Source organism: Oncorhynchus mykiss, chromosome 20, assembly GCF_013265735.2.
Source record: "Oncorhynchus mykiss isolate Arlee chromosome 20, USDA_OmykA_1.1, whole genome shotgun sequence".
NCBI lineage: Eukaryota > Metazoa > Chordata > Actinopteri > Salmoniformes > Salmonidae > Oncorhynchus > Oncorhynchus mykiss.
Window position 1 is genome coordinate 8,469,210 of NC_048584.1, and position 143,615 is coordinate 8,612,824.

The following is a 143,615-nucleotide window of genomic DNA, read 5'->3' on the forward strand; positions in this document are numbered from 1 at the left end:
TAGCGGCACCATCAACTGGGTGTCGGAAGAAGCAACAGAAAATAATCATCCCCTTTCAATCATTTGCTTGCCCAGTCAGCCCTCCGGGAGAGAACCATAGGAACCACCTTTACCAGCGCTTCAATCGATATTCCTCACTTTGACATGAGGGGGTCACAGTCACCCAACGGGTGACTTTAGTGCGACCGCGACAGGTGGGCACGCTCCTTTGAATTTCATCAAGTTGACATTCAGTGATCCGTGTCCAGTGGGAACCTAGGCTTCTTCCGTCTGTTTTATGGATCCGCAGCAAATCGATGAGTGTGGATGGTACTACCCACATCAGATGTAGGCTTCCCTCCCCAGACAAGCTGGAGATACCGCTCCCCACTTCGTAGGGCATGAGCCAGATCCATGCAATGCCCTATCACTGCAGGGCCAATGGGTTTAGTCTCCATCTCAAGTCAATTGAGCGTAGAGGAGACTGCCCCACCTACAATGTGGGGGGCCGGCGGGCGCCGTAGTCTGGGGAGATCCGCAAGAAGGGCCTGGCGCGCGTCCAGAGTTTCCGCCGCCAACCATCGGACCCAACACCCCACCGGCCCGCCGACGGACACCGCCCCAACGAACCCCTGCACGCAGCCGCTTGCGAAACCACACACGAGAGACCGCGAGATAGGCCGCACAATGAACTTCCAATGGTGCCGAGGAGGGCGACAGAGCGACTGCACCCCTAGACGCGGCTTAAGCCCAGCCCCGCTTCGCACCCCAGCCCGACTGACCCAGCCCTTAGAGCCAATCCTTCTCCCGAAGTTACGGATCTTTTTTTGTCAACTTCCCTTACCTACATTGTTATTTTTTTTAATTTCTCCTTTATTCAACCAGGTAAGCTAGTTGAGAACAAGTTCTCATTTACAACTGCGACCTGGCCAAGATAAAGCAAAGCAGTGCGACAGAAACAAGAATACAGAGTTACACATGGAATAAACAAGCGTACAGTCAACACAATAGAAAAAAAAGAGTCTATATACAGTGTGTGGAAATGGCATGAAGTATGGCAATAAATAGGCCATAGTAGCAAAATAATTTCAATTTAGCAGATTAACACTGGAGTGATAGATGAGCAGATGATGGTGTGTAAGTAGTGGTAGTAGTGTAAGTACTGGTGTGCAAAAGAGCAGCAGAGTAAATAAAAACAATATGGGGATGAGGTAGGGAGATTGGGTGGGCTATTTACAGATGGACTATGTACAGCTGCAGCGATTGGTTAGCTGCTCAGATAGCTGATGTTTAAAGTTAGTGAGGGAAATGTAAGTCTCCAGCGATTTAAAAAATAAAAATAAAAATAAAAAATTTTTTTTTTTGCAATTCGTTCCAGTCACTGGCAGCAGAGAACTAGAAGGAAAGGCGGCCAAACGAGGGGATGGCTTTGGGGATGACCAGTGAGAGATACCTGCTGAAGCGCGGGTGTTATCGTGACAAGTGAGTTGAGATAAGGCGGAGCTTTACCTAGCATAGACTTGCAGATGACCTGGAGCCAGTGGGTCTGGCGACGAATATGTAGCGAGGGCCAGCCGACTAGAGCATACAGGTTGCAGTGGTGGGTGGTATATGGGGCTTTGGTAACAAAACGGATGGCACTGTGATTACTCAGCAAATTGGATGCAGTCTGAGTATTGGAAGCTATTTTGTAGATGACATCACCGAAGTCGAGGATCGGTAGGATAGTCCGTTTTACTTGGTTAAGTTTGGCGGCGTGAGTGAAGGAGGCTTTGTTGCGAAATAGAAAGCCGACTCTAGATTTGATTTTGGATTGGAGATGTTTGATATGAGTCTGGAAGGAGAGTTCACAGTCTAACCGGACACCTAGGTATTTGTAATTGTCCATGTATTCTAGGTCAGAACCGTCCAGAGTAGTGATGCTAGTCGGGCGGGCGAGTGCGGGCAGCGAATGGTTGAAAAGCATGCATTTGGTTTTGCTAGCGTTTAAGAGCAGTTGGAGGCCACGGAAGGAGTGTTGTATGGCATTGAAGCTCATTTGGAGGTTAGTTAACACAGTGTCCAAAGAAGGGTCAGATGTACAGAATGGTGTCGTCTATGTAGAGGTGGATCAGGGAATCACCCGCAGCAAGAGCGACATCGTTGATATATACAGAGAAAAGAGTCGAACCCTGTGGTACCCCCATAGAGACTGCCAGAGGTTCAGACTACAGGCCCTCCCATTTTACACACTGAACTTAATCTGCAAAGTAGTTGGTGAACCAGGCGAGGCAGTCATTTGAGAAACCAAGGCTATTGAGTCTTCCAATAAGAATGTGGTGATTGACAGAGTTGAAAGCCTTGGCCAGGTCGATGAAGATGGCTGCACAGTACTGTCTTTTATCGATGGCGGTTATGATATCGTTTAGTACCTTGAGCGTGGCTGAGGTGCACCCGTGACCAGCTCGGAAATCGGATTGCACAGTGGAGAAGGTACATTGGGATTCGAAATGGTCAGTGATCTGTTTATTAACTTGGCTTTCGAATACTTTAGAAAGGCTGGGCAGGGTGGATATAGGTCTGTAACAGTTTGGGTCTAGAGTGTCACCCTTTGAAGAGAGGGATGACCGCGGCAGCTTTCCAATCTTTAGGGATCTCGGACAAAATGAGAGGTTGAACAGTGGTAATAGGGGTTGCAACAATGGCGGCGGATAATTTTAGAAAGAGAGGGTCCAGATTGTCTAGCCCAGCTGATTTGTACGGGTCCACTTTTTGCAGCTCTTTCAGAACATCTGCGATCTGGATTTGGGTGAAGGAGAAGCTGGGGAGGCTCAGGCAAGTAGCTTCGAGGGGTGCGGAGCTGTTGGCCGGGGTTAGGGTAGCCAGGAGGAAAGCATGGCCAGCCGTAGAGAAATACTTACTGACATTTTCGATTATCATGGATTTATCTCGTGGTGACCGTGTCGCCTAGCCTCAGTGCAGTAGGCAGCTGGGAGGAGGTGCTCTTGTTCTCCATGGACTTTACAGTGTCCCAAAACTTTTTGGAGTTAGAGCTACATGCCAGAGGCTGTTCACCTTGGAGACCTGCTGCGGATATGGGAACTGCCCGGCATGAGATTTAAACCCTATCCCCCGGATTTTCAAGGGCCAAGGAGAGCTCACCAGATGCCGCCGAAACCACAAAGCATTCTAGGGCTTGGGCCCCTCTCTCGGGGCGAACCCATTCACATGACTAAGGAGCTATTGAAATTCAAATGTAAAAATAAGTTTGTACTTTGTTTACACTCTCTAACTAATTCAATTAGGAATACAAAATGCTGTTCACATTTCCACATTTTTATTAGCTTTGGAAAGTGAATTGATGTCCAAATCGTGTGCTATTTTGTGCGCAATGTTTCTAACATCATGACACTTATTTGGAGTCTGTGGCTCAAGTGGTTTGAAAGCGCGAATATTCAACTTGAAACTGTCTTTACATTGGTTCTCGTTTGACATAGAGGATGTGTGGTTTAAGAATAACGTTCGAGGAGTGGTAGACGCACGTCGCTTTAATCGAACGATAGGCTTTTTTCTGTCTTATCAGTTTTGCTGTCATTTGACGAAGTGGTTCTCCCGACTTAAGTTTTACATTATGTATGAGAAATATGCGGTGACACCCTATGCACAGAAGCCGCTGCAGTGTTACAATTGTAAAAAGTTTGGACACTTGGCAAGTGTTTTGTCTAAGGAATAAATATGCCGTAGTTGAAGGGTCAGATGAAACATGCTGCTGTAATTGTGATTGGAATCACGTTCCCGGAGTGCCATGTAAGGATGGAGGTTGCAGTAGCTAGGATCAGGGCGATCCAGCAGGTTTCCTATGTGAAGGCAGTGAAAATAGCTGAAGGAGTGAGTAGAGATTAGATGCTATTGGATGTCCCCACAATTTGCAGTGAATGCCATGCAGGAGAAGGATCCCGACATACTAACAGTGAAGACGGACTTTTGCGTTTATAGCGCAAGTGATACATTGTTTTTATTAGTTTGACTAGTGCAATCTAATTAGCTAGACATTGTGAATGTGACAAATAGATTTCTGGATCTCCAGGACTTTACAGCTGAAATGTTATAGGGAGTACTGAATGAAGAGGTTCCCCTCTCCCAGTTTCCTGAGCCTGTGTTGGGATCTGAATAGACATTTAAATCCGACTGGAGTTTTTTTTGTGTTTTTGTTTGAAATTCAGGGTAGTAGCGTGCATTTGCTTAGTGATTTAGATTTTTGATAATTAGTATGAATTTGTTAATCCAAAACATTTAGTTTTTGGGGAATTTTTTACTACCCTGTACAGTAGGTGTCAGCAATTCACCTTATGAGTGGTCTTTGTTGTTTTTCCAGTCAACGTTCACCTGGATCGGGTGCAAGCAGGCTGGGAGGAAACAAGTGGCCCGTACCACGTCGAGGCTTGCGGATCACTATGGGATCTTCAAGGATCTGTTCCCCATGGCCTACTTCGTCCCCCGGGTCACACTGCGCATCAGCTACGTCCAAGACAGCTCAGCACAAGTACATTATGGGAATCACTTGATGCCCAAAGAGGTAAGATAAATGGATCATAGGGCATACAGTAGTTTTTATGAAAGATACAATAACTGTTGCCGTGTCTTTGTTCAGATCAGTTTTTAGCTCTCTGAATCCTGCATGGCTCTTCTATTTCACCTGCCCTCCTCTGTGTGTGACAGGCTTCTGTAGCACCTCAGGTCAGTTTTGTGGCAGAGTAGGGCTCCCTATGGACACTGCTGCGCACCAGCCCAGGCAAGACACTCGTACACCATTTGAGAATACGAGTTTTGTAATCCAGTTCTTAACATGTCCACATGGTGACACTGTGTCCCCATACGAATGTATGACTAAATAAATATTTACTGAATGATTCCTTCATTTCAGATGAGCATCTGCTGGATAGTGAAGGGGAGTGTGTGCACTGGCTGGTGTGAGTATTGCAATAATGATTATTGTATTGTGCTTTTGTCAAACTTGTAAGGGATTTACATTTTCTGGGGGTAAGGGCAATTCCACAGAAACAGAATAATGCGGAGACTGATTTTACACTTTCCAAAAAAATGTATGCCAAACAAACCATACAATTCTATGCACAAGTATGACTTAATTTCCACCAAAAATTTTACAAAAACACATTTACTTGAACAGTGCAGATGCAAAGTTTGGTAACAGTATGGCGGTACCAACAGCACAAACTGTCATTCTGTTATCAAACTTTGCATCTGCACTGTCCTTCATGTGTTTATGTAAAAATATTGGTGAAAATTGTTAAAAGTAATCCTTGTGCATAGTTGTATGGTTTAACTTTGCAGTGTCTCAACATCACTCTGTTACTGTGGAATTGCCCGTAACGAAATCCTTCCTCCACAAATATGATGAAGATAATCTGTTTTTAATTTATATAGATTAGTTTAATTACCATCAGAAAATGACCACAAAAAAAAATAGCGAGCAATTGACATCCTCTCCTTGTTTCCAGTGGGAACATCCCAGGTGGGGGCTGTGACGGCAGGAGAGGACCTGTCAATATCTGGCCCCGATCCCTGCCAAGGCTACTGGCTTTAACCGCTTTGTCTACATCATGTTCAGACAGGAAGGAACCATCAACTTCCATGAAGACATCTGACCATCACCATGGTGACTAACAGGACATACAAGTATCATTTGTGCTCCATGACCACCATCCATCTGTTCATTTCACACTAACACGCTTCCCCCCTCTCTGCTCCTCGAGTGCATCTCTGTCACAGCGGATATTTAAGACTGTAGATTTCTACAGGAAGCACCAGGACCGCATGACTCCAGGAGGCGCCTCTCTCTTCCAGGGTTGGAGAGTCATGCTTTACAGGATGGTAGGAAGTCACAGGATTGCTGTAGGGGTGGAGATCTTTGGATTAGGCATCAACGGGGGTTGAGGTCAAGGGAGAAACAATGGTTTTACACTATCACTTCGTCTTCCTGTTGAACCATAAAATATGTAAGGATTGGAAGGACTGGAGAAGTTCCCACATTGGAGTATATATACACTGGTGGTGGAAACATTTTGTCTGAATGCAGCTATATCGACCCTCTGGGCAGAATAAACTTGGTTAAGCGTTCATAGTGTCCGTTGAGTTTTTTTACTCTGAGAATTACAACATAACACTCTTAAGCCATCCCTTTAAATATGGTGTACCTTTATTAGAATTGTTGACCGACTCACTAGAATACATCGAGAGAACTGGTTCAGAATATAGGGATCAATTAAAGAAAGCCTTTATACACCTTGGCTTATTCCACATTGTTACAGCCTGAATTTAATATGGATTAAATTGATCTACACACATGAAAACATTTTAGCAAATTTATTCTATGAAATACAGATCTCATTTATGTAAGTATTCACACCCCAGAGTCAATGCTTTGTAGAAGCACCATTGGCCGCGATTACAGCAGGGAGTCTTTACACACCTGGATTGTGTAATATTTGCCCATTTATTAAAACAATTCTTCAAGCTCTGTCAAATTTGTTGTTGATCATTGCTAGACAACCATTTTCAGGTTGCCATATTTTAAGTAGATTTAAGTCAAAACTAACTCGGCCACATTCAACGTCAGGGTAAACAACTCCAGTGTAGATTTGGCTTCGTTTTAGATTATTGTGCTGTTGAGAAATGTATCTCCCAGTGTATAGTGGAAAGCAGTGGAAAACGGGTGTGCCTGCATTTCTTTTGTATCCTGAAAAACTTTCCAATCCTTGATGATTACAAGCATACCTATAATATGATTTCAGTGGCATTGTTAACCAACACACCCCACAAAGAAAATAAGAAATAAAAACAGGTTCAGCACCTCGAGTTATATTTGGTGAAAGGCTCAGCACATGCATACTCAGCTTGACTGGCTCTTGTTCAGGAAATTGAGAAATAAGTGCACTCAGCTATCCAGAAGTCTAAAGTTAGTTATTTTAAGGCGCAGTTCCCCCAGCCCTTCTAATGCGTCTAGCCCCGATGCTCCTCTCTCTTTTTCCCCTGCCCCGCTATAAAGTTAGGTGCTTAAGGAGCTCCTTAAACTTGACCCCCAAAAACCATCTGGGTCAAATTGTTTAGATCCTTTCTTCTTTAAGATTGCAGCTCCTATCATTGCCGAGCCTGTCTCTCCTCTCTGGGAAGGTTCCCATTGCTTAGATGGCAGCCACGGTGTGTCCTTTATTTAAAGGGGGAGATCAAACTGATCCTAACTGTTATAGGCCAATATACACCGCTGCTACTCTCTTATCTATGCATAGTCACTTTAATAACTACCTACATATTACCTTGACTAACCGGTGCCCCTGCATATCGACTCTGTACCGGTACCCCCTGTATAAAGCCTCCACATTGTTATTTTACTGCTGCACTTTAATTACTTGTTAATTTCCTTTAATACTTTTATTTCTATACATTTTAAAACTGCATTGTTGGTTAGGGGCTCGTAACTAAGCATTTCACTGTAAGTTGTTGTATTCGGTGCATGTGAATCTCTGAATCTCTGAATGATCCAATGTTGACCTAAATGACTAATGATGATAAATACAATCCACCTGTGTGTAATCAAGTCTCCGTATAAATGCACCTGCACTGTGATAGTCTCAGAGGTCCGTTAAAAGCGCAGAGAGCATCATGAAGAACAAGGAACACACCAGGCATGTCCGAGATACTGTTGTGAAGAAGTTTAAAGCCGGATTTGGATACAAAAATATTTCCCAAGCTTTAAACATCCCAAGGAGCACTTTGCAAGCGATAATATTGAAATGGCCTGGCCGTCCCTCAACTTTCAGCTCATACAAGGAGAAGACTGATCAGAGATGCAGCCAAGAGGCCTGTGATCACTCTGGATGAACTGCAGAGATCTACAGCTGAGGTGGGAGACTCTGTCCATAGGACAACAATCAGTCGTATATTGCACAAATCTGGCCTTTATGGAAGAGTGGCAAGAAGAAAGCCATTTCTTAAAGATATCCATAAAAAGTGTTGTTTAAAGTTTGCCACAAGCCACCTGGGAGACACACCAAACATGTGGAAGAAGGTGCTCTGGTCAGATGAGACCAAAATTGAACTTTTTGGCAACAATGCAAAACGTTATGTTTGGCGTAAAAGCAACACAGCTGAACACACCATCCCCACTGTCAAACATGGTGGTGGCAGCATCATGGTTTGGGCCTGCTTTTCTTCAGCAGGGACAGGGAAGATGGTTAAAATTGATGGAGCCAAATACAGGACCATTCTGGAAGAAAACCTGATGGAGTCTGCAAAAGACCTGAGACTGGGACGGAGATTTGTCTTCCAACAAGACAATGATCCAAAACATAAAGCAAAATCTACAATGGAATGGTTCAAAAATAAACATATCCAGGTGTTAGAATGGCCAAGTCAAAGTCCAGACCTGAATCCAATCGAGAATCTGTGGAAAGAACTGAAAACTGCTGTTCACAAATGCTCTCCATCCAATCTCACTGAGCTCGAGCTGTTTTGCAAGGAGGGATGGGAAAAAATGTCAGTCTCTCGATGTGCAAAACTGATAGAGACATACCCCAAGCGACTTACAGCTGTAATCGCAGCAAAAGGTGGCGCTACAAAGTATTAACTTAAGGGGGCTGAATAATTTTGCACGCCCAATTTTTCAGTTTTTGATTTGTTAAATAAGTTTGAAATATCCAATAAATGTCGTTCCACTTCATGATTGTGTCCCACTTGTTGTTGATTCTTCACAAAAAAATACAGTTTTATTTCTTCATGTTTGAAGCCTGAAATGTGGCAAAAGGTCGCGAAGTTCAAGGGGGCCGAATACTTTCGCAAGGCACTGTACATGCATACTCAGCTTGACTGGCTCTCGTTCAGGAAATTGAGGAATAAGTGCACTCCGCTATCCAGAAGGCTAAAGTTAGTTGTGACTAATACATTGATTTGAATATACATCTTGCTCTGTTTATCAAAAGTGTTGGAAAAACTTGTCAACAATCAACTGACTGGCTTTTTTAAACCTTTATCTAGGCAAGTCAGTTAAGAACATGACGGCCTACCGGGGAACAGTGGGTTAATTGCCTTGTTCAGGGGCAGAACGACAGATTTTTACCTTGTCAGCTCAGAGGGATTCGATCCAGCAACCTTTCGGATACTGGCACAATGCTCTAACCTCTAGGCTACCTGCTGCTATTTTATTGACTTGGTCAAAGCTTTTGATATGGTAGACCATTCCATTATTGTGGGTTAGCTAAGGAGAATTGGTGTCTCTGAGGGATCTTTGGCCTGGTTTGCTAACTACCTCAGAGTTGATTTATTTTATCTTTATTTAAATAGGCAAGTCGGTTAAGAACAAATTCTTAATTTCAATGACGGCCTAGGAACAGCAGGTTAACTACCTTGTTCAGGGGCAGAACAACATTTTTACCTTGTCAGCTTGGGGAGTCGATCTTGCAACCTTTCGGTTACTTTTCCAATGCTCTAACCACTAGGCTACCTGCCACCCCAAGAGTGCAATGCATAAAGTCAGAACATCTGCTGTCTCAGCCACTGTCTGTCACCAAGGGGGTATCCCAAGGCTCGATCCTAGGCCCACACTCTTCTAAATTTACAGCAACAACAGGTCAGGCAGTAGGACACTCTCATCCATTTATATGAAGATGATAGACTTGTACTCAGCTGGCCACTCCCCGGATTTTGTGTTAAACGCATGCATTTCCCCCCTGTGTAAACACATTCCAAATAGGATCAGGATAACTCCTGATAAAGTTGGGTAGCTGATATTCAGAGCCAAATAGATTAGTTACAGGAATCAGGACTAATAAAGCCAATGCAACAGTCTGTTTTACAAATGTGGGCCTAACACATGGATGGGCATTCATAAAATTTAATTGTAACACCCTAGTAAGCACAGACCGACGCCAATGTATTTTTTTGGTCCTGTCTGGACTAGCCAGACCGGCCTTGATTTGAACGTCCACAATCACCCAACCCCAACCTAAATGAGATGGTTTGGGATGAGTTGGACCGCAGAGTGAAGGAAAAGCAGCCAACAAGTGCTCAGTATATGTTGGAAAAGCCTACCAGGTGAAGCTGGTTGAGAGAATGCCGAGTGTGTGCAAAGCTGTCATCAATGCAAAGAGTAGCTACTTTGAAGAATCTACAATATAAAATAAACAAATCAAAATAACTTTTTTGGGTTACTACATGATTCCATGTGTTATTTCATAGTTTAGATGTCTCCACTATTCTACAATGTAGAAAATAGTACAAATAAAGAAATGTAGGTGTGTCCAAACTTGACTGGTACTGTATTTTTACAAATGTTAACATTTTTCTTCCACTTTGACATTCAAGCATTTTGTGTAAATCTTTGACAAAAATATTTTAATCCCACCTTGTAATACAACAAGATGTGGAAAAATTCAAGGGGTTTAAATACTTTCTTTAGGCACTGTACATGAAGTGCATTCATTTCAAAACGGTAAACATATGTATTAAAAAAAAACTCAAATATAAGGTGACTGCAACACTTCTGGGTTTTTCACACAAAAGTTTCCCTTGTGTATCAAGAATGGTCCACCACCGAAAGGACATCGAGCCAACATGACAACTGTGGGAAGCATTGGAGTCAACATGGGCCTGCATCCCCGTAGTAGTCCATGGCCCGACGACTTGAGGCTGATCCAAGGGCAAAAAGTGGGTGCAACTCAATATTAGGAAAGTGTTCCTAATGTTTTGTACACTCAGTGTATATGGCCAACTGAACTTTAACACCTTTAACTGGCTTTGATGATGCAGAGGTTGTTGATTCAGGTCTAACCAAGTTTTTAGTGTCACACTCTTAATGAAAACACAATTACACTACAGTTACATTAACATAAAACAGTAGTGACACACTGATGTGGGGTCTTCATGGAACACTGATGTAAGTCTTCATGGAAATGCAACAGAGACTAGGTCCCAGTTTTCATAAGGCATCTTAAAGCTAAATTCATTGTTAGAACCTTCACGGGGCATCGTTAAATCTCAAGAGTTCTTTCCCAAATCCATCGTTACTAAAGTTGCACTTGAAAACGCTTGTTATTTACCATCCCCCTCAGACCACTCGTAAGAACAGCTAAGTGCGTAATTAGATGCGTTTTTTCCTACCGCGTCACTTCATACACAGAAGATCACCGCTAAACATAGAATCAAGATATTTGTCTCTCTGTGACGGTCGATAACTTCACAACGAAGTTGACTACGAATAAAGTTGCCAATGTCTTTAAAATTCTTACAAATAAGCAAAGGATAAAAATATGCTTCAAATGAAAACCCAGACGAGTGCATTAAAAGATAAATAGTCGACCTACAGCTACATAGGCCTATATACGGAACTTCAAAGTTCATTTAGTTTTAGTTTGCTATTAGGCTACTGTCTATTTTTTTGACTCAATATATTTCATGATGTGTAGCCTAATGTGCACAATGACGTGCCAAATCCAGTGTTTTAAGATTTGCAGCCATAGGCGATATTCTCTCCATGAGCTGATCCATCGACAGTATTGTGGAATAATTATAATGTTGAAGGTGTTATTTGAACGGAGAGCGCTGATCCAAGAGCAGCACTGGCTTTTTTTGTCTCGATCCTATCTGTATCGACACATGCCTCAACAACGCACTTAGCGAACGTTCTCTCTGTGGTGTATTGAGAAACACATACTACATCTTCAGAAATATGGATGCATCATTAAAAACACTTGTATGCCTAAATTCCATCGCTATCGGGAAACCAGGCCCTGACTGTTTTTATTAGCGCCAAGCCACAACAATTAAAATCACCAGTACTGCAGTGAAACACCACCATTGTTTCAATGAGAGCTCTGGTGAGTAAGATGTAAAGTGTATTTATTACATATGGCAAGTCAACTTGGAACTTGGGTATTGTATGACTGGCATTGCATGATGGTCAGGGACTAAATTGATTGTGTGCGTGTACCATAGACAGACAAGTTCGTGGCCTGTAGGTGGCATATAAAGTGGGGTTGGACCAGAGTTGTGTGTGTGGTCAGTGGTTCTTATTCACTTCTTGGTTGTCGAGTCCTCTGATCCGTATGACCTGTGTGTGTGGTCCCTTGTCCTTATGCCCGGGCTACCTGCAGCATCTCTCCCACGTCCAGCATCTTTTCCCTGGGCTTTCCCTTGATCTCTCCCCTCCTCGTCTCCTCACTGTCGATCTTCTCCCAGTCAGAGAACGAAACTGGCTTCACACCTACAGTCATGCACAGGGAGGTAGGTCGTTTTTGTAAAATATCAAGGTGGACGCTAACACTTGTGGAAGCTGATACTTAGTCCTCAACATACAGTGCCTTGCGAAAGTATTCGGCCCCCTTGAACTTTGCGACCTTTTGCCACATTTCAGGGTTCAAACATAAAGATGTAAAACTGTATTTTTTTGTGAAGAATCAACAACAAGTGGGACACAATCATGAAGTGGAACGACATTTATTGGATATTTCAAACTTTTTTAACAAATCAAAAACTGAAAAATTGGGCGTGCAAAATTATTCAGCCCCTTTACTTTCAGTGCAGCAAACTCTCTCCAGAAGTTCAGTGAGGATCTCTGAATGATCCAATGTTGACCTAAATGACTAATGATGATAAATACAATCCACCTGTGTGTAATCAAGTCTTCGTGTAAATGCACCTGCACTGTGATAGTCTCAGAGGTCCGTTAAAAGCGCAGAGAGCATCATGAAGAACAAGGAACACACCAGGCAGGTCCGAGATACTGTTGTGAAGAAGTTTAAAGCCGGATTTGGATACAAAAAGATTTCCCAAGCTTTAAACATCCCAAGGAGCACTGTGCAAGCAATTATATTGAAATGGAAGGAGTATCAGACCACTGCAAATCTACCAAGACCTGGCCGTCCCTCTAAACTTTCAGCTCATACAAGGAGAAGACTGATCAGAGATGCAGCCAAGAGGCCCATGATCACTCTGGATGAACTGCAGAGATCTACAGCTGAGGTGGGAGACTCTGTCCATAGGACAACAATCAGTCGTATGTTGCACAAATCTGGCCTTTATGGAGAGTGGCAAGAAAGCCATTTCTTAAAGATATCCATAAAAAGTGTCGTTTAAAGTTTGCCACAAGCCACCTGGGAGACACACCAAACATGTGGAAGAAGGTGCTCTGGTCAGATGAAACCAAAATTGAACTTTTTGGCAACAATGCAAAACGTTATGTTTGGCGTAAAAGCAACACAGCTCATCACCCTGAACACACCATCACCACTGTCAAACATGGTGGTGGCAGCATCATGGTTTGGGCCTACTTTTCTTCAGCAGGGACAGGGAAGATGGTTAAAATTGATGGGAAGATGGATGGAGCCAAATACAGGACCATTCTGGAAGAAAACCTGATGGAGTCTGCAAAAGACCTGAGACTGGGACGGAGATTTGTCTTCCAACAAGACAATGATCCAAAACATAAAGCAAAATCTACAATGGAATGGTTCAAAAATAAACATATCCAGGTGTTAGAATGGCCAAGTCAAAGTCCAGACCTGAATCCAATCGAGAATCTGTGGAAAGAACTGAAAACTGCTGTTCACAAATGCTCTCCATCCAACCTCACTGAGCTCGAGCTGTTTTGCAAGGAGGAATGGGAAAAAATTTCAGTCTCTCGATGTGCAAAACTGATAGAGACATACCCCAAGCGACTTACAGCTGTAATCGCAGCAAAAGGTGGCGCTACAAAGTATTAACTTAAGGGGGCTGAATAATTTTGCAAGCCCAATTTTTCCGTTTTTGATTTGTTAAAAAAGTTTGAAATATCCAATAAATGTCGTTCCACTTCATGATTGTGTCCCACTTGTTATTGATTCTTCACAAAAAAATACAGTTTTATATCTTTATGTTTGAAGCCTGAAATGTGGCAAAAGGTCGCAAAGTTCAAGGGGGCCGAATACTTTCGCAAGGCACTGTACCTAAACATACCTAAACTCAGCAAAAAAAGAAACGACTGTTCCACAGGTACATGTCCATTGTTTATGGTTCATTGAACAAGCATGGGAAACAGTGTTTAAACCCTTTACAATGAAGATCTGTGAAGTTATTTGGAATTTTACAAATTATCTTTGAAAGACAGGGTCCTGAAAAAGGAATGTTTCTTTTTTGTTGTTGCTGAGTTTACATTACAGTGGAGATACATTGTTATTATTATCCCTTTCTCTTTAGTCAGGCTCCGTTTATGGCATCTTAGTGACAGAGAAAGGTCTGTATGGAGTCAGCAAGATTACCATTTGCCTTAGGGGACTTCCAGCCTGTAAATCAGGGATGGGCAACTGGCGACCCGCGGGCACTTTTGAAAGCCCTCAGATCAAACTTTAAAAAAAAAATAAAATATTTAACATAAATATATTCTTGTAAGATAGAATAGTTGCAATTTCGAAAATTGCCTGTGCGCCAGCAGTTTCTCTTTTGTCAGTCTTTAATTACTTGTTACTTTTATCTCTTATTCTTATCCGTATGTTTTTAAACTGCATTGTCGGTTAGGGTCTCGTAAGTAAGCATTTCACTAGAAGGTCGACACCTGTTGTATTCAACGCATGTGACTAATACAATTTGATAGTCACTCAATTAACCAATGTCAGCTAAGATTTTTAGATTGCTAAGTTAGTTTAGCGGCCAGCTATTTAAACTTGTTATCATGGTCGAATTACGGTCTGGGGGAGGCTCCATTGATTTTGTTATTCAGTCTCGTCCAGATATCATTAAAAACCGTAAACATTTCTCTCCACCCTATGGTAAAATCAAATAAAATCGTATTTGTCACATACGCCAAATACAACAGGTGTAGGTAGACCTTACCTTAAATGCTTACTTACAAGCCCTTAACCAACAATGCAGTTTAGAAAATAGAGTTAAGAAACTATTAACTAAATAAAAGAGTTAACACAATAAAATAACAATAATAAGGCCATAAACAGGGGGTACCGGTATCGAGTATATGTGTGGAGGTACAGGTTAGTCATGGTCATTTGTACATGTAGGTAGGGCTAAAGTGACTGTGTGTGTTGTGGTGGGGGACAATGCAAATAGTCTGAGTGCCCATTTGATTAATTATTCAGGAGTCCTATGGCTTGGGGGTAGAAGCTGTTAAGAAGCATTTTGGACCTGGACTTGGCGCTCCGGTACCGATTGCCGTGCGGTAAAAGAGAGAACAGTCTGTTTAGGGTGGCTGGAGTCTTTGACAATTTTTAGGGCCTTCCTCTGACACTGCCTAGTTTATACAGTTGAAGTCGGAAGTTAACATACACTTAGGGTAGAGTCATTAAAACTTGTTTTTCAACCACAAATGTCTTGTAAACAAACTATAGTTTTGGCAAGTCGGTTAGGACATCTACTTTGTGCATGACATAAATAATTTTCCCAACAATTGTTTGCAGACATATTATTTAATTTATAATTCATTGTATCACAATTCCAGTGGGTCAGAAGTTTACATACACTAAGTTGACTGTGCCTTTAAACAGCTTGGAAAATTCCAGAAAATGATGTCATGGCTTTAGAAGCTTCTGATAGGCTAGTTGACATCATTTGAGTCAATTGGAGGTGTACCTGTGGATATATTTCAAGGGCTACCTTCAAACTCAGTGCCTCTTTGCTTGACATCATGGGAAAATCAAAAGAAATCAGCCAAGACATCAGAAAAAAAACGCAGCCGTCATACCGCTCAGGAAGGAGACACGTTCTGTCTCCTAGAGATGAACGTACTTTGGTGTGAAAAGTGCAAATCAATCCTAGAACAACAGCAAAGGACCTTGTGAAGATGCTGAAGGAAACAGGTACAAAAGTATCTATATCCACATAACCTGAGAGGCTGCTCGGACAAGGAAGCCACTGCTCCAAAACCGCCATAAAAAAGCCAGATTACGGTTTGCAACTGCACATGGGGACAAAGAGTGTACTTCTTGGAGAATTGTCCTCGGCTCTGATGAAACAAAAATAGAACTGTTTGGCCATAATGACCATCGTTATGTTTGAAGGAAAAAGGGGGAGGGCTTGCAAGCCGAAGAACACCATCCCAACCGTGAAGCACGGGGGTGGCAGCATCATGTTGTGGGGGTGCTTTGCTGCAGGAGGGACTGGTGCACTTCACAAAATAGATGACATCTAGAGGGAGGAAAATTATGTGGATATATTGAAGCAACATCTCAAGACATCAGTCAGGAAGTTAAAGCTTGGTCGCAAATGGGTCCTTCCAAATGGACAATGATCCCAAGCATACTTCCAAAGTTGTGGCAAGATGGCTTAAGGACAACAAAGTCAAGGTATTGGAGTGGCTATCACAAAGCCCTGACCTCAATCATATAGCAAATTTGAGGGCAGAACTGAAAAAGCATGTTCGAGCAAGGAGGCCTACAAACCTGACTCAGTTACACCAGCTCTGTCAGGAGGAATGGGTCAAAAATTCACCCAACTTATTGTGGGAAGCTTGTGGAAGGCTACCCAAAACATTTGACCAAAGTTAAACAATTTAAAGGCAATGCTACCAAATACTAATTGAGTGTATGTAAACTTCTGACCCACTGGGAATGTGATGAAAGAAATAAAAGCTGAAAGAAATCATTATCTCTATTATTATTCTGACATTTCACATTCTGAAAATAAAGTGGTCATCCTAACTAACCTAAGACAGGGAATTTTTACTAGGATTAAATGTCAGGAATTGTGAAAAACTGAGTTTAAATGTATTTGGCTAAAGGGTATGTAAACTTCCTACTTCAACTTTAGGTCCTGGATGGCAGGAAGTTTGGCCCCAGTGATGTACTGGGCCGTACGCACTACCCTCTGTAGCACTTTATGGTTGGATGTAGAGCAGTTGCCATACCAGGTGGTGATGCAAACGGTCAGGATGCTCTCAATGGTGCAGCTGTGGAACTTTGAGGATCTGGGGACCCATGCCAAATCTTTTCAGTCTCCTGAGGGGGAAAAGGCATTGTCGTGCCCTGTTCATGAATTTCTTGACGTGTATGACCCATGATAGTTCGTTGGTGATGTGGACACCAAGGAACTTGAAACTCTCGACCCGCTCCACTACACCTGCGTCGATGTGAATGGGGGCGTGCGTGTTCAGTCCTCCTTTTCCTGTAGTCCATGATCATCTCCTTTGTCTTACTCACGTTGAGGGAGAGGGTGTTTTCCTGGCACCACACTGCCAGGTCTCTGACCTCCTCCATATAGGCTGTCTCATCATTGTCGGTGATCAGGCCTAGCACCGTTGTTGTCAGCAAACTTAATGATGGTGTTGGAGTCGTGCTTGGCCGCGCAGTCATGGGTGAACAGGGAGTACAGAAAGGGACTGAGCACGCACCCCTGAGGGCCCCAGTGTTGAGGATCACAGTGGCAGATGTGTGGTTGCCTACCCTTACCACCTGGGGACAACCTGTCAGGAAGTTTAGGATCCAGTTGCATAGGGAGGTGTTTAGTCCCAGTGTCCTTAGCTTTGTGGGCACTATTGTGCTGAATGCTGAGGTATAGTTAATGAACAGCATTGTCACTTAGGTGTTCCTTTTGTCCAGGTGGGAAAGGGCAGAGTGGCGTGTGATTGAGCTTCATCTGTGGATCTGTTGGGGCATTATGCTAATTGGAGTGTGTCTAGGGTATCTAGGATGTTGTTGTTGATGTGAGCCATGGCCAGCCTTTCAAAGCACTTCAACGGTACCAACGGTAGCCATTTAGGAAGGTTACCTTCGCATTCTTGGGCACAGGGACTATGGTGGTCTGCTTGAAACATGTATGTAGGGAGAGTTTGAACATGTCAGTGAAGACACTTGCCAGTTGGTCCACGTATGCTTGGAGAACACATCTTGGTAATCCGTCTGGCCCCGCGGCCTTGTGAACATTGACCTGTTTAGAGGTCTTGCTCACATCATCTACGTGTATAATTGCAGGTAATTAGCTGTAAAACAGAAATGCACATGTGGGTACGCCGACCCAAGAGGATCTGTGGTCCCTCATGATGAATTCAGATTTTTTTGTGGCCCCCACTCCCATCAAAGTTGCCTATCCCTGATGTAAATAGTACATGCAAGAAGTTAAAACACAAATAACAGCACTGCAGGCGTAACACCGGTACACTGCTGTACTGCATTTACTGTACGTACTATTGCACACAAGAAGTTTCCTCACAGGAAAAATGTTATTTGAAGTGAATTGAATCATTTTAATAATCAACACAGTGCTAAGGAGTTGCAGTACCTCTTTTCTCCAGGAGAGCGGAGACCCCCTGTGAGCCAGGCTTGACGGTGGATACATCCAGTGTTCCTTTGCCAATGTCCTGTAGCAGAGTCCTGGCTGTGTCAAAGCTGTCGTTCATGGTGGTGGCTATCACCCCCGTGGGACCCCTCTTCACCCAGCCACTGCAATACAGACCTGCCGACACACACACACACACACACACAGAGAGGTTAAAGGGGACAGTTCAATCCAAAAGGGACCCATTTTTCCAATTAGCTTGTGTTTAAGGCAGGCAGACGAACGCACCCATACACACCTGCAGTCTGCTGCACGCGGCCCATAGTGTTGGGGATGATGGCTTTTCGGGCGTCGAAGGGGACGGCGGGGTCGATGAGAAGGCTCTTGTAGCCGATGCTGCTGATGACTAGGCCGCACTCCACATCTTCCACCTCACCGGTGGCCACTGCCCTCACCCCCTCACCGTCCCCCTGGGGAGAGACAGAGAGAGGCCGGGGCCAGCTTAACCTAGGCGCTTCTCTGTTCCAGCTTCAGACAATATGGCCTTGTCTTGTGTTTAATGAAAAAGGTTTTATTGGGTTTATCTGGGAAGGTAGGGACAATCAATTACGACAGAGGGTAAGAGGGTAAGCTCAAGAGATGATCCCACAGTATATCTATTCCTAAAGCACCCGGCTCACCTCCAGCCGATTGACAGCCAATCGTATCCCTGCGGCCCTGATGAGGTCAGTGGAGGGGAGGACCTCCAGGGGCTTCCGGAGGAAGCGGAATCCCCAGGCCCGCTCTGCCCTGTTTCGTCTCTCCAACTCCTCCTCCCCTGGAGTCTCTATTGCAGCCTTCAGCAGCAGCTCGGTCAGACGCTTCCTGGGCCTGGCCAGCGCTGAGAGGACACACACACAATTACAGTCAAATTATACTGACAAAAATAAACAAGTTGAACAAAAGCTAGGGGGGAAGTATCAACACATACCTACAGTTCAGGCATAAACCCAAATAAGACAGCCCACACACATAGGAATCTACACTAACCCTTGGTTGAAACTTTCAGGTACTTTTCCGAGACACCACATGTTGCCAAACTAGCTCCTACACGTCAAACTTGTTTCAATTTCTTTTTCCGTGCAAAAAGAATCCCTCAGGCTGTCTGAAGAAGCACCGTTCCAATAGATAATCTCCATTATGTCATCCACTTAGCCGAAAGGTTGCTGGGTCGGTGAAAAATCTGCGATGTGCAAGGCACTTAACCCTAATTCCTCCTTTAAGTTGCTCTGTATGTTGCTCTCCTGTAAGTCGGCTAAATGACTCAAAATGACTCAATGTAAATGTAAGATGAAAATCCATAGTCCTATACTCAATATGGTTAAGAAAATACTGTGAATATGTGACTGACAATTGAGTAAATAATTCAGACTTCTGAAACGCCCTCACAAGACTGTGATAGCAGAGCGGACAGTCTAGATTAGAGACAGTTTATCATGGGGAACAGGTTGATGGGAAGGCAGAGAGAGAGAGAGATGCTGGTTTGAAGACAAGGGAGAATTTACAAATGGATGTTAATCTGATTCTGTAACCATTGACGATCTGGGTTATGGTAGAGCAAACATATACTGCTGCTGGTCTGCAGAGTTCCGACATGATTGAGAGGGGGGAGTTTGGAGCATGTTCCTTGTCAGATAGATGGTCCCAATAGAGGCCTTAGGGAGGGGGAAGGTGCTGTTGAGGCCTGTGAAGGGTTAGTGTGTGACATCACATTACTAAGGACAAGGATAAAAGTCAATAGCAGAAGATTTTAATGAGAGAAACCTTAAGAGGAACTAAACAGCCGTGTCTCACATTTAAGAGTTTCTGCTATGCCCTCAAACTCAGACGCCTCCATCTCTGGTCTGGTTCCAGGCAGGTTCACCATCTCTCTCAGCTCCTAGACACAACAACAAATAAACACCCACGAGTGTTTGCAAAAATAAATGTTGATTTAACTACATACAAGCACAGGTGATGGTTATGAACGCAACTCTTAACTCTTTGTAATCTAGTTGTCTTAAGTGTTCGTCAAAGAAGTAGGACAAATTATAAGTAGAAAAGGTTCCAGGTGTTTCATGTTTTTACATTTTTAGCTCACATATAATTTTAATCGAATAAATGTGGAAAAAAAAACAAAATGAAGACATTAATAAATGCATTTCTATAACTTCCAAAATATTTGTTACAATGATAGGGGATTGCCAAGTTGGAGGCACGGTGGATTCAACACATTACCCCTGACCTGATCTGAGGGAAAGTTCATTTATAAAGATGTGGGGATGTTTAGGCAGATAAAAGGCTAAACCTTTGGCACGTATACTCACATGGCAAACCGTCACAGTCAATTGTATGTTGTGAATGGAAACTGTTCCACAATCTAGAATCACACTATGCAAAACCAACACAAATACTATGCAGTAATAAATAGTCCCTGATTTACAGAACAAAACAATTGCACTTGGAACTTTAAACCCTCATAAATATGACTTCATAATTTAGTGTTTGGACAATAAAAATACATACAATGTTAATCATCAAATGTGAATCATGAAATGTGAGACATCAACCTGTGTGCTCCCTGTGTTCTGCAACCCACCTGTAGTGGTCAGGGGTTAAGTGTTAGGGGTCAGAGCCTCACCTTAATAGTGCAGGCCACCTGTAGGGGTCCCCTGCGCCCCACAATGAGCACCCTGCGGACACTGCTCTCTGCCAGGGCATCTAGTGCATGCTGGGTGATATCAGTCTTCTACACGGGAATGAGACAGAGAAGGGGTTACATGGAGACACCTGACACTTAGCAATAATTATATATCCAGAGTAGAGGTTGACCGATTAATCAGAATGGCCGATTAATTAGGGCCGATTTCAAGTTTTCATAACAATCGGTAATCTGCATTTTTGGACACCGATTATGGCCGATTACAATACACTCCACGAGGAGACTGCGGGGCAGGCTGACTACCTGTTATGCGAGTGCAGCAAGGAGCCAAGGTAAGTTGCTAGTTAGCATTAAACTTACCTTATAAAAAACAATCAATCTTGACATAATCACTAGTTAACTACATATGGTTGATGATGTTACTAGTTTATCTAGCTTGTCCTGTGTTGCATATAATCGATGCGGTGCCTGTTAATTTCTCATCGAATCACAGCCTACTTCGCCAAACGGGTGATGATTTAACAAGCGCAAAAAAAAGCACTGTCTTTGCACCAATGTGTACTTAACCATAAACATCAATGCCTTTCTTAAAATCAATACACAAGTATATATTTTTAAACCTGCATATTTAGTTAATATTTCCTGCTAACATGAATTTAGTTTAACCAGGGAAATTGTGTCACTTCTCTTGCGTTCTGTGCAAGCAGAGTCAGGCTATATGCAGCAGTTTGGGCCGCCTGGCTCGTTGTGAACTGCTTGAAGACCATTTCTTCCTAACAAAGACCATAAGTCATTTGCCAGAATTGTACATAATTATGACATACATTGAATGTTGTGCAATGTAACAGCAATATTTAGACTTAGGGATGCCACTGGTTAGATAAAATACAGAACGGTTCCGTATTTCACTAAAAGAATAAAAGTCTTGTTTTCGAGATGATAGTTTCCGGATATGACCATATTAATGACCTAAGGCTCGTATTTCTGTGTGTTATTATAATTAAATCTATGATTTGATAGAGCAGTCTGACTGAGCGGTGGTAGGCAGCAGCGGGCTCATAAGCATTCATTCAATTTGCCAGCAGCTCTTCGCGGTGCTTCAAGCATTGCGCTGTTTATGACTTCAAGCCTATCAACTCCCGAGATTAGGCTGGCAATACTATAGTGCCCATAAGAACATCCAATAGTCAAAGGTATATGAAATACAAATGGTATAGAGAGAAATAGTCCTATAATTTCTATAATAACTACAACCTAAAACTTCTTACCTATGAATATTGAAGACTCATGTTAAAAGGAACCAGCTTTCATATATTCTCATGTTCTGAGCAAGGAACTTAAACGTTAGCTTTTTTACATGGCACATATTGCACTTTTACTTTCTTCTCCAACACTGTGTTTTTGCATTATTTAAACCAAATTGAACATGTTTGATTGTTTATTTGAGACTAAATAGATTTTGATATATTATATTAAGTTAAAATAAAAGTGTTCATTCAGTATTGTTGTAATTGTCATTATTACAAATATATATATTGTAATAATGAACAATTCGCCGATTAACCGGTATCGGCTTTTTTTGGTCCTCCAAAAATCGGCATCGGCGTTGAAAAATCACAATCGGTCGACCTCTAATCCAGAGATATGCAGATTTTGATTGTTTTCTTTCTGTGTGCTTTAACATTTTATACACAATGACAGGATTCAGGCTTTGACAGAGAGAGATCAGATATAGAATGTATTTGGGTAGATACGTGGCAGCATATCTCTAGCCTGACTACCCATCCACATTGCTCTGTCCAAACTAGCGTTTCTTCTCCACAATGAGTCCGGGTTTGCTTTCCTCCATTACGTTCTCTAGAATGCAAACACATTCTGAGAGTTCCGATTGGTCCCAGAAACCAATGGGTTGGCCCAGAGCTGGCCTACATGATGATGATATCAACTTTGATATTGTGATTCGTTAGATTTGCTAGAGATTACCCATTTGCTGTTTAATTAGTTGTGTACAAGGGCCCTCATTTTGAGGTCAACACAAAAAACTTATAGGATGGCAGTTTCAGACAATGTTTGGAGCGATAGAGCAGCGGAATTAAATTTGGGATGAGTCGTCAGGCAAGCATATCTTACCTTCAGAATATCTACAGGAGATAGCAGTATCCTCGCAACATCCAGTGCCACGTTACCCTGCCCCAGAATGACAGCCGTCTCACAGCTCAGATCCGGCCTAAGCTAGTAGGATGGAGAAAGAGAAATGGAGAGGGACCGAGATAGACAGATTTATGTACAGCGCATTCAGAAAGTATTCAGACCCCTTGACCTTTTCCACATTTTGTTACGTTTCAGCCTTACTCTTAAATTGACTAAATAAAATTCTCAGCAATCCACACACAGTACCCCATAATGACAAAGCAAAAACAGGTTTTTAGAAACATAAATACCTTATTTACATAACTATTCAAACCCTTTGCTATGAGACTCGAAATTGAGCTCAGGTGCATCCTGTTTCCATTGATCATCCTTGAGATGTTTCTACAACTTGATTGGAGTACACCTGTGGTAAATTCAATTAATTGGACATGATTTGGAAAGGCACATACCTGTCTATATAAGGTTCCACAGTTCACAGTGCATGTCAGAGCAAAAACTAAGCCATGAGGTCAAAGGAATTGTCCGTAGACCTCCGAGACAGGATTGTGGCGAGGCACAGATCTGGGGAAGGGTACCCAAAACAATTCTGCAGCATTGAAGGTCCCCAAGAACAGAGGCCTCCATCATTCTTAAATGGAAAACGTTTGAAAACAGAGACTCTTCCTAGAGCTGCCCCTCCGGCCAAACTGAGCAATCGGGGAGAAGGACATTGGTCAGGGAGGTGACCAAGAACCCGATGGTCACTGACAGAGTTCTAGAGTTCCTCTGTGGAGATGGGAGAACCTTCCAGAAGGTTCCACAACCATCTCTACAGCACGCCACCAATCAGGCCTTTATGGTAGAGTGGCCAGACGGAAGCCACTCCTCCGTAAAATGCACATGACAGCCCACTTGGAGTTTGCACCTAAAGACTCTCAGAGCATGAGAAACAAGATTTTCTGGTCTGATGAAACCAAGATTGAACTCTTTGGCCTGAATGCCAAGCATTACGTCTGGAGGAAACCTGGCACCATCCCTACGGTGAAGCATGGTGGTGGCAGCATCATGCTGTAAGGACATTTGTCAGCGGCAGGGAGACTAGTCAGGATCGAGGGAAAGATGAATGGAGGAAAGTACAGAGAGCTACTTGATGAAAACCTGCTCCACAGCACTCAGGACCTCAGCACTCGGGTTCACCTTCCAACAGGACAACGACCTTAAGCACACAGCCAAGACAATGCAGGAGTGGCTTCGGGACAAGTCTCAATGTCCTTGAGTGGCACAGCCAGAGCCCGAACCCGATCTAACATCTCTGGAGAGACCTGAAAATAGCTGTGCAGCAAAGCTCCCCATCCAACCTGACAAAGCTTGAGAGTATCTGCAGAGAAGATTGGGAGAAACTCCACAAATGCAGGTGGCCAAGCTTGTAGCTTCTACCCAAGAAGACTCTATGCTGTAATCACTGCCAAAGGTGCTTCAATAAGTTACTGAGTAAAGGGTCTGAATACTTATGTAAATGTGATATTTACATTTTTTATAAATTAGCAAAAATGTCTAAACCTGTTTTTGATTTGTCATTATGGGTTGTTGTGTGTAGATTGACATGGGGGGAAAAAATATTTAACACATTTTAGAATAAGGATGTGGAAAAATGTGGAAAAGGTCAAGGGGTCTAAATACTTTCCGAAGGCACTGTATATCACTGAAATGTGTGTCGAAGCCTGTGATTTAAAAGCTCAGTACTTTCTCCTAACACCTCTGTAAATAGTTAGGACAACATTACCTCACTGTTTCTAGGCAGCCCATTGTACCAGCCGACAAAGTCTTTGGCAGAGTACACCCCAGCCAAGTCTTCCCCTGGTACACCCATTGTCCTGTTCCCCTCCGCTCCATAGCTCTACGGATACACACACACACACACACACATAAATACTCACACTTAAAAGACACACACAGTGATTTAGGGGTGTAGATCTCTTTGGGGTGTAGTCTCACCAGCACCACAGCGTGGTAGGCTTCTTGAAGCTCCTCCACAGTGACGTCCTTCCCCACTCTCACATTGCCATGGAAACTACACCTGGCATGCTGGGCCGTTTGGGTGAAGGTGTTGATGACGTTCTGACGAGACCACAAGAAAAAAAGAGAGAGAGAGGAGAAGAGGGAAGAGAGAGAAGGAGAGATGCCATGATTCAATACATTATATACATTTTGTCTGCTTCTGTCTGGCTATCATTTAATCAATCAATACTGACCTTGACCTCTGGATGGTCGGGGGCCACCCCAAATCTGACCAGGCCGAAGGGGACGGGTAGACGCTCGTAGATGTCCACCTGAACATCTGTCCGAGTCTTTTACAGACACACACACAAAAAAGCCTTGCTTACACTTAAAAACATGCCAGTATGAACCAAACATATGTTGACACTGACTCAGGCCTGGGCAACTCCAGTCCTTGGGGGCCTGATAGGTGTCACACTTTTCCCATCCCTGGCAAACACACCTGATTTAAACTAATTGCATTTTTAACTGAAGATCATGATTAGTTGATTATTGGAGTCAGGTGTGTTGGCTGGGGCAAAAGTGTGACACCAATCAGGCCCCTGAGGATTGGTGTTGCCCAGGCCTGCGTACTACTTTAGTTTGACTCTATTGACATATGCAGGGCTATATTTGACCCGACAGTATTGCTAGAGCAACACTGTCGGGTACTGTCAAACTTGGTAGGCTTTTATTTTAAAATAAGGGCTTTGTGTGCAAGTGCAGGAAATGTATTCATGCCATTTAACAACCGTGGACCACAAATAATGCTATCTTTACACATGGGAAATATACAAGTAGCAGCCAGTCGCTATATACTGTGTGTACCACAATACAAATGAGAGCTATTGATAGAGTAATCAGCAATTGATGACGTAATTTCCTGGTTTACGAGCAGGCTCGGTAGCTGCCTGTAAAAATATGTTCCAAGCAAATTAGGCAATTGTGCACATACAATTTCTCAGATGATCTCTTAATATCACCAAGTATGGGTAAATCCATTTGAATTCAATCACTTTTTGACAGCATCACTTTGATATGAACAAAACCTTCCATATATATATATATATATATATATATATATTCCCATTGTAAGTAACTTTTTTGTCAGAAAGCTACTTTTAAAACTTGAATGCCAGGACATTCAAGAGATAGAAGGTGCTCAAAGTTGACCTATATTGCTTACCCTACCATACCATGAGACATCCATGTCTTCATCACTGTTGAGATTGTAAGCTTTTAAATGATAGCAAACAAGGCTGTCAAACTATTGTATACTTTTGTGAAAAAAAACATTTAGTCAAATTGTATTTTTTTTGTGTTTTACCTTAAACGTCAATTATCTAAAAACGCCTCAACTCAAGATTTTTTTTCGTCTGTTTCGTCTGTTGTTTTAACCCAATGAGTCCCACCATAACGCCAGCACGTTTTGGACTTCTAACCTCTTGAAAAACACATTGTGTGTCTACAGACTTCTGCGTTATACCATTGGATATGTCTATTTCTTCTGCAGCCATAGATACCAACTGTGTGATTAGAGCGGTGCTCACAAGCTTATACAAAAGTTATTGAAAGGTAAGGTAGACAATCTCAGGACAGTGCCTAGAATAAAGTAATGAGCTCACAGCTGCTGTCACAAACTCTACACGGTTGTCACGGACTGGTTGGATATTCGTTTCCCAGTGAGCAAACCATTTCTGTCGTTTTTTGTACTTACAGCATTCAGAAATTCAATTTTAATCAGGTTTTTGCTTTGGCTGACTTCCTTTTTTTATTATTGATTTTTTGCCACAAAAACTCATGAATGCAACTGTTTATGTCAAATTGGTTTGTGTTCTACTTGTATCCCCTGGTTGTCCTGAAAAGAAAATGGTAAATCACTGCATTGTGATGCTAAATATAAGGGCTGGACAGGCAGATAAATGAAAAGACAATTTTTGATGGGGTATCGTGACTGAGGGTTAAATTATACCATAGCAAACCTAATGAAATCATAGGAATATGGATAATAGAATAGACGCGACCATTTAAGTTGACATTCGACAATAGGTGGGCCGGCAGCCATCTTTGGGGTAGTAATTAGAACTTAACATTTCAATTAAATGTTTATGTCAATGGTGTACCAGGTAAATTGCAGTGGTCTGAAGGGATTGGTCCATTCTATTTCTATGATTGAAATGACACCCACCCGGTATTCAAGAGCATGTAGTGTCTCAACTGATAGTGGGCACAACACAAAAACCTAAAATGATGTAAAGTAGGGTCTAAGTAAGCTACAGCGTATGCAATATTTTTTAGTTGATGCCTTTTTAGATAACTGATGTTAAAAAAGTTTTAAAAAGTTGACAAAAAAAATAAGTGATTGAATTCAAATTCAAACCCATATTTTACATTTACTCTAGTAAAAAGAGTTGTCACTAGTTACCACAGCCACAACGTTTAAATGGGCAATATCATAACATAAAAACATTTGCTTTTTGATCTTAATTTAAAGTTAGGGCATAAGGTTAGCAGTGTGGTTAAGGTTAGCCCAATACATTACACATAAAAGTAATTGGACGAAGGCGTCTTCTGTATGGGGGAGTTTTAATCGGAATGGCCAATTATCGGTCAACCTCTAGTCGAGACCCAGGGTCTCGAGCTTAATGATGAATTTGGAGGGTACTATGGCGTTAAATGCTGAGCTGTAGGCGATGAACAGCATTCTTACATAGGTATTCCTCTTGTCCAGATGGGTTAGGGCAGTGTGATTGCGATTGCGTCGTCTGTGGACCTATTGGGGCAGTAAGCAAATTGGAGTGGGTCTAGGGTGTCAGGTAGGGTGGAGGTGATATGGTCCTTGACTAGTCTCTCAAAGCACTTCATGATGACAGAAGTGAGTGCTATGGGGCGATAGTCATTTAGCTCATTTACTTTAGCTTTCTTGGAAACAGGAACAATGGTGGCCCTCTTGAAGCATGTGGGGACAGCAGACTGTGATAGGGATTGATTGAATATGTCCGTAAACACACCAGCCAGCTGGTCTGCGCATGCTCTCGGCTATGTATGCCGTCTGGGCCGGCAGCCTTGCGAGGGTTAACACGTTTAAATGTTTTACTCACATTGGCTGTGATGAAGGAGGTAGCGGGTTTTGGTAGCGGGCCGTGTCGGTGGCACTGTAATGTCCTCAAAGCGAGCAAAAAAGCGGTTTTGTTTGTCTGGGAGCAAGACATCGGGGTCCGCAACTGGGCTGATTTTCTTTATGTAGTCCGTGATTGACTGTAGACCCTGCCACATACCTCTCGTGTCTGAGCATTTGAATTGCGACTCTACTTTGTCTCTATACTGACACTTAGCTTGTTAGATTGCCTTGCGGAGGGAATAGCTACACTGTTTGTATTCGGTCATGTTTCCGGTCGCCTTGCCCTGATTAAAAGTGGTGGTTCGCGCTTTCAGTTTCACGCAAATGCTGCCATCAATCCACGGTTTCTGGTTGCGGAAGGTTTTAAAAGTCGCCGTGGGTACAACATCACCGATGAACTTGCTAATAAACTCCCTCACCGAATCAGCGAATTCGATGCTATCCGGAACATAACCCAGTCCATGTGATCGAAGCAATCTTGAAGCGTGGAATCAGATTGGTCGGACCAGCGGTGAACAGACCAGAGCACGGGTGTTTCCTGTTTTAGTTTCAGAATCCCTAACCCATCTGGACAAGAGGAATACCTATGTGAGAATGCTGTTCATCGACTACAGCTCAGCATTTAACACCATAGTACCCTCCAAACTCGTCATCAAGCTCGAGACCCTGGGTCTCGACCCCGCCTTGTGCAACTGGGTACTGGACTTCCTGACGGGCCGCCCCCAGGTGGTGAGGGTAGGTAACATCTCCACCCCGCTGATTCTCAACACTGGGGCCCCACAAGGGTGCGTTCTGAGCCCTCTCCTGTACTCCCTGTTCACCCACGACTGTGTGGCCATGCACACCTCCAACTCAATCATCAAGTTTTGCGGACGACACAACAGTGGTAGGCTTGATTACCAACAACGACGAGACGGCCTACAGGGAGGAGGTGAGGGCCCTCGGAGTGTGGTGTCAGGAAAATAACCGCATACTCAACAAAACAAAGGAGATGATTGTGGACTTCAGGAAACAACAGAGGGAGCACCCCCCTATCGACGGGACAGTAATGGAGAGGGTAGTAAGTTTCAAGTTCCTCGGCGTACACATCACGGACAAACTGAATTGGTCCACCCACACAGACAGCGTTGTGAAGAAGGCGCAGCAGCGCCTCTTCAACCTCAGGAGATAAAGAAATTTGGCTTGTCACCAAAAGCACTCACAAACTTCTACAGATGCACAATCGAGAGCATCCTGTCGGGCTGTATCACCGCCTGGTACGGCAACTGCTCCGCCCACAACCGTAAGGCTCTCCAGAGGGTAGTGAGGTCTGCACAACGCATCACCGGGGGCAAACTACCTGCCCTCCAGGACACCTACACCACCCGATGTCACAGGAAGGCCATAAAGATCATCAAGGACAACAACCACCCGAGCCACTGCCTGTTCACCCCGCTATCATCCAGAAGGCGAGGTCAGTTCAGGTGCATCAAAGCAGGGACCGAGAGACTGAAAAACAGCTTCTATCTCAAGGCCAGACTTTTAAACAGCCACCACTGACATTGAGTGGCTGCTGCCAACACACTGCCTCAACTCCAGCCACTTTAATAATGGAAATTGATGTAAAAATATAATCACTAGCCACTTTAAACAATGCTACTTAATATAATGTTCACATACCCTACATTATTAATCTCATATGTATATACTGTACTCTATATCATCTACTGCATCTTTATGTAATAGATGTATCACTAGCCACTTTCAACTATTACACTTTGTTTACCCTACATTACTCATCTCATCTCATATGTATATACTGTACTCAATACCATCTACTGCATCTTGCCTATGCCGTTCTGTACCATCACTCATTCATATATCTTTATGTACATATTCTTTATCCCTTTATACACACAAGTGTAAGGTAGTAGTTTTTTAATTGTTAGGTTAGATTACTTGTTGGTTATTACTGCATTGTCAGAACTAGAAGCACAAGCATTTCGCTACACTCGCATTAACATCTGCTAACCATGTGTATGTGACAAATAAATTTGATTTGATAAGGGCCTCCCGGGTGGCGCAGTGGTTAAGGGCGCTGTACTGCAGGGCCGGGCGCAGTGCGCGCTAACCAAGGTTGCCAGGTGCACAGTGTTTCCTCCGACACATTGGTGCGGCTGGCTTCCGGGTTGGATGCGCGCTGTGTTAAGAAGCAGTTGGGTTGTGTATCGGAGGACGCATGACTTTCAACCTTCGTCTCTCCCGAGCCCGTACGGGAGTTGTAGCGATGAGACAAGATAGTAGCTACTAACAATTGGATACCATGAAATTGGGGAGAAAATAAATAAATAAATAAATTGATTTGATTACTATGGCCTATTTATTGCCTTTACCTCCTTACTCCATTTGCACACACGGTATAGATTTCTATTGACTGTACTTTTGTTTATAAATGTGTTTTTTTGGCCAAAGGATCAAATTCTCAGCTATGTAAACAATACAGAGCTGTAGCACAACAAAGACCTGGGTCTGGTGGATTACTGTAGGTGGGGAATTATGTCAACTCTGGGTGTAAAGTACACATTGGCTGCTGTCCCTTTTATCTAATCTCTATCCTTCCTGAAGTCTGCACTTGTTAACTTCCCCTCATGGAATGGACTCCATAGTTTACACTTTGGGGAAAAGGGCAATAAATTAGAACAGGATTTTGGGAAAGAAAGCTCTGATCCAAGATTTGTGCCTAAGGGAAGCATCTACCCGATGGTTCAAATCTTGGGGACGGTAGCACTGAGACATCACTCACCTTGACTAGGTGTTGTGCAGTGTAGAAGCCAGCTGGGCCACCTCCAACTATGCACACCTTGGCACTGGAGGCAGGTGTGGAGGTGGAAAGTCCACACACACCTGTATAGACACAAGCCAGAATGAGCAATGACAACCCATGTATGTAGCTAACTCATTCTATGTCACTAAATGGTAATTTTATCTGTCAATATAGGCTAGTGTCAGACATATAAATTATCTGTTACTAAATCACTATTCTGTCCAGACCTGTAGACGTGTCGTTTTACTCTAAGCAGGGTGAATTACTGTATGCACTTGGAGAGCAGTGTCCATTGTTTGCCCCCCCTTCTTACCATGGAATCGTGTGATCCTTCCGCACCTTGCCGAAGTCAGAAATAACTTTAAAATCTGGACCTTGCACAACGCAGCTTTATGAGTGCTCATCTTCACAACTCATCAATCGTCCAGGAAATGTCTCTTTGGTAGGCGGCTAGCGAGACTAGCTTGTAGTTTGGTCCAGACTGATCTGTGGTCATAACGTTAAATGCAGCAGAGACAAGGCACTAGGACAGGAATGGATTACGGTCGAGATTATCAATCACTTCATCTCTTCCGGCGGCGTGTGCGCTCCAGTTGTCACACAATAATGAAAACACAATTAATCAGATAGCTGGTACATTGCAAATAGGTAGCTAGCTAGCGTTAGTAACTAAATAAAGGCACAGCCATTCATTAAAAGTAAAATTGTTCCCCTACTAGATAGTTAACCATCCACAGTGTAGTAGCTACGTGAGTGTGCTAGCCACAGTGCTGCAGATGACCGTGGGTGCGTTTGTTGACAAATTAATTCAACAGGATTAGCTAGCTACCTCGCTCAACTGGTTAGGTTTATGCGATTTAGAGTTAATTATTAGACAAACTAAGTTAGCTAGCTATTCTGAAAAATGTGGCACTTGCCATGCATGAAGGCAAATTACATTTTAAAACAATAGTGGAAGACTTGAAATTTAAATCATATGTCAAAAACGAACCGTTTATCATGTGTTCCGTCCAAAGTGTCTCGTCCTGAAAATACAGCTGCATACATAGTTCCGGGTTAAAGCTAACTGCACCTTGACAAATGGCATTATAGAGATAATAATCTCTAAACCCAAGGTAATAGTGGGTCAATGTCTTGGATTTATCAGGACCCCAGGGTACACACACGCACAGTTACATAACAAGACCTTGCTTTTGAATTTCTCGCCCTTGAATGAACATCACTGTGTTTTTTGTTGGGTTTCTACATCAAATAAATTCAATAGCTTCTGCACCATGTTTTATTTTGAAGTTTAAATGAATTACTATGTCCTCTCTTTCAGACACCATAATGTATTCTTAGATTAGACATTGACGAGCCCTAGATAATTGCCTCATGAAATTCCCCTGTAGAGTGCCAAATTCTCATAAATTCTACAATATCTGTTAGCAGTGACAATGTTAGCATATAAATCTTGGTGGGGCAAACAAAACATATATTTTTTAGATGCATGCCAGCAAAGCCACTACACAACCCAACACTAAACAATACATCAACTGCACTATAAGGGTGACAAACAGCGCCTACAAACTGTTAGGGCCTACATAAAGATGACTCAATGTCAGAGCTTTCTTTTCAGCACCATGGAGTGAATCCTTACCACCGTTCCACCTGGCTATCAGCGGAGCCCTGTCTGGCAGCGAAACAGTTCATTCAGCATAATTTACTGCCTTTCTAAAAAAAAAAACAAAGCTGATATGGCTGACTTGCTTAAACAAATGTGGTTTCTACTGACAATTGAAATGTACAAACTATGGCATAAAGGAACGATGAGTAGATAAAAGGCAATCCGTAATTCCGATTAAGATATTAGTGAGCGAGCTAAGATGGACAAAGTCAATATGAATTTGTTCAGCATTTTTCAAATGTTCAGCAACAGAATTCAGAACATGGTCCATTCTTACAGTATTGTCCCTGTACACCAAGTCAGAACCGTAGGATAAATTAGGGGGCATATAAGCAGACAAGGAAAGCTCTTACAATATTCAATGATGACATTTCTCTAAAACAGGCTATAGGCTACATGTGCACCACCAAGTCAGAGGCTAAAGTAGGCTAAATTATGAGGGGGAAAGGGACCAGATTATTAGGGTGAGGCACATGGGCTACTAAGAGCTTACTACCAACATACACTTAGTATTACTTTCTTAGCTACAGTATACATATCTCCCTGACATATTACATCATTTATGCAGCAGCATACAACACATTTTTGGACTCACCTTGTTGTGCTGTGCTCATTTGAACAGGAAGGTGGCATGGCGGTTCTTCTTGTGGGAATATTTTGTCATCAAAGTCTGGAATTCTCAGGATTTATGATGCTTTCAAGACAACTGGGAACTCCAAGAAAACAACGTTCATTCACGATGTTAGTGATCTTCAGGTCAGAGGTCTAGAAAGAGGCCTGAGTTTCCGACTTGGAATTCTGAGTTGGATGACCGTTCAAAAAGTATTTTCCCAGTCTGAGATTCCCAGTTGTTTTGAACGCGTCAGAAGTCATGCTGGATTGACAGCAGGGTCAATGTATTCAACCTTTTCTGGCCCATGGTGTGTTACGAGTGAATGTTTATCCTTTTAAGCTTGGAAAAGAGACCCTTAAACCCAGACCTGGACCACACACCCTCTCCACTAAATAGCAGGCTAGTGATTGCTTTGCGAAGCTTTCACTTAGCCACTGATTCTTTCTCAACCACTCATTGTTGAATTTGCGATTTCCAACTTGTTGTGTAATGTTTATGGCCGATGAGCACCGATACGTTTTATCTTTCATTTCTCTTCATATGACAAGGATTGAAAAGGATTTGCCAGTAGATTGACGACAATCAAAGCTATGGTAGATATAATGTGATTTGACATCATTTGATCTGTGCCAATGACCTTGAGCCTGCTTGGTTGCGCACTTCTAATGTAAATCTATGGCAGCACCCAAGGGCTTGAATTTTCGAGCTCTCCCTGTAGATTTTGCAGTGATGTAGTGTCCCCATGAGTGACAGAACACTGAGCCAATCATGGTGCAACTAAAGAACATTACCAACCTCGACGCTCCGTATTTTCCACTGGCTGCTCCACCACCACAGAAATCACTGAGCTAGGCTGAAACACCCGCATTTTGAAGCTGCCTCAAGAAAGCAAAAAGAGACCATGTCTGTATGCAGCTTTATTTTTTTTTCACATTGTTTGCAAACTGATTTGTGACACGTATTAATGCCAAAATAACACGCAACCCCCCAAAAAGATATATATAAATCAACTAAACAGCTGGGGCTCGCCGCTCTCTGTCAGTGAGACCAGGGAATCCATAAATACAAAGTAATGCAGCAATATCTCTTTAAATGGCTATGTGTTGACTTGACTGACACATGCCTATTTTATATCTCTCACTTGCGTGGAATGTATATTCAGCTTGGACACATTAGGACATGTCAGATGAAGAGCAGGATAATCTAACAGATTAGCACAACATTGTCGAAACACTTAAATCTACAGGATGTGCAAAAAACTAAACAATTGACCCGTTCACACATTAGGCAGCCGATATATGATCTGAGAGCATGTCAGACATCAAACTGCAGGATGTGGTATGGTACGTTGCTGTTAGCATCACTGAGTCACATAGAAAGAGTCTTTCTGTTAACATAGACAATTCCCATAACAATCGGAAGTGGAGACACAAAAGAAGAGAAAAACAGACATTTGGTGAGAAAGAGCTCATGAGAACAGTAGCCTAACAAAATGCACATAATTGCACACTATTTAATTGCACGGATGTTTCTGTCAGATGCAATGAACAGAAATGCACAACTACCAACTTGGCAAATAAACGCAAATAATGGATTGCTCAGACAGACGTCTGAAAATATATCTGAAATCTAGCCAAAAACAGTAAGTAAAGAACATTCCATTAGTGAGAACAGACAGTAGGCGTAACTGCGTAGACACTCTAAAGGTAAATCATTACCGCAATTGCAGAATAACTTATTCCATTCCCTTCAATGTTACAGTTTCCCTTTAAAGTTGACATGGTCTGGAGAGCTGCTGGAGTAGATGAACTGTGGGTCAGCAGTGGGCCTGTGCTGTGGACACACATGCTGGTGGTGGTGATGGTGGTGTCTTCTATTGTCCCTGGCTGGTGTGTAGTGCTTTCTGGTCTGTAGGAAAACATAGAGATGTTTAAATTCATATTCACACTCATCTTAGACTTCATCCAAAATGGTGGGGTTAGTGGGCATGGGCATGGGCAAAGGCACGGTTTAATAGGCCCTCCTCTTGGCCGCAGAGACAAAATGTTGCTGTTTTAAAGCTAATTTCCTGCAATTCTACACATTTTGTCATGGGACTGAGAGAATTTTCAGTTTTAAAGATAATTTCCTGCAATTATATACATTTAGCCTTGACCTATGCCTTGTTCTTATGCTATCTGGAATGACTCAAACATGACAAAGAAATCATTCGGGGGACCCAGCCCATGACATTTTTGGAATTTCAGATTCTCCCTGAGAATGGTGATTGTTAGTTCTCAAAGATAATCTTATTTATTGAAAATATATTGCTCCAATATGTTTAATGTTACACTGAAAACGTTTTTTACCATCCCGAAAATTATTGTAATTACTACTTGAATGTTTTTGCAGTGGCAAATATAAGGGAAACATTGGCTTACCCGTGTGCATCGCCACATCAGAGCTCCAATGAAGAGGAAGAAGATGACGATGAAGGCCGTCCAACTCAACACAATCAAGATGAGTTCCATGATGGTCTGACCGCCGCCACAGCTCTTCTCTGGATCTCTCTCTGTATGGAGGGGAGAGGGAAGTAGAAGAAGTGGTTCAGCTTCATGTCTTCTTGAAAAACTCTGGGCCCTCATTATAGCCCTTTGACTCTGACCCAGAGTTTTTCCTGGCCTGGTCAACTGCTCAGGGAAAACTCATTCAAAAGAAATTCAAAGGAATATGGTGAGTCCATATTGCACATATTGGAACACAATACCTGACATATTGTGCACTAATCATGATCATAGCTTGTACTAGCACATTAAAACCACTTACATCAGTTGTGGTATGTTGTTGAAATAGTAGAGATTGATATTGTCACACCGCAATCATAAAAAAGTGTGGAACAGACAGTTCTAGAATAATGATTGGATACCAAGTCTTTGTTAATCCAGGAAGAGAAAGACAATCTGAATGAAACATGGAATTCACCCTAACCCTGATGAATAACATGTCTTCTTCTTCTTTAATAAAAATAATCATATTTGTACCTCTGACAATGATGATGGTGCCATTACTGTGCCGCTGTACCAGCACTTTCCCTTTGGTATCGTAGTACCTCCAGCTGCAGTAGTAACTGTCTGTGTCCTCCACCCCAAGCTGGGACAGCCTCAGTGTGAAATCACAGCACCGCTTGACCTCCTGGTCCTGGTCTGACACCACTGTGACCCGACCTCTGAACCCATTGTGGATTGTGGTCCTACCGACTGCTCTGTCAGCTATCGACAAGTACAGCACATCTCTGTTGTTGTGGAATCGACCCCTGAGGTAGAGGCCTGTGGGGTCCGGTAGCGATGTGGAGCAGAGGATCTCGGCCGAGGAGTTGACCTTCATCAGAGCTACAGCACTGGGGCTCTGGGAAACTTGCAGGGAGAGAGATAGATAGACAGGGGCCCAGGATTTAGACATATTGTTATTATGAAGACAAGAATGCCACCTTGGTCCTCCTTTTTTTTGTCTGACGGTTAATTGTCCATTTAGGGTCAACTAAAAACTCACTTACCTGTCCAGGTGAGCACTGCAGGGCTGCAGAGGAGTCCCAGCACACATCTCCACAACAGAACATCCATCCTGCCGACTAGGTACCAGCTGCATTTATCAGAGAGCTCCAAACACTCTTCCACACGCGCAAAACACTCACAACTGACTGGTGAACTGTCTTTTGGCAGGGTAAAATGGTGAACAACTGAATAAATGGATAGAGAAGAGTTTCCTCTGTTGACTTGTTCACAGGAAGTGTTGTGGTTATTTTCTGCTGACGGGTACTCTATGTGCTGTGATAACTGAAATGTACATTATTGTTGGAGATAATAATTCGGCACAAGACAACAAGCTCTATATGAGAGAAATAACATTATGAAGACTGGTTATTTCCAAACGTTTATTTGTACACAAATCAATAACATTTTATATTAATTAAAAAAACATGAGTCCCAGAAAATTACGTCAGAGTTTAGGCTAAAACTAAAAACAAGTTTAGCTTAGTAGTTATGAAAACAATGCTTGTGAGAATATTACAGAATATTACAACATCAATGTATATATAGACCAAAACCAACTCCCTTTGTAAACAAGCTTAAGGGTTATGAAAAGGGTTCTACCTGGAACCAGAGTTATTCAAAGGGTTCTCCTATGGGGATGGTTCTAGATAGCACCCTTTTTTCTGTGAAAGACGATTATTAGTGATTTCACTAACTGATTCCACAAATGTTGGTGCAAAACTAATTTAGGTGCAAAAGTGAGTAGTGTTTTATTGGTATGGAATGCATCTGACATACAGCAACATAGCAGAGGTCAACGTGGAGTTCATTTCGAAAGAACCAACAAGACAACTGGCTCACGCTGAATGTTATGCAGGCACCAGGGTAACGGCCTCTCTTGAACCTTCAGGGCTCTCATCAGTGTTGTTGTTGCTCTGGGTCATAGAACTCTTGAGTCGTTCCATCAATCTTCTGCCAGAACGAGAAGTTTTTAGAAACAATAGAACGCCCAGAACAGCGACGACGCAGATGATGACAACCAGAGCTAACCATACTTGTTGCTTTCTCCAGTTGTCAACACTTTTCGCTGAGAAAATAAAGATAAGTTTGCAGTGAACACACTGAATACTCACAAACGTCACAGTACAAAGCCCTATATTGAATTTATATAGGAATATTGTATTATCATATTTAATAATTACTAAAGCTTTTCCTGGTCATATCACATGATCGGGAAAAACTCAGGGCCCATTTAACCCTAGTCAATATAGACTGGTCACTGTCCGGTAAAGCAGAGCATATTTTACCGGACAGTGAATTGACACAGGAGTAGTTGATGTGGTGCTTTGTGCTTTAGCATTGTACTCACCAGTAACTGCATCAGTGAAAAAGCTTGTTGTCCCTGAACCAATCCCACAGTTTGTGCCAATGTAAAAAGTGTAATTACCCTCATCAGCTTTTGTAACATTTTCTTTCGTATAATAGTAGTGTGGTGCTTCCGTTTCTATCTTGTGACAGTCTTTCCCACATTCCCGTAGTACATTATCTGCATACTTCCATGCAAACCACTCAGTAACACATGTTGTGTCATTTGTGGTCCCCTTCGTCCCATGTTTGATAGTTTTTATGGCAGTGTAATCCACTGTACAGCACAGTGTTAGTTGCTGGTCTTTTGAAACCGATATATTGTCACACGTTACTGTAACCCCTGGAAAGCAAAAAGGATATCAATGAATAAAAGGATATCAATGGATGACATCAGTATGATAAATATGCTCATATATATACAATGATAAAAGTGGACATTCACATGTTCATTATCATATATAACAATGCTGTATTATATTGTATTATATTGTACCAAAACAAACATCATTTCACCTAAGTTTGCAGTTTGAAATTTACCTTGTCCTTGTGGAGTTCCCAAAACCAGAGACAGAAACAACAGAAGCATTTTGCCAGTGAGTTATCTGTCTTAAAGCACAAAGAAAAAAGACCACAACACATGACTAACTTAAAGAGTATATGTACAGTGCCTTGCAAAAGTATTCATACCCCTTGGATTTCTTCACATTTTATTGTGTTACAAAGTGGGATTCAAATTGATTTAACTGTACAACTAAATACTCTGTCATGTCAAAGTGGAATATATATACAGTACCAGTCAAAGGTTTGGACATACCTACTCATTCAAGGGTTTTTATTTATTTGTACTATTTTCTACATTGTAGAATAATAGTAAAGACATCAAAACTATGAAATAACACATGGAATCATGTAGTAACCAAAAAGATGTTAAACAAATCAAAATATATTATAGATTTTAGATTCGTCAAAGTAGCCACCCTTTGCCTTGATGACAGCTTTGCACAATGGGCATTCTCTCAACCAGCTTCACCTGGAATGCTTTTCCAAAAGTTTTGAAGGAGTTCCCACATATGTTGAGCACTTGTTGGCTGCTTTTACTTCACTCTACGGTCCAACTCATCCCAAACCATCTCAATTGAGTTGAGGTCGGGTGATTGTGGAGGCCAGGTCATGAAAGAGACAAACTGACACATTTTCATGTGTCCCGCAGTTTGGCAGGTGATGACGTTAGACCCGATGATGTGTTTCTGCGCATGAGTTTAGCTAGCCAACGTTGCCAAGACATCACCTACAAGTGTGATCAGGGATTTCTAATTGTGTCAGCCCCAGTCCCAGAGTACACCAAAATATTTTCAAGTTTATGCAGTTTCCTCTCTCCACAGCCTCAGTGCCAAAGAAACACCCACAGTTCAGCTGAATTCACCATCAAACACAGACTCTAAAGGTCATTCTGAGAAAGAGACCCTGAGCGTAACCATGAGATGTCACCTCGAAGTCAGGTGACTAATAAATCCTGACACACACACACACACAATGATCTAAATAGTACATATAATGCACTTACAAGCTCACAGCCTCTGGAGGTTCTTCTGTCCAATAAATCCATACAATGCAGTGTCCCAGGTTATAACTGTGGGAGAAGTGAGTGGGTGGAGAGAGTGGATATTCCACTTTTAACTTTCCCTATCTTTCCTGAGGCAATCTGCAAATGATATGGCTCTCATTGGAGGAGGTACCTTAAACAAATCAAATGCCAACAGGATGCAGTATTACACTGTCATGATGTCTCTCTCTGACAGGTCTCGACAGGTTTTAACATGGGCACTGAGGGAGGACAAAGCCTGAATAGTTTTTTTTCCCTGTTTTCACTAGACTTTTTGTTGGGCTCAATCAACATTCCCAATCACATGTTTGTAGGGGCTGTATTTGTATTGAATCCTGCCAAAGCAGCAGCTACTCTGCCTGGGGTCCAGCAAATTTAAGGCAGTTTATACAATTTTAAAAACATTACAATACTCACAGATTTCACAACACACGGTGTGCCCTCAGGCCCCTACTCCAACACTACCACATATCTACAGTACTAAATCCATGAAGAGTCAAGGTCGGCAAAACTAGGGCCTGTAGGACCTGCCCTGTTGATAGTGCTGTTAAGAAGGCAGAGCATCACTTTACCAGGGACAGACTTCTCCCCATCTGAACTACTACTGCATCAATAAAAAAGAAAACACAACCAGCTTTAGTGTAGTCAAAGAAAACACAACCAGCTTTAGTGTAGTCAAAGAAAACACAACCAGCTTTAGTGTAGTCAAAGAAAACACAACCAGCTTTAGTGTAGTCAAAGAAAACACAACCAGCTTTAGTGTAGTCAAAGAAAACACAACCAGCTTTAGTGTAGTCAAAGAAAACACAACCAGCTTTAGTGTAGTCAAAGAAAACACAACCAGCTTTAGTGTAGTCAAAGAAAACACAACCAGCTTTAGTGTAGTCAAACACAACCAGCTTTAGTGTAGTCAAAGAAAACACAACCAGCTTTAGTGTAGTCAAAGAAAACACAACCAGCTTTAGTGTAGTCAAAGAAAACACAACCAGCTTTAGTGTAGTCAAAGAAAACACAACCAGCTTTAGTGTAGTCAAAGAAAACACAACCAGCTTTAGTGTAGTCAATGAAAACACAACCAGCTTTAGTGTAGTCAAAGAAAACACAACCAGCTTTAGTGTAGTCAAAGAAAACACAACCAGCTTTAGTGTAGTCAATGAAAACACAACCAGCTTTAGTGTAGTCAAAGAAAACACAACCAGCTTTAGTGTAGTCAAAGAAAACACAACCAGCTTTAGTGTAGTCAAAGAAAACACAACCAGCTTTAGTGTAGTCAAAGAAAACACAACCAGCTTTAGTGTAGTCAAAGAAAACACAACCAGCTTTAGTGTAGTCAAAGAAAACACAACCAGCTTTAGTGTAGTCAAAGAAAACACAACCAGCTTTAGTGTAGTCAAAGAAAACACAACCAGCTTTAGTGTAGTCAAAGAAAACACAACCAGCTTTAGTGTAGTCAAAGAAAACACAACCAGCTTTAGTGTAGTCAAAGAAAACACAACCAGCTTTAGTGTAGTCAAAGAAAACACAACCAGCTTTAGTGTAGTCAAAGAAAACACAACCAGCTTTAGTGTAGTCAAAGAAAACACAACCAGCTTTAGTGTAGTCAAAGAAAACACAACCAGCTTTAGTGTAGTCAAAGAAAACACAACCAGCTTTAGTGTAGTCAAAGAAAACACAACCAGCTTTAGTGTAGTCAAAGAAAACAAAAGCTCATGACAAACTCATCGGAAACAATATGTAGTATGCACTGCTGAGACAAAGCAACAAACAGTAAAAGCAAACATGGACTTATATATGGTCAAATCTGTTTACAGTTTGAAAGGAAAATAAACTAAACCAGACTTTCCTGATTCCCAAAATAGAATACACACTGTACAAGAAAGAGGGGAGAAAGAGGGTAGATCTGGGCCCTGCTCCAATATCCAGCCACAGCAGCATACTATTTACAGGTTTACTGCCATCCTCTGGTTGCATTTTTATTTCAATATATACACACTCACAGACATCGTCACTCCAACACAAACACTCACTCCATCATTTGCTCACTCACACATAATATGCACATACATTTTATACTGACTCTACACACCCACTCACGTGCAAGCTGCAGCTACGCTGTTCATCTTATATCCTGTTGCCTATTCCCCTTACCCCTACACATATCTACCTCAATCACACCAGCAAATATGGTATTGGATCTGATTTTTTTAATATTTCCTGTATATTCAACTGTCCTTGTGACATTAAAATGTGCAACTATAGTTTACAGGGGTGAAAGAGCCCTAGCCTGCACTCCTAAAATGCAACCTTTGCATCACTTTATTTTTGTCAGAACAGAGGTGGATGATTTGTTGGGTTTTCCACACATTTTCAAAATTCTAGGATCTAGAGTCTATAGCATTCTAGAGAGAGAGAGAGACAGGCTAAGGGATATATTCTCAGTCCCATTTCAGAATTTATTCAAATCAGACTGATTTCCAGGTTAGAATTGTTTTAATGCTCATCAATCAATACGACACAGACACTATATGGTCAAATAAAACAATAACCTTAAAAGGGCCAATCTGTGATTGGTACATTCACTTTTGGACTTGTAAATGGATTGATGTGTACCCAATAACGATTGAAAAATATAACTTAGAAATGCCTCATGCTTAGATCAACTGTTGTACCCCATCAGAACCCTAAATATGAGCTTGTTTTATTAATTTGTTTGTAAACAATGTGAATATGGAAAAAAAAAGTGTTATTCACTGTGTATTCATTCCTTGTGTCACTAATTCTATGTTTTATATCTTTAACTCTGCATTGTTGGAAAAGGACACGTAAGTAAGCATTTCACTGTTTGTCTACACCTGTTGTTTACGAAGCATTTGGCTAATAACATTTGATTTGTTATGGTTAAAACTATCATTTTTAAATCATAAATGGTCAGTCTCTCTCCAGGTCCCTCTTGAAAAAGAGATGTTATCTCAATGGGGAAAAAAAACCTGTATTAATAAAGGCTAAACAAAATACAAATAAATGAAAAAGTCTCAATAGCTTTGTCTATGAATTTGAGAGTGGTTATATTTCTCCATCCCTATCCCACAGCCATTTACCAAATTGATTGCAGTGATTATTACATGGATGAACACACGCAATGCAAATGGCAGTCACAACAGCACTATCAGCATTATTAGTGAGAAGATCTAGCATTTTCAATCAATTGATTGATCATTTTGGAATCACAGGAGACAAAACAACATGTACATTTCACAGTTGAAACAAGTACACCTGGTTTTATGTTGAACATTTTGGGTATTTTTACCCCTCTGAAATGCAATACTACTAAGGCATCTAGATCTTCTTACAGGCTTAACATTCAGTACATGTTAACAGGACACATTTGTGTGAGTTTTTCAGCTTCATCCCCTTGGATCGAATACTATTCCTCCCAGGGTTACTGCTCCTTTGGCTGGCAGATGAAATGTTGTCCATCCTGCAAATGTGTCCCTCTGGATTAAATGTTGTGGTCCGTCACATAATTGATTTGCGCTGGAATCTAGCCCACATATTTGGCACTAGCGTCCTTTTCCCATATCTTTGTTTCCCCCTCCATGGTGTGAGAGCACAGTGGACCAGCCTCCACAGCAGTCTAGAGCAGTGAAACAGATGGAACAACAGCACCACCTTGTGGCATATTGAAGTCCAGAATTAAGTCTTTCTGGGATATACTGGTCCAGTCTTTTCCATAGATTATTCTTTAGGCGGGGTGCAAAAGACCACAAAAGCAACATCCTGGTCCTCTGGCCGTCCCCACCTATACAATGGTACCTATGGGAAGCATTGTAATGGTCCTTAGAAAAGAAAGGGTCAGTGTCCTGATTACCCCTCATATTGGGCTTTTGGATGTTGAGGTGTGTTGGAGTTTTCTGTGTGTGTGCGTGTGTGTGTACGAGAGGTGTGTGTGTCTCTCTCACCACTGTATGTGCGGGGGCTTTGTGTGTGTCAGTGTCTGGCTGGGGCTCTGCTGTGTGTACTGTGTGTGTAGGAGTGTGTTGGCGTGCGTGGAGTCCTGTCCCTCCAGCCAGTCCTGGTAGAGAAAGTGTAGGCCAGGGTTGGTGTCAGGCAGCCTGACTGGTAGACTGCTGTAGGCCTCCTCCATCTGCTGAACCAAGGCTTTGTCCACCCGGCCTCCTGTCTCTCCTTGCGCCTGCCCACGACCACTCACACAACCTGGGGAGAGAGAGGGAAGAGAATAGAAGAGGGGGAGAGAGAGAGAAGATGGGAGAATGAAGGGTCAACATTCATTGGGACAATAAAGATCACACTAAATTACTACTGAGGTTTCTACATGAATTCAGCTTCCTCAGTTACATTTTTTACACTTGCAACGGTGGATTTAAGTTCAATGGCAGCCTAGTCTGGGGTTACTCAATTGTACAAAAAAAATGATTTGTGCAAGAATTTCTAACACAGGTTTTCACAATTGCCTCGTCGCATTTACCCAAAACCAAATCAGAACTAGGAAGTAGATGTGACTGACAGGTGGCTGGGCCAATGGGTTACCTCCGGGGCAGGAGAGCACTTCCACCAATTGGTAGGGGACGTGTCCTTTCCTCATGCGGTGGACCAGGGTCTGGATGTTCCTGAAGCCGTACACGGATGCAAACTGTAGCAGCACCTCCCCATCCCGCTCCAGACACACCTCCTGAAAGTCACGGTTCCTAGAGGGAGGGAGGGGGGAGACAGAATGAGAGGGATATTTAAACTCAAGTCCTCTTTTACAGCTTGCTTCCTCTACCCCCTTTCCTACCCCTCTCTGCTCTCATCCTTCCCTCTCCATCTTTCTCAGTTCAAGGTCTTCAACTTCTCTCTCTGTCCCAGTCATCCCTCTCACAACTTACCTGAGAGTCTTGTATGTGATCTCCTCTACATCCAGACTAAACAGTTCAGAAGCAGCATATTTGAAGATGTGTTCCAGGAAGCCCTCCGATCCTCTGCCCTGGTGTCTCACCAAGGCTGGATCCCCCGCCTCACCCAGGCTAACATGGAGACGAAGAAGAACGTGACACACTGAACCGAACACACAGAAATAGACTCACAGACACACACATAATAATAATAATAATAAACTATTTGTTTAGGGCTTTCAATACAAGTAAAAACGTACTTCATATCATAAAATAACAAAACAGAAGTGCTAACAAAGAAACAAAATATAGATTATTCAGTTGTTAGCAATTTTCAGCCAATCTCCAAACTTCCATTCTTGAGCAAGATTCTGGAGAAATTGGTTTTCAAATAGCTAAAAGAGTTGAGTGCCAACAGTATTTTTCTCTTGGTCCTTGTACTCTTAGATTTAAGTACTGCATTAGACACTGTTGACCATGATGTCCTTCTGGACAGACTGGAGAGGTGAGTTGGCCTCTCCGGTCCACTTCTAAATTGGTGTAGGACCTATTTAACCGGTTGAGAGTTTGTCACCCTTGGTGAACATAACTCAGAGAGAATATCACATATCACATGTGGCGTACCAAGGTTAGATTTTGAGTCCGGTACTGTTCAGTTTATATATATATATATGTTACCCCTTGGCAGCATTATCAGAAAGCATGGATTTTCACTGCTTCGCACACAATACACAGCTTTACATTTCTGTGTCACCAGAGGAATTTAGCTCCGTGGATAAACGATTAGACTGCATTAGTGATTGAAAATACTTCCTCCAGCTAAATCAAGACAGAGGTAATTATTGTTGGAGCCAAAGCACAGAGAGATAATGATTTTTTAATTCACTAAGCAAGTCAGTTAAGAACAAATTGTTATTTACAACGACGGCCTACCCCGGCCAAACTCCCAATCACGGCCGGACGTAATACAGCCTGGAATCGAATCAGGGACTGTAGTGACGCCTCTTGCACCGAAATGCCGTGCCTTAGACCTCTGCACCACTCGGGAGCCCGCACTCTACCAGGTAAAAAACCTAGGTGTAATTTTAGATTCTGAACTCAATTTTGAATCCCACATTAGGAATGTGACCAAAATAGCTTTTACCACAGTGCCATGGTGCAGCCATTTCTCTTTCAGGCTGATACAGAGAGACTCATCAATGCTTTTATTGCAAGCAGGCGTGACTACTGTAATGCTCTCCTGTTTGGTCTACCCAAGAAAGCCATTGGCCCTCTGAAAACATACAGAATTCTGCAGCACGGGTACTGACCAGACGGAGAGCACACATTACACCGGTTTTAAGGTCTCTGCATTGGCTGCCTGTGAGTTTTAGAATTCATTTTAAGATTCTTCTATTGGTTTTTAAATCAATCCACGATTGTGCAACTCAATACATGTCAGACATGCTTTTAAGTTATGTACCCAGTAGGTCCCTCAGTTCCTCTGGCACTGGTCTTTTAACTATCACAAAGCCTGGGACAAAGAGGCATGGAGGCAGCCTTTAGTTATTATGTCCCCAGCCTCTGGAATAGCCTGAGGGGGGCTGAAACTGTGGACATATATAAAAGAGATCTTAAAACACATCTTTTTAGCTTTGCTTTTCCTTAGGGTGCTTTTTAGTTGTTCAGTTTGTGTCTTTCTTTTGTTTAATGTTTGTTGTGTAGTAAAACATTTCAGCTTTTATTCATTTATTATTTTATTTGTTGATTCTTATAAAGCACATTGCATTGCATTCCATGTCTGAAATGTGCTGTATAAATAAAGCTTGATTTGATTTCATTGATTAGGAGGAAGGACACACACACACCACCGCTTCACTGAGCAATGAACCCCACATTGAGCAATGACACAAACTTCCTGATAAGAGGCCAGTGAAAAGTGAAACACTCACACGTGGTCTAGAGGGACGGAGTCTAGGTCTGCTAGTGACACCTTCATCTGCTCCATCATGTGGAACACCTCCCCTGGAACACACACACGGATTTACAGTCTTACATTAAACAATGGACAAATTATAAAACCTACAGGTTTACAGTATAAACACGAATGACATCCCTCACTGTCTGATGTTTCTCAATTTCTGGGGATAGAGAAGGGGTAATGAAGTGGGTCTAGGTATAGGAGACAGGGAATTGAAAGAATAGCTGGCATCGAGGCATCTTGTGTGAGAGGAGGAGGCTGGAAATGCTGAAAGGAAGAAAATAGATAGATAGATAGATAGATAGATAGATAGATAGATAGATAGATAGAGAGAGAGAGAGAGATGAAGCAGATAGACATACCTCTCCCTGTCTGAGTCTGTAATAGTAACATGTTTCAAGCAGACCACCATAGTGTTCTTGGGCACAGGGACTAAGGTAACCTGCCTAAATGACTACCGACCCGTAGCACTCACCACTGTAGCCATGAAATGCATTGAAAGGCTGGTCATGGCTCACATCAACACCATTATCCCAGAAACCCTATACCCACTCCAATTTGCATACCGCACCAACAGATGATGCAATCTCTATTGTACTCCACACTGCCCTTTCACACCTGGAAAAAAGGAACACCTACGTGAGAATGCTATTCATTGACTACAGCTCAGCGTTCAACACTATAGTGCTCTCAAAGCTCATCACTAAGCTAAGGAACCTGGGACTAAACACCTCCCTCTGTAACTGGATCCTGGACTTCCTGACGGCCCGCCCCCCAGGTGGTAAGGGTAGGTAGCAACACATCCTCCATGCTGATCCTCAACACGGGGGCCCCTCAGGGGTGTGTGCTCAGTCCCCTCCTGTACTCCCTGTTCACTCATATTTCAAACACCAACATTAAGATTGCTGATGACAACAGTGGTAGGCCTGATCACCGACAACGATGAGAGAGCCTATAGGGAGGAGGTCAAAGACCTGACCGTGTGGTGCAAGGGCAACAACCTCTCCCTCAACCTGATCAAGACAAAGGAGATGATTGTGGACTACAGGAAAAGGAGTACCAAGCATGCCCCCATTCTCATTGACAGGGCTGCAGTGGAGCAGGTTGAGAGCTTCAAGATCCTTGGCGTTCACATCACCAACAAACTAACATAGTCCAAGCACACCAAGACAGTCGTGAAGAGGGTACGACAAAATCTATATCCCCTTAGAAGACTGAAAAGATTTGGCATGGGTCCTCAGATCCTCAAAAGGTTTTACAGCTGCACCATCGAGAGCATCTTAACGGGTTGCATCACTGCCTGGTATGGCAATTGCTTGGCCTCTGACCACAGGGCGTGTATGGCCCAGTACATCACCGGGGCCAAACTTCCTGCCATCCAGGACCTCTATACCAGGCAGTGTCAGAGGAAGGCCCTAAAAATTGTCAAGGTCTCCAGCCACCCTAGTCATAGACTGTTCTCTCTGCTACCGCACGGCAAGCGGTACCGGAGTGTCAAGTCTAGGTCCAAGAGGCTTCTAAACAGCTTCTACCCCCAAGCCAAAAGACTCCTGAACATCAAATAGCAACCCAGACTATTTTCATTGCCCCCACCCACTCTTCTACACTGCTGCTGCTACTCTCTGTTATTATCTATGCATAGTCACTTTAATAACTCTACCTACATGTACATATTACCTCGACACCGGTGCCCCCCACATTGACTCTGTACCGGTACCCCCTGTATATAGCCTCGCTATTGTTATTTACTGCTGCTCTTTAATCATTTGTTATTCTTATCTCTTCAACAAGTTGTAGGTATTTTCTTAAAACTGCATTTTTGGTTAAGGGCTTGTAAGTAAGCATTTCACGGTGTTGTATTCGGCACGTATTCGGCACGTGACAAAACATTTTTTTTATACAGTGCCTTCAGAAAGTATTCAAAACATTTGACTTTTTCCACATTTTGTTGTGTTACAACCTGAATTTAAAATGTATTAAAATTGAGATTTTGCGTCACTGGCCTACACACAAACCTCATAATGTCAAAGTGGAATGTTTGTTTGTTTTTTTTGGGAGGGGGGGATTACGGGGCGGCAGGGTAGCCTAGTGGTTAGAGCGTTGGACTAGTAACCGAAAGGTTGCAAGTTCAAATCCCTGAGCTGACAAGGTACAAATCTGTCGTTCTGCCCCTAACCCACTGTTCCTAGGCCGTCATTGAAAATAAGAATTTGTTCTTAACTGACTTGCCTAGTTAAATAAAGGTAAAATAAAATAAAAAATAAATAAAATTACAGGGACTTCTCAGGGACTTCACCGTGAGGCCAATGGGGCCACGAGGCCAGTTTAATGGCTGTGATGGGGAAAAAAACAGGATGAAAAGAAGAAAGCCTGTACAGAATAAAATATATTCCAAAACATGCATCCTGTTTGCAATAAGGCACTAAAGTAAAACTTCAAAAAATGTGGCAAAGAATTTGTTAACTTTATGTCCTGAATACAAAACGTTATGTCTGGGGCAAATCCACACAACACGTCACCGAGTAGCACTCCTCATATTTTTAAGCATGGTTGTTAAGCTGCATCATGTTATGGGTCTGCTTGTCAACAAAAATATGATTCAGACCCTTTACTCAGTACATCTGTATTTGGGGAGTTTCTCCCATTCTTCTCTACAGATCCTCTCAAGCTCTGTCAGTTTGGATGGGGAGCGTCCCTGCACATCCATTTTCAGGTCTCTCCAGAGATGTTCGATCAGGTTCAAGTCCGGTCTCTGGCTGGGCCACTCAAAGACATAGAGACTTGTCCCGAAGCTACTCCGTTGTCCTGTTGGAAGGTGAACCTTCACCCCAGTCTGAGGTCCTGAGCACTCTGCAGCAGGTTTTCATCAAGGATCTCTCTGTACTTTGCTCCATTCATCTTTCCCTCGATCCGGACTAGTCTCCCAGTCCCTGTCGCTGAAAAATATCCCCACAGCATGATGCTGCCACCACCATGCTTCACCATAGGGATGGTGCCAGGTTTCCTCCAGGTTTCCGCTTGGCATTCAAGACAAAGAGTTCAATCTTGGTTTCATCAGACCAGAGAATCTCATTTCTCATGGTCTGAGAGTCTTTAGGTGCCTTTTGGCAAACTCCAAGCGGGCTGTCATGTGCCTTTTACTGAGAAGTGGCTTCTGGCCCCTCTACCATAAAGGCCTGATTGGTGGAATGCTGCAGAGATGGTTGTCTTTCTGGAAGGTTCTCCCATCTCCACAGAGGAACTCTGGAGCGCTGTCAGAGTGACCATTGGGTTTTTGGTCACCTCCCTGACCAAGGCCCTTCTCCCCGATTGCTCAGTTTGGCCAGGTGGCCAGCTCTAGGAAGAGTCTTGGTGGTTCCAAACTTTTTCCATTTAAGAATGATGGAGGCTATTGTGTTCTTGGGGACCTTCAATGCTGCAGAAATGTTTTGGTACCCCTCCCCAGATATGATCCTCGACACAATCCTGTCTCTGAGCTCTACAGGCAATTCCTTTGATATCATGGCTTGCAGCACTGTCAAATGTGGGACCTTATTAGACAGGTGTGTGCCTTTCCAAATCATGTCCATCAATTGAATTCATCACAGGTGGACTCCAATCAAGTTTTAGAAACAAATCAAGGATGATAAATGGAAAGAGGATGTACCTCAGCTCATTTTCAAGTCTCATAGAAAAGGGTCTGAATACTTATGTAAATAATGTATTTATGTTTTTAGTTTTTGCTAAATTTGCAAACATTAAAAAAAAACTGTTTTCATATTGTTATTTTGGGGTATTGTGTGTTATTTTATCAATTTTGGAATAAGGCTGTAACGTAATAAAATGTGGAAAAAGTCAAGGGGTCTGAATACTTTCCGAATGCACATTAGCGTTTTATTTGTCATAATTATTTTTACAAAAAAAGTTGTCATTATTCTTCCACTTTGACAGAGTATTTTGTGTAGACTGTTGACACAAAAAAAAGACAAATCCATTTTAATCCCAGAAAATTTGGAAAAAGTCAAGGGGTGTAGAGGTAGAGGTAATGAGAGCATAGTACCGGATGTGAGGACACAGTCCACGTCTCTGCTCTCCAGGAGACTGTTGTAGAACTCCTCTCGCACTGCCTCCAGTTTCTTATCAAAGCATGGAGCCACCATAATATGGTAAAGCTTGTCTGGGCTCAGCTTCTACAAACACAAAGCAGACACCACTATTCACCTGCTGTGTGAGATGAGTAACATGGTTAAAACACATGAATAGTGTGGCATCAATCACTATTCACATGTTCTCATGAATTTCATTTAATTGTATGGGATGGGTTGTTACGACACACAAATATCGCTGACCTGTTGTTTGGTGAAATAGTCTTTGACCAGACAGCCCATGATCTGTTGAGGAGACCTGGCCGTACAGATGTGAGGAGTGACCAGACTGCCCAGAACACGCTCAGCGTACCGGATCCACCCTGAACAGAAATAGAATAATAAAATTGACTTGAGTCCTAAGCTTATGGTTTTATTATCTAAAGGGATGGGGTCAGAGAAAGGTGTAGAGCGAGCAAGACTGAAACTGAAAAAAAGAGAACGAGTACACGAGAGAGCGTAAGTAAGCATTTCACGGTAAGGTCTACACCCGTTGTATTCGGTGCATGTGACAAAAACAATTTGATTTGAATGAGAGAGCAGGAGAGGGAGGGCGACTCCCCTCCTGAAAGGCCTATCTCCAGGGAAGGGAGTGGTGTGAGGCTGTGTCTGTATCTCTCTCTCCCAGCCCGGCTCCGCTATCTCTACTTTCAAATAGGAGCTAGGTCCAACCCTTAATACCCGTACCTTAATAATGCCACACATCCCTCAAACAGCACACACAAATGTTAAACTGAAACACAACAGAGCTGCTTAATATTTTATACTCAGGTTGTGGTGTGTGTGTGTGCGCGCAGAGGGAAAGAGGGGGAGGAACAAGGAGATTGTGTAAATATTACCTGGACAGGAGGAGGTGAACATGGGTAGGGCCTGGCTATCATGGTGCCTCCTGCTGTACCTCTGGACAAAGTCTCTCTGGCTCTCCAGAATACTGAAGCCTGCTGCTAGAGTGGTATCAAAGACATACTGCACTCCTACAGACAGAGAGAGAAGAGAGAAGAAGGGAAGAGAATGATTCATCTGTTATGGTAGATGCCAACGAATGTACCTCTCTCTCTCTCTCTCTCTCTCTCTCTCATATCTTTGAGGAAACTACAGGGCTTGTCTGGAATTCCCAGTCAACACAGAGACATAGATACTGTACATGCTCACTTACCCAGGCTCTTGAGGAAGCCACAGAGCTTGCGTGTGGCCTCGGGAATGTCCAGACCGTACTTGACAGCGAAGAAAGGCAGAGACTGGGGACAGACTGACACCACCAGGACCTGGTGTTTAGACACATCACACTTCTGCAATGACAAAAAGAGGGAGAGAGGGACTTGTCAAACATTGGCCGAGAAGAGAGAGACCATTTACCTGGCATCAACACTGAATGCCCCATACATTTCAGTGAAGTGAAATAAAACAATCAGTCTGCATCAGTCTGCATGCCAGGCAAAGAGACCAGCAATAACAACCCACATTAAAACAAATCTGGCATGAGGTCATCTGGAAACTAAGTACAGCAAAGATAACACAATTGCTCCCCTTTCCTCTCAGACAGTATATACCCTTGTCTCTTTAGCTACTATTGAAGCCTTGACATCATAAAGCCTCTCAGATCTCCACAAGTGATTAGGGAGGCTAATCATGTGAGGTTTCCAGGTTTGTACTCATTAGTGACCACCTCAGCAAAAACCTTTTGAAACGTAAAAGGGAAAACATCAGTTCTTATTAGATAAGTTCAAATAGTCCCTCCCCGTTTCAGTCCGTTTTCTTCCATTTGGTGCCTATTGAATACGACCAAGGTAGCCTGGTCAGTGGTCCAGTAGTACCTTGTTGAGACCCAGGACGCGGGCCACCTCCTCCAGGTTCTGTTGGGAGATCTTTAGGCTCTCCTCCTCGGACACACAGCCCTCACAGGACAGACAGGCACTCAGCAACACCTGCTGCTTGAGGAGATGGGAGGAGGCAGGGACCTCTCCGTTGGCTACATCTTCCTCCGGAAGGGAGCTACGGTCTTCATCACTCGGCTTCTTGTTGCACTGGAAATTACCAATCAACCAAAAAAATCTATAAATTAATCAATGTTAGAATTGGACACAATATATGTTTGACTGTAACGTGCAAAAAGTAATGACCTCAAACAACTTGGTCAGATACGACTGGATGGACAATTTCAGTTGCAGAGACACTTGCACACTGCACAGTGAAACCGCAAACATTCCATGGGCTTACCTGTTTAGTGCAATTCTCACACTTCTCCTTGCGTCTTCTGATGTTCTCTTCTGACATTTTTCTGTGAAATGGCTGTGGGTTGGACTTCACACAAACACAGGATCAGTAAGCCATCCAACTCTGGAATAGACCTGGACCTGCACAACACTTCTACACATTTTCCTTGGACAACTGTGGTGTCAACTACTCTACGATCCAAACTAAAATGCTAGTATTTGTGTGTGGGTGTGTGACTCAACTCCACCCAACTTCTACATCATTAGCCCTGTCCTAACCAATCAGGATCATTCTTCTTATCTCAACAGCAGCATATAATAAAGATGGTAAACTGCAGACAAAACAGCTTCCATATCACAACAAAGCATACATAATTGCACCAAGTGTTTCAATAGGCAGGCAATAAAGCTTTATTTGTATAGGCTATGCCATGATAACTATTATGTTGACGGAGAGCCAAAGAATGGACCCAAACCATCTGTGTGTGTCCTCCGAGAAGACTACTGTATTCAAAATGGGCTTACATAGTATACAGTAAATAAAGACACAAATAATCATAAATTATTATTATACATCATTCATCATCATAATTTATATAATAAATGCTAAATAAAGGCTGAAGCCTCTGTTAGAACATATAGGCCTATTATCAGGACCCAATATAAACAGCAATTTATTTAGCTATTTATATCCTGGTAAGAGTTAATTATCTATGATTATGCTTTAAATCTCTAAACAGTAATTGGGGGGAGAAAAACATTCCTTGCTTGGCAACAAATGTGCAATGTCTGGCATGGCTCAGATAACCTATGACGCCTATACCAGGCTCCATCATCAGCCATTAAATGTATTAGTTAAGAATGGTTCTCTTAATAAAGGCTGATAGTGTATTTCGGTTTGTTTATCCAGGTCGCTCTCTTCTTGTACATGAATCCATCCACATGTAAGGAGATGAACAATTAATTGACCAACTGTGTGGAAAAACAAACATTCAATGTCGAAAGTCTTGGCTTTGTCCCTTCAAAATGTGGTATTTCTAATAAGATGAGAGGTGCACCTAAATATTTTTGCACAATGTGTACCCCTCCAAAACAATGGTGTCAATGTTAACAGAAATTGATGAGAAGTGTGCATTCTCCAATGATGAACCGGAAACACTGACACATTTGTTTTACAGATGTTCGTACACTATTCGATTTCGGAGAGATATGGAGGAGTACATACCGAGTAAAACTGGTCACTTTATTGATACTTTGAACTCTTTGAAATGTAGAACTAACGTCATGATTTTGGTCAACGTTATATCCACAAAACCATATAAAATAAAAATAAATAAAAAAAACCCTGCTTTAACGTGTTTTTGATATAATTTGTTTTAATTGAGTCTTAAAATACTAAATAATAAGAAAATATTATCTAAAGTCCATTATTATAACGAATTATCTTGTTATGTTTTGTGTGTCTTTCACGTTCTTGGCAATTATTGAACTCAATGACATCCGATTTTCCCGTATTTATTACATCACTGCACGCACTCACTCACTCACTCACCGGTTGGACGTTTTCTACTAGTCTGACTTTATACAAATAACTTCAGACACCTTTCAAGCTGTTTCGTAAAGGAGAAAGGGGGAGTTTGAGCCAGGGTAATATGTAGCGATGTTTACTCAGCAATATCTGAAGCGATTACGATACCACTGAAAGGCTATAATGGACAATATGCGACTCCGCGATGGTTTCTGTCACAAGACCGTCTGATGTAGAAATGAGTCGGGGGTTCCAGACCGGTTTTCCAGGCGGCTTGACATCAGAATTCGTGAACATTGAACTATAAAAGAACATGAGTGAATCCATTGAGCCCCGGTCAATCAAGGGCGCATGCGTAACCCGGTTCCCTTTGGGTGCGTCACGCGCCACACTTTTGGTGTAAATCAATGACTATATTCTAGTACTGTAAGACACTTCAAATCAAATATGATTGAGATGCGTTTTTTCTTCTTCTATGGGTTTGTGTTATTAAAATATCCGAGACAAGTTGTTAGAAATATTATCATGAGGGGGTGGATAAACTGTAGCTTATGTCATCATCTAATCAGCATAGACGTAACCCGGAAGAAATCAACACATTCCCACTGTGCGTTGTTACTGTGAAATGAAATTAATTGGGACTTCTCTAAAATTTTAGACGTGTAACTGTCACTATCATCAAGCCGATTTGACACATTATTCAGCGTGTATCATTTTAGGATTCCAGTTGAAAGTGTAAGGTAGGAGAGAAATGAATAGACATATGGGGATAAATTATTTCATTTATAGGCGAGATGATGAATGAGTGATCGGCAACACTATGAATGTCCCGCCTACTTCCTGGATCATGCCCACTGTTTTTGAATGGCATTCAAAATTATATAATCATATTCATGGGAACGCGGTCATTGAAGATGTATGTAAAATGTTATTCGTGGATTAATTTACTTCTATCTGATGCCTTTCATGAACGTTTTCATTGTTTTCTTTTTTGTAATTGAATACCTTCATAACGAATAGAATTATAAATATATCTTAAAATATATATTTCACAGGGACCTGCTGCTGACTGTGAGGCAGGTTGTTACTGTGAGTGAGTGGTTGGGGGGACCGGAGGGGTGTGTGTGTGTGAGTTGAGAGAGCACTACAGCTATTGGCTCGCGCGCACGTCGTGACATACATTGCAGAATAACTTATTCCATTCCCTTTAATGTTAGTTTTCCTCTAATGTAGACGTTGTCTGGTGAGCTGCTGGAGTAGATGAACTGTTGGCCTCCCGAGTGGCGCAGCGGTCTAAGGCGCAGCTTGCAATAATTATTATGAGGAAAACTGAATTTAGCTTCCAACGTCGTTACAAGTTACTATCTTTAATTATCTCGGTAACATTATGGAAAAGGGGTTTACAATATAAATGGCAACTCCTCTTGCTGTGAAAAAAAGGAGCTTGTTTTCAGGCCTTTTGGGCACTTTTTGAGTTGTCATTGGTCTGGAAATTTTGCTTGACCTGGCAACCCTGCTCTTAGAGAGAAGGGGGATATCTGTCAGAAGTAAAACATAGCATTTTGTATTTCAGATCTGCTTCCCCATTTCATCAACACTGACAATTTCCCTGTTTAAACATCCTGGTTTCCATTCATCTGTGATCATTATTCATAACTTCAATATTGAACCAACATGGCCATGTTCTACTTCTGAGTAAGCAATGGTTCTTTATATTATATAGCTTTTGCCTATCCATATTGTATACAATTTGTTCATGTCTGCACACCACCAACATGTTACACCTGAAGAGGTCGCCTGGCATCCGCTCCTGGTCGCTGCTCATAGGTAGGATCATGATGTGTGTGTTTATATTTACTGAGTTTATTTCTTTGAATGCAATGTCAGAAAATAAATTGTCCCAGCATTTGGTCCTTTTTCTGATTTCAGGTATTGCATCCATTGGCCTGGCTGCTGCATACTACAGCTCCGGTACAACCTGATTTACAGGCATCACCAGTGCCAGCCTGTCCCGTCATCAATTACATAATTAAGACAGAATGGGGAAAAAATGTCTGCCTGTCTCTCATCCCCATTTTCTGGTCTTTCCAGACAGTATCCTGTGGAAGCTTTTCTACGTGACGGGCTGTCTGTTCGTGGCCATGCAGAACATGGAGGAGTGGGAGGAGGCAGTGTTTGATAAAACCAAGAAAGTGATAGAGCTGAAGACCTTCAGTCTGTATGCCATGATTCTCACCATGTGTAGGAGAGGCCAGGAGAAAGGTGAGAAACATCACCCAATGTGTCCTGTACAGTACTTTCACATGGAACCTCCTTTACCAATAAGGGTAGATCAGATGGGATGAGTTTTACGATTGGAATCCAGTTAGCGCCGGGGTCTTCCAACGGGGTCTCTCCCCGTCTCCATCCTTCTATTGCTCCCTTCCATCTCCCTCACATACCCTCCCTCTCCTGTTGTCGCCCTTCCGTCACCTGCCCCATACCCTTCCTCTCCTCCGGTCTCGGTCTTTCAGTGATGATGGACATGAGGCACCTGCGTGACATGTGTTCAGGAAGAGAAGGTGCGTTACCTAGGGAAGGGCTACCTGCTGGTGCTGCGACTGGCCACAGGTTTCTCCTACCCCCTCACACAGAGCCCCACCATGGGGGGACGCAGGTGAGATAGGTCTATTATAAGACCCTAACATGGAAGATGTGTGTTAAAGGATCAGAACACAGGTTTCCCAGGATCTGAAAACATTGTAGAATATTTAGTATAACAGTTCAAGAATGGCATGGAACAGAAGTCAAATTAGACACATGTATTTAGTGTTTTGATTGTCAAAATATTCCTGCTGTCTATTTTTGATCACAACTAGTTGTTTGATCCTGTTCTTTCCCCCTCTCCGTCAGTGATGTGGAGGCAGTGGCTTCGTTGCTCAAGCGTTTCCTGGGTCTGGAGGAGCTCCAGTGTCGCTGGGAGCAGGAGGAAGAGGCAGTCAGGGAGGAAGATGAACTGAACCCCAGCACTGACTCCGGAGAAGAGGGGGACTAAGTGCAGTAGAAGGAGAAGAGATGAGGGGAAGCCACAGCAGACTTGAAATGCACCCAAATATATTTTACAGCATTTTGTAGTATCTCTGATACTATAAATTGCCTTAAATACGCTTCAATGGTAGAGTTTTCCACAGAATATTTAAACAAATTCATAGTTTGTGTTGCCTGTTCTTCAAAAACAATCATTACTGTATTCGACTCAACCCTATAATTACAGTGCCTTTCTATTTAAATGTAATCAGTATGTGTGAAATACTCATTCAAAACATTCCCACAGTTTAGGGAACACAGTGTGTTTGAGACCTCCCAAGTGATAATCTTGGTCTAGTAGGATTGTCTCTACTCACTGCAACCATCCATCCATCTGAATGCATGTGACTGTAAACTATAATCAAGCATGGATTTCCAGGGATCAGTTAAGAATGTTTGCCTGTTTTTATGTTAAAGTAAATACTTGCATGTCTTTCAGCATTGATGGGTCCTATCACTAGGGTCAGACAGAATCTGGGGAGGCAAAACCTCTAGAATGAACTTGATCTAACAGCTTCTACATCTGCATTGCCTGCTGTTTGGGGTTTTGGGCTGGGTTTCTGTATAAAACTTTGTGACATCTGCTGATGTAAAAAAAGGGTGTAATAAATACATTTGATTGATTTATTATTCATAGGGTAAACTACAGATTTCGTCTGGCCTTATATACACAAAACGAAAGACCAGTCTCAGGTAACATTCCTGTCCATAGACAAATGTGTTAATAACAATATGTATGTTTGACAAATAAACTGTATTACATTGTATCTGGACTGTATTAACTAAGTTACTGCATCTGTTGGCAAGAGGAAGGTGAGTGTAGATGCCTTCTGTTGCTTGAAAGAAAGAATGCATGAGATATTTTGTGTCCAGTTAGTGTGTGTTGCTGGATGACTTCAGGTACTGGGTTGCCTAGTCTTTTTTTTTTTTTACTTAAAAAAAACAAACTTTTATACATTTATTTTTGCTTTTTTTGTTAACAAACAGAATTAAATAAAAGTTGCTTTTTGAAAATTATGGAATAATTTTCTCACTACCTCTTGGACCTCACTGTATGAAGTCTGCAAGGATAGATCGCTTTCTGGACCTAGGCTAAACCTTACTGCCCAACCATAGAAGCTGAGACGTTCTGGGGTACCATCTCTAGTAGGCTGGCTCTGGTGTCCTCCAGGACCCTCTGGAGGGGAGCCACCACGGGGCTGACATGCTGCTCTACCCACTCCTGAGCTGTGGAGGCTGGGTACAGACGCACCATCTCCTTCTTCACCATCGCCACTCTCTGCTCCACAAGAGCCAACAATCTGGGGGAGAGGAGGGTGGTTGAAAGAAACACAGGTGAGCACATTTCTTTTTGTTTAGGGGGAGGGTTGTTCGGGTTCATTTAAAAAAAAAAAAAACTATATGAGGGAGTGAAAAACCTTTCCTAGCATATAAACAGTGGTGGAATACAAACATTCAGATGCTTACGTCATGGCTTGACTCTGTAACTGCTGAGCAATAAGTGGGCTGACTATCTTTCTCTGTCTGTGGTAAGGAGTGAACCAGCCTCTCACAAACCTGAGAACCACAGAGCAATATGTGTCAAGGTTAGAGAGCTCTTTAATTCAAGGATTTTATAGGAGTAATCAAGAAATCATTAAGTGTGCCTTTATTGCAGTGGTCACAAAGCCTCTTCCTAGAGTGCTACAGGGTGTGCAGGCTTTAGTTCCAGCCCAGGTGGCTGCTGGCTTCACTCACATGTTGTCTTCAAAATGGCGGAGTTCTTCTGACTGCAGTATTGCTGTTAGTTCCACAACCAGCTCTGCCAACCTCCTCCCTGGAAACAGCACAGAGTCACCTGTAGTGGAGCTAGGGCAGGGCACAGAGAGACAGACACTTTTAGGATGAAAAACACAATCCCCTTTTAACAGAGGAGAATTTTCTGTTATGAAGGGTCTCACCTTGCCATGATTTCTACCTCTACAGAAGAGATGCCCAAAGTCTTTGTCACCCTGCTCTGAGCCTCCGGGCTGAACTGGCCTGTAGCACACACAGAACCACCATCAACACGGATCAGGTGCCATTACAATACCTCAAGGATCACATCAAAGTGTATATGGAGAAAAGTATTGACCATGTGTGAGTGTCTGTAGACTGGAGGCCAGGGAGGGCAGAGCTAGGGGCAGCAACTCACACAGCACAGACAGGTGGTCATATCTATTGTTGAAATAAGATTATTAAATAGATTATGGCTAAATCATAACATCATACATTTCGGTACAAACATCCCATGATTTACACAAAAGTCTGACGCATTGTATGATTTAGACAAATCTGATTTTGCCCTATGACACAATAATTTAGATGAAAACAAGTGAATTCTCTCCGTTTCACCTCTGCCAGCCAGTGAGGGCGATGCCCAGCATGTGTATGCCTTCAGGCAGGGCTGCTGCCACCTGTAGCCACTGTAGATGGTTGTCCACATGTCTCTGTGTGCTGGTCACACAGGTGTGGACATTAGTAGAGCCTTTGAAGGCACTGGCTGCCCACAGTTCTGACAGCCCTGCACCACTGTACCTCTCCAATAGATATACTGGAGAGGGGAAAGGAGATGGGAAACATTGACATTAAGCACAAATCGTGTTTGTCTATGTGCATAGTGAAACTGTTCTAGTAAAACCACTAGTTCTTACCCGTGTTTTTCACATCTAGGGTGGGGTTGTAGTCCCACAGCATCAACTGGACCAATCCTACTAAACCACTGCCTGGCAAACAGGTAAAAGCAGCAAATGTTAGTGGATTGCAAACTTTTCTGGCCCATAGACTACTTTCAGGTTAAAACATTGAAATTATTGTGTAACTTTGCAGAACTATCACTTTAAGAGCCTGTACCCTGACCTTTCAGTGTGTCGTGGTCCATCCCTCGCAACATGTCGTCCCACATGATCATGTTGAGGTTTGGCCACGCCTCCCTGACGCCCTTTGCTACCCTGGTCACATGACTGAGGAACAGCTGCTGTACTGTACGGCCAGGTGTGCTCAGCCAACTTCTAGACTCCTCTCCCTCACCTAGCAAGTACACCTGAGGACGCATGACATATGGTGGGGGGGAAAGGCTTTCAATTAAAGTGGTGTCATGCATTGTTCATCATTAGAAAGTTATTTCAATCTTGTATGCATCTCAATATGGCTTCCTTTCCTCATCTCCTCCCCTTCGTCTGCACTTTTTTTTTTAATTCCAAAAGGATCAAAATACCAGGCCTCACCTCGTCAGCTCCAATGTGCAGGCTGGTGCTGCCTGGGTGGAGCTCCACCACCTGGCGAAGCATCTCCTCTACCAGCCTCACACCCTCCTCTCTGTGGGGGTTCAGAGTGCCCAGGCAGTGGCCCACCTCCCTCAGCCCCCACAACGACTTGTGCTTCAACACAAACTGAGAGAGGGGGGTGGGGGGGTGAGAAGTTCTGTGAGAGAGTGAGTGATAAAGGAGGCAAAGAAAGAAAAGAATACCAAAGATTCTAAGACAATACAACCACATGCAACAACATAAGTTGGCCTCAATCTCTCGGATTATTAAGTGGGGTATGATATGAACAGGTGGGAGGCAGATATGTGTTCCCCCTCTCTCACCTCCATGTGTCCAAACGTCTGCACCAGAGGAATGACCTCTAACCCTTGGGACTTGGCCACTTCCTGAATGGACAGGACCTCCTCACGACTGCAGCAGAGAGAGGAGAATCATTACCTGTCAGGAAGAACCATTTTTTTTTCTCACTTTCTAGCGAGGCCAAGATAGTGATGTTTGAGGATAAGAGTTGATATCAGTGATTGGCTTTAGGCCAACCTGTATGGTGGATGGGTATAGCCCAACCTGTATGGTGAATGCTGAGTGGATTGCAGCACCTTCAGCTCGCCTTCATAGGGGAACATGTCTTCATACTCCACCAATATACCGTCAGCACCCAGACCAGAAAAAAGACCAATCAGCTGGAGAGAGGGAACGGTCATGTCAGACAGACCTCTTGCATTCAACATACAAATAAGGAAGAGATAGGTGAGCAGTGCTATTACCTTGTGCAGGTAATCAATTCTAGGAGGTGCTCCTTTCAGATCCAGGTGAACCAGCTTCTTCCCCTTGGGCCATGCTGGTAAAGCATCCATTGTAGCTGAAATCTGGAGAGCAGCAAGTAAATTACTATGTGTACAATGATCATGCATAAATTACAATTACAATAGAATGCTCGACTATTGATAATGAAAGGAGTAGCCTACTATACAAACGTTGCCTTTACATTCATACAATTTGCATTTAGGCTGAACCAGGTCAGGTCTGGTCAGAGAAGACGATGAATTTGACGAGTCGCCTTTCTAGCCCAGAAAGCTACCATGTTTGTTTCCATTAGACAGCTCTGAAAGCAATTCTCAAAATACGTTTGTTACTCACAAAATATGGCGTTTCGCTGAGCAACTATATTTATTTACCGCAGTCCCGCCCTGTATCTAAATACAAATGTACAAGCAACCGAAAATATGCCTTGTCAGGAAATAATCGTTATTGTTTTTGACCAAGTGCTCATGCGCCAAATCCATCGTAGGGAAGTTTTCTTCTTCGATTAAGTTTAACGGCGGTTGGCATCCAATATTTATCGTGCATTACCGCCACCAACTCTACCCTGGTAAAAAAGGAAACTCCGTAAACTACTCTGTGCGCGGCAGTAACGACTGATTTTATTGATGGAGGTGCCGAAGAGGTGGACTTGGTCGAAAATAATACAGATTCTTTCCAGACTTTCTAATTTTTGTCGGTTGCCTGTACATTTCTTATTTACTGGTAGACCTGTTTTGCAAGTACAAACCAGGCACCTGTTGTTCACAAGCTTATCTGCCATATATTGTAGAAAATATGAACGACGACGTCACCCCATACGATTGCGTCTCCTATCAGAATACTTAGTAGCGCACTTGAAGATCAGGAAGTGCCATTTCAGCATGCTACCATCTTCCAAGTCTGGGTATCTGCAGCTCAATATCTGACAGAGCTCTAGAGTTCCACTGTGGAGATGGGAGAACATACCAGAAGGACAACTATCTCTGCAGCAGACGGAAGCCACTCCTCAGTAAAATACACATTACAGCCCGCTTGGAGTTTGCCAAAAGGCACCTAAAGACTCTCAGACCACGAGAAACAAGATTCTCTGGTCTAATGAAACCAAGATTGAACTCTTTGGCCTGAATGCCAAGCATTACGTCTGGAGGAAACCTGGCACCATCCCTACGGTGAAGCATGGTGGTGGCAGCATCATGCTGTAAGGATGTTTTTTAGCTGCAGGGACTGGGAGACTAGTCAGGATCGAGGGAAAGATGAATGGAGCAAAGTACAGAGAGATCCTTGATGAAAACCTGCTCCAGAGCACTCAGGTCCTCTGACTGGGGCGAAGGTTCACCTTCCAACAGGACAACAACCTTAAGCACATAGCCAAGACAATGCAGGAGTGGCTTCGGGACAAGTCTCTGAATGTCCTTGAGTGGCCCAGCCAGAGCCAGGACTTGAACCCGATCAAACATCTCTGGAGACACCTAAAAATAGAGGTGCACAACGCTCCCCATCCTACCTGACAGAGTTTGAGAGGATCTGCAGAGAAGAATGGGAGAAACTCCCCCAAATACAGGTGTGCCAAGCTGATAGAGTCCTACTCAAGAAGACTCGAGGCTGTACTTCAACAAAGTACTGAATAAAGTGTCTGAATACTTATGGAAATTAGATATTTCCATTTTTTATTTCTAAAAACCTGTTTTTGCTTTGTCATTATGGAGTATTGTGTGTAGATAAGGGACAAAAAACAATGAAATACATTTTAGAATTAGGCTGTAATGTTAAAAAAAATGTAGAAAAAGTAAAGGTCTCTGAATACTTTCCAAATGTACTGTACATGTGATGTTAAATCTATTGGCCGTTAGCTTGTTGGCCTCGTTGGGTCCTCCCTGGCTTCCAGATTGGTACCACTACTGCCTCCTTCCAGCTGCCTGTGGGTTTCCCCTCCTCCCACACTCTGTTGTACAACACCAATACTTTACCCAGTGCCTCATCACTAAGATGGGCCAACATAACATAGAACACCTCATCTTTCCCAAGTGAAGTTAACCGAGACTTACCTATTGCCCTTTTCATCTCTGCCATGGTAAATGGTGCATTCAACATATCATTTACATCCTCCCTCCTATCCAGCACTCCATGGTGTTCCTCTCTCGTTTTCTCTCTGCCCCTTCTCTGACAAATTTGCAGAGCTACAGTATGCACTTGGACAAATGCCTTGGCCTTCATCTCTGCCTTATCTGTTACTGCCACCTCCTCCCCACTCGTCAACACTGGATAATCCCACTCCCTTCTGACCCCACTCATCCCCCACACTTCTCACACAATTGACGCCCTCCCAATGGCGTCACAGAACCGACGCCAACATGGCCTCTTTGCCTGACGGATAGTTCTCCTCACCAGGGCCTGCTTATACTGAATCAGGTGTTGGAAGTTGTGCGTGCTTTGCAGTACTCTAAATGCCCCGTTACTACTCCTCAACATAGCCCCACACTCCTCCGTCCACCATGGGACTGCTTTCCTCCTTCTCCTCCCTGAACTCTTAGGTATAGCCTCAGTAGCTGCCCCCTCTAACTCACCCAGTTATTCATACTATCCACATCCCCTTTCATATTCACCCGAGCCATCACCTGCTCACTCCGCACCTGAAACGGATCCCACTTTGCCCTTCCAAACACCTACCTGCCTACTCCCCACACCACATTACCCTACTTCTATCCTGGCCCTCCACCCTCTCCAGCACTTCCAGGTCCAATATCTGACCTGGATTATAGTAGTTCACTACCACTACCACCCTCCTCACAACACCACATATTCCTGTTCAATACCTTTGCCTAGCATCCTGTAAGGAAGTCCTTGCTTTATGAGGGTGCCCCCCCCTCTCCATATATGTCCCTACAAACCACTAAATATTCCTGTATGATAAACTCAGCTGTAGCACGTTGGTTGTACACCATCCCCACACTGCCCATTCTCATGCTCCCCTCCACACTTTTTTCTCTTTACAGGCTGTTGAAACATGCCCTAACATCTGGCAGTTATATCATCTTAAAGGCTTTGGTACGTAAATCCTCACATAACTTATATATCCTATGGCTACGTTATTTGGCAGTACCCTGTCCTTGAAATGTAACAGAATAGATGGACTATCTACCCTAACTCCACCCCTTGTTGCTTGCGACCTTTGAACATTCACTAGAACGCCTCCACTCAAGATGTCGCTTACCTCTTTAATGCTAACACTCAGAGGCACCCCTGTTGTCACCCCTTTAATCCACCTCTTCCCTGCTTGATCAGTCCAGCTGCTCGACTCCACCTTACACTTCCCTATTTGCTTCAATCTGGAGAGCTTTTTTCCTCTGCGCCGTGTCCTTACAGACATGTTTGGGGAGTAACGGATTACATGTAATCCGTTACGTTACCAGCAGAAATATTGTAATCAGTTTACAGATACTTCTGAAAAACTAGATTACTTTGATGATTACTTTTAAATTGTAAATGACTTTTTAGCGAGCCCCAAAAATATTTTACACTCTTTTCTCAATGGCATTCAAATCAGCATTGAAAAAAATGCACAAGTTTAAGTTTGTTCCACCTGAGTCTGACCACAAGTCAGAGATCACTATGATGACACACCAAATGTGTTTGATTGATTGCGGGAAAAGATCACGAATAGGTTTCGTAGGCTACAGACCAAGCTATGTCTTCCAATGGTGCGACTGCTGTCGGCAACCAATCTTTGTTTTTGAAACCAGTGGACAGCCTATGGAATAAAAGTGGGCCCTTTATTGCTCAATCTAATTCATGCTGATAAAAAAAGCCATAGGCCTAATGGACATATGCTCAAACTCACACACCTTTCATAGACTTAAAAAAAGGGGCAATCCGTAGTTGCTACATCCATTTATTTATATATATATATATATATATATACACACACACACACACACACACAGTACCAGTCAAACTTTTGGACCCACCTACTCATTCTAGTTTTTATTTTTACATTGTATAATAATAGTGAAGACATCAACACTATGAAATAACACATGGAATCATGTAGTAACCAAAAACATTGTTAAAAGAATCATAATAGATTTTAGATTCTTCAAAGTAGCCACCCTTTGCCTTGATGACAGCTTTGCATACTCTCGGCATTCTCTCAACCAGCTTCACCTGGAATGCTTATCCAACAGTCTTGAAGGAGTTCCCACATATGCTGAGCACTTGTGGGCTGCTTTCCTTCACTCTGCGGTCCAACTCCTCCCAAACCATCTCAATTGGGTTGAGGTCAGGTGATTGTGGAGGCCAGATCATCTGATGCAGCACTCCATCACTCTCCTTCTTGTTAAAATAGCCCTTACACAGCCTAGAGTTGTGTTGGGACATTGTCCTGTTGAAAAACAAATGATAGTCCCACTAAGCGCAAACATCCATATATGGCCAGCTATGTAAACTTTAACATTGATTTATCCTGCAATAGATGTCATTCAATTGGGAACATACATGTGTGTCTTCTTCTAATGCATCTTAAGGGGAAAGTAATCTAAAAGTAACAGAATGTAATCAGATTACATTACTGAGTTTGGGTAAAAGTTACATTACTGACTACAATTTGACAGGTAACTAACATTTAGAAATTAACCTACCCAACCCTGCTTACAGAACACCAACAAGCTCCCATCTCTTAACACTTTAGCATTGACAACTCCCCCAATCAAATATTTTATCACAGCCGTTAACCTTATCAGCCTCATCACCCAAACTCTCCCGTTCTCCCTAAACTTCAGAATCACTTTATGATCTTCCTCATCCCATGCTCCTCTCGCGATTGATCTTTTCCTTCTTTGGCACTCTCTACCTCAACTATATTGCTCTCCTCAAACTTCCTTTTTTCTTAATCTCTGCCTCCATAGGCTTCTCGCTCCCCTTCAAACCCCTACTCCCTTTCTTTTTCCTACTCCCCACTTTATTTTTTTTACCGCTATGCTCCATACTTCCTTCAATTTCTTCCCCATTACCACCTCTGACCCAGTCAGAACATAGCGGTGCCACTCCCTCTCATTGAGTATCTCAAATTGAAGGCCGACCGAGGTACTGCAGGCTTCCATTAGCAACTTAATTATGCTTTTAACTTCGTCTGTGTGTTATTTTAAAGTAATCAGTTCAATGATATACATATGGCGGAAAATATGCAACTACTGGTACCATGACTGGGTTCGATTCTCTGTCATGGGGATCGTGTTCTTGAAGTAATGCTTACAGTACCTTGATCTGCCATCAAATTAAAATCCTGAGCAGTCTTGCGTCCGTGGTATCTGCCCTCTCATTGGCTAGAATGGTCCCACCTGATATTTTCTCCTCCCGCCTGCCTTCCATCTTTGAGGACATTTATTTGCATTGTTAGAGCATTGTCACTCGACTATCTTGTCAATATAATAGTTCGTATTTGACCACACCCACGAAACGGGAGCAAACGTCCTCAAAAGTTGTTGAAGAGTGTGCACCGTTTTGGGGAAACGTGTTGTTCAGTACAAACCGTCGCGCAACATAGCAAACGATGAACGCACCCAGGCTACATCGCACCAGCGACTACACACCCATCAATGTAAACAGATTGAGGTGCTGATAGTCAGTTGATTGACTTTGACTTGGCCTGCAGAGCAATAGACTTTCGTGATGTGGTCCAATTAAAACGCAGGTTTCATTCTTCAGGAGCCAACCAGATGGACTGTTACGCATTGACCAGGAAGCAATGCCGAGTAGTAGTAATCTGAAATCCTCTACTATTTCTGCAAGAAAAGAAGTAGCTAGCTATACAGCTTTATGAATGTCCACTGAAAAAGGCTTTGCATTATACAATGACGATACAACGGCGAGGAAATCCAAAAGTCCCAGACGCCAACGGGATTGAGAAAAAGATCAAAAGGTAACGTCAACGACATGCATGGCCAGTGCTAGTCTGATTAAACAGGCTGTGTAATGCACAATTAATTGGTATATATACACATCCTGAATCATTGGAGTGCAAAATCGTGTACATGTTCCTTACACACCAGAATATTGAATAAAATTACATTTGAATTTACTCTACCGGTTGTCTGTGCTGTAGGTTCTAAATTTGAGACAAAATATCCCCAGGAAAGTACTATATTGTTTACCCAACTTCCTAGAGAGCCAGTAGGTTTTGGTTCCGTTCGGCACCGAGGTAAAATTAGTTTTATTGGCTATTCGTTCGGCAGACCTATATATGGATTGTGTGTGATAATAAGATGGGTGGAAGAGGGAAGTCTTTTTTTCTGTTCTCCTTTCACTGCAGGACAATCAAACCAAACTTCCTCTCTCCTGTCCTCTCCCAGGGGTAATGCTCTGAGGCAGGCGTCTGCATGGCGGGTGTCCCGTGGCTCTCTGCTCGTAGTGGTGGTGGCCCTGGCTGTGGTAGGAACCCTCACCTGGCTCTACCTGGCCTCAGGGGACCCTTACACCACAGAGACCCTGGTCAGACAGGCTGAGGTGGTTGCTCAGACCAGGGTCTACACTGTGGATTGTTCTGAGGACTATGAGAACTACAAACGCTACCCAGGTGGGTTTAAAACAACACATATTTGTATTTGTATTTAGTTGAATTAGATGCGTTAGTGCACGGTTAGAATAAAAGCCTGCACACTTCCTTTCCCTAGTTGGGGAATACCCTATGAAACTCCCGCCTACTTCCTGGATCATGTCCCATACTGTTTTTGAATGAGTTTTTAAGATTATATAATGAAATTCATGAGAACATGGTCATTTTAATATTATATTTGTATTCGTGGATTAGTTTACTTTTACCTGATGCCTTTCATGAATGTTTTAGATTGCTTTTTTGTAATTGGAAACCTTTATAAAAGCCATTGGATCGAAGTAAATTTTAATCTTGAATCCCATTAAAAACAGTATAGGACATGATCCATGAAGTAGGCAGGAGGTAGGCTGAAGTTTCTACTGTGATGTTGCAGATGATGTGAGAGACTCTTTTTTTTTTCTTCCCAGGATGCACTCCCAAAACATGTGGCCGAGCCGTCACAGACAACTCGGTGACCAGGGAGGAGGCCATGGCCCTCAGGCGGTGAGGGATTCTATACTATCTTTCGTCTCGGTCTCTGTCTCTAGCTCCTACCCCCCCCCCCCCCCTCCCTCTTTCCATTTCTCTGTAACTTATTTCTCTACTCCTGCAGGTTGGCAGAGAGGGGTCTGGCCCTAGCTGGTTCAGATGGAGGGGTGAGTATCTACTTTTAGTAATGCATATTTGAACTTAAACAGGACCTAAAGCTAGCATGAAGACTGTTGCTCAGATTTCAGTTGTAGCTTCCCTCTGTCTCCACTAGAGGTCAGGGTGGTACAACCATAGATATCTTATTAAATTTGAATTCCTAATTCTATGGGTACAACATCCAAAGTTAAGTTCAGACAGGCTGATACAGTTATTAGTGTGTAATGCTATCGTACATGGCTGTTTAGTTGACCCCTCACCATTGAGTCTTCCCTCCACTTCCTGTAGATCGGGTCTACAGCCATAATAAATGATTGTTTATGGCCTGTTAAGATACTGTAGTGGAAGAAACAGGGGACATCTGAAAAAATTAACATGATTTATTTACTGGCTAAGAGAGAGCAGAGTATCCCTGGGTAGCTGACACAACTGTTTAATTTGTATCCCGCGACGTGGTTAGCCTCAGTTGCTGGGACTGCTACTATCTGTCCTGGGATACTGCCATACCCTAAAAGTCTAGCCTAACAAAACCTTTTGATATTTCCAAGCAAACTCAGAAGTGAAATGACAACGGTGAAACATCATATTTTTGTATGTAAGATCTAATATGAAAGAAAAGGATTGCTGTTTTCAATCTGGTCAAGTTTGTGCGGGAGAGGTGGAAGAACTATTGTTGTCCATCAATAATGATAGGCCAGCAGGTATAGACAGCCTTGATGGGAAAGTATTAAGAATGGTAGCAGACTATTGCCACCCCTATTTGCTAAATCTTTAACCAAAGCCTAAAGGAGTGTGTGTCCACAGGCGTGGAAGGAAGCTAAGGTAATTCCACTGCCTAAAAATAGTAAAGCACCCTTCGCTGGCTCCAACAGCCATCCAATCAGTTTGCTGGGAGAATTGTGTTTGACCAAATACAATGCCAGGATGGTATGCTGCTGTATCCCACAGCTGGCTTGTTTCTGAAGCTAAGCAGGGTTGGTCCCTGGATGGGAGACCAGATGCTGTTGGAAGTGGTGTTGGAGGACCAGTAGGAGGCACTCTTTCCTCTGGTCTAAAAAAATATTCAAATTCCCCAGGGCAGTGATTGGGGACACTACTCTGTGTAGGGTGCCGTCTTTCGGATGGGACGTTAAACGGGTGTCCTGACTCTCTGAGGTCATTAAAGATCCCATGGCACTTATCGTAAGAGTAGGGGTGTTAACCCCGGTGTCCTGGCTAAATTCCCAATATGGCCCTCAAACTATCATGGCCACCTAATCATCCCCAGCTTACAATTGGCTCATTCATCCCCCTCTTCTCCCCGCTAACTATTCCCCAGGTCGTTGCTGTAAATGAGAATGTGTTCTCAGTCAACTTACCTGGTAAAATAACAGTATAAAAAAAAACTACTGACTTTCAGCATGCATATAGTGAAGGGCACTCAACTTGTACTGCACTGATTCCGAAGACAGATGATTGGTTAAAATAAATGGATAATAAGATGACAGTTGGAGTTGTATTGTTAGATGTCAGTACAGCCTTTGATGTTATTAATCATAAATTGTTATTGAAGAAACTCCCTTGCTATGGCTTTACATCATCTGCCATCACATGGTTGGAGAGTTATTTATCCAATAGAACCCAGAGAGTGTTATTCAGTGGAAGCTTCTTTAACATCCGATGTGTACAGTGCGGTGTCCCCCAGGGCAGTGTCCTTGGGCCGTTTACTCTTCTCTATTTTTACAAATGCTTTGCCACTGGTCTTACACAAAATTAGAACGACTACGTATGCAGATAATTCCACACTACATGTCACCACCCAAAGTCAGTGAGCTCACTGAAATTCTAAATAGGGAGTTACAGTTCAATCAGAATGGGTGATTAATAATAAACTGGTCTTAAACACATCTACTAATAGCATTGTATTTGGTTCAAAACATTCTCTAAAGACATAAACGGCAACTGGAGTTGTACATAAAGGGTGTGAACATTGAGCAAGTTGAGGAAGCTCAACTCCTAGGTATAACAATGGCTGGTCAATTATCATGGGCAAGTCCTATTGACAAAGCTGTTGTGAGGATGGGGAGCGGTATGTATATTATAAAAATATGTTCTGCTTTTTTTGACGCATCTACTGTACTAGTTGTTCAGGATCTGGTCTTGTTCCATCTTTATTACTGTCCAGTAACATGGTCAAGTGCAGCAAAGAAAGACCTAGCAAAGCTGCAGCTGGCTCAAAACAGAGTAGCACAGCTTACCTTTAACTGCACATGCAGAACTAACATCAGCAACATGCATGCCAGTCTTTCCTGCTTGAAGGTTGATGAGAAATGAACTTCTTCTCCTAGTTTTTATGATGAAATTTTTACTGTAATGAAAGTTCCAGATTGTGTGCATAATCAAATAACATTCAGCTCAGACACCCAGACATACCCCTCATGACATGCCACCAGGGGTCTCTTCGCACTCCCCAAGTCCAAAAACGAATTTACTGCAACTCACAGTATTATATAGAGGCTCCTCACAGTTCCTGCCAGGTCGATGACATTTTGTTTGTTTGTTGTTGTTTTTATATATATATCTCATTGTATTTTAATGTAGTGTGACTGTCCTTGTCTGACTGTCCTTGTCTATCAGTGTGTTGTTGCTTGTCATGTTTTGTGTTTTTTATACGCGAGTGTGTGAGCTGATGCGGTATGTGTCTCTCCAGTGTGTGTATGGTGGAGACTGTCACTCTCGTATGCTGGCGGAGTAAGAGAACTGGGGGAAGTGCGCGGGCTGGTTGGGGTCCTCAGGAAGAATAGCTTCTGCAAAAGCTAACGGGGAACCGAATAAACCAATAAACAACAATAACAAATGAAGGGCAGAGAAGTAGACTGAAATAAGTTCTAATAATTAGCTTATTCTCATTTTTTTTGTCCTCTCCAGGCTTCCATCCTGGACCTGCACTCTGGGGCTCTGTCGATGGGGAAGCAGTTTGTCAACATCTACAGGTGAGGAGGGGTGAACAGTTCTCTCTCTCCTTTCGCTATCTCTCTGATCCGGTGTCTTTTTCCCTTTTAAAATTCATAATAATGATCCTAATGAAATAGCACTTTTCATTACAAACAAGAATTTCAAAGTCACTTTGAAAACAGAAACAAATGTATAGATCTGGCAGTTCATGGTTGGTCGTCTTCCACAGCTTCAGATGTCTTGAGGCAGTTCGGAAAGGCAGTCAGTAGCTTGAGCGGAGGGAGTATCGATGATACAGACAGGCAGGGAGAAATGTCAGTCAGATAGTAGACAAGCCCAGAGCTCTTCATCAGGCATGCCGTCTCCTCCTCCGTAGACACGCTGGATTATCCACTATCAAAGTGCAGCACCCACCAGGCTGATACTTTGGTGGCTGTAAAAGTGCCAGAAAAGACCACCACACCTCGACAGTAGTCTGGAACAGTCCTCTGCCATTCCTTCAAACCGCAGTCCATATCTTTCCAGAAATATTTACAGAGCTCTCTGCCCAGGTGACCTCATGGCGCCATGGCAACCACAGAACCCCTGGGTATACCGGTATGGATCCACATACTGGTATATATGCGGTAAAGAGGTAAATGGAATAGAAGAGGGACGCCGGATTGGCGTACATTCAACACATCTAATTGAACAAAGTGGATATTTGTAAAAATCCGTAGTGATTGATGTATTATAACAGGCCCACAATGTGGTCACTAAAGTCCAATTTGGATATACAGTATTTGGCTGTTTTCGCTCCATAACATTTAGAAGTGGTTACTTTTCAGGTTTAGAAGAAGTGACTGATAAATGCTAACTCCCGTTTCTTATAAGCTGGTAGCATAGCTAGAGTACAGAAATCAGTGGAGGTTGTCAAAGTGGTTTTTTAACTGCAATGCAGCTGATTGGCGACGATGACATGATCATGTGTTGTGGTTGACATCCATACAAGCCTTATACCTTGTTTTACCTCAACATATGTGTATTTCACACTAAACAGTAGCCCAAATGTTTGGGCACAGTTTTGCTGGGGGGGCAATGAGGAGTTTCGGTATCATTCCCCCACGGTGTCTTTCTCCCACCTGTTTCCATGGCATTTACATTTTTGGGTTGAGTTCCATTGAGCTCTTTACCAGATCCATGTACCGTCTATAAAGGTATTTTGATACAATGCTAAATAAATGTGAAGTTCTACCAATGTAATTACTTCACTGTCAGTTTTGTCCTAGTTTGGTTGAGTGTAAAACCAACCGAACAGAGAAAGCCCATTCACTACTAACTGAACCATTAATCTCACTCACTCGCTCCATCAGTCTTCTGAAACTGTGGCATCTCCTGCAATCCGCCTGCTTCTTTATCCTGCCCTCTTTGGAAAGCTGCTCTGTCATGGCCTCTTGGGTAATTGTGCAGTGTACTGTGCTCTCTGTGTGTTGCTGGACCGTAATGTATGCTAATGGCCCGGTTCTGTTCTGCTCTCTATGCCTGCGCGGCTGATGACAGGTACTTTGGGGAGCAGATAACAGATGTATTCTCTGAAGAGGACTTCCGACTCTACAGGTAGGTGTGTGCTTGTGTGCGTGTTTTTAGGGCTGCATGATTCGTCAATTTCAGATCTAAATTGGCATGTGCAATATCCATATTCTCCTTTCATTAACACTCCATTAATACAACAAAAACTACACTATGGTACCTCTTCCAATGAGATGCGCTAGATGCCGTTCAGTCATTCTCTACATGCACAGAGGAAGCTGACCAATCACACTCTGCATGGCATGCACATACTGGCCAATCACAACTGTCACTGCTTAGAGCGCTCAGTTCTATATTGTAGAGCTCCGCCCCTATTGGTTTACCGTGCTGCCAAGGCAGCATCGCCTGAGAAAATGTCATTATGCACACACTTTCAGACTATGAGAGTACATGTGCCCCTATACACTGAGTATAGCAAACATTAGGAACACCTTCCTAATACTGAGTTGCATTCCCAATGGATTCTGAAAGGTGTCGAAAGCGTTCCACAGGGATGCTGGCCCATGTTGACTCCAATTCTTCCCACAGTTTTCAAGCTGGTTGGATGTCCTTTGGGTGGTGGACCATTCTTGATACACACAGGAAATGGTTGAGTGTGAACAGCCCAGCAGCGTTGCAGTTCTTGACACAAACCAGTGAGCCTGGCACCTACTACCATACCCCATTCAAAGACAATACAATATTTTGTCTTGCCCATTCACCCTCTGAATGGCACATGTACACAATCCATGCCTCAATTGTCTCGAGGCTTAAAAATCCTTCTTTAACCTCTCATCTACACTGATTTGAAGTGAATTTAACAAGTGACGCCAATAAGGGACCATAGCTTTCCCCTGGAGTCATCTGGTCAGTCTGTCATGAAAGAGCAGGTATTCCTAATGTTTTATATACTCTGTGTATATTGAGGCTACTTCCCTTCAGTCAGCCTCCCAGTTATTTTTAGCGCGACTTGATGCTGTAGAGCCATAGAAGAAAAGAAGTTGATGAAACCGTCGTAAGATATCAAGTCACCCTACGGCGTCATGAGTACGATGGGAGTTCGGGCCCTCGGTGTTCCGTGTCAGTGAGCTCGGGACAGACAGCTTTTACATTTTTTTTATGAACGTTCCACTGGATAGATGGGATCATCAGATCATGATATTTTGTTATTTCACACAGAGGCTTGGTGATTATCGAGGCCGGGAGTGTTGGAAAGATTTTTCAAATACTGAGGAACTATCGTTTGCGATGGATGTTAAAAAACAGACTTTGTTTACAATGTGTGAGTGGAAGAAATAATGACTCAGAAGCTCAGCTTATTAGTTGTGGACTTGGGCCACAGTAGGTAGGCCTACTTCCATGCATGCTCAGGCCTACGCGCTCCCTCAACGTTTTCAAGACCGAGAAACCAGACACATGCTCATTGCTCGCGGAGCACTCCAAAGAAAATACAATGAAAAGATTGACAACTCGTAATGGTTACGAAACAAACCAAAACTTGTTTCTCACAATTTTAGCAGGTAGTGAACTCCGCAAACAACTCTTCCACTCCGAGAATGGTAAAATGACTGTAATTAATACATGTATTAACAGAAAGCTATGTAACCAAATGACGAGGGATTAACGGTACATTTACTAGGCCTACTGGGGATCTATGTAATGTGGAATTTATACAAAATAAACTATCAAAGGGCAAGCAATTCACACAATGTAAAAAGGAATGGGCGGGAGACGGCTGAGTGCTGAGGTGTGTGTATATATATATATATTCTGAAGAGCTGAGGTATGTGTTTTATGGAGAGGGACACGTCATAGCTTCGCCATAAGCCCTTTTGTCTTGTTGCAACAGTTTAAATTCAACTCAAGACACGTTATCTTCACACTTATTTTAGATGCTTTTGTCTGACAGCCACAACTCAATCAGCTCAACATATTGCCACGCAGGCTGCCCAAATTATTGGATTCCCAAATAGGCAAAGGCCTACACACTTGTGATTTGAAACAATCCACAGAAGAAACAAATGAAATAAGCTAATGATCCTCTCTGGCTAAGTCATGCTCTTTGGTGAAATATTGTATTTACACAGGGGTCATTTAATACATTTTGGCAAAATATCAACTTACTTCAAAGGAAGCCTGCATCCTAACAGTGCAACCGCAAACGTTCCTTTCCAATTCGCAAGAGGCTGAAGCCAGAGAGCTGGATATAATGACGAGACGCTCATGTCTCCGCCCTAACAATGGGAGTCGTTGTGACCAAGGTGGGAAGGCAGACGACAAGCTTAGGTCTGCATGTTATACCCATAGATACGCATTGGGCTTATTCGGGACAGATTTGGGCGAGAGTGAGCTCACTTGCTTCTGAGAAACTCTATCACCGGAGAAAGAATCCAAGTGAGTGAAACAGCGCCCCTCTGTCTTACTATATATAGCCCATGTATCCATGTATATTTGGTCCAGACGGGATCAGAGACATGGTCTACACATACTGAGACACAGGGGCACTGTTTCGCTCACTCGGATCAATATTTCAATGTTTTATTTGGATGGTCCTTGCGATGACGACTACTTGGAGGAGGCGACTCTCTCTCCCTTTCTAACATGCTGACCAAACCGACTCCGTGCGTGCACCATCGTGTTCATGTCGATTTTGTCCATCCCCACCAGACGCATTCACGACACCCATGTTAAAACACCAAAACCAACTGTGAATCAACTATATTATTTTAGGGACTGGTCGAAACACATATGAAACATTTAGCTAGCTTGTTGGTGCTAGCTCATTTGTCCTGGAAAATAAACATTGGTTTGTTGTTTTACCTGATGCATATGGTCCTTTTTGTTTGTTTGGATATTTGTAGAATTTTTACCCATGTTGAGTCATACAAAATGGTATGTTCTCTACTCCGGCAATTAATCCACGGGAAAAAAAGGAAACCTAGTTTGTTTTTTCTCTTTGTTCATTCTTCTTCTTCTTCTGTGGATGTTATGGTAGTTAGCAACCAACTTTAAGGTGCACTAGCACCACCAAATGGGCTGGAGTGTGGCCCCCGTTCATCTTTCAATCACCCACGTGCGCATATGCTCATGAAAACAATGCGATGGGAGAGGCGGGACCTGCAGAGCATCAAGTGTCTAAAATATAATTCCTATTTTAGCGCCTGGCTACGCTTTCGAGCAGTTTGCAAAATAAAAATGTTATTCAATCCAATGCTTACGCATGCAAAACCGGCAGTGTGGTCAGCATGTAAGACTGTTGTTTTTGACTCTTTGAGGAGCCTGCGATTCCCCTCTTCCTTCTGTGACGGAAGCAGCTGAGTGGGTAGGCGGACCCTACAAATGCCTGAAGAATGCAGATGAACCAATAGCTCCATCCATGCCAGCTCTCAAGTACATGGAGGGCGCCTGGGAAAGCCCACTGATGGCGCCAGTGTAATTGTTCCTGCCATTCACAAGAGTGTCCGCTCTCCAACAGACACTCTCAATGGAGATTCCTAAGCTCAATGACACCATGTTCATCTTGTTCTGGGCTCCTGACCCTATAATAAAAACCCACACTACCGACTCCAAAGGACCGGCAATGTGGCACTCCTTGCAGCGTTGCTGTCCAAGTTATTGACGGGGAAGGATGCTCTCACGGGGAAGGTGGATTAAGTGGCTTGGATTTCTGGCACTGTCCTTCATTTGACTCAAGTCTCTGCAATATGTGCTGGGCGGCACCTGTGGCTCACCGGCACCTGTGGCTCTCTCTCACTGCCATGAAGGAGCTAGAGCGGAACAAGTTGCTCACCGCACCTATCTCCAAGAAGGCTCTTTTCGGAGCTGCTGTGGTGGAGGCAATGGAGCGCATTGGGAAATCGGTGGAGGGGAAGCAACTGGCCAAACATCTGCCCTTGGCGACGTCAGCCTTACAGCATTGACGGCCATCTTGTCATCCTCATCTCAGAGACCAGTGTCTACAGTCCATTACCGAGCCCGGCGCCAGGCTCCAACCAACACTCCTGCTGTCCCAGCTACCCCTACGCCGCCAGCTGACCCAGATGCGACGCCGTGTTTGACACAACGCGGGGGAGCAGATAGGGGAACAGACTCTGCAGTTTTACCTCGATTCCCCACGCTCCTGTTGGAGGAGACCCTATTCCACAAAGGAGACCCTTTTCCATGACAAACATATGATCTCTCAGGTTGCTGTCTGTCCAGAGGTGTATCGGCCCTTTTCAAGCGCGTAATGTCAGACTCGCATATCTCTGGCTCACGTGTCACGTGTCATCAGAGAAGACAAAAAGGGCTCCGACCCACTACCAGCCCCCTTTGGAGCAGGCAGCAGGGATGAGCTTTGGCCCACGTACAAGGCCACAGACTGAGCCTGCCTCTGTTATCAGGAGACGCCGGTACTACCATTATGCACATAACCATCATAACGGCGCCACCGGATTCTCTGGTCTGATGAAACTAGGGTCGTCTCTAGTTACCACAGACACAAAGTCATAAACCCCACATATTTATACAATTTTTATCTTCTTTAAAATGTGATTTTTAAACTTAACCCTAAACTTAACTCCTTACTTTATACCTAACCCTTACTTTAAATAACGACCATCAATTTTTTACGATCTATCCAATTGTGACTAGTAACTAGTGCAAACCCTGAATGAGGAGCAGCAAGTGTGCATAACGATAATGGTGCAAACGCGTTGATTGACTGGACCAGACTCCAATGTTTTGGAAACAGTTTGCACCTTGCAATCGGTAGGCTAGATGTCATGTTTTTAAGGCACTTTGACTTTAATTTCAATTATAATAAGGGTTGAACCTACCTATACATAATTGCACAATCATAAGCTTCCGATTCCATTTGCAGTCCATGGCTGCCTGAATACATAATTAACTTAGGCTATTTAACAACTCATAATGGTAACATAGGAAAAAGGATCTAATAATGTTGTTAATTAATTGGTGTTGCGTTTATAGCACACTATATTTTGAAGATCTTGTTAATATGTAGGTGTAATAATCCTATCATATATATATATATATATATATAACAATTTTGAAAAAGATTTTCACTTGGTTTTGTATTCAGTTAGCACAGTATGTAATAATTCATACAATCTAATTTTAGAAGTGATGTTCTCTACCCTGACAGATGTTTTAACCATGTCTGATGGAATTACCAAGTTTTCACTTCGTAATTGCAATATCTGGCCCCCCAAAAAATCGCTATTTGATATTTTGTATTAGTCGTGTGTGTGTGTCTCTCTCTTTGTGAATTATATTTACAGGCCCAAGTTACTGTTATGCACAATTGTAAGATGCCCCGTATGACTCAATTTTCATTCATTAATAATGGAGTGGTTGATGAATTGTTTAATTGGTTGATTGATTACTTCCACCCTCCAGGGAGGTGCGTGGTCGTATTCAGGCAGTGATCGCGGAGACATTTGACCTGGACCCATCTCTTCTGTACCTCACCAAGCCCACCTTCTTCTCACGCATCAACAGCACACTGGCCAAGACGCAGCATGATGAGTACTGGCACCCTCACATAGACAAGGTAAGATTATTTTATTAAAGATAAGGTGCCATAATATAATTAAGCAAAAAGGCCTCTCATGCACGACACAACGTGGAGTGCCTGGAAACAGTCCTTACCCGTGGTATATTAGCAATATACCACAACCCCCCCCCCCCCCCCCAAGCTGCCTTATTGCTATTATAAACTGGTTACCAACGTAATTAGAGCAGTAAAAATAAAAATACCTGTTTTGTCATGCCCGTGGTATACGGTCTGATATACCACGGCTTTCGGCCAGTCAGCATCTAATATTACATCAAGAAAGGTGTCATATGTTTTATGCTATGGTGTTGAATACTGCTTTCTGATTGGCTTGAAGGGCATTCTAGAGCGTGCATTATTTCCCTATAACGCATGGTATATTTGCACGGTTGAATTCAATGGCTATAGTTCATTTTTACATGTTGTGTTTTCAGATGCTTTTGAAAGCAACAGTCAAATTGAAAACACTATTGGTATTGTTGAATTCGATTTTCATAATAGCAAGCTAGGACTGATGGTTTGGTTAGCTAAACTAGCAAGTCTGTTTGTGTGGTTACCATGGCAACTACTGTATTTATCTAGTAAACTTCCTAGCTACTTCAGTGGATGTTGAACACATTTCTACCAGCAAATGAACACATTTCTAGTGGCAAATCTGTTAAATTATAGCCATAGCATAAAAGGGATAATCAACTCGGGGCTCTATTCGTTCTCTGGAAAATAATGCAACTAGGTGGAAGGTCAGTTCCACTGCACTAGCGCGTCGCGGAACATACCTTCCACCTCGTTAACTTTTTTCTATAGAACGCATAGCCTCTCGTTGATTATCCCGTACATATACACAGAGTATACACACACAAACAAACACAAACGTTTAAACTTTGCCTCTTTCTGCATTATCCTGTGTGATACATTTTACAGGGGCACCGAGATTACCTTTAAATTAAATCAAATGTTATGTCACATGCGCCAAATACAACAGGTACACTTTACAGTGAAATGCTTACATACAAGCCCTTTACCAATAATGCATTTAAGAAATAAGTAACAAGTAATTAAAGAGTAACAGTAAAATAACAATAGCGAGACCATGTACAGGGACAGAATCAATGTGTTGGGGCACCGGTTAGGAGGGGGGTGTCAATGCAAATAGTCTGGGTAGCCATTTGATTAGATCTTCAGGAGTCTTATGGCTTGGGGTTAGAAGCTGTTTAGAAGCCTCTTGGACCTAGACTGACTCCGGTACCGCTTGCCATGGGTTAGAAGCTGTTTAGAAGCCTCTTGGACCTAGACTGACTCCGGTACCGCTTGCCATGGGGTAGCAGAGAGAAAAGTCTATGACTAGGGTGGCTCGAGTCTTTGACAATTTTTAGGGCCTTCCTCTTACACCGCCTGGTATAGAGGTCCTGGATGGAAGGACGCTTAGCCCCAGTAATGTACTGGGCCATACGCACTACCCTCTCTGTAGTGCCTTGTGGTCAGAAACCAAGCAGTTGCAATACCAGGCAGTGATGCAACCAGTCAGGATGCTCTCGATGGTCCAGCTGCAGAACCTTTTGAGGATCTGAGGACCCATGCCAAATCTTTCCATTATCCTAAGGGGAAATAGGTTTTGTTGTGCCCTCTTCACGTCTGTCTTGGTGTGCTTGGACCATGTTAGTTTTCTGGTGATGTGAACGCCAAGGAACTTGAAGCTCTCAACCTGCTCCACTGCAGCCCTGTCAATGAGAATGGGGGCATGCTTGGTCCTCCTTTTCCTGTAGTTCACAATCATCTCCTTTGTCTTGATCATGTTGAGGGAGAGGTTGTTGTCCTTGCACCACACGGCCAGGTTTCTGACCTCCTCCCTATCGGCTGTCTTGTCGGTGATCAGGCCTACCACTGTTGTCATCGGCAAACTTAATGATGGTGTCGTGCCTGGCCGTGCAGTCATGAGTGAACAGGGAGTACAGGAGGGGGCTGAGCACGCACCCCTGAGGGGCCCCTGTGTTGAGGATCAGCGTGGCGGATGTGTTGTTACCTACCCTTTCCACCTGGGGGCGGCCCGTTAGGAAGTCCAGGATCCAGTTGAAGAGGGAGGTGTTTAGTCCCAGGGTCCTTAGCTTAGTGATGAGCTTTGAGGGCACTATGGTGTTGAATGCTGAGCTGTAGTCAAAGAATAGCATTCTCACATAGGTGTTCCTTTTGTCCGGGTGGGAAAGGGCAGTGTGGAGTGCAATAGAGTGCATCATTTGTGGATCTGTTACTGCGGTATGCAAGTTGGAGTGGGTTTAGGGTTTCTGGGATAATGGTGTTGATGTGAGCCATGACCATCCTTTCAAAGCATTTCATGGTAGTCATTTAGACAGGTTACCTTAGTGTTCTTGGGCACAGGGACTATGGTGGTCTGCATGAAACATGTTGGTTAGACTCAGACAGGGAGAGGTTGAAAATGTCAGTGAAGACACTTGCCAGTTGGTCAGCGCATGCTCGGAGTACATGTCCTGGTAATCCGTCTGGCCCTGCGGCCTTGTGAATGTTTACCTGTTTTTAAAGGTCTTACTCACCTCACTTTAGTTGTGTAGTCAAGAAGTTTTGAAGCCTCCTAGCTTACCAAAATGCAATGAATATCCCCTTCTCCTGTTTCACAGTACAGCAGACCCTCTGAATGTAGTCTGACTCGTGTAAAGCATACACTTCCTCCCATCTGTGTTTAAATATCCCCTTTAATATTTATGAAACAGATTTCATATTCAAGTATGAAACTTTTGTACAGTAGTTATACATCAATGACTCCATAAAAAGTACAGTATGGAACAGGAAAACCTATTGAATGTACTTTGGGGCAAGTAAAACTTAATTTTTTTCTCTCCAAAAAGTGATTTGAAATAGTCTTGAGGGTAAGTTCATGGTTAATTGAAAGTTGCGTATTTTCTGTGAGATTGAATGCCGCTTTGATCACACATGAATATATCTCATTATTGTTTAGCCAGAAGGGCAATAGAATGAAGTGATTATTTCATACCAGACTATGATTCCTCCCATTCCATCTTCCTGTGATGTCTCGACTGTGGACCTCGGCAAAGCAAACTTTTTGAAATTCATTGGGTTATTCAATTGATAGGACTGTAAGAGATGTTTGTACACATTGAACACTACAGACAAAGGTCCCAAAGGATATGTCGGAATCTTATCTGTTCGCTGAGGTGTGTGTGTTCTCGTATCTTTGAGCATTGTTCATTTGCTGATGCTCCATTGTGTGTGTGTGTGTGTGTGTGTGTGTGTGTGGGTTCGCCTTCTGCCTGTGCCTGTGCGCGTATTAGATATTCTGGGTATCTCTGATCATGATTTATTTTACAGTGCCCCAAAAGCTCATCATATCTCCTCTGAGTCTTCCGCAATATAAATTAATGTCACCTTATCCTCTGTCTCTCGGTTCCTCGACAGCTGGGAAAATGTAATCCAAAAACACCAGCTCTCGCCCCCATCTGTCCTCTCCAGCCTGCCCCTTCCCCCTCCACCAGGATTAATTGGCCCAACCAGGCCCTCCGTTTAAATATAAATTGTTTTAAGTGTCTGGGGCTGGTTTCCACCCCATCAATCATACTGCTGAGATGGTTTCATACACAATTGGCCTCTGCTGCAACATGTCTGTTCTCTGTACTGCCCAGGACAAATCGGCATAATGTCTGGCATGAAGACGTGGGAAACTAATGCAGTTTCCCCTAGGATTCTTTGGTAACTTTATTTGGGTAGTCCATCTGTAGATGCTCTACAGACTACCAGTAACATTTCTGCTAGCCCTATCCCTTATCCTAACCCTTAACCTAACCCTAAACTTAACCCTAACCCATATTCTAAACCTAACCTTAACCGTAACCTTAGCAAGTAGTTGCTTATCAACAGCTGGTTTGTTGATAGTCTACAGATGAACTCTCCGAATAAAGTTTTATATTTTTTTATATATTGTTTTGCAGCGCTAGTGTGCCACTGTTAAATGCATATAAGGGAAAAAACTGCCATGTAAAACAGTGCAAAATAACCTTGCCATGGCCATGCTCACCCAGTGAGGACTGAAACACTATTATGGGAGTATGTTCCCAAATTGAAGAAGAACATTTTAGTTATGTCCCTGATGTAATTTGGTTTGATTTAGATGGGTTTTAGATGTTTTATTTGTGTTTCGGGGCGGCAGTTAGCCTAGTGGTTAGAGCGTTGGGACAGTAACCAAAAGGTTGCTGGATCGAATCCCGAGCTGGCAAGGTAAAAATCAGTCATTCTGCCCCTGAACAAGGCAGTTAACCCACTGTTCCCTGGTAGGCCGTCATTGTAAATAATAATTTGTTCTTAACTGACTTACCTAGTTAATACATAAAGGATATATATTTATTCTTATTATTATAATTGTTTTAAAACGTATTTATCAAACCCCCTGGCTAAACAAGCACTATTGTAGACTTGACATGACAACTTGCAACAGTTAATCTTTCATATAGCCTAATCAAACATCACCCAATTAGATGTATTGATTTTTAGCTCCTTAAACCTCCCTTGCTGGCATTATTCCTTTTCGGGACATGTTGTTTGATGAAAATACTTGAATAAGACAAAACTTCCCAAATTGTCATCTGGTGCTGAGAAAATTAAGGCATATAGGTATGAACAAAAAAAGAATCCCACTCGGTATTACTGCCAACAAGTGAGTGTATTGTTTGTCTGCAGAGATTTAAAAACCTGTTGTGTGTTTACCAACATAACAGGTAACCTACGGATCCTTTGACTACACCTCTCTGCTCTACCTTTCTGACTACGGAACAGACTTCACCGGAGGGAGGTTCATCTTCATGGACTCCAATGGCAACCGCACTGTGGAACCGCGAGCGGGTACGTCTCCATACAATGTAAAACAGTTCAAAATCTAGTGGAAAACTCTTTGTAAATGCTATTCATTTTAACTATCCCTTTATTATTATTATTTATAACATTATTACTATCGCTTTTGGCTGTACATTGTAATCAGCGTTTAGCAGTGTTAGCAGTGCTTTTTAAGTGTCCACTCTCTTTCTGGTTAAAGTAGTGTTTATGTGTAGTCTAAATGAGCTCTAATCCCCTGTAAATGGGTGACTGTGTGGAAGTAAGGCCGTAAATGCTGCAGGATTAGCCGTGATCGTCCTTGGGGGGCCTCGGCTAATGCTGTTGTCAGTCGCTGTATTAGGTAACACTGTTGATCATGTTAACTCTCACTCTTATCCTCTTGGTAATTAATAGTCTGCATGTCTTTCTAGATGATTGTAAAGTATTGTGATTATGTGTAAACGGTTTAGTTTCAAGAGAAACATGATGGGATTCCATATTATCTCTCTGTGCCTTGTGTTTGACACCACTGGTTGAGTGGAAGTGTATGATGTCCATATTCAGTCCTCTCCACATGAGACTCTGGGCGTGCTTTCTCTCACCCTTTCTCACTTTTTCTCTGTTCTGGCTCTCTGGCTATGGATTTATCCGCCTCTTGTAGTTTCAGAAACTATCTATTTTGTGGCCTTCTCTCTCTCTTCTACTATGTATTTTTCTTTCTCGTCTCATGGAATTGAGTTCTGTGGTCTCATGACAGTGAGTTCAGTGTTTCATCTGACAGACCTTCAGAATACACATGACCAAAGATATGTAAATGACACGTATGACTGTATGGGACTGCTGAGAGAAAGAATGCGGAAGAAAAAAAGAAGGAAAGACCGTGAAGGCTTTTGAAGAGGGACTGCTGTGAATCTTCTCGGCACATGACCGAAGCCCTTTATTTTTAAAATAGGGAATATACAGTACCTGTCAAATGTGTGGACATGCCTACTCATTCAATGGTTTTTCTTTATTTTTACCATTTCTACATTATAGAATAATAGTGAAGACATCAAAACTATGAAATAGCACATATGGAATCACGTTGTAACCAAAAAAGTGTTAAACAAATTTCAATATATTTTAGATTCTTCAAAGTAGCCTTGACGACCACTTTGCACACTGTTGGCATTCTCTCAACCAGCTTCTCCTGGAATGCTTTTCCAACACTCTTGAAGGAGTTCCCACATATGCTGAGCACTTGTTGGCTACTTTTCCTTCACTCTGCAGTCCAACTCTTCCCAAACCATCTCAATTGAGTTGATGTCGGGTGATTGTGGAGGCCAGGTCATCTGATGTAGCACTCCATCACTCTCCTTTTGGTCAAATAGCCCTTACACAGCCTGGAGGTGTGTTGGGTCATTGTCCTGTTGAAAAATGATAGTCCCACTAAGTGCAAACCAGATGGGATGGCGTATCGTTGCAGAATGCTGTGGTAGCCATGCTGGTAAGTGTACCTTGAATTCTAAATACATCACTGACGGTGTCACCAGCAAAGCACCATCACACCTCCTCCTCCATGCTTCACGGTGGGAACCACACATGCGTAGATCATCCTTTCACCTACTCTGCGTCTCTCGAAGACATGGACTTATCAGACCAAAGGACAGATTTCCAACGGTCTAATGTCCATTGCTCATGTGTCTTGACCCAAGAAAGTCTATATTGTTGGTGTCCTTTAGTAGTGGTTCATTGGAAGCAATTCAACCATGAAGGTCTGATTTCACAGTCACCTCTGAGCAGTGGATGTGTATGTTACTTTTATTTAGGCTGCAATTTCTGAGGACTGGAACTCTAATTAACTTATCCTCTGCAGCAGAGCTAAGTCTGGGTCTTCCTTTCCTGTGACGGTCCTCCTGAGAGCCAGTTTCATCATAGTGCTTGATGTTTTTTGCAACTGCACTTGAAACTTTCAAAGTTCTTGAAATGTTACGGATTGACTGACCTTCATGTCTCAAAGTAATGATGGACTGTCATTTCTCTTTGCCTATTTGAGCTGTTCTTGCCATAATATGGACACAGCCCTATTTGGTAAAAGACCATCTTCTGTATACCACCCCTACCTTGTCACACAACTCTCAAATGCATTCATTAATACATTTTTATTTTATTTCACCTTTATTTAACCAGGTAAGCCAGTTGAGAACAAGTTCTCATTTACAACTGCCACCAGGCCAAGATAAAGCAAAGCAGTATGACAAACAACAACACAGTTACACATGGAATAAACAATCACAAGAAATAAACAAACATACAGTCAATAACACAATAGAAAAGACTATATACAGTGTGTGCAAATGAGGTAAGATTAGGGAGGTAAGGCAATAATTGGGCCATAGTGGCAAAATAATTACAATTTCGCAAATTAACACTGGAGTGATAGATGTGCAGAAGATGATGTGCAAGTAGAGATACTGGGGGGCAAAGGAGCAAAACAAATACATTATGTGTTTGTGTATATATGTGTGTATATAAAAAATATATATAAATAAATAAGTAACAATATGGGGATGCGGTAGTTGGATGGGCTATTTACAGATGGGCTATGTACAGGTACAATGATTTGTAAGTGGCTCTGATAGCTGATGCTTAAGGGGGAGATATGAGTCTCCAGCTTCATTGATTTTTGCAATTCATTCCAGTCATTGGCAGCAGAGAACTGGAAGGAAAGGCGGCCAAAGGGGAAACTGGCTTTGCGGATGACCAGTGAAATATACTGTACCTTCTGGAGCACGTGCTACGGGTGGGTGCTGCTATGGAGACCAGTGAGCTAATGCGGGGCTTTACCTAGCAAGGACTTATAGATGACCTGGAGCCAGTGGGTTTGGCGACGAATATGAAGCGAGGGCCAGCCAACGAGAGCATACAGGTCACAGTGGTGGGTAGTATATGGGGCTTTGGTGACGAAACGGATGGCACTGTGATAGACTGCATCCAATTTGCTGAGTAGAGTTTTGGATGCTATTTTGTAAATGACATCGCCGAAGTCAAGGATCGGTAGGATAGTCAGTTTTACGAGGGTATGTTTGGCAGCATGAGTGAAGGATGCTTTGTTGTGAAATAAGAAGCCGATTCTAGATAAAACATTTGGATTGGAGATGCTTAATGTGAGTCTGGAAGGAGAGTTTACAGTCTAACCAGACTGGATCCTGGACTTCCTGACGCGCCACCCCCAGGTGGAAAGGATAGGTAACAACACATCCGCCACGCTGATCCTCAACACATGGGCCCCTCAGGGGTGCGTGCTCAGCCCCCTCCTGTACTCCCTGTTCACTCATGACTGCACGGCCAGGCACGACACCATCATTAAGTTTGCTGATGACACAGCAGCCTGATCACCTACAGGAGAGTTTATAGTCTAACCAGACACCTAGGCATTTGTAGTTGTCCACATATTCTAAGTCAGAACTGTCCAGAGTAGTGTTGCTATTCGGGCGGGCGGGCAAGTGCGGGCAGCGATCAGTTGAAAAGCATGCATTTAGTTTTAATTGCATTTAAGAGCAGTTGGAGGCCAAGGAAGAATTGTATGGCATTGAAGCTCATCTGGAGGTTAGTTAACACAATGTTCAAAGAAGGGCCAGAAGTATACAAAATGGTGTCGTCTGTGTAGAGGTGGATCAGAGAATCACCAGCCGCAAGAGCGACATCATTGATGTATACAGAGAAAAGAGTCGGCCCGAGAATTGAACACTGTGGCACCCCCATAAAGACTGCCAGAGGTCCGGACAACAGGCCCTTCGATTTGACACACTGAACTCTATCTGAGAAGAAGTTGGTGAACCAGGCGAGGCAGTCATTTGAGAAACCAAGTATGTTGAGTCTGCCGATAAGAATGCAGTGATTGACAGAGTCGAAAGCCTTGGCCAGGTCAATTGCGATTATGATATCGTTTAAGGCATTGAGCATGGCTGAGGTACACCCATGACCAGCTCGGAAACCAGATTGCATAGCGGAGAAGGTACGGTGGGATTCTAAATGTTTGTTAAATTGGCTTTCTAAGACCTTAGAAAGGCAGGGTAGGATGGATATAATTCTGTAACAGTTTGGGTCTAGAATGTCTCCCCCTTTGAAGAGGGGGATGACCGCGGCAGCTTTCCAATCTTTGGGGATCTCAGACAATACGAAAGAGAGGTTGAACAGGCTAGTAATCGGGTTTGCAACAATTTCGGCGGAATATTTTCGAAAGAGAGGGTCCAGATTGTCTAGCCCAGCTGATTTGTAGGGGTCCAGATTTTGCAGCTCTTTCAGAACATCAGCTATCTGGATTTGGAGAAATGGGGAGGCTTGAGCAAGCTGCTGTGGGGGGTGCAGAGCTGTTGACCAGGGTAGGGGTAGCCAGGTGGAAAGCAAGGCCATCCGTAGAAAAATGCTTATTGAAATTCTCGATAATTGTAGATTTATCGGTGGTGACAGTGTTTCCTAGCCTCAGTGCAGTGGGCAACTGGGAGGAGGAAAGAAATTCCACAAATTAACAAGGCACACCTGTTAATTGAAATGCATTCCAGGTGACTACCTCATGAAGCTGGTTGAGAGAATGTCAAGAGTGTGCAAAGCTGTCATCGAGGCAAAGGGTAGCTACTTTGAAGAATTTAAAATATAAAATATATTTTGATTTGTTTAACGCTTTTTTTGGTTACTACATGATTCCATATGTGTTATTTCTTCTATGTAGTAAAAATAAAGAATGACCCTTGAATGAGTAGGTGTGTCCTAACATTTGACTGGTACTGTATATATGACAGGGAGGCAGGCGATGAAAATCTAATGAAGGAGAGGGTGAGCCTGAATGGTTTAAAACGGGGAATAACATGTGTCCATTTTCAGAGCCCTCGGAGTCCTCCGCTGAGCCACATTACATTATTATATGAGAGAGAGAAGACAGAGCAGAGCTTAAAACGGATCCGCTGGGGTTTGGAGTATCGGTGTGCTGTTGCTTATGAAGATTGAGTGAAAGAAACTCCGGCATAATTCATGATATTATTCAGGAGAAGTTATTTCCAGGTTGCAGCCAAGTGGGAGACGTGGGAGAGACGTGTGCACTGTATCATTGAATGAAGATCACCCCCCTTCTGTGGTCTAATGATGCAGTGAACCCCACATTGAGATAATTAGGGCTGTTTGAGATAGCAGTGGGGAGAGGGAGAGAGACAAATATTTTGAAGGGAGAAGGGAGGGAGGGGGAGAGAGAGATTGATAGGGGAGAAACCGATCAGGGAGGAAAGGAGAGATTGAGGCAGAGGCATAGGAGGAGAGCTGCAGATCTAGGGATCGGAGGAAGTGGCGAAAAGGGCATGTCTGTCAAGTCACAGGAGTTAATGGGCCTTTAGGACCAGGGGGATTCTATACAGGTGGCTCGTCTGATTGGTGCTTTTAAGACCACGAATCCCAGTCGTCCCTCTGTGGCTGCATGTCTGGGGGCCTTCAACTGTTTCTTGCCCAGGGACCCCTTCCCAGGCAAACCGTGACCCAGGGACCACCATCATATATTAGCCAACCTCGTGTGAATGATATTGGCAAGGAGAAGTAATCTTTTTTTGTACTTTTATTAATTAATAGATTTGGTAGATAGTTTTTCATTATTTTGACCTCTCTACATTATAGTAGCAAGAGGAAGTGTAATTTTTAACAGACTGTTAGCTAGAAGGTAACTCCAAACACATTTTTGCTCAGAGCAGCTGTTAAGCTGGTTTAACAAAGGTTAGCCATGTGTTGGCAAATCTTTATGTCAAAGTCCAGAAAGGTTACAAGCAGCACTTGCCGCAAGATATTCTCATATTTTCTACAGTAGGTAGTTTATGAAATCAAAAAATATTTTGTTTCTAGCGATATTCCTAAAAACATAAAACTATTTTTATTTTAAATAATTTTGTGTTAAATATTTTTGGACCTCCCTGCAGTACCTATGTGGACCCCTAAGCGGGCTGCGGACCCCCAGGTGAATATCTTTAAAAAAAAAAGTTTAACCTTTTATTTAACTAGGCAAGTCAGTTAAGAACAAATTCTTATTTACAATGGCGGCCTACCCCGGCCAAACCCGGACGATGCTGGGCCAATTATGCGCCGCCCTATCGGATGTGATTCAGCCTACCCCTGCTGTAGACGATCCCCATTGTTCTCCTATTAGCAGATCATACAAAGATATATCAATATGTACAAACGGAATATTTACAGACACAAAGGGTTCTTTACATCCACAACGCAGGAGTTCGTTACTTTAACACTAGGGGTTTGCACATAAATCAACCCAGGCACTTTAATATATTTATGAGACTCCGAGATATACAGTTAAAAATCAGATTACTAATTCATGCATAACACACCTGGCAGTTTGGGGAGAAAGAAAGTGACAGTGTGGATCATTAATTATGGTGGTGTGGGAGGAGTAGATTAATTGTCTGGAGGATAGGGATGCTTTTCTGCTGATGAGAGTGTGGGTGGTGTAAAGTTTGTAGGCTAAGCAGCTTCTACTGTCTACAGGGCTGGATGAGTCATACACCTGCATCTATTAATAGTCTGAGGTAGCCTCCTTTCCTCCTTCCCTTCTTGCCTCGTCTCTCTCTACATCAATGGTCTCCAACTCACATCCTGGAGAGCTACTGTGTGTGCAGGCTTTTGTTCTAGCCCTGCACGTCTGTTTCAAAGAATTGATTAAGCTTCATCCATTATTTTTCTACCACACTGCTTTCGTCTATCCTGTTTTTTGTGGATGCCACTACAGCCACTATTGAGCTGCAAACATTATTGAGATGTACTATGTTCAATAGCTGCATTTTCACAGGCAGCCCAATTCTGATATTTTGCCCAGTTATTGGTCTTTTGACAAATCAGATCAGATCTTTGACAAATATTTGGCAAAAGATCACAATTGGCCTGCTTTTGTAGCCAGGGCAGACTAGCAAAAGCTACTAACCCTAACTCTCTCCCTCCCTTCCCCTCTACCAACTGAAACTCAGCCGAGGTTTAAATATCCACATAAAATACAATAGCCTGTGGGGCCATGGGCACAGCAATATCAGTGGGTTGGTTTGGAGTTTGGCTGATAGGAGTCTGATTGGATTTGCTCACTAGCAGCGTCTTAGCTTTGTATCTGGTCTCATGGAGAAATGTGCATGGCCACGCTTGAGCTTCACTGACGTGATTATGCATGCAAAGATAACTTGCTGTATATCCTCCTGAATGTTGGCACTGCTCCATAAATCTGTAAGCCGCTAAGCTAGAGGAGGAGCAGGGGCATGTGAATTCTATTCATTCAACTGAGACTGTGTCATGAAGAACATGAATGGTTGGAATACTCATTGACCAATTGTGAGGCAAGACTGGAACTATCCATGTTATAATTGATTTGATTAAAACTGTCTCAGATTAGATAATTTTTCAACCGTCTCTTATTGTATCACTAATCCATTGGTTTGATACAGTGCCTTGCGAAAGTATTCGGCCCCCTTGAACTTTGCGACCTTTTGCCACATTTCAGGCTTCAAACATAAAGATATAAAACTGTATTTTTTTGTGAAGAATCAACAACAAGTGGGACACAATCATGAAGTGGAACGACATTTATTGGATATTTCAAACTTTTTTAACAAATCAAAAACTGAAAAATTGGGCGTGCAAAATTATTCAGCCCCCTTAAGTTAATACTTTGTAGCACCACCTTTTGCTGCGATTACAGCTGTAAGTCGCTTGGGGTATGTCTCTATCAGTTTTGCACATCGAGAGACTGACATTTTTTCCCATTCCTCCTTGCAAAACAGCTCAAGCTCAGTGAGGTTGGATGGAGAGCATTTGTGAACAGCAGTTTTCAGTTCTTTCCACAGATTCTCGATTGGATTCAGGTCTGGACTTTGACTTGGCCATTCTAACACCTGGATATGTTTATTTTTTAACCATTCCATTGTAGATTTTGCTTTATGTTTTGGATCATTGTCTTGTTGGAAGACAAATCTCCATCCCAGTCTCAGGTCTTTTGCAGACTCCATCAGGTTTTCTTCCAGAATGGTCCTGTATTTGGCTCCATCCATCTTCCCATCAATTTTAACCATCTTCCCTGTCCCTGCTGAAGAAAAGCAGGCCCAAACCATGATGCTGCCACCACCATGTTTGACAGTGGGCACGGTGTGTTCAGGGTGATGAGCTGTGTTGCTTTTACGCCAAACATAACGTTTTGCATTGTTGCCAAAAAGTTCAATTTTGGTTTCATCTGACCAGAGCACCTTCTTCCACATGTTTGGTGTGTCTCCCAGGTGGCTTGTGGCAAACTTTAAACTACACTTTTTATGGATATCTTTAAGAAATGGCTTTCTTCTTGCCACTCTTCCATAAAGGCCAGATTTGTGCAATATACGACTGATTGTTGTCCTATGGACAGAGTCTCCCACCTCAGCTGTAGATCTCTGCATTTCATCCAGAGTGATCATGGGCCTCTTGGCTGCATCTCTAATCAGTCTTCTCCTTGTATGAGCTGAAAGTTTAGAGGGACGGGCAGGTCTTGGTAGATTTTCAGTGGTCTGATACTCCTTCCATTTCAATATTATCGCTTGCACAGTGCTCCTTGGGATGTTTAAAGCTTGGGAAATCTTTTTGTATCCAAATCCGGCTTTAAACTTCTTCACAACAGTATCTCGGACCTGCCTGGTGTGTTCCTTGTTCTTCATGATGCTCTCTGCGCTTTTGACGGACCTCTGAGACTATCACAGTGCAGGTGCATTTATACGGAGACTTGATTACACACAGGTGGATTGTATTTATCATCATTAGTCATTTAGGTCAACATTGGATCATTCAGAGATCCTCACTGAACTTCTGGAGAGAGTTTGCTGCACTGAAAGTAAAGGGGCTGAATAATTTTGCACGCCCAATTTTTCAGTTTTTGATTTGTTAAAAAAGTTTGAAATATCCAATAAATGTCGTTCCACTTCATGATTGTGTCCCACTTGTTGTTGATTCTTCACAAAAAAATAAAGTTTTATATCTTTATGTTTGAAGCCTGAAATGTGGCAAAAGGTCGCAAAGTTCAAGGGGGCCGAATACTTTTGCAAGGCACTGTATATAGTCAGGTCCAAAATTATTGGCACCATTGATAAAGATGAGCAAAGAAAACTACACAATCGATAATACGAATACTGAGCTATATTGTATTTTAATTTCTTTCTTTTGCAAAGTGTATTTTATACTAATACAATTGCTCAGAGTAAGATTTTAATAAAAATGTGTACTTATAAAATGATTTTCTCTCAAAGATAGGGGACAAAATTATTGGCTCCCCTGTTTTCAATACCAATACCTTGTTTTCAATACCACTGGGCCTTTAAAAAAAATATATTTTATGCGATTGGAGAACACATTGGGAGAGATCCTTGACCATTTCTTCATACAGAATATTTTCAGATCCTTGATTTCTAAGCCAAACCCACCACTGGTGTGCGTGGCCAAATAACTATTTTCATGTCTTTTTTTTTAGTTTTTGTCAGCCAGTGATTGTCAAGCAAATAACTGCTATTTAATATAAACACATTTGGTATCTCCTGGCTTCCACGCACAGCCTACAAGCCATTGATGCAGACCTTTCGAAATTCGATTTAAAAAGTTTACTATAGCCTACACTATCACAATAAACCCATTATTTATTTAAGACTGGTCTAAATAAACATGATATGAAGAAAATGTAGTATTTTTCAGAAGGACAGAATAGTGTTCTCTTATGTTAGGCCCTGCTATGGCTATGCCATATGGCTGTGGGCTACACTAGTTAATTTAGCAGACAAGATTTGCTTAGAATTCGGAGCCTTTTGCGACCAAAGTGGCCGCTGGGCCCTTGGGCTGAATATAATAATTAGAATTCACTTCTCCTGGCTGCTGTGTTCCGAAGCGCTTCTCACTCACATGGCTCTCTCAGATATCTCAATTGTTATTAGCAAATGCCTGTCAGGTGATCGGGTCTCTCTCACAGGAATCTCAGTTCCGAAGTAGGCTACAAGTGAAGACATGCATCCGGGAAGCAGCTGCGTGCGTCCCTCATCGAATTCCGAGTTTCATATTGAAGCTGTTAGAAGAACTCTCCACATTTCTCCTACTTTTTCTCAGCCAACAATATGAATAGGACTAACGAACAGCAAAGGCCTCTGTCAATCTACTATCCCCCATAGTACAAAAGTTGACATTTTATTGGTCAACTTGTCCTTCTGTGCAATAAATAAATATTCCAAACATACTCTGGGACAGTTGTGGGATGCGATAGATCCCAAATTAATACAACCACTCGCATAAAAACAACAACATTTTAAAAGCAATTAGGCTGATGCAACCGATCAGAATGTTTATCTTAAAATGTTGATAAACTATTAGGATATTTCTTCACGCGAATGTTATGCATATAATGCATGTAAATATCTTATTTTTTAGGGCCATTAAGGTTCGGATAGCTTTTTTTCCCTTTAATAAATAAAATCATCACTTAAAAACTGCATTTTTTGTTTACTTGGGTTATCTTTGTGTAATATTTAAATTTGTCTGATGATCTGAAACATTTAAGTGTGACAAATGTGCAGAAAAATAAGAAATGAGGAAGGAGGAAAATACTTTTTCACAGCACTGTATGTCTGCCAGTTAGGCTATACACCAGTTGTAAAGTGGATTAATGTGCTTAAATTGAAGAAGTTTGAAAGATGATTGGAATCTGTGTGTGTAGCCGACAGGTAAGATGGCTGACAATAGTGAAGGTGAACAGGTGGTCAAGGGTCAGATGACAGAGGAATTGAGGAGACTGAAGCAGAAATGACTTTAACCACAAAGTGGTATATTTAATGGTTAGTTTTTTGTTTGCTGCATAACAAAGGAAACAGAACAACATGTATCAAAGTCAAATCATAATAACAATCATTCTCATTATTAACATAATGAATTAGTTCAGCAATTCAGTTCAATATGAAGCATGATTGAGTCATTTAGGATCGTAACCGTTCATCATAATCATAATGCAAATAAATCGATCAATTACTCAATCTATAATCTTAATCAATTTGCTCTCAGGATGATCAATTTTGCAAATAATAATTACATTTCATACTTCCAGATGTCTTATGTACATATCACTTCGTTACATTTGATCATATATCAATGGTTTAATTGTGCCGTGATGATCTGTACGGCCGTGATCATTGTCCATTGGTATAACACAATAGGTTTGACGCGTGCTCGGCAATCTGCGTTCCGCGATAATAACTATAAACAATATCTGATGGCCCGCTCTCCCGAGCGCAACAGGTGGTTCAGATGAAAGATAAATCCACCAAATCTGTTATGTTGATTTGTCAACACACACAATGTCTGGATTAGAAGGAGTTGGGGGAGAGAAAGCAGCGAGGTCGGGGCGGTGGCCGTTTCCTCCTTTTAATGAGTTGAGATCTGTCTGACATTTCCACCCGACCTAATTAAAGAACTCTTGCCCAGCTGCGCAAGCGGCCATGAATTAAAGGGCGATTCCACCAACTCCATTGGCCTTTTCCACAGCCACCTCGGGATCTTGTTGAATTCCACACTCCTCATAAAGTTCACCCCTCCACATCCTCTGTCATCTCAGGGAGAGGAATTATCTGGGCAAATGGCCAGATATACGTCAGGTTCTTTACCTGGATCTCCCCTGATCGAACACGACCATCGGTCTCAGGCATGGTCTTGGTGAAATGGCCCACCACCCAGGAGGCTCAAGGGAGTAGAGGGTCCATTATCATTACTACTTAGCCAGTGTCCAGGCTGGCCATTTCCCTCCTCCATTTCCCTCTGTGCTGTAGGATTGGTAAGTAATCCCAAATGAATTGGGCCTAGAAATGGTCAGCTAAGAGGCCAAGCGAGCACGGGCCAAGTCCCCAATTTTGGGCACAGTTGCTCCGGCCGCCATTTCTGACATTCCGTGCAGGCGTATTGGTGCTTGCGAGGGCTCCTCATCCTCCAAGTATCTAGTACTTCCACCTCATCTCCCCATATACTCTCTCTGGCCCAGTGGAGAAGCTTCTCGTAACTCTTTATGAGGAGGCTGGTGAGAGGGTGTCTGGAGTCTCGGATAATTGGATGGATAGCATCAAGACTTATGCTTGGCGCAGCCTCCCTCCAACTCTGATCATTCCGGGTATTTGGTCGTACTCTGGGGCAAGTGAGAGAAGACGGCTGTCCTTAGCCACTTCCTTACCGGCTTTCAGAGGTTTTAGCTCCTCAGGGAAGCTGACTGCTTGGGCATACTGCAGGAGGAGTGTCTCTGCAGTGAGGGAGGTGGGTATGGAAGCCACCCCATCTGAGGTCTGGTTGGTGGCGGTGGTGATCAGATCCTGCAGTGTTTGGGATTGTGCTGGGTCAGGGAGAGCTGTTGTTGGCTCAGTAGAGATTTCGTAGCATCGGATACTTGGAGGACAAGGAGTCCTTTGCAAGCACCAATACACTTCCATTGAATGTCAGCGATGGCGGGCCGGAGCAACTGTGCTCAAAATGGTGGACTTGCACCACTGTTCGCTTGGGCCTCCTCAAACCCCCCTTCTGGTCAACAGGAGTAGATTACATTCTAGCCAGGTAGGCTATACTCCTGTTGTAAAGCGAAGCAATGTGTGACGCGAAGGAATGGTCTATTAGAAAAGGTGAGAAATAAATATAGCAGACCTAGCCTATAGAAAGTGGATGGGATCCTCTTTGTAATACAGGCAATCTCAACTTTCTCACGCAATTGCATAGCCTATTGAAATGTTGCGCAACATGAGCTCATGGGCACTCAGTGTTTGATTTGATTTTCGATTATATTTGCATTAATGTCTGAGTGATTAGAGGGACAATAGAGAGCGGAGTACCAGGCAGTTAGCAAGTTTGGTAGGCTACTAATTGCCATCAACAGCATCAGAGCTTGGAGAAGCCTAGTTACTGAACGGTCTCGTAGAATTTGAATGCAGTCATGACTCGTAACCATCGGTGTGGTGGTAATACGGTCACCATTAACAGCCCTACTTGGCACTTGGATTCAAACCGGTGCTTGGATTTGAACCAATGGTCAGATGACATGAAAATAGAGCTCTTTGGCCATGCACACCAGCGGTGAGAAAGATGCTGGAAGAGAACCCCATATCCACTGTAAAATATGGTGGTGGATCTTTGTTATGTGGTTATTTTGCTCACGCTGGTCCTGAGGCCCAAAATCCACAAAAAAAGTGGTTAGTTAAACACAAAATCATTATTTTGTAATGGCCATCTGTCTCTGAACTTGAACCCCATTGAATACATGGTTTAAATTGAAGAGGGAAGTCCTTAAGCTCAGACAAAGGAAACCAAGAATCTGGAAAGATTATTTTTGGAGGAATGGCCTAAGATCCCTCCCAAAGTGTTCTTCAGTCTCATAAAACATTTGAGAAAAAGGCTGTGTCTTTATACTTGTGAGGTATTGAAAACACGGGCAATAATTTTGACCCCTATCTTTTTGAGTAGAAAATATTAAATCTCTTTCTCTGGGCAATTCTATTAGTATAAAATAATATAATTTGCTTTTTTTTTTTTTGCAGAATATAGCTCAGTATTTGTATTCTTTTTTTGTGTGTCTTTTTTGCTCATCTTTATCAAGGGTGTCAATAAATTTGAACTTGACTGTAGTAGCTGACATTCACATGATCAACAATAGTGCCTTTTCACAATAAACGTTTCAAATATTTTACATTTCCCAGGCTCGAGAATAATTATTCTCCAATGAAGTGTTCTTTACCGTTACCTATGACTAATACCATTCATTTATTAATACCTGAAATTACCCTCCTTTTCAGTGAAGGGAAAAGCAATCTTTTGTCTATTATAGCTCTTGTCATTTCCACTAGCGCTTTCTCTGTCTTTTTGTTTAGCTGTCACCTTACTGTTTCTTCCCCCCCCCCCCCCCCATTGTCTAGTTTTTCAAAGTGTAAATTCTATTACCGCCTCATGCTGATTTCCCCTGCCATCCTCTGCTAGCAGACAGCTAGGGGGACTTATATAAATCACACACAACTTTCCTCCCAGATAATGCTCTATAAAAAAACAGACAACTCCCCCAGCTGTATATTTAAATGGTATGACAAAAACACTCACAGGAAAAAAAAAGGGGGGGGGGGGGATCTGCCCTAGAAAGACACGTTGCTATTGCAGTTGAGCGTAATACTGAAGGCTTATTGGAACAGCAGTGTGTAGCAGAAATGGTGTAGAAGTGGATATACTTTTTTTTTTAAGGAGCTTTTGAATCTTTTTACTTTATCCTGCAGCTACTTTTTCTTAGCTGACCTAGCCAATCTCAACAGTCATGTCTAAGTAAAACAGTTGGCCTTAGACGCTAGAACCTGGTTGCCTGGCTACCCATCCTTATCGATCGAATCGCTGAGGAGTTTTGTTTTGCACAACGCCCCTCATTTTGAAGTCGCACAAACGACTTCTAGGATGGCAGTTTCAGACCGACTGGATGTAGCGATCGATAGCAGCAACGGAATTTCATTTGGGGTTAGTCGTCAGGCAAAGAACTTGGGGTTACAACCAATGATTCATATATACACTATGTGGCGGTGCTTTGAAGCCACCGCACCTCCATATTGGCACCCCCACTGTTGTAACAAATATTTTGGTAGCTATAGAAATGCATTTATTAATGTCAACATTTTGTTTTTGCCACATTAATTTGATTACAGACACCATAATATTTTGTAATGATATTATGTGCGCTAAACATTAATCTTTATATGTATGTATGTACACAAAGGTTATCCTTAAAGTATCATTTAAAGTTCTATTGTTACTGTCCCCACTGCACTCCATTCATTCCTATGGAGGACTGCTCCTTCTGGGGAGTGCCAACATGGCTGACCGGTGGCTTCAAAGCCTCTTATTGGCCAATGCTTAGCATCAGAAATCCAGGGTTTGTATACTTCATTGGTTTAAACCAGTTTGTGTGACTGCCTATTAATATTTGTTTTGTTCCGATATCTCAATAACATCTCTGTCTGTTGGCTTTGGAGCTCACTTCTGCACCAGCTCTTCTGTCTCCATACTGCCACTGTGTTACTGTCCCTTGATTGTTTTCTCTCCTCTCTGTTACTCCGTGTCACCTCGTCTCTTCCCCTCACTTCTCTCTCTTGCTCTCACCTTGTCGGTTCTTTTGTATATATCTGGATCCGCTGCGTCTTTCTCAAACTCTTTTCCTATACCATCTTTTACCTAGCCCATGTCTCCTTGTCCTCTCAACCCTTATCTCGATTTCTCTCCCTTCCCTTATAACTCACTACTTCTTCCATCCTTCTTTCCTCACAGCAATTTTGAAATCAGATTTTTAACAACCACAGTGTTAAATGTAACACTTTCTTAGTGTGTCTGTGACCCACCGGAAAAAAAGTGTTAAACTAAAACCTCAGAGTGTTGGGTCCCTAAAACTGTGGTTGTTTCAAATTCTGTCTTAAAGTAACACTTTATTAGACTTTGTTACACTTTCTCAGTGAATAACCATGTAGTGTCACAGTAATTTGTTTGGGTGTTTTAACACCATAGGGTGTAAAGCCATATTTGCATATTTTCCAGAGTGCCTTTTGACTGGATGTTAGTTATCCACCCATGACTGTGTTTGTTAGTGACAGTGACATGGTTGTGCATTAATTAACTTCTAGTGCTGACACATTCACCAAGTGACTGCCTAAGTGAATGTGTTTGAATTAATAGTTATGGCCTAGTATTCCTTAATGATATGGTCTTAAAGTCCAGGCTCATGGGCCACATCAGGCCTGCAAGTCACAATATGCTGGCTTTCAAAAATTTGTCAATTTAAAATTTTACTAGGCAAGTCAGTTAAGAACAAATTCTTATTTACAATGACGGCCTAGGAACAGTGGGTTAACTGCCTTGTTCAGGGGCAGAACGACCGATTTTTAACCTTGTCGGCTCAGGGATTCGATCTAGCAACCTTTCTGGTTACTGGCCCAAAGCTCCAACCACTAGGCTACCTGCCGCCCCAAAGTGATTTGCAATTCCTATTGGAATCCAGCCAAAGGGAGGATATTCAACAATTGTATCACCTACAACCTGCGTTCAAAATGACTGCCATGGTAAAGAACTTGATAAATAAGACTACCTAAACCATCTCAGTAATAGGTGCAATGAGTCCAACCACTTCCATTTTGGATAAGTTTAGAACAATTTCAGTTATTTATCTTTGTATAGCATAAGATCAATTCATCAATCAATGTTCATGCAGAAACATAGATGTTAAAGCAATCTATTCTGAAAATCCACCAGCAACAAACAAAGCACTCAGAGTTAACGGAAATTAACTCCACACAGTTGAGTAACAACACCATGCTGTGTTGATTCCACTGTGATTCAAATAACACTGCAGATAGCTTCAATTTCAATCCCACTGGTGTTAACCCCACTAGAATCAACACTCCGATTATAACACTCAACACTTTTTTTTACCTCAACACCGAGATTTGAACACTTGTACATTCTCTGTGCTCTCCCTCTTTTTAAACCCCCAATCTTCCCTTCTCTCCCTCCAAGGTCCCTCCAAGGTCTGATGATCACCACCCCATATCGATCCCCTCATTCCTAACCTCTCTTCCCCTCCAGGGTCAGAGAGACGTCAACCCATCTTCTGACCCCTCTTTCTCTTCTCTTCCAGGGCGAGTGTCGTTCTTTTCCTCAGGGTCGGAAAACCTTCACCGCGTAGAGCAGGTCTCGTGGGGAACGCGCTACGCCATCACAGTCTCCTTCACCTGTGACCCCGCCCACGCCATTTCAGACCCCGCCATGCCCATTACCTCTGTGTGACAGTGTCGCCTGGAGGACTCCTGCAACCCAGAGACGGAAGAGGAAAGGGGAGGAGAGAAAAAGGTGGTGAGGAGAGAAAAGAGGGGGCAGATATGTGATTTTCCCTGATAATTCAGCAACACCTGAAATAATATTTTCTATATCAGCATCTTATACTTAAACAGAAATGAATGCTTTTTACTTTTCTATGTGGTGCTGATCACATCACTGATGGTAGAGGCAAGGAGAAGGACAAAGGATAATACACACTGGTCTAAGATCAGTTTTATCAGTGCCAAAGTAAACAGGGTGTACTGCTTTCTGACAATAGGATTCCACTTACTACACAGTGTGTTCTTCACAATATAAATTAAGTGATTTAAAAGTGAATTGTTTTGATACAATGTTTTGCCTTTTTTTCTTTTCTTTGTCACATTTCCATTCCATGGTTGTCTCTATACTGATTGTGTTGCAGAAGGGGTCAAATGTAGTCCGGGTACCAGTCTCTTCAGCTACCATTCCACTCCTCGCCACTCCTCCTTAGCAATGACAAAGAGTGTCAAGGTGTGGAATGTTAGCGAAAGAGACCGGTACTTAGGCTAGGTCAAATGCCTGTGCCCTCTATTTCTATCTAATTTCAACTTTGCCTTGTTTATTCCTCTGTTTGTTTCTCTTTCAATATTTGTGCGCCAATGGTTTCTGCCCCACTAGAAACGGAATGGCTCAAAGCACAAACGGGTCTCAGAGAAATGGGCTTTGGAGTAGTGGTATTTGTACACCTCTTGACAACTTTCCTATTCCCTCATGTGAAAGTATCAACCTGTCGAAGCACCAAAGGGCACTTCCATGCCATTCACTCTCACGTACATAGGGAATGTGACAATGTGTTTTCTTCTGAGAAGAAACCCCACAGTTGAAAAGTAATTAGTATTTTTATGTGTCAAGCTTTATCATTTGATCAAATGGGATATTATTTGAAGATTGTCTGTGGGATTTGGAAGAAATAAAAGAACCCGAAGTAACCTAGTTTTGGACAACAAAATCATTGAAGGGGGGGGGAACGAGTGCAGAATTGGGCTTACGACTTAGAAAGTTGTGGCATCACCTCACCACCTCTGGCTGTCTGAAACACACTAAGCCCCTCAGGAAGTCATTGTACGAGCCTTCAGCCATTTTACGCCCTGATACTCAGGATAAAGCATGGTGTTTGCAATTTCTAGCTAAGGACATGGTCCATGCGTCTGCTTATGAAGCCTGCTTCCCTAAACGAATCGGGAGGATGCTCATGGCATCCATACCGTGAGAAATGCATTTTTATTCTTAACCTCTCTACCCACTTACTCCCAAACAATTTTAAATAAAATATTATTGGTAGAAAATGAATGAGCGTGATCCCCCATGCAGCAAGTACAGTGTTTATTTTGTACAAAACATTAAGAACACCTTCCTAATATTGAGTTGCACCCTGTTGCCCTCAGCGCAGCCTCAGTTTGTCGGGGCATGGACTCTACAAGGTGTTGAAAGTGTTTCACAGGGATGCTGGCCCATGTTGACTCCAATGCACATTTAAAGGGTGAATGGGCGAGACAAAAGTTTAGATGAAGGGGAGGAGACGGGTTAAAGAAGGATTTTTAAACCCCAAGACAATTGAGACATGGATTGTGTATGTGTGCCATTTAGAGGGTGAAGGGGCAAGACAAAAGATTTACAGTAAGTGCCTTTGAACGGGGTATGGTAGTATGAGCCAGGCTCACCGGTTTGAGTGTGTAAAGAACTGCAGCGCTGCTGGGTTTTTCACGTTCAACAGTTTCCCATGTGTATCAAGAATGGTCCACCACCCAAAGGACATCCAGCCAACTTGACACACAGGAAACTGTTGCGTGTGAAAAACCCAGCAGCGTTGCACATCTTGACACAAACCGGTGCACTTGTCACCTACTACCATACCCTGTTCAAAGGCACTGCAATATTTTGTCTTGCCCATTCACCCTCTGAATGTCACACATACACAATCCATGTCTCAACTGTCTCAAGGCTTCAGAATCCTTATTTTACCAGTCTCCTCCCCTTCATCTACTCTGATGGTGCATTTAACAGGTGAAATCAGTAAGGGATCATAGCTTTCACCTGGATTCACCTGGTCAGTCTCATGGAAAGAGGTGTTCTTAATGTTTTGTGCACTCAGTGTATATGTCAATTGCCAATGCATTGATTATCAACTGACTTTTGTCACAGAATGACAATTGAGTTGGTTAGATTCTGTGGTTGTGGGAGGGAACCACATAACATATTGGAGCAGGGGTTGCATCACAATAGTCAAAAGTGGCTTCTTCTCCTTTGTACACACCAATTAAAAATAAGGCATCGCCATATGGCTTTCACCTGTACTACTTTTTCCAGTGCTGGCGAAGGAAAGGACACGAGGAGAGGTAGCCCTAGGGACTGTTATCTGTTGGGTTGGATATCAGACGGCTGGCACACAGGACCAGTGTGCCCTGTAATCCATGCCAGTGAGTTGGCAGAGTTTAAATCCTATTATGTCTTTACCTGATCTTTAAAGCCTCAGTCAGCTCCATGTCGGTCAGTTTATTTCACCCTCAATCAGATCAGTCTTTTTTTGGACATCGGATGCATATTAATAACCGAGTCTGTTGTCAGGAAGCCATGTTGAAAACCTCAATAAAGTGATGATTGACGAGAACAGCATGCCTTGAGCTATTGTGATGCATGACAAGTCTTGTTAGTCTGTGTATGTTCCGTTCATTTGTTTTAGCTTCAGTATCTGTTACACGCAGAACTAAATCCCTCCCTTCAGTTCTGTCTGGAGGGGGAATATTAGTTGTGAGTGAGCCCAATAGCTTATCTTTAGTGAGGATAGAAATGAACTTTTCAGAAGTGCATGTGAGTACAAGTGTGTTACCTAGATCTCCTCCTCAGGCACTTCATATGGGGCCTGTTAGACAGCTTTCATCTTTGAGGAGAGAAGGATGAGGAGGAGGAGGAGAAGAAAGGGATGAGACGAGGAGTGGGTGGGAGGATGGAAGAGTGTGAAATTATGAGAGGGGAGGTAGAAACAACAGAATGGAACACACACGATGGAGCACACATGTAAAATTAACTGTGCAAGAAACGGTGGAAAGTCTGTTACACGTGTTGGTGGAGTGCTGTGCATAAGAGTTCTGGTTCACACTAGGGGAAGTGTTTAATTCAAAGCTGTTGGACCAATCTTTTGGGTAACAAAAACCGTTGAAACGCAGGAAACCTGTGGGATTCGAGGCACTCTTGTTTGTGTGTATTGAAAATCATTTGAGATTTCTTCAGAAATAGTTCAATGTGTCACAGGGACTCCGATCAACACCAAGAAAATACAGGCTCGATAAACAAACTTTTTTTTCACCTCCTTTAGATGAGTGCCTTGAACAAGTTCTGACCATTCAAAGAGGACCTTGTAGGACCAAGTCTCAACTCCAAAGCGACACTCGCCTACTAGCACGATCACCCTTCTATATCAGTTGTCCACATTGCTGATCTCTTCTGATCACATCATTTTTCCATTGTAAAATATCAAATGAATTGGTAGATTTAGCTGAACACTGTCTTCTGCTTCCTCACTGTTAAAGAAGTTCCGTAGTTAAAAATGGCACATGAAGACTTTCTTGCGGTTACTTGATGCAAATGGAAAGTCAAGGTCATTCACTTAATTTTCCTAACATGTCCTCCCTCGTTTTAAAACAAACTTCAAACGGTTAAACCTCCAATTGTCTCTCATTCCTGCTCCACGTACGTAACGGGCATAGCCCAGCGCCTGTTGGAGCGCTCTGAGTAATACAAGCCTTCATTGGCTGATAAATCGCAGCCCAGTGTTTACACTTGAGGCTGCGTTGCGTTATAATTTCCTTAAACTGCCTATTTACCATCCTCCGCCTTGAAAAAAACAGATGGGGATAGGAATCCGCTCGGCTCTGCTCAGCTCCACACAAGCTGTGCATTCCAAATGGCATCCTATAGGCCCTGGTCAAAAGTAGTACACTATATTGGGAGAAGTGTGCTATTTTAGACCCAGAATGCAATCTGAGAGTATGATGAACATCAGAGAGAATGTGAAATATTCAACTAGGCTCCGGTGTTATCTGCTGGAGTAATTTATTATTATCTGGGACTAATTAGGAGAGAGAGCGAGGTTCACCGTCTAAGCTTTTTCACCGGCAAATGTCAATGTTACGGATATGCGCAGGCCACCTGGGACTTGGTGTGTGCCCGGGTGCGTGTGTGTGAAAGGAAGTGTATAAAACCAATTTCCTGCCATTTGGCTGTGTTTTATCTGCGTGGGTGAGAGGTGAGTTTGAGGAGGTGGAGATGTGAAGGCAGATGGTGGTCTGACGTGACACTGAAACGGTTCCCGTTGGAGCAGATTAGACTAAACAAGCTTCTGCCCAGCACAGGAGGCCATCTTAATCACCGTTATAGACTCTACATAAAACATGAGGGCTGATTTAGCAATTGTTCATTAGCCGCCAAGAGGACAGCACAACCGGAACAGACATTCCTGTCCAAAATAACAAATAGATCATTTTATCTGTATCAAACTATGATATTGATCCAGTCTGATCAATTATGGATCACACACTGATAGGTTTCCATTGATGATCAATGAAACACTGATATATGATCAGGATTAATGAGAATTGTGGTGACTTTGTCACTTGTAGAAGGCCCGATGTAAACAAGCCAAGCTAATAGCAGAGATTTCAGCACCATGGCCAGCGGTCATACTAGTGTTCCAAAGTTCCAACCGTCAGTGCCACATGACAGTAGATAGCGACCATCACTCAGGTGCTTATACTGAATGAAGTAACTCTGCACTCGGAGGATAAAGACAGGAAGGCCTACACAGTTTCCTCACCGCAGTGCAAATGAAGGAGAGGAAAGTATATTTTTGACTATTGAGATAACCCATTCTTCTCATCCAGATGGTGACAAACCAGGGCAGAGGGAAGAGATGCTTTTACTGTGTAACTTTCACATCTGTCTGCTATATTTTCCACCTCCATGGTGAATCTTCCTCCCACCTTCTGTGGTATTCAGTGGACGTCGTTATTAGAGTCTACCTGCCATTCACTGTAGCCACGGATGCTAAACACTGAAAGACAGCAGGTGGGAGTCAGATTATACAAGTGTAGTAGAATATAGCACAGGAGACTCGGAGTCAAACAGAAGTAAAACCAGTTTCTCCTCCACACACTTCATTGTTCTGCCATGAATTGAAACTAGCCCTGATTGACCTGTACACTGTCAAGTCATATCTAATTTGAGGGATAGGAAGAAGGAAGGGAGGAAGGATAATACAAGAATAATATACCCAGCCATATGACAAATGCATATCTTAGCAAACTACTTTGTGCATTTGACAGATGCGTAAAAGGGATAATGATTACCTGTTACCTGTTGCAGTTCCAAAATCACTCTCTCTTTGCACGGGCTCACTGTCCCTGCAGAGTCCCCATCACCAGCGTCTCCGAGTTAAACTCAAACTGATTCGAGGAGGAGGCCGACTTCCCGCAGGAATACAAGCTGGGAGCGCGCTGCTTAAAAGACGAGGTGTAGCGGTAGAAACTCTTGTGTCTGTTCTTCAGGTATTCCCTGTAGTTCTTGGTGAGGAGGGTGTAGAGGAAGGGGTTAATACAGCTGTTGCTGTAGGTGAGACAGGCCACCAGGTAGTTAATACAGGTGTGTGTGTGAGATGCCAGGCCTAACGGTTTGTGCTGGTACAACGGGAACAGTTGCCATATCCAGAACGGAAGGAAACACGCCCAGAACACCAGAACTATAGTGAAAATCATTACCAAGACTTTCTGCTTCGGGGAGCGCTTGTTCCTTTTGTTGATGACCGAGTTCTTCTGGGACTCTAAATAAGTCCGGGCTAACTTCGTATACAAATAGCCGATAATCAACCCAGGTGCCATGATGCTCGTGCCAAACAAAACGGTCAGGTAGATCTTATACGCCCGGGGCGCCCAGGTGGGCGCGCACATCCTCTTCACCCCCCCGTTGGGCGCGCTCTTAGTGGTCTCTGTGACCATGACCATCATGGGTAAGGTGAGGACCAGAGAGAGCAGCCATACCCCCCAGGCCAGGGCTTTTCGGTAGCTCTTGGAGCGCCGTACCGTGTCAAGGGGCTTGGTGACGGCCAGGTAGCGCTCCGTGCACATCACAGTGAGGGTAAATATGCTGGCGTGCATGGTGAGCAGGTCCAGGCTGAGGAGGATGCGGCAGCCCACATCTCCGAAGTACCAGTCCTTGAGGAAGTAGGTGCACACCACGAACGGGATTGTGGAGAGGTACAAGAGGTCCGCTAGCGCTAGGTTAATGATGGAGATGTACATGGAGGTGGCGAAGCGGATAGAATGACACATCACTACTAGAGTGTACACATTCCCCGACACGCCGACTATGTAGACGACCGACAACAAGGTCCCGAAAGTGGAGGTGATAACCAGCTCGTCCACGCTGCTCCCGGAGCCGCTGTTTGGAGCTGGCGGACTGACATTATGGTTAACAGTCTTGTTGTGGTTCATCGCACTGTCTGTGTGGAGCCTCTCTGGTGTCGTTCCGTTTTTGTTCCGATGTATTGTTTATGGTGAAGAAGTTCTAAAAGATGCAGCTAGGTTTAGTTGGTCACTGGTCAGTGAAGCGCACCAGTGCAGGTTGTGTGTTGACTTTAGCGATATCTGTCTGCGCGCGCTGCCGCTGCTCCTCTCCGCTTCTCCTGACGTCAGTCACTGAACTCTTCCCCAGTCACACTCTCATGGATCTTGCATAACATATACAAACATAACACTATATATAGTACACTATATTTAATTAATTCTGAATGTATTCATGAACTCATTAATTTTGAGCTGTGACAAAATAAGTCACATGCCAAACAAGAGGGACTGAGAGAAATAAGAAGGTGCGTTTCTTACATAAATAATTTACTTTGCTTGCAAAAAAATGAACAAAGATTGAGTATGGATCTCCTACAGATTAATATGTTAATTTAAAAATGGCAGAATTCCCGTTATTTCAAGGAAAGAGAGTGGGACACTTTTACGCATAGAATCTCATAAAAAGGGTATTGTGATATTCATATTTCTCACCTGGACCTACACACGCGTAGGTATTAGGAAAAATCAAACGTCCCTGCTTCTGGCACAAACAAAAACGTTCGATTTAATTACCTTGTATAATCTAGGAGGTGAAAATATATTTTCCATTTCCTCAAAAACGTTTAGACTAATGACGCTACACAGGCCATATAATAATATACCACTCACTCGATTTTGTGCATAAAGAAGTTGTTGAGGTTTGAGAAATAGATTAAGTGAGCAATTTACGGAAAAAAAGTGTGTGCAGATACAGCCCCATTGGAGAAGCACAGGTGTAACGTCTTTATTCCAATCCCAAAGTATAGATTTGATAAATTGATAAATTGTTATTATTACATGTCCAAGTAGTGCCCTCTTTTAAAAGCTCGTCCAGGAAAGGGCAGACAGGCCAGGTGTCTGTATACATAAAGATATAAAACTGTATTTTTTTGTGAAGAATCAACAACAAGTGGGACACAATCATGAAGTGGAACGACATTTATTGGATATTTCAAACTTTTTTAACAAATCAAAAACTGAAAAATTGGGCGTGCAAAATTATTCAGCCCCTTTACTTTCAGTGCAGCAAACTCTCTCCAGAAGTTCAGTGAGGATCTCTGAATGATCCAGTGTTGACCTAAATGACTAATGATGATAAATACAATCCACCTGTGTGTAATCAAGTCTCCGTATAAATGCACCTGCACTGTGATAGTCTCAGAGGTCCGTTAAAAGCGCAGAGAGCATCATGAAGAACAAGGAACACACCAGGCAGGTCCGAGATACTGTTGTGAAGAAGTTTAAAGCCGGATTTGGATACAAAAAGATTTCCCAAGCTTTAAATATCCCAAGGAGCACTGTGCAAGCGATAATATTGAAATGGAAGGAGTATCAGACCACTGCAAATCTACCAAGACCTGGCCGTCCCTCTAAACTTTCAGCTCATACAAGGAGAAGACTGATCAGAGATGCAGCCAAGAGGCCCATGATCACTCTGGATGAACTGCAGAGATCTACAGCTGAGGTGGGAGACTCTGTCCATAGGACAACAATCAGTCGTATATTGCACAAATCTGGCCTTTATGGAAGAGTGGCAAGAAGAAAGCCATTTCTTAAAGATATCCATAAAAAGTGTTGTTTAAAGTTTGCCACAAGCCACCTGGGAGACACACCAAACATGTGGAAGAAGGTGCTCTGGTCAGATGAAACCAAAATTGAACTTTTTGGCAACAATGTAAAACGTTATGTTTGGCGTAAAAGCAACACAGCTCATCACCCTGAACACACCATCCCCACTGTCAAACATGGTGGTGGCAGCATCATGGTTTGGGCCTGCTTTTCTTCAGGTTAAAATTGATGGGAAGATGGATGGAGCCAAATACAGGACCATTCTGGAAGAAAACCTGATGGAGTCTGCAAAAGACCTGAGACTGGGACGGAGATTTGTCTTCCAACAAGACAATGATCCAAAAAATAAAGCAAAATCTACAATGGAATGGTTCAAAAATAAACATATCCAGGTGTTAGAATGGCCAAGTCAAAGTCCAGACCTGAATCCAATCGAGAATCTGTGGAAAGAACTGAAAACTGCTGTTCACAAATGCTCTCCATCCAACCTCACTGAGCTCGAGCTGTTTTGCAAGGAGGAATGGGAAAACATTTCAGTCTCTCGATGTGCAAAACTGATAGAGACATACCCCAAGCGACTTACAGCTGTAATCGCAGCAAAAGGTGGCGCTACAAAGTATTAACTTAAGGGGGCTGAATAATTTTGCACGCCCAATTTTTCAGTTTTTGATTTGTTAAAAAAGTTTGAAATATCCAATAAATGTCGTTCCACTTCATGATTGTGTCCCACTTGTTGTTGATTCTTCACAAAGAATGTGAATGTGAAATGTGGCAAAAGGTCGCAAAGTTCAAGGGGGCCGAATACTTCCGCAAGGCACTGTTTGTGTGTGTTAAGAGAAAACACACAAGAGAGACTGTGTTATGTGAGATAAAAGATGTCTGCAAGATGGGAGGGGAACAGAATAGAGGAAGCATACAGTGCCTTGCAAAAGTATTCAGCGTTTTTCCTATTTTGTTGCAATACAACCTGTAATTTAAATAGATTTTTAATTGGATTTCATGTAATGCACATACACAAAATAGTCAAAATTGGTGAAGTGAAATGAAAGAAAATGACTGAAATTTTTAAAAGTAGTGAGTGCATATGTATTCACCCCCTTTGACGGAGGTTCACCTGGTTTAAAGGGAAACATTTAAATGTCTTGGAATGGCCTAGTCAAAGCCCAGGGAAGTGAATAGTTATGTACACTCAAGTTCTGTTTTTTTGTCTTATTTCTTGTTTGTTTCACAATAAAAAAATATTTAGCATCTTCAAAGTGGCAGACATGTTGTGTAAGTCAAATGATATACAAACCCCCCCAAAATCAGTTGGGGGGGTTTCAATAGGAAAAATGCCAAAGGGGTGAAAACTTTCATAAGTCACTGTATCATTAACAGAAGTTACTGTGTCACTGTTAATGTGTCACGAGGTCTGTCACAGAGAGTAGAGAGACAGTGAGGAGGACATCACCCTTTGAGAGGAACTCACTTCAAGGCAGGGACTGGGGAACTCTCTCTCTCTCGCTCACTCTCTCTCTCTCTCTCTCTCTCATAGTTTTGATGTCTTCACTATTATTCTACAATGTAGAAAATAGTAAAAATAAAGAAAAACCCTTGAATGAGTAGGTGTGTCCAAACTTATTTATTTATTTATTATGTGACTTGTAGCACATTTTTACTCCTGAACTTATTTAGGCTTGCTATAACAAATCATATTAAAATTAAATAATTCCATTCCCAACCCCCAAGCCCCCCCCCCCCCCCCCCCCCCCCCCCCAAGCACCTATCCCCCAATGCACCAACATCCAACATAATGAACAAAATAAAAAAAAGACAAAGGAAAACAGAAAACAACAAAGCAAAAAACATCAAGGACAACAAAAATCACAACAGCAAGGCCAACTGAATATGTTTGAGTGCATGTACAGTATTGCACTATTTACATGTGTGTATGTGTGTGTGTCCGTGTATGAGCATGTGTCTGCATTTGATTGAGAGTGTGTGTATATGCATGTGTACACGGGCACAAACACCTCCACGGCATCAGCCTCAGGCAAGCAGGCATTAGCTGTAACAACAGTGTCATTCAAACGAACTTCTTTTGTGTTTATTTTGAATTTATTTTGTACTTTTATCTTTGACCGTCATTTATCCCACGCCTAGCAACTCCACTCCCACTTGTCTCCAGTTCCACATCCAATTCTCTGACATGACAGTGTATGTCGGATCAAATACCAAGCCATGAGTTCATAGGAATTGTCTGTAGAACTGTGTCAATGCACAGATCTGGGAAAGGGTACCAAAATAATGTTGGAACCCCCAAGACTCTTCCTAGTGCTGGCTGCAAGGCCACACTGAACAATCGAGGGATAAGGACCTTGTTCAGGGAGGTGACCAAGAACCTGAATGCCACTCTGACAGAGCTCTAGAGTTCCTCTGTGGAGATTCGAGAACCTTCCAGAAGGACAAACATCTCTGATGCACTCCACTAATCAGGCCTTTATGATAGTGGCCAGATGGAAGCCACTCCTCAGTAAAAGGCACATGACAGCCCGCTTGGAGTTTGCCAAAAGAAACCTAAAGACTCTCAGACCATGAGAAACAGGGTTCTGTGGTCTGATGAAACCAAGTTTGAACTCTTTGGCCTGAATGCCAAGCTTCATGTCTGGAGGAAACCTGACACCATCATTACGGTGAAGCATGGAGGGGGCAGCATCATGCTGTGGGGATGTTTTTCAGTGGCAAGGACTGGGAGACTAGTCAGGATCAAGGCAAAGATGAACAAAGTAAAGTACAGAGAGATCCTTGATGAAAACCTGGTCCAGAGAGCTCAAGACCTCAGACTGGGGAGAAGACTCACCTTCCAACAGGACAACGACCCTAAGCACACAGACAAGACAACGCAGGAGTGACTTCGGAAGTCTCTAAATGTCCTTGAGTGGACCAGCCAGAGCCTGGACTTGAACTCGATCTAACATCTCTGAAGACATTTGTAAATATAATATTTCCATATTTTTTTTATACATTTGCAAAAATGACTAAAAACCTGTTTTTGCTTTGTCATTATGGGAATTGTGTGTATTTTGATGAGGGGGAAAAAACAATTCAATCCATTTCAGAATAAAGCTGTAACGTAACAAAATGTGGAACAAGCCAAAGGGTCTGAATACTTCCCGAATGCACTGTAAGTATAATACAGGAAAGCACAATTTATAGTCCAATATTTACACATGTATTGGGGAAGGGGGTGGAGGGAGGGGAGCAGTGTATAAACTGAGCAGTATAATAAGAGTTTGGTAGCAGCAGTGATGTGCGTGTAGCATGAGTGTATATGTACAGTGGGGCAAAAAAGTATTTAGTCAGCCATCAATTGTGCAAGTTCTCCCACTTAAAAAAGATGAGAGGCCTGTAATTTTCATCATAGGTACACTTCAACTTTGACAGAATAAATTAGAAGAAAAAAAATCCAGAAAATCACATTGTAGGATTGTTAATGAATTTATTTGCAAATTATGGTGGAAAATAAGTATTTGGTCACCTACAAACAAGCAAGATTTCTGGCTATCACAGACCTGTAACTTCTTCTTTAAGAGGCTCCTCTGTCCTCCACTCGTTACCTGTATTAATGGCACCTGTTTGAACTTGTTATCAGTATAAAAGACACCTGTCCACAACCTCAAACAGTCACACTCCAAACTCCACTATGGCCAAGACCAAAGATCTGTCAAAGGACACCAGAAACAAAATTGTAGACCTGCACCAGGCTGGGAAGACTGAATCTGCAATAGGTAAGCAGCTTGGTTTGAAGAAATCAACTGTGGGAGCAATTATTAGGAAATGGAAGACATACAAGACCACTGATAATCTCCCTCGATCTGGGACTCCACGCAAGATCTCACCCCGTGGGGTCAAAATGATCACAAGAACGGTGAGCAAAAATCCCAGAACCACACGGGGGGACCTAGTAAATGACCTGCAGAGAGCTGGGACCAAAGTAACAAAGCCTACCATCAGTAACACACTACGCCACCAGGGACTCAAATCCTGCAGTGCCAGACGTGTCCCCCTGCTTAAGCCAATACATGTCCAGGCCCATCTGAAGTTTGCTAGAGAGCATTTGGATGATCCAGAAGAAGATTGGGAGAATGGGGCTGTTTTCTGCAAAGGGACCAGGACGACTGATCCGTGTAAAGGAAAGAATGAATGGGGCCATGTATCGTGAGATTTTGAGTGAAAACCTCCTTCCATCAGCAAAGGCATTGAAGATGAAACCGGACTGGGTCTTTCAGCATGACAATGATCCCAAACACACCGCCTGGGCAACGAAGGAGTGGCTTCGTAAGAAGCATTTCAAGGTCCTGGAGTGGCCTAGCCAGTCTCCAGATCTCAACCCCATAGAAAATGGGGGAGTTGAAAGTCTGTGTTGCCCAGCAACAGCCCCAAAACATCACTGCTCTAGAGGAGAGCTGCATGGAGGAATGGGCCAAAATACCAGCAACAGTGTGTGAAAACCTTGTGAAGACTTACAGAAAATGTTTGACCTCTGTCATTGCCAACAAAGGGTATATAACAAAGTATTGAGATAAACTTTTGAGATAAACTTTTGTTATTTTCCACCATCATTTTCAAATAAATTCAGGCCTCTCTCATCTTTTTAAGTGGGAGAACTTGCACAATTGGTGGCTGACTAAATACTTTTTTGCCCCACTGTATGTGTGTGTGTGTGTGTCTCTATGGGGGTGTGCATGAGTGAGTGCATGTGTGCTAAGTTGTGGAGAATCAGAGCAAGTGGTCAGTCCAGTTCAAGGGTTTCAGCAGACTGATAGCTTGTAGATTGAAACATTCTCTGACCCTGTTGGTATCAGACCTCATGCTCCGATACCGTCTGCCCGACAGTAAGGGAGAGAACAGCTAGAGGCTGGGGTGTGTGGGGTCCTTGATGATGCTGTGTGCCTTCCTCAGGCACCGTTTCGAGGCGATGTCCCAGATGGGTGGGTGCACGGTCCCAGTACATTTTCACCACCCGCTGGAGGGCCTTGCGTTTGTTTATGGAGCAATTCCCATGCCAGGCTGTGAATCAAACGGTCAGGATGTTCTTGATGATGCAGCGGTAGTATTTGGAGAGGACTCAGGGCGGCATGACACATTTCATCAGCCGCCTTAGGAAGTAGAGACACTATTGTGCCCTCTTGCTCACGTTGAGGGAGCGATTGTTGTCACGACACCACAATGCCAGTTCACAAGGCATTATTCCACAATAGTCAGTCCTCTGCATACTGTAACAGAGATACATTTCGGCCCCTCAGAGGAGGAAGGGCTGACTAGTCCATGGGCATTGTCCTTTATTCCTGGACCATTTGCCATGCAGCTCCAGGTGTCAGAGAGCACCTGGACAGAAGCTGTCCAGAAGCTGTACATGGACAGCCTGTGTCCAATATAGGAAGAAACAGCCCCTACCATAAGAGAGTTCCTTCTTGAGTCTTCAGTCCAACTAATGGAACCCAACTTCTAGTTCTTGGTCCCATGACATCAGGAGTGTCTTCCGGGGAGTGTTGACAATGTGCTTTTGACATGCAAATGTTGCTAGGTACACATTCCTTCAACCAAGCTCAACAAAACATTATTATTTGTTAACGGCAGGAAGATCCGTTCTCAACACTTGATGAAACATTATTATAGTCAAGAGTTACAAGTCACTGTTTGACTTTTGTTAGTCAGATTGGCTGGTCTGATCAATGGTATCCTCAACGTTTACCAAGTATGAATCCGATGGATATAAAATGGAATAAAAGGCCATGAAATGCATAATTAAAACTACACTCTTTGAGAAAGACAGAAAGTTGAATTGAAAAAGCCTCTCCCCTCTGGGAGGAAGTTTGCCTTGAAAATATGAAAACCATATTCATGAAAACAAATCACCCCAAGATCAATTATTGAGTTTAAATGAATAGAAACAGAACATAATACTAACACATCATCTTAAAAGCAAAAAGCAATTAAATGTTCTTTAAAACAGTTAAATAACATCAAAGGTCTACGTGTCACACCCGGATCTGTTTCACCTGTCTTGTGCTTGTCTCCACCAAGTGTCTCCTAGTTTTCCCCATTATCCCCTGTGTATTTATACCTGTGTTTTCTGTTTGTCTGTTGCCAGTTCGTCTAGTAATGTCAGGTCTTACCAGTGTGTTTCCATGTTCTCAAGTTTTATTTTCTAGTTTTCCCGGTTTTGCTCTTTCTGCCTGTCCTGACCCTGAGCTCGCCTTCCGTTCTGTCCCTGATTGACTCTCCCTTGGATTACGAACCTCTGCCTGCCCTCGACCTGCCCTTTGCCGGGCCCCTTTGTTATAATAAATATTCTGAGAATCATACTATCCGCCTCTTGTGTCTGACTGGGTCATATCCTCAGTCGTGATATACCTATTATACACTGAGTGTACAAAACTTTCCATGACATAGCTTTCACCTGGTAAGTCTATGATCCTTTCTTGATGTCACTTGTTAAATCCGCTTCAATCAGTGTAGATGAAGGGGAAGAGACCAGTTAACGAACAATGTGTAAGCTTTGAGACAATTGAGAGAGACATGGATTGTGTATGTGTGCCTTACAGAGAGCGAATGGGCAAGACAAAATATTTTAGTGCCCTTCAATTGGGTAAGGTTTGAGGTTGTCAAGAACTCCAATGTTGCTAGGTTTTTCACGCTCAACAGTTTCCCGTGCCCCGACGAATTGAGGCGGTACTGAGGGCAAAAGGGGGTACAACTCAATATTAGGAAGGTGCTCCTAACGTTTTTTTTTTTTTTACACCCAGTGTATATGATCTGTCATTTTCTGATTCTCTATCAGTTCTGCATGTAGCTGGCTGTTCAGGAATATTGAGGAGCAGTGACTTGTACAGAGCATGCTTTGCACTCCCCCTCTGTGTTCTCATCTAGTTTACTCACGTGTCCGCACGTGTTGTTATTGGTGCATATCGAGCATTTTCTTTTCATCTTCCTATGCCCCTAGAGTTGTCAGATGTATTTCGCTTACACATGGTTTGTGGGCATTGTTTTGTATTTATTCATCTAGATGTTGAAATGAGATGAGTCAGACAGAGAGTCAAGGTTACCTGAGTGTTGTTTTTTTGTTGTGTTCTTTGAGATTTTTGACGTAGCTAAAAGGCTTACTATATGACGTGAATGCCTACTCATCAAACATCTCATTCCAAAGTCATGGGCATTATTATGGAGTTGGTCTCCCTTTGCTGCTATAACAGCCTCCACTTTTGTATATCAGGTACGTGATACCTACAGTATATGAAGCCTGTGGATGTTATGGAGATCTGATATCAACCACATGCAGCGGTCAGACTGGAATGAACATTTACCTAATTGATTTGTTTTTACATTTTAACGCTATGCTTTTCCTATGGTTGTATGCCATTTTTTTTTCCAAAATGCACTGTTACATCTGCCTCCATTAATATGCAATATGGAAAATGACTAAGCGACCTTACTGATCTTCATAATAGAGATAATTACATTTAAATTTGCACAGTCCTCACGGTTTCTCGCTACTAAAGTGGTAAGAAAAAAGGATAGGGAGGGAGAGAGGGGAGATGAAGATGAAATCAGCTTAATGATAGCAGTCTCAGAATAAATGTTCTGTGTTTTTTATTGAACCGTTATTTAACTAGGCAAGTCAGTTAAGAACAAATTCTTATTTATGACGGCCTACCCCGGCCAAATCCTAACGACGCTGGGCCAATTGTGCGCCACACTATGTGACTCCCAATCACGGCCGGTTGGGATACAGCCTAGGATCAAACCAGGGTAGTAGTAGGGATGCCTATAGCACGGAGATGCAGTGCCTTAGACCGCTGCGCCACTCGGGAGCCCTAGAATGTTTGAGTGTGTGCGTGTGCATGTGTGGGAACGCGTACCTGTGCGTGACTTTTAAAATTCACTGAAATGTCTCATATCTAACCTTCTAGCTTTTATTAAGTGCAAATGCCTTTTCAGAATCACCAGGTAGCCATGGTGTAGATCAGAGGTCTCCAACCTTTTCTAGCATGAGAGCTACTTTTAAATTCTCATACTCTCCCCCCCCCCAGCTGTCAAATAGGCACTCTGTATTTTCCCGAAATCTGGTTCTCAGTTTTATTTTCCCAGATTTATTTATGGAATGTATTTACTAAATTACAATTATTCATAGAGAAACAATGAATTTGGATGTTCTGAATCCGTGTCAATGCTTAAATGACATCAGAAGACAATTTTTGAGGGCTGGAAGGAAAATATCTATAACATTAATCTTTTTTTGTGTAATATCTCTTTTTGTGCTAGCAATGTTTTTGCTGCCGTCATGACAGAGTTTGCTAAACAAAGCCTACCTTAATTGATAAATAATCATGATATAATTCTGCCAGCAAAGCCTACTTTGAAGTTAACATTTTGAAATGTAAATACAAATGTGTGTAGCTAACTGGCTACACAAAGTGAATGATAGACAAATGCCGGTACCACACAGAGATACAGTGCCAATTTAGCTGGAAATGAAATGGCAGGTATTGTGGTACGTTTGGCGTTTGAAGCCAATTGTGCCCAACTAGTGGTGGGATAATGTCAATGTGGATTTGAATGGATAGTAGACGGGAGCTTGAGTTGTCTGATACCTGCGAGATTGGTTTATGTCAGTTTGTGGTGGAACACGTGAAAAATACATGCACTTTCAGGGCTGTTTGGCAAGCTACTCTTAGGTGGGCTGAGAGCATCTCCTTCGACCTGTTGGAAACCCTTTGTGAAGATCATTAGCAGTAAACCAGAGATCAGGCAGGCTTAGCCAATTACAGGAGCACAACACGCAGACAGGCAGAGGCCTGGCATGGCTGCCTTCCTGCCTTTTACAATCTGAATGTCAAGTGCTTGTGCAATCGATGTTAGTGTGCTGCTAACAGTTTAACTTCCTCCACTGTCCCTGTCCCCATACCTGGCTCAAACCAGTGATCCTCTGCTTGACAACACACATGACCGCCCTCTTTGACAACGTGCGAACCGATTGAGCTATACAAAAAAGGTACCAGTTGGAAAGCTCCAACTGCGATATTACAAACTAGCGGTGGAGAGAGCTTATGGTACATTCTTAACTCTGTTAGTTGTACTGTGCTGGAGGACATGTCGTGTTCTCTCAGGAAGTTTCTCACCTGAGGCTTCCCAGGAAGTTTCTCATCTGAGGCTTCCCAGGAAGTTTCTCACCTGAGGCTTTCCAGGAGGTTTCTCACCTGAGGCTTCCCAGGAAGTTTCTCACCTGAGGCTTTCCAGGAAGTTTCTCACCTGAGGCTTCCCAGGAAGTTTCTCACCTGAGGCTTTCCAGGAAGTTTCTCACCTGAGGCTTCACAGGAAGTTTCTCACCTGAGGCTTCCCAGGAAGTTTCTCACCTGAGGCTTTCCAGGAAGTTTCTCACCTGAGGCTTTCCAGGAAGTTTCTCACCTCCCTTCAAAAATCTAAACTTCTTACTGAAAATCATGACCTTTGAAATAACAGCTCTTCAACCTAGGGAGCTTTTTGCAGAGATTGAAAAGAACATTCAGAATGTTTTTATTCTACAGCAGGTAGGAAAAAAATGTGAGTCATGTTTAAAAATAAAAATTAAATTCTTCACATTTTCAAACAGTCCATTTATATTTTCCAACAGGGCTATACTTTTGGGTTCAGCGGAATACATTTGGGTTCAGCGAAGTCAAATACAGGTAGCCTGGTCAAATAATTAACATCCAATCACATTAACCGTTACTCTATCACGGAAATTCCACTAACAGTCCATGTGTAGCCAAACGTAGCTGCTGCTCATTCCAATGATTTGAAAATTTATAAATTGTTTAAAAAAAGTAAGGCCCGCATCCATAGAAACACATACCAGCTCTATTGGTTGTAATGCTACTACCAGCAGTACTACACCGGCACCTGTCATGACACAAGTTCTTCTACCTCCACGAGCACATCCAATGCTAGCAACAGTAATTCTACATGTGTGGTTAGCCCAGCTAGCATTGACACTGACAGTTGTGAATCTGATGCAGCCGAAGAGCTACTGTCCTCTTACACAGGAAAGCACCGAACAACATACAGGGACGTTGGACCATCGAAGAGGCTGGATTTGATGAGAACTACAGTACACATGGAAGATCTCCTGTTCCTGACAGTTTATAGATTTATTTCATTATTCTTCAAGGCGACATTTCGAAAAAAAAATGCAAGTGCATGAAGTGCGTTCTTCTCCCTTCTGATTCATACAATATATTGTAGTCCAGTGGGCTTAGCTGAGGAGGACCTGAAGACCTTCTCTCTTCTATCCTGTCCGCATGAAGGAGTTACATTTTGGTGTTAGAGAGAGAGTGAGAGAGAGAGAGATACCACTGTGTGCCATCACAGCAGCAAGATTTGTGACCTGTTGCCTCAAGAAAAGGGCAACCAGTGAAGAACAAACACCATTGTAAATACAACCCATATTTATGTTGATTTATTTTCTCTTTTGTACTTTAACCATTTGCACATCATTACAACACTGTATATATGCATAATAGGACATTTGTAATATCTTTGTAGTGTGGTGCGTACTGGTGGCAGAGCAGTCAGGCGCAGGAGAGCGGAAACTGGTTTACAATGGTGTCGTTTAATACCCATAAACCACCATCAATAGAACAATACAAATAACTGGGTCAAACAAAACCCGGTAATACCAGCATACCGTGCATAAGCACTACAAGAAAACAATTACGGACAAGGACATGGGGGGAGAACAGAGGGTTAAATCCACAACATGTAATTGATGGAATTGGAACCAGGTGTGATGGAAGACAAGACAAACAAAAAAAAGACACTAACAGCTTACAGACGGCAGGCAATTAAGGTCACAGTTATGAAAAATTAGGACACTAAAGAGGCCTTTCTACCGACTCTGAAAAGCACCAAAAGAAAGATGCCCAGGGTCCCTGCTCACCTGCGTGAACGTGCCTTAGGCATGCTGCAAGGAGGACTGCATGAGGACTGCAGATGTGGTCAGGGCAATAAATTGCAATGTCCGTACTGTGAGATGCCTAATACAGCGCTACAGGGAGACAGGACGGACAGCTGATCGTCCTCGCAATGGCAGACCACGTGTAACAACACCTGCACAGGATCGGTACATCCGAACATCACACCTGCGGGACAGGTACAGGATGGCAACAACAGCTGCCCGAGTTACACCAGGAACGCACAATCCCTCCATCAGTGCTCAGACTGTCCGTAATAGGCTGAGAGAGGCTGGACTGAGTGTTGTAAGGCAGGTCCTCACCAGACATCGCCGGCAACAACGTCACCTATGTGCACAAACCCACCCTCGCTGGACCAGACAGGACTGGCAAAAAGTGCTCTTCACTGACGAGTCGCAGTTTTGTCTCACCAGGGGTGATGGTCGGATTCGCGTTTCTCGTCGAAGTAATGAGCATTACACAGAGGCCTGTACTCTGGAGCGGGATCAATTTGGAGGTGGAGGGTCCGTCATGTTCTGGGGCAGTGTGTCACAGCATCATCGGACTGAGCTTTTTGTCATTGCAGGCAATCTCAACGCTGTGCTTTACAGGGAAAACATCCTTCTCCCTCATGTGGTACCCTTCCTGCCGGCTCATCCTGACATGACCCTCCAGCATGACCATGCCACCAGCCATACTGCTTCTTCTGTGGGTGATTTCCTGCAAGACAGGAATGTCAGTGTTCTGCCATGGCCAGCGAAGAGCCCGGATCTGAATCCCATTGAGCACGTCTGGGACCTGTTGGATTGGAGGGTGAGGGCTAGGGCCATTCCCCCCAGAAATGTCTGGGAACTTGCAGGTGCCTTGGTGGATGAGTGAGGTAACATCTTACAGCAAGAACTGGCAAATCTGGTGCAGTCCATAAGGAGGAGATGCACTACAGCACTTAATGCAGCTGGTGGCCACACTGTTACTTTTGATTTTGACACCTCCTCTTTGTTCAGGGACACATTATTCCATTTCTGTTAGTCACATGTCTGTGGAACTTGTTCAGTTTACATCTCAGTGGTTGAGTCTTGTGTTGTTCATACAAATATTCACACGTTACATTTTCTGAAAGTAGATGCAGTTGACAGTGAGAGGATGTTTCTTTTTTGCTGAGTTTATTCAGACCCTTTACTCAGTACTTTGTTGAAGCACCGTTTGCAATGATTACAGCATCGAGTCTTCTTGGGTATGACGCTACAAGCCTGGCACATCTTTATTTGAGAGAGTTTCTCCCATTCTTCTCTGCAGATCCTCTGAAGCCCTGTCAGGTTGGATGGGGAGCGTCGCTGCACAGCTATTTTCAGGTCTCTCCAGAGATGTTAGATCGGGTTCAAGTCTGGGTTTTGGCTGGGCTACTCAAGGACATTCAGAGACTTGTTCTGTAGCCATTCCTGTGTTGTCTTGGCGGTGTGCTCAGGGTCGTTGTCCTGTTGGAAGATTAACTTTCGTCCCAGTCTGAGGTCCCGAGTGCTCTGGAGCAGGTTCATACTTTGCTCCTTCCGCCTACTGAAGGGGCATTTCACCTCCGCCTTGATACTGAAACACCAAGATACTACGCTGCACTTCATGGTGGAGGTGGACGCCTCAGAAGTGGGCATGGGGGCCGTCCTGTCCCAACACCAAGGTAACCCACATAAATGATATCCATGTGCATACTACTCTAAGAAACTGTATCCTGCAGAGAGGAACTATGATGTTGGTGACTGGGAGCTCCTGGCGGTGAATTTGGCATTAGAGGAGTGGAGACACTGGCTGGAGGGTGCCAAGGATCCATTTCTCATCTTCACTGACCATCGGAAACTGGAGTACATACGGACAGGGCCCATTTCTTCACCAGATTTAACTTCACCGAATCAAATCGCCCAGGTTCAAAGGATATCACAGCCGATGCCCTGTCCCGTCTTCACAATTCGGGAGAGGATCCTGTCCTGAGTGCGCCATTATTCCGCCCTCCCGAATCATTGCCCCCGTGCTTTGGGACGTGGACATTGGCCAGACTCTGGAGGGTGCCCACACCTGCTACCTACCCTCCGGAGCGCACCTACATCCCCACGGACGTAAGGGATCGGTTGTTGACCTGGGCGCACACATCCCTCGCCACTGGACACCCAGGTATCACCCCGCACCATTCAATCCATATCCGCAAAGTACTGGTGGCCCACCTTGGCGCAGGACGTTGCCTGCTATGTCAATTCCTGCTCCGTATGTGCCCAGAGGAGCGCTGTTGGGTCCCAGCGGCTGACATCCTGGACCCCAACATCGTCCAGGATTTCCATCCCAGCCATCTGTCGTCCTGCGGCTGGAGCCACGCGTCGGGGGGGGGGGGGGGGGGGGGGGGGTGTGTGTAGAGGTCAGTGCCATTACCTTATTCAATGTGCAGGTAGTAGGATATACATGTAAACAGGGCTGATAATGACTGGTAGCAGGAATATATAAATACTTATGGTAATATACTAATGTAATATATACATGTAAACAGGAGTAATGGTGACCAGTAGCAGGATAAATAGACAGTAATGGTGATGGCAATCAATAGTCAGTGAACAGCAGCATAATGGTAGTAATACATCTATTCAATAATCATTAGGGTGTGTGTTTGTGGGTGTAAGTGTGTGGCATCAGTAATGAGTGTGTATGTGAGTATGTGTGTGTCTGTGTGTGTGTGTGAGTAAGAGTGACAGTGAAGGTTTGTGTGTGTGTGTGTGTGTGTGTGTGTGTGTGTCAGAGTGGGTAGAGACCTGTGGATGGGTATGTCAGTGTGAATAGTCTGTGGGAGAGGGAGAGCTGTAGTTGTTAGCCATTTAACAGTCTTATGGCCAGCGGATAGAAGCTGTTTAGGAGTCTGTTGGTCTGAGCCTGGATGCACAGTATGTGGAACTAATGTGAAATTGACTAGATCTAATCATTATGCCTGTCAACTTTCAATGGCACTATTACTGTCACATAAAGTGTTATATCCGCCTGGATGATTAAGGTGACCATTCATCTCTTTCCAGTGGACGATTAGACTATGGATTTCTGAACAAGTTCTTCAATGTGTTCAGACTCAACCTCTCACATCGTGTGAACACATTGCTTCGGGCAGCAAATCAATGGGAGATAGTGACTTTTTTTGCCTCTTTTTTTTTAGAAACTCAGTATGTAATATTTGCTGCTGCTGGCTTTAAAAAGTTTAAACACTAGAAAACTATTGTGAGTCCGAAAAACAAGTCGGGGCCTATAATGGGAGCTCTACAAACGAAAGTTGTGAGATTATTTTTGCATAATCACTCCACATGAGACTTGTCTCAATGGGTAATGAGTAGTTTCTGCCATGCGTTGAAATAACCAACTGACATTTAATGACTGAACTTTTAGCTTGGGAAGGAAGAGAGGAGGATAAGGACTGAGCAAGGTCAGGCTTCAAACAAGGTCCGGCTTCAAAGTGCTCCACATTGTGAAGCAGTACAAGTACAGCATGTATATTTAATATTTTTCAAATGCTTACATATGGAGATGGAATGAAGGCGATTCTTTTAATAGCGGCGAGCAGTGGTTGCTGTACAGTGGGTGAGCTGTTGGTTTAAATGCCTTCATCCTTCTCTACTGTACTCTGTGTGTATGAATTTGCTCTGCAGTGGGTTGGAAATATTCCTTCTGTACTTTGAAGTTCATCATACAAATAACGTGTTCCTCTTTCTTAATTTGTTTTCCACTATCACTTCCTCCTCTTCTTCATCTACTTTAGTTTTCTTTCTCTTACCATCATGTTCCTCCATGTCAACTCTCTCTCTCCTCTCTCTTCTCAGCCCTCCCTCCCTCTCTCCATCCCTATATCCCGAGTCATGCGGGGTCCTGTCTCCTTGGTGATGTTCTTCCTGGTCAGCAGGTGTATTAGGTAATCACTTTAACAGTCCACACCGGGGGAACAGTCTGTTCGCAGGGATACATCAATCACATTAACACCACTGCTAATTCTATTCTCCTCACAGGGAGGCAGGAGGCAGTTTGCACAGCTATTTGCATCATACTTTAGGATGGAGCTGCTCCTATGGACTGATCTAAGGTTAGTTTTGCATTTACCCCCTTAACACTAGGATGGCCTGGCCGCGTTGGACCCAAACATTTGACTCCAACATTTTAACAGTCTAATAAATATATAATATATAATATATGCTATTGAAAAAATGATCCTTTATGTTTATGAAGGTCTAGGGTATAATTAGAATCCCTAAAATGTATTCTTTCAAATAACACAATAGCATTTTCATTACTTTATGCTACAGTAACATGATGTTTGAATGACTACCTCATCTCTGTAGCCCACAAATACAATTATCTGTAAGGTCTATCAGTCAAGCAGTGAATTGCAAACATTCAACCACAAAGATCAGCAAGGTTTTTGAATGTCTTGCAACGAAGGGCACCTATTGGTAGATGGGTAAAAATGTAAAAGCAGACATTGAATTTCTCTTTGAGTATGGTGACATTATTAATTACACTTTGGATGGTGTATCAATACACCCATTCACTACAAAGATACAGCAACTCAGTTGCCAAAGAGGAAGGAAACCGCTCAGGGATTTCACGAGGACAATGGTGACTTTAAAAAAGGCACATTTGGGCAGTCTTGATAGAACATTTTGAACAAACGTGCAATGGTTAATTGGATCCGTCTAAAATGTTGCCATCTAGTGGCCAAAATCTAAATTGCGTGTGGGCTGGCATTACACATTATGGCCTTTCTCTTGCATTTCAAAGATGATGGTACAAAAAAAAACATGTTTTTTTCTCTGTATTATCTTTTACCAGATCTAATGTGCTATATTCTCCTACATTAATATAACATTTCCACAAACTTCAAAGTACTTCCTTTCAAATGATATCAAGAATATGCATATCCTTGCTTCAGGGCCTGAGCTACAGGCAGTTAGATTTGGGTATGTCATTTTAGGAGAAAGTGGAAAAAAAGGGGCAAATCCTGAAGAGGTTTTAAGGGCTTGTAAGTAAGCATTTCACTGTAAGGTCTACCTGTTGTATTCGGCGCATGTGACAAATACAATTTGATTCAAACCCGATCTAACATCTCCGGAGAGACCTTTAGATAGCTGTGCAGAGAGGATCTGCAGAGAAGAATTGGAGAAACTCCCCAAATACAGGTGTGCCAAGCTTATAGCGTCATACCCAAGAAGACTAGAGGCTGTAGTCACTGCCAAAGGTGCTTCAACAAAGTACTGAGTAAAGGGTCTGAATACTTATGTAAATGTTTTTATTTTTTTTAAATAAATTTGCAAAAATATCTAAAAACCAGTTTTTGCTTTGTCATTATGGGGCATTGTGTGTAGATTAATGAGGAAAAAAACATCGTAATCCATTTTAGAATAAGTCTGTAAAATAACAAAATGTGGAAAAAGTCAAGGGGTCTGAATACCATCCGAATGCAATGTATTTCAAAAAGGTATTGAAATATTTATTACCCAAGATAACATTGATGAACTGTTAACTACGAAAATGACCAAAGATTCCGGTAACTTTGATAAATTACTGGTAACTTTGTAATCCTGGTGTACTGGTGGTATACTGTTACCTCAGAGATCTGTATCTATACATTGTTTGTTTGACTGCTGGGGGGAAACTGACAATGTGAGAAGCTATGGTATTAAACAGTGGGAGCTCACTCTGGCTTTCTCTTCTGGTTGTCAATTATAATTGACTAGTAGATCAGATTTTGTTCACAGTAGTTTGCAAACATGTTTCATGTCGTGCATTCGCAATCTCCACGTATTCACACGTTAGCCTAGAAATAGAACATATAATGTGGTGCGTGTTGCAAAGTTCAAGCCGCTGGCAAGTAAGGGCATCTGTGCAAGTGGAGCCAAACGCCAGCCCCTGCTAAGCATTTACTTATACAGTAATTCTGCCTCTAAAAGTATGATACACAATATATATGTTTTAATGTCATCTCCATTAATTACAGTTTAATCTGAAAGCGGTTCCTACTCTGTGATAATAACAATGAGACTGGAGTGAGGTACAAAATAATTCCCATCTCTTCATCCCACCCACCCACCCCCATGATAAAGAAGCCGTAACAGATTACACAGGCAGAGCTACGACACCCCTTCTTGATCTGGTGGGCTGGTGACCAATGAAGAGGTGAACATGGGTCATTAAGACTGAAATGAAAGGATTTAAAGATGATTAAAATGATGGCCGGTTGTCATGGTCAAAACCTTGTTGCTGTGACACCAGCTTTCATTAAAAGATATTGTAAGGCATGTACTTTCTTTTCATAATTTTACCCCATTCCCGTCAGACCACGCACCTTTCATGACCTTAGTGTATCATTACCGAAAGATGATGCAACTTCTTACAGACGTACTGAGAAAAATACAGTGCCATTTCTTACAGAACTATGCAGACAAAATGCCCGAAGGTTGGAATTAGCATCAGGGATGCTTCCATGGTACGCTTCCAGGAGCGCACCCAGCTTACACTACTGTTTTGTAAAGTGTGTGTCTGCATGTGAGCACGCGAGTGCGCACGTGTCTCTGTGTGTGCCCGCGTGTGCGCACGTGTCTCTGTGTTGCGCGTGCGTGTTGGTTTGTTTGTACACACAAACGAATAGCAGTAAACAGGCAAACAAAAGCCCTGGGGAAAGATATTAGGAATCTATTTAACCACGTTTGTTTCCCTCCAACACTCATGAAATCAAATAAACAGGACATTTTGTGTGTTTTGTTGGGCATGAATCCCATTCATAAACGCTTATTACATCAATTAGGCTTCATGCAATTAGGCTACATGCAAATAGGATGGATAAATGCTTTTCTTTCTTCCTTTCTCTTTTCTGACAGTGTTTTGTTACTGGATTTTGTTAAACATTGGCAAAATATTTGTGGGGATTCTGTGCATTGGCTTCTAATTGGCTTTGAAATCTATTATGAAATGGTAATGATAAGAGGAGATATTTGTGACTGGAATGTGTGACTGGGATTCTGATTTGGCAAAAAATGTAATGTTCGCCCTGAGAAAATAATGTATGAAGCACACTGTTTACCCTTCAAATATTACATTTACTTAAGTGTCAATAAGATAAGATTTACAGTCACCTCACCTGGGACTAACTAGGACTTGAGTAGCTCTTTTGCATAATGTGGTCCATTGCTACCTGCATTGTGAAAGGACACACTCAGAACGCATCATAGTATTTTTACCATTCTTTCATCGCATTGGGATAATGGCTTAACAGGAATGTTAAAAGATATCGAAAAACCAAGCAAACTAACCAACAGGGGGGTAAAAAGATGACAAAATCCAGATATACTGAGAAAGAGGCTTTGGAGGAAATTCTTAGTGAGTCAGACACAGATGCTGGGAGCGACCTGAGCCAAGATGACTCGGGCTTAGAAAAAGCAGGAGGGGGGGGGGGGGGGGGGGGGGGGGATTGCGACATGACCCACAAAAGGATGAGGAGAATGACAAGAAAGAGACTGCAGGGTACGATGGCTTCCACGTCTTGCAAGAGTCTGGGTTACAATGCTAATACATATCTGTTTTTATGAATGTCTTGCAAATAGTTCTTATTAATGTGGGACCAATAACTTTTAGGCTTATCCAATGTGTAATAGCAGTGGAATTGCCAAATTCGGACACTTTGGAGAGGTTGAAGGGACACTTGGATGTCCCCTGACACCACCACAATGTTTGAGAGCGGTTGATATTGTAGAAATTGTGTTATCATGACCCATAACTTTAGGTGTATTCAATGTGTAATAGCAGTGGAATTACCTCATCTACATACTTAGGACAATTTGAAGAGGTTGAGGGGACACTTGGAGATGTCCGTTGGCTGCACCTGACCAGCCTTTACTAAACGTCTGTAATGTTCTAGCTGTTGTGTCTATTAATCCCTTTTTTGTCCCCAGAAGTTTTTGACTTGTTGTGGGAAGCCATTAGTTCAAGTTATCTTTATTGTCCCAATTGGGAAATGTGTTGTGCAGTCAGGGTTCAACAATATAAAATAACAACATTAAAAACAGTGACAACCATACAACCGATATACACATAACATGAAACAATGAGATCGATAAAAGGGAATAATTATTGTGCGAAAGTGCAGCAATAAATAGACATTTCATTGGGATAAAAGAGTTGTTGTATCTGTTGCTATTGAGTTTGGGAAGTCTATGACAACCTGAGGGGAGAAGAGCAAAATCGTTGAAGAGGGGGTGATCCGGAGAGTCTAGGATAGTGTTAGCTCTCCTCACCACTTGCTTTCTGAATGTCACTGAGAGCTGTGCCTGTTGCACTCCGATGACCTTGCTGGCCACCTTAACCAACCTGTCCGAACGATTTTTGTTGCAAACATTAAGATTGCCAAACCAGGCCACCATTGAGAACATCAATACACATTCAATAAAACTCCAGTAAAACAGTGTCATCATTGTCTTGCTGAAATTAAAAGCAGCTGCTGTCCCTTTTTAACTGTCCTCAAATGTCAACTTGTTGTCCGTCACTGTTCCCAGGTACTCGTAGGTACGGACCAGCTCAATGTCATTTCCCATGACCACAGTGGCTGTGGGGTTCAGTGGCTGCCTTCGGAAGTCAACGTCCATGTCTTTAGTTTTGGAGACATTCAGTGGAGGAAGCAGTTGTCACACCATGACACAAAGTCATCTACCAGAGGCCCATGCTCAGACTCTCCATCCTGTAGTTGTAGTAGACTGACGATGACAGAGTCATCTACCACAGGCCCATGCTCAGACTCTCCATCCTGTAGTTGTAGTAGTCTGGCGATGACAGAGTCATCAGAAAACGTGATGATGTGCATGTTTTCATATTCGCTACGCCAGTCATTAGTGCATAGTATGTACAGGAGAGAGCACACACCCTTGTGGGGATCTGTTGGAGGAGCATAGCTGCTTTGACATGACACCATTTACTCGAACTGGCTGGGACCGGTCCGTAAGGAAGTCACTATCCAGCCCACAACACTCATGTTCAGCTTGAAGTGTGAGAGGAGCTTCTCTGCTAGTATGTGAGGCTGGATAGTATTAATGGCAGATGATGAACAGAAGCATCGCATGGGATTTTGGGCTGTCCAGGTGCTTAAAGGAGGAAGTTGAGAAGGGTTAGAGTGGCGTCCTCCACCCACCGCTTGGCCCTGTAAGCAAACGGCAGGGGGTCCATGGAATTCTCAGCATCAGTACATCCTTCTTGATTAGCTTCTCAAAGGATTTCATCACCAAGGATGTCAGTGCCACTAGCCTAAAGTACTGACAGCATGAAAATGTGATGAAAAATGGCAATGAGTTTTTCTGCACATTACTTAAGTACCTGTCCTCCAATGTTGTCTGGTCCTGGGCTTTTTAACTTTGGTGTGTCTGAATAGGCTGGTGACACTGAGTGCTAAATTCCATCTTGGGAGTAGCAATTGTCCTCATACGCATCTCAGTAATTTCTGACTGTTCTGATTGTCAAATTAGAGATTAAAACCATTTAGCTCATCAGCCAGTCCTTTGCTTGAGTTAAAACCATCGTGTATCATCTTGTTTCCCTTGTCTTGTAGCCCAACCATAGTTCTCATTCCATTCCAGGCAGCCCTAAGATTATTGCTACTGAATTCACCCTAAATCTTCTCCTTATATTTCAGTTTGGCCTTCTTGATTTTTGATCTCACCTTAATTCTAGATTCCGTTTTAGCAGTCACATTGTCCTCATAGAAAACAGTATTATTTTTTTATACAATAAGCCCTTCAATGACTTGGTAACCCAAGGCTTGCTGGGATAAATAGTAACATTTTTGCTAGGGATCACAGTACTTTCACAGAAGGAGATATAACTGCACACCACATCAGTGAGTTGATCGATGTTGTCGCGAGAGTCTTGAAACACAGCCCAATCTGTGCAGTCAAAACAGCCCTGTAACACCTGATTGCTTTCATTGGTCCAAATCTTCACTTCCCGCTTTTGCGCTTTCTCGCTCTTCATCACAGTCCTGTAGGGAGGTAGAAGATGTTCTGTGTTGTGGTCAGATGAGCCGAGCAGGACTCTCGCTATAGACTTGTAGCCCCCTCTGATGGAGCCATAACATAGTCCAGGTCCTTGTTGAAGTGTGTTGGGCAGGTGACATACTGAAATATGTTATTCAGAGTTTTCTTTGTGTTACAGTGATTAAAATCTCGTAAAATAATATTGGGGGTATCAGGAGACACAGATTGCAGTTTCTGTGTCAAATAATAAATAAGATCAGCAGCCTTCTTCGCATTGGTCTGAATGTAAACAACCAGGATAAATATTAGGGGGAACTCTCTTGGGAGATAGGTCTTACTGACACTGATAGAAGTTCAATATCAGGTAGACATAGTCTCTCAAATTGTATTGGTCACAGACACACATTTAGCAGATGCTATTGCGGGTATAGAGAAATGCTTGTGTCCCTAGCTACAACAGTGCAGTAGTATCTAACAAGTCACAACAATACATACACATCTAAAAGTAAAATAATGCCATTAAGAACTATATAAATATTATGACGAGCAATGTCGGAGTGGCATTGACTAAAATACAGTAGAATAGAATACAGTATATACATATGAGATAAGTAAAGCAGTATGTAAACATGATTAAAGTGACTAGTGTTCCTTTATTAAAGTGGCCAGTGATTCCATGTCTATGTGTATAGAGCAGCAGCCTCTAAGGTGCAGGGTTGAGTAACCGGGTGGTAGCCTGCTAGTGATGACTATTTAACAGTCTGATGGCCTTGAGATGGAAGCTGTTTTTCAGTCTCTCTGTCCGAGCTTTGATGCACCTGTACTGGCCTCACCTTCTCGATGATAGCAGGGTGAACAGACCGTGGCTCGGGTGGTTGATGTCCTTGATTATTTTTGGCCTTCCTGTGACATTGGGTGCTGCACATGTCCTGGAGGGCAGGCAGTGTGCGTTGGGCAGACCGCACTACCCTTCTGGAGAGCCCTGTGGTTGCAGGTGGTGCAGTTGCCGTACCAGGCGGTGATACAGCCTGATAGGATGCTCTCAGTTGTGCATCTGTAAAGGTTTGTGAGGGTCTTAGGGGCCAAGACCAATTTCTTCAGACTCCTGAGGTTGAAGAGACGCTGTTGCACCTTCTTCACCACACTGTCTGACCATTTCAGATTGTCAGTGAAGCTTTTCACCTTCTCCACTGCGGTCCCATCAATGTGGATAGGGGGGATGCTCCCTATGCCGTTTCCTGAAGTTCACAATCAGCTCCTTAGTTTTGTTGACGTTGAGGGAGAGGTTATTTTCCTGGCACCACTCCGCCAGGTTCCTCACCTCCTTCCTCTAGGCTGTCTTGTAATTGTTGGTAATCAGGCCTATTACTGTTGTGTTGTCTGCAAACTTGATGATTGAGTTTGAGGCGTGCTTGACCATGCAGTCATGGATGAACAAGGAGTACAGGAGTGGGCTGAGCACGCACCCTTGTGGGACCACTGTGTTGAGGATCAGTGAAATGGAGGTGTTGTATCCTACCTTCACCACCTGGGGGCGGCCCATAGGAAGTCCAGGACCCAGTTGCACAGGGCGGAGTTCAGACCCAGGGCCCCAGGCTTCATGATGATCTTGGAGGGTACTATGGTGTTGAAGGCTGAGCTATAGTCAATGAACAGCATTCTTACATATGTATTCCTCTTATCCTGATGGGATAGGGCAGTGTGCAGTGCGATGGCATCATCTGTGGATCTATTGGGGCGGTAAGCAAAAATACAGTCTGGGCCGGCAGCCTTGTGAGGGTTTACGCACTTAAATGTCTTACGCATGTCAGCCACGAAGAAAGAGAGCCCACAGTCCTTGGGAGCGGGCTGTGTCGGTGGTACTGTGTTATCCTCACAGACAGTTACATTGTTGCACTATTGGTGATTGATGTGCAAGTAGACTCCGCCCCCCTGTGATTTCCCAGTCGAATCACTGTCCCTGGTACAGTCAGAACGGACACCCAAATCCGTTTATCTCCAAAGACGAGTCCATGTCTGAGTCAGTCTGCCAAGTCTCAGTAAAAGTCATAAAACAGGTACCTCTGTACTCGTGGAGATGATTAAACTTTGCCTGCAACTGGTCTGTTTTATTCCTCAAGGATTGCCCATTCGAAAGTATTATAGAAGGTAAGGGGATGCAGTTAGCCTGCTGCGGATGTTTAATCCTTAATCAAAGCGACCTCTCCTTTCCCATTTGAGAACACGGCCAGCCTTTCCCCGGTTTTAATCCATTCATTGGTTGCCAACACTTTCATGTGTTTCAGAAGAGAGTCCACAGACAATTAAAAAAAATTAGATCAGCTTTAATACTGCAGATAATACTTTTTTTTACAATCTATCTTTTCTCATTACAGCCCCTGTTTGTTCCTGCTTTACTGTCGTGAATGGCATGTTAATGACATATCGGTATCTCAAAGCATTTTAATCTAAATTACAATAAGCTTCCCAGTGTGTAGACCTCCAAAATCAACATGATACCCCAAATAAACAGTTTAGGGCAAACCTACATCAATTTACCGGCACAGTTGACTACCTCCTTCCCGGCGCTCTTCTTCTGGCATTTCTTCATGTTCTGCTTTTGATAGTGTTTCAGTTTGTCCTCCCAATGGCACATGTTCAAAGTGGAAGGCCCTTGATAATGTCTCTCACCTGAGCCGCCACTGTCCTTTACAGTCCATTATGTCTTGTCCATTTTCCTACCAGTACACCAGCTGCATGAAAGAAGTTCGGGATCTCTCTCCATGCTCACTCCACGTGGACTCATGTCGCCAAAACACACAAGTGGCCAGCCCTTACTTATCTGGGAGCTCCCTTCACGTCCGGATCCGGATCCCTTTATAAAACTGCAGAATTTCACTAACTGCTCTCCCAAGACAACAGTCTCTGTAAACATTTCAAAGAGATAGATAATGACACCGCATCCTTTCCTGGACGAGAAAGTATACATTTCGTTAGTATTCACTATTCCAATCGTAATCAGCAACACAAATGTTTTAATTACAAACAAAACATGACAATGATTAGACCACTGTCCTACCATGCCCTTCATGTCCATGAACAAAAATGTTAAAAGGTCATTTTTAGTTTGGTAACCCCAATGCTGTCGCTCGACAGAATAGCTTTTTCAAAACTCTACTAAGAATTATACTACTAACTGACAAATACTTCTATTAACAATTAAAATGGTAAAATGCTGCCGGAGAAGAAGGCAGACGTTTCACGTGCCCCAAACCGATTATGTTTCTTTGTTTGTTTATTTGCGTTGTTTGTAAATTATTTTTGAAACGTATTTTGTACATATTGTTGTCGCTACCATCTCCGATAACCGTTAATAACTTCTGGACATCAGGACTCCCATTACTCACCAAGGACTGGCAGAATCCTTTTTTCCTTTAATTAGACTGACGAGCCTCATGTGATACAGCTTTCTTGGGAACAGGCCCAGATCCCTGTGATTTGCGTGAAGAGGAGGCGGAGAAAAAGGGTCCGGAGGGCGGGCTGCCTTCTAAGAATTCGTAGCCGATCAAATAAACACACACTTCATTCCATTCTTTCTATGTCACGACTGCTATCGAAGGTGGCTCCCCTTCCTGTTCGGGTGGCGCTCGGCGGTCGTCGTCACCGGCCTACTAGCTGCCACTGATCCCTTTTCCCCTTTCTGTTTATTGGTTTCACCTGTTTTGTGTGTAGGCTGATTAGTCGGGCTATGTTAACCAGTAGGCCCGCCTACTCTTTGTGCGGGATTGTTTTGTGTTGCTACTGTGCATGTTTGAGGTTGCCGTGTTTTCGTTTGTGGGTTTTTCTCCGGACTGTTTGAGTCCCCGTGTTTGGGGCATTTGTTTTGTGTGCGCCCTGTGTTTCGTGGAGTGGCTTATGTTCGCCGTGTGTGCAATTAAAAGCACTACCCTGTACTCTCTGCTTCCTGCGCCTGACTTCGCACCCACTACACCCAGAGCGTTACATTCTAGCAAATCTGCAATCTTTGGACAATAAAATAGATGACCTATGCAGAAGATTAAACTACCAACGGGACATTCAAAACTGTAATATCTTATGCTTCACGGAGTCGTGGTTGAATGACGACACTATCAACATACAGCTGGCTGGTTATACACTGCACCGGCAGGATAGAACAGCGGCATCTGGTAAGACAAGGGGCGGTGGACTATGTATTTTTGTAAATAACAGCTGGTGCACGATATCTAAGGAAGTATTGAGCTATTGCTTGTCTGAGGTAGAGTATCTCATGATAAGCTGTAGACATCACTATCTACCTAGAGAGTTTTCATCTGTATTTTTCATAGCTGTTTACATACTACCACAGTCAGAGGCTGGCACTAAGACAGCATTGAATGAGCAGTATTCCTCCATAATTTAACAAGAAAACACTCACCCAGAGGTGGCGCTCCTAGTAGCCGGGGACTTTAATGCAGGGAAACTTAAATCCGTTTGAGAAAATTTCTATTTGCATGTTAAACTCTAATCCGAAAGCTTATAAGAAATCCGGCTATGACCTCAGACAAACCATCAAACAGGCAAAGCGTAAATACAGGACTAAGATCGAATCGTACTACACCGGCTCTGATGCTCGTCATATGTGGCAGGGCTTGCAAACCATTACAGACTACAAAGGGAAGCACAGCCAAGAGCTGCCCAGTGACACGAGCCTACCAGACAAGCTAAACTACTTCTATGCTCGCTTCGAGGCAAATAACACTGAAACATGCATGAGAGCACCAGCTGTTCCGGAAGACTGTGTGATCACTCTCTCTGCAGCCGATGTGAGTAAGACCTTTAAACAGGTCAATATTCACAAGGCTGCAGGGAAAGATGGATTACCAGGACGTGTACTGCGAGCATGCACTGACCAATTGGCAAGTGTCTTCACTGACATTTTCAACCTCTCCCTGTCCGAGTCTGTAATACCAACATGTTTTAAGCAGACCACCATAGTGCCTGTGCCCAAGAACATTAAGGTAACCTGCATAAATGACTACCGACCCATAGCACTCACATCTGTAGCCATAAAGTGTTTTGAAAGGCTGGTCATGGTTCACATCAACCATTATCCTAGAAACCCTGTACCCAATCCAATTTGCATACCACCCCAACAGATCCACAGATGATGCAATCTCTATTGCACTCCACACTAACCCTTTCACACCTGGACAAAAGTAACACCTATGTGAGAATGTTAGTCATTGACTACAGCTCAGCATTCAACACCAAAGCTCATCAATAAGCTAAGGACCCTGGGACTAAACACCTCCCTCTGCAACTGGATCCTGTACTTCCTGACGGGCTGACCCCAGGTGGTAAGGGTAGGTAACAACACATCCGCCACGCGCTGACCCTAAACACATTGGCCCCTCAGGGTTGCGTGCTCAGTCCCCTCCTGCACTCCCTGTTCACTCGTGACTGTACGGCCAGGCATGACTCCAACACCATCATTAAGTTTTCTGATGACACAACAGTGGTAGCACAACTGACACGGAAGCTTATGAGCCAAAGTTTACATGTGCTAGGACAAAATGTGACGCCATAGTGAGTAACGTGTTAGCACCATGGGATACTATGTTGGTAACATAGGACCTAGACCAGGCTGAATTTGTGTCCCTGTCCATTGATGTGTCCAATCATGGACATGTAAAGCTGCTGCCAATAGTAGTCAGATATTGTAAGATATATGATGGCAGCACATCTGTGGAAACAAAACTGCTTGATTTTGTTGAATTGAACAGAGAAACAGCAGAGGAAATTGTAGCTGAGGTCCTGGTTGTCATCCCAAAATTTTACCTGGAAAACAGTCGTGGAATTCTCTGCCGACAACACAAATACCAACTTTGGAGGACTGAATAGGCTGGGGAGGGTCAATGTTCATACCAAAGTAAAAAATGCTCTGCAGCGGGAGGTGATTGGCTTAGGTTGTCCTGCCCACATCATTCATAACATGGCCAGAACGGCTTTGGATATGATTCCACTTGATGTTGAGTACCTGCTCACAAAGATATTTGGATATTTTCATATTTTCACCGTCAGAGAGTGTTCTCCCAAATGAATGACATATGGACAGAAGCAAGAAATAGGTTGACTGTTCCTTTCCACCAAGGCCATGCTTATTGTGAAGTTAAACTTCAACCTCCCCTGCCAGGAGTTCATGGAGAAGCTGACCAAAGACAGAGCAATCCTGAAGAAAATACATTCTTCTGAGAAATATACAGAATAGGTTGGTATATGTATATTATGTAGTTACCAATCTCATCATCATCTTATTTCTTTATTATGTTGTTAAGTATTTCACATATACTATTGTCTCTACATTTAGCTCATATTCTCTTCTGCTCGTATTCTACCCAGTCTACCAGGACCACCGAGTGGCTGTTCAGATTGGACAGTTCTCTCTTGCCTGTAGTGTTTATGTAATATAGTTGTTTTTTGTCTGTCACAGTGTGCCTGTGCCTGACGAAATACATGAAACCGGAATTGTCCCCTTTCTTATTTCATAAACAATAACATTGTATATTTTAATTAGATTTTATCCTCCAAACTGGAAATGTCCCCAGCTTTCATTTCAGAAATCTGGTCACCTTACTCCTACGTCTCCCTCCACATGGAAACTGTCATCTCTGTGAACCACTATTGATCGAAACGAGACCATACAACGCTTAAGTGAAAGGTTCCTGCCCCGCTGCTTTCAAGAGTATTTTCTGCTGTTCTTTTGTCAAAAATGCAAACGCTTGCATCACAGCATTCCCTCCAAATGCAGCAGGTGCTGTAGGCTCCAGTACTACCCTACTGTTGCCCTGACCTTTGATGTTTTTTCACTACTTTTCCCTCCGTTTCTTTCTCTCACCTTGGCCATTGAAACCATTGTTATTAACTTTGATGGTATTAACCACTCGCACGGCTGTGAGTCAACGCATAATATAGCTAGTATGTAAAATAACAGTATGTAAAGTAACAAAATGAATGGGAAATTAATTAATACCAGTAGTAATACATGATGACTAGAATGAAGTGATTGCTATAGCATACAATACAATATCATATGATATAAAAGACCTGTCACTAGATAAAACAACTACAATACAAGATGAACTGACAGGGAGGACCGTCCTATTTAAAATGCATGACATATGATTAGATATGATAATAAACAGCCTACATCTACCTCTAGCGTAGGCCTATTGGTATTTTGGTTTGTAACAATAGCTTGTATTATTTACTTACAGTGGTTCTTCCTTTAAAAGTTTTGAGCTTATGCCTCGACCATTTGTGGTGGATGGTGGCAGATTGTGGGAAATAGCGTCATTCTGGAAACAATGGCTGACACTTAAATGAAGTGCCATAGAATTCTGCTGCACCCCACAAGCTGTGCTGTAGTATGCTGCAACATATGCTGAAAAAAGTTTTTTTTCTCTTTTTGAAATGTTTGCTCTTGCTTTCCCATGTTTAAATCCATAGGCCCTATGTGGTAAATATATATTCCATCTAATACTACAATACAGTGGTTGCTCCACTAAAAGTTTTGCGATTATGCTGCGGGACATAGAGGTAATTGGGGGTTTGATACGGTACTCTGCGTCACCACTTCATTGCTTCAGACCAGCGCAAGGGGGAGTTAGAGCACTGATTATGCTTTTGGGTCCTACTGTGTCTCTAAGGGACAATGAATGGGCGACATAAACCTAAATAGAAACTGATAATTGTGCAAGATAATGTGCAGACACCTCAAAAAAATATATTCTAGATGGATTCTCCTCGGGTTTTCGCCTGCCATATCAGTTCTGTTATGCTCACAGACATTATGTTAACAGTTTTTTAAACTTCAGAGTGTTTTCTATCCAATACCAAAGTATGCATATCCTAGCTTCTGGGCCTGGGTAACAGGAAGTCTACTTTGGGCACGTCAGTCATCCAAATTTCCGAATACTGCCCTCAAGAAGTTGCTTAATTTGTATATGGTGTTTTTATTCCAAGAAAAATGAAAAACCCTCTGGGTTTCACGCTGTACAACATGACAGTCGGGGGAGTAAGGTACTGGCCTATTTAGCTAAATAATCCCTGTTTCATGTGCGCACACGGGAGGGGGAGGAAGGAGTAGACTGTCCTTGTAAATAAGAATTTGTTCTTAACTGACTTGCCTAGTTAAATAAATAAGACCTACACCACTTTTAACAGCATATTACTCAACACTAGTGAGACTCATGTCGCCTACGGTAGGCCTAGAGTATATCGAAAAATATGACATGACGCTCCACCAATAATTATATATAGAGGAGTAGAGGATGTTTCTGAAATTCAGTGATATTTATTCCCATGGTAATTCGTTATGGATCCATAACTAAATAAACATCGGCATTTTGAAAGAGTATTTTTAATCATTGTTTTATTAACGAAAGCATAAAGATGCCATTATTAGTTACATTGTTTTAGTTTGAACGTGCAAACCTTTAATGATCTTCATCAGATGACACTCATAGGACTTCGTGTTACACAATACATGTATGTTTTGTTTGATAAAGTTAATATTTATATAAAAAAATCAGAGTTTACATTGGCGCGTAATGTTCACTGGTTCCAAAAACATCCAGTGATTTTGCATAGCCACATCGATTCAACAGAAATACTCATCATAAATGTAGATGATAATACAAGTTACACACATGGAATTATAGATATACCTCTCCTTATTGCAACCGCTGTGTCAGATTTCAAAAAAACTTTACGCAAAAAGCAAACCATCGAATAATCTGAGACGGCGCTCAGAAAAAAAACAAAAACATTCCGCCATGTGTGAGTCAACAGAAACCAGAAATCACATTATAAATATTCCCTTACCTTTGATGATCTTCATCAGAATGCACTCCCACGAATCTTAGTTCCACAATAAATGCTTGATTTGTACAATAACGTCCATTATTTATGTCCAAGTAGCTACTTTTGTTAGCGCATTAGGTACACATATCCAAACGCTCGTGCAGGTCCCGCATAACTTTGGACAAAAACGTCAAAAAGTTATATTACAGGTCGAAGAAACATTTCAAACTAGGTATAGAATCAATCTTTAGGGTGTTGTTATCATAAATCTTTAATAAAGTTCCAACCGGAGAATTCCTTTGTGTCTAGAGAAGCAATGGAACGCAGGTCGATATCATGTGGAATGCGCATGACCAGGAAATGGCTTTCTGCCAGTAACCTGACTTATTCAGCTTTTATTCAGGCCCACAACACAGTAGAAGCCTCATTCACGTTTCTAAAGACGGTTGACATCTAGTGGAAGCCCTAGGAAGTGCAATTTCATCCACATCCCACTGTGAATTCAATAGGGCCTGGGTTGAAAATCGACAAACCTCAGATTTCTCACTTCCTGTTTGGATTGCTTCTCAGCTTTTTGCCTTCCATATGAGTTCTGTTATACTCACAGACATCATTCAAACAGTTTTAGAAACTTCAGAGTGTTTTCTATCCAATACTAATAATAATATGCAGGACTGAGGAGCAGGCCATTTACTCTGGGCACCTTTCATCCAAGCTACTCAATACTGCCCCTGTAGCCATAAAAAGCTGATGGAGGCATAAAGTATGTGAGGATGGCTGGGCCGTGGCATTTGGATAATTTAGCATTTTTTAAATATCTAAAACAGCTTTTTCCTGCAATCTAGAGCCATAAACATTTAGCTTAATCCTATGTAAAAAAAACATGTATGTTTTTCTGCTTATCTAAGCATACCTCTTGAGCTGTCTGTACCCTCCTGATTGGAGGTTCTTTTTTTTAAAGAAACTAAATATGCTTCTCTGCATCTCTGCTAAAATCTGGGTAAAAGGTTGTCTCATTCAATACATTGCTTGCTTTTCTTAAGTCAACCAACCTTGCCAGCAGGCATGCCAGCTAAGATAGTTAGACAAGCTAGCCACTCTAACTTGATTGATAGCCTGATGTGGTTTCTTGGAAGCTAGTTATGATGTTGGGCGATTGGGAACCTATTTAGTTTGGCTAAATTCAACTTCATAAAAGTGCTACGTGGCTAGTAGCATTACAGAGAAACAACAACCCAAATAGTATTATTTAACATATTTTTTATTTAATTTGATTTAAACAGGATAAATCTGATGGGGTCGCACCCCTATGCCCCCCATGGGCATGAATAAAGCCAATGTGAAACGTGATAACTATAGTATCCTTAATTAGCATTGAAAAGGTTCATCCATTCTTATCTTAGAAATAATCTCTCTAATACTTGGAACGTCAGTAGCCTACTGTAGCCTATGCTTCGGAGGGGGGGGGGGGGGGGGGGATAAGTAGCATACAAACCGGATTACAATTTTTTCCTAATCATCTCGTAAATTTGAGTAGACTGACTTTATGCCCAAAGCTATCCTACTTACACTTTGTAGTAAATTTTGACACCAGAATTCTGACTCATATCCATGCCACATAGGGCTAGTTACCCTTTAAATGATGATCTCCACTGACTTTGCTTCTCCCATTGGACTTTACAATAATATATATTTCAGTTGGAGAACAGACTGTCCATTTTGAAGAGGAGCCAGAAAGCTGTCTAAAATGGACGACCTTGTCAAAGTTAATCAACCTAGGGCAGCTCTTATTGGAGAGAGAAGCAAGTTGATGTCCAAGTCTTTTCCTCTACTGTCATGGTCTTAATTGAAGAGTAATTGTTCTTAATAATAATTTCATCTCCAATATCTATTTAGGTTAACTTAAAGTCTAAAACGCTGCCTCACTGATTAAAGGCAAAATAGCTGTGTTCTCAAGCAATTTACTGTAGCTAAGAAGAGGGCAATTATGGGTGGACCAAAACAACATAAATAAGCGGATCTCAATTGTTAATTTAGGGTGCTGATCACGTAAGAGTGTAGTAAGTGCAAGGCCACAGTCGTGCTGATTTCCATCAACACTTTTTACCCAGAGACAGATTTCTACCTATGAAACCAGATGTTCCTACACCCCTGCTAATCAGTAACATCAGGTACATGCTGAGGGAAAAAAACAGCATAACTGAAACTCAAGGGCCTGAGTATTGCATGCCTGGTCTGTGACTTTAAGAGTTGCAAGACAAAAATGGTTTACTTCTATGGCAAAACCGATAGCACTTGTAATAATATTTTTCATTGGAGGAACACATTCCCTTTATCTTGTGGTGGTTATGGATGAGGTGTGTGTGTGCGTGTGTGTGTGTGTGTGTGTGTGTGTGTGTGTGTGTGTGTGTGTGTGTGTGTGTGTGTCTGTGTGTGTGTGTGCGCATTTGCATGTGGGTGTGTGCACATATGAGTGTGTATTTGGAAAAAAATTGTTCCAGCCATGGATAAGATATTTTTTTCCAACTATTTGGTACCCAGCTCCAAATTTATAAGCAGATGTCTGAAGTTTGTGGTGGAGTTTATAGCTAATATGCAGCTCTTAGTTGATTGGAAACAGTGCTTCTAGTCCTGTATGTGTGTGTTACTGTTCTCACTCTCATCACACCCACCCTCTGTCTCTCTCTTTAAACATCTGTGTTTGGGTACAAAGTGTGCTTTCAGATAAAAACCTATAAAATAATGTGTGGTCAAGTCTTTGGCTCGTTTGATCCATTTAATAGGCCTTATGCAATAGTTAAATCAAGTGGAATTATAGCCTATATAATTATCAAGTATAAGGAAGTTATGCAGTATTTAAGTTACCACTTGTGCACCCACTATTTGGGTGAGAGAATTTGACATGGTAAATAGTGTAACTAACTAACTACCTTCACTAAGTCTCGACGTGAGATGGAAAGTCTGGGTGATTTGTCTGAATGTCCAGTTCATTTCCTGTCCCATCTGTTGTCATCCCTGGACCCTGTTTCGCCTCAGTTCTGTTTGATTTTAACTCACTTTGGTTTGGGCACAGTGTGTGCCTTTGAAAATGATTTTGTCACACAGACATTGCATGTGCATGTACCCTTAGGCCAGAGTGAGCACTAATATAAATTATTGTTTTTAGAATAAAAGCACAGACCTTTTGTATGTCTACAGACCTCAAATTAAAATCTGGACCTTAGAAACCTGTTCCACTGATTTTCTTTAATTCTTTCCCTCTAACTAGGGGCTGATTTAGACGTGGGACACCAGGTGTATGCAATTAATAATCGGGTAGAACAGAGTCAAAGACATGACATTCTATTCTCTAGAGCAGGGGTATTCAAATCTTACCCTACGAGGTTCTGGACTACCACTGGTTTTCTATCTCAATGTGTGGATGACATTTGGTGTGTGTGTATGTGTGTGTGTGTTAGACAACATGTCAGCTACAGTGCGCAGTAACACTGGCGCTGAATTGGAACCCTTCAAGGTGTACACTGGAGTTGAACAAGGCACCATTATTGCGCCCACCTTGTTTTCTATTTTCATCACTGGAGACTTCCACCTCACAAGCCAAAATCTGCCTCAGGGAGTCCAAATCCTGTATAGAACAGACAGCAAACTTTTCAACGTTCATCGTGGATCTTCAGTATGCAGATGATAATGCCATCCCTGCCCACTCGGAAGATGGCCTTCAGTGCATCCTGGATGCTTTGCAAAGGCATACATGCTCTCGAGACTGGCCCTAAACATAAAAAATACCCAAATCCTCCACCAACCACCACCTGACAAAAATATACCGGTCCCAGTAATACAGGTTGACAATACCACTCTTGAAAATGTGGACCACTTTCTCTACCTTGGAAGCCTGCTCTCCTCCAAAGCTGACATTGATGCGGAAATACACAACAGTCTAAGCTGTGCCAGTGGAGCCTTCTCAAGACTGAGGAAAGGAGTCTTCGATGATCGCAACATCCATCCAGAACTAAAATCCTGGTCTACAAAGCAGTAGTGCTCCTCACCCTACTGTATTGGTCAGAAACATGGACCACATACACTGTATGTGGACACCCCTTCAAATTAGTGGATTTTGCTATTTCAGCCACACCCATTCCTGACAGGTGTTTAAAATCGTGCACACAGCCATGCAATCTTCATAGACAAACATTGGCAGTAGAGCTCAGTATCTTTCAAAGTGGCACCGTCATAGGATGCCGCCTTTCCAACAAGTCAGTTTGTCAAGTTTCTGACCTGCTAGAGCTACCCCGGTCAACTGTAAGGGCTGTTATTGTGAAGTGGAAACGACTAGGAGCAACAACGGCTCAGCCGCAAAGTGGTAGGCCACACAAGCTCTCAGAACGGGACCGGCGAGTGCTGAAGCGTGCAACGCGAAAACAATTGTCTGTCCTCGGTAGCTACACTCATTATCGAGTTCCAAACTATCTCTGTAAGCAAGACGTCATCAGCACAATAACAGTTTGTTGGGAGCTTCATGAAATCGGTTTCCTTGGCCGAGCAGCCGGATACAAGCCTAAGATCACCATGCGCAGTGGAAGAGTGTAAACCCGTTCTCTGGAGTGATAAATCATGCCGCACCATCTGGCGGTCCAACAGACAAATCTGTGTTTGGTGGATGCCAGCAGAGTGCTACTTGCCCGAATGTTTAGTGTAAAGTTTGTTGGATGAGAAATAATGGTCTGGGGCTGTTTTTCATGGTTTGGGCAAGGCCCCTTAGTTCCAGTGAAGGGAAATCTTTATGCTAATTTGATTTGATTTGATTTACAGCATACAATGACATTCTTCTGTGCTTCCAACTTTGTGGCAACAATTTGGGGAAGGCCCTTTCCTTTTTTAGCACGACAATCCCCCTGTGCACAAAGCAAGGTCCAGATTGGCCTGCACAGAGCCCTGACCTGCTAACTGCTAGCTTGCCAGCCCCGGTCTGCTAACTGCTAG

General features: G+C 42.8%; 7 protein-coding genes, 1 long non-coding RNA gene and 1 other non-coding gene across 21 annotated transcripts in view; 3 read left to right on the forward strand and 6 right to left on the reverse strand.

The window, feature by feature from the left end:
* LOC110498917 (39S ribosomal protein L38, mitochondrial) overlaps window positions 1-6,096 on the forward strand; it is a 7,769-nt gene extending 1,673 nt beyond the window's left edge. For 3 of the 5 annotated variants that reach the window (XM_021575620.2, XM_036955718.1, XM_036955717.1), the window contains exons 2-4: window positions 4,334-4,534; window positions 4,883-4,928; window positions 5,478-6,096. In XM_021575620.2, the coding sequence (XP_021431295.1) occupies window positions 4,334-4,534; window positions 4,883-4,928; window positions 5,478-5,643 (413 nt within the window). In that variant the 3' untranslated portion in view covers window positions 5,644-6,096. Of the gene's footprint in view, window positions 1-3,000; window positions 3,215-4,333; window positions 4,535-4,677; window positions 4,929-5,477 lie in introns of those variants that run through there. The other 2 variants (XM_036955716.1, XR_002469894.2) reach the window with 2 other exon arrangements.
* A 5,044-nt stretch (window positions 6,097-11,140) lies between these two features.
* fdxr (ferredoxin reductase) lies at window positions 11,141-32,085 on the reverse strand. Of its 3 annotated transcripts, none has more exons than XM_021575624.2 (14): window positions 31,988-32,085; window positions 31,310-31,482; window positions 30,976-31,076; window positions 25,288-25,383; window positions 25,031-25,153; window positions 24,819-24,932; window positions 23,036-23,137; window positions 20,885-20,992; window positions 20,059-20,143; window positions 19,832-19,948; window positions 18,906-19,105; window positions 18,524-18,695; window positions 18,229-18,402; window positions 11,141-12,232 (listed from the first exon to the last, which is right to left on the reverse strand). In XM_021575624.2, exons 2-14 carry the CDS (start codon window positions 31,398-31,400, stop codon window positions 12,102-12,104), a joined length of 1,614 nt encoding a protein of 537 aa, XP_021431299.1. In that variant the 5' UTR covers window positions 31,401-31,482; window positions 31,988-32,085; the 3' UTR covers window positions 11,141-12,101. The 3 variants fall into 3 exon arrangements, with proteins under 3 accessions (XP_021431299.1, XP_021431298.1, XP_021431300.1); XM_021575623.2 differs by having other exon boundaries at window positions 31,310-31,519; window positions 31,988-32,049; XM_021575625.2 differs by lacking the exons at window positions 19,832-19,948; window positions 31,988-32,085 and having other exon boundaries at window positions 31,310-31,981.
* Window positions 32,086-34,182: 2,097 nt separating this feature from the next.
* LOC110498919 lies at window positions 34,183-37,011 on the reverse strand. The gene is made up of 4 exons (XM_021575626.2): window positions 36,808-37,011; window positions 36,296-36,667; window positions 35,696-35,826; window positions 34,183-35,183 (listed from the first exon to the last, which is right to left on the reverse strand). Exons 1-4 carry the CDS (start codon window positions 36,872-36,874, stop codon window positions 35,031-35,033), a joined length of 723 nt encoding a protein of 240 aa, XP_021431301.1. The 5' UTR covers window positions 36,875-37,011; the 3' UTR covers window positions 34,183-35,030.
* A 34-nt stretch (window positions 37,012-37,045) lies between these two features.
* On the reverse strand, window positions 37,046-40,082 carry LOC118942031. Its single transcript, XR_005037917.1, has 4 exons — window positions 39,717-40,082; window positions 38,690-38,758; window positions 38,154-38,492; window positions 37,046-37,871 (listed from the first exon to the last, which is right to left on the reverse strand). It is a non-coding gene; the product is annotated as an uncharacterized LOC118942031 (long non-coding RNA).
* Window positions 40,083-42,226: 2,144 nt separating this feature from the next.
* On the reverse strand, window positions 42,227-54,829 carry LOC110498921 (nuclear prelamin A recognition factor). Of its 2 annotated transcripts, none has more exons than XM_021575634.2 (11): window positions 54,497-54,829; window positions 52,949-53,032; window positions 52,546-52,755; window positions 51,888-52,020; window positions 51,571-51,705; window positions 50,936-51,054; window positions 50,647-50,776; window positions 46,579-46,651; window positions 44,642-44,779; window positions 44,304-44,461; window positions 42,227-43,970 (listed from the first exon to the last, which is right to left on the reverse strand). In XM_021575634.2, exons 2-11 carry the CDS (start codon window positions 53,003-53,005, stop codon window positions 43,711-43,713), a joined length of 1,413 nt encoding a protein of 470 aa, XP_021431309.1. In that variant the 5' UTR covers window positions 53,006-53,032; window positions 54,497-54,829; the 3' UTR covers window positions 42,227-43,710. The 2 variants fall into 2 exon arrangements, with proteins under 2 accessions (XP_021431309.1, XP_021431310.1); XM_021575635.2 differs by having other exon boundaries at window positions 52,949-53,020; window positions 54,497-54,799.
* An 86-nt stretch (window positions 54,830-54,915) lies between these two features.
* Window positions 54,916-58,552, forward strand: LOC110498922. Its single transcript, XR_005037918.1, has 5 exons — window positions 54,916-56,299; window positions 56,402-56,443; window positions 56,564-56,734; window positions 56,986-57,128; window positions 57,365-58,552. It is a non-coding gene; the product is annotated as a cytochrome b-245 chaperone 1 homolog (transcript).
* Window positions 58,149-62,132, reverse strand: hexdc (hexosaminidase (glycosyl hydrolase family 20, catalytic domain) containing). 6 transcript variants are annotated; one of them, XM_021575629.2, is made up of 13 exons: window positions 61,960-62,132; window positions 61,587-61,688; window positions 61,387-61,502; window positions 61,146-61,233; window positions 60,784-60,948; window positions 60,416-60,599; window positions 60,211-60,282; window positions 59,912-60,110; window positions 59,652-59,734; window positions 59,479-59,557; window positions 59,276-59,386; window positions 59,006-59,095; window positions 58,149-58,839 (listed from the first exon to the last, which is right to left on the reverse strand). In XM_021575629.2, the coding sequence occupies exons 2-13, from the start codon at window positions 61,674-61,676 to the stop codon at window positions 58,638-58,640; spliced, it is 1,479 nt and encodes a 492-aa protein (XP_021431304.2). In that variant the 5' UTR covers window positions 61,677-61,688; window positions 61,960-62,132; the 3' UTR covers window positions 58,149-58,637. The 6 variants fall into 6 exon arrangements, with proteins under 6 accessions (XP_021431304.2, XP_021431306.2, XP_021431308.2 ...); XM_021575631.2 differs by having other exon boundaries at window positions 61,146-61,260; XM_021575633.2 differs by having other exon boundaries at window positions 61,419-61,502; window positions 61,816-62,132.
* A 5,044-nt stretch (window positions 62,133-67,176) lies between these two features.
* uts2r2 (urotensin-2 receptor 2) lies at window positions 67,177-101,571 on the forward strand. Its single transcript, XM_021575643.2, has 9 exons — window positions 67,177-67,537; window positions 67,968-68,191; window positions 68,638-68,713; window positions 68,823-68,865; window positions 71,765-71,829; window positions 73,331-73,387; window positions 78,740-78,893; window positions 83,636-83,759; window positions 100,420-101,571. Exons 1-9 carry the CDS (start codon window positions 67,470-67,472, stop codon window positions 100,566-100,568), a joined length of 960 nt encoding a protein of 319 aa, XP_021431318.2. The 5' UTR covers window positions 67,177-67,469; the 3' UTR covers window positions 100,569-101,571.
* A 4,416-nt stretch (window positions 101,572-105,987) lies between these two features.
* Window positions 105,988-107,306, reverse strand: LOC110498924 (urotensin-2 receptor). Its single transcript, XM_036955552.1, has one exon. It carries the CDS (start codon window positions 107,120-107,122, stop codon window positions 106,028-106,030), a length of 1,095 nt encoding a protein of 364 aa, XP_036811447.1. The 5' UTR covers window positions 107,123-107,306; the 3' UTR covers window positions 105,988-106,027.
* Window positions 107,307-143,615: the final 36,309 nt, after the last annotated feature.

What these genes read in the sequence shown, in the direction of transcription:
- fdxr (XM_021575624.2), bottom strand. Translation starts at nt 31,400, where the DNA reads ATGAGCACTCATAAAGCTGCGTTGTGCAAGGTCCAGATTTTAAAGTTA. An exon ending in AAGGATCACACGATTCCATG is followed by an intron (nt 31,077 to 31,309) that starts GTAAGAAGGGGG and finishes GTGTCTATACAG; the next exon opens with GTGTGTGTGGACTTTCCACC. An exon ending in CTGCACAACACCTAGTCAAG is followed by an intron (nt 25,384 to 30,975) that starts GTGAGTGATGTC and finishes TGTCTGTAAAAG; the next exon opens with ACTCGGACAGATGTTCAGGT.
- LOC110498919 (XM_021575626.2), bottom strand. Translation starts at nt 36,874, where the DNA reads ATGGATGTTCTGTTGTGGAGATGTGTGCTGGGACTCCTCTGCAGCCCT. An exon ending in CACCATCATCATTGTCAGAG is followed by an intron (nt 35,827 to 36,295) that starts GTACAAATATGA and finishes CCCTCCATACAG; the next exon opens with AGAGAGATCCAGAGAAGAGC. An exon ending in TGATGTGGCGATGCACACGG is followed by an intron (nt 35,184 to 35,695) that starts GTAAGCCAATGT and finishes GTTTTCCTACAG; the next exon opens with ACCAGAAAGCACTACACACC.
- LOC110498921 (XM_021575634.2), bottom strand. Translation starts at nt 53,005, where the DNA reads ATGTCAGAAGAGAACATCAGAAGACGCAAGGAGAAGTGTGAGAATTGC. An exon ending in ATCACATACAAGACTCTCAG is followed by an intron (nt 44,462 to 44,641) that starts GTAAGTTGTGAG and finishes CCCTCCCTCTAG; the next exon opens with GAACCGTGACTTTCAGGAGG. An exon ending in AGTGCTCTCCTGCCCCGGAG is followed by an intron (nt 43,971 to 44,303) that starts GTAACCCATTGG and finishes CTCTCTCCCCAG; the next exon opens with GTTGTGTGAGTGGTCGTGGG.
- hexdc (XM_021575627.2), bottom strand. An exon ending in GCCCTCACTGGCTGGCAGAG is followed by an intron (nt 59,735 to 59,911) that starts GTGAAACGGAGA and finishes TTTCAACAATAG; the next exon opens with ATATGACCACCTGTCTGTGC. An exon ending in TTACAGAGTCAAGCCATGAC is followed by an intron (nt 58,840 to 59,005) that starts GTAAGCATCTGA and finishes CCTCTCCCCCAG; the next exon opens with ATTGTTGGCTCTTGTGGAGC.
- uts2r2 (XM_021575643.2), top strand. Translation starts at nt 67,470, where the DNA reads ATGACGATACAACGGCGAGGAAATCCAAAAGTCCCAGACGCCAACGGG. An exon ending in GAGGCCATGGCCCTCAGGCG is followed by an intron (nt 68,714 to 68,822) that starts GTGAGGGATTCT and finishes CTACTCCTGCAG; the next exon opens with GTTGGCAGAGAGGGGTCTGG. An exon ending in GAGGACTTCCGACTCTACAG is followed by an intron (nt 73,388 to 78,739) that starts GTAGGTGTGTGC and finishes TCCACCCTCCAG; the next exon opens with GGAGGTGCGTGGTCGTATTC.
- LOC110498924 (XM_036955552.1), bottom strand. Translation starts at nt 107,122, where the DNA reads ATGAACCACAACAAGACTGTTAACCATAATGTCAGTCCGCCAGCTCCA.